Source organism: Cricetulus griseus, chromosome 3, assembly GCF_003668045.3.
Source record: "Cricetulus griseus strain 17A/GY chromosome 3, alternate assembly CriGri-PICRH-1.0, whole genome shotgun sequence".
NCBI lineage: Eukaryota > Metazoa > Chordata > Mammalia > Rodentia > Cricetidae > Cricetulus > Cricetulus griseus.
This window is the reverse complement of record NC_048596.1, coordinates 166,099,397-166,243,575: the sequence shown is the minus strand read 5'-3', so window position 1 is coordinate 166,243,575 and position 144,179 is coordinate 166,099,397.

The following is a 144,179-nucleotide window of genomic DNA, read 5'->3' as shown; positions in this document are numbered from 1 at the left end:
CCAAACCAAAACCCAACTAACCAAAATGAACAAACAAATAAAAAATTAAGAACCATGGCTCTAGATTTAGAGGTAGCAGAGAGGTGGGAAAAGGTCCACAGGAGATATGCAGTGGTGACTTAGTGGACTCTTAGAAAATAGTTCAGGATGATACAGTCTGTATACCACACAGCAGGTAGGTAAACAGAACCTAGATGGGAATTCAGAGGGAGTGACTGTTGCTTTAAATTTTTTGGAAAGTTATTTTACTTAACTTAAATGCTTCCCAAACATTGTCACTTCCAACACACTGAAACATATATTTGAGCTCATTTATGAGCTGTTTATGTCACTATTCACACTGTCTTTGAAAATGGTTGTATGCATTATTCAAATTTATAATTTTAAATTGCCAAGGATTATCACCTATTTCAGAAAAATTATGAGAGATTAGAGGGGAAGAAAACTTGGTCAGCATCCTTCTACAGAGTGAGCTCTTCCAGTTGGTCACATGACCTAAGCCAAGCTGGGATGGGATAGGGAGAGGATTCCGAGGATGTTTTAGCAGCCCTTACCTCTCTTCCAGGAAAATGCATATTGATTCAGAGGAACAAAAAAATACTAGAAAGGACAAACAGTTGTTTAGAAATTTTAAAAAAGTATCACTTTGTGTGTGTGTATGTGTGTGTATGTGTGTGTGTGTGTGTGTGTGTGTGTGTGTGTGTTTGTGTATGTACACACATGTAGGTGAAGGTCAGAGGCCAACTTTCGGGTTCTCTCCTTTCACTGTGTGTGTCTAGAGGATCCGACTCAAGTGGTCATGTTTGGTTGCAAGTGACTTTGCCTACTGAGCCTTCTTGCAGGCCCCTGTTTTAAGAATGCTGGGTAGGATTACAGGCAAGAGTTTGTTCACTTTTATTAAGGTGTCTTCTTCATCATCCTCATTCATGGTCTCACCTCCCTCCCCCACCTCCTATTTCCTCTCCTCAGTCTTCTCCACTTCACTCTTCTGCCTTCTCCCCCTCCTCTGGTTCTCCCTACTCCTTCCCAGATTGAAGGTGAGAGAGTTGGAAGAGTAGCTCAAGGGTTAAGGGCAAGAAGTTTGTCAGATCCCATTGGGTTTCCTCCCTTTCCTTCTCCCCTTCCTCCTAGGTTTCTAAACTCCATTTCTTCTATGATTCATTTTCCTTCCAAATCTGATTCTGAAATTTAGCTTAATTATATATAATGCTTATATAAATGTTGAAAAATAGGCATCTAGAATGTAAAAATATTGACTTAGGCTTTAAGCACTGCTCAGTGATAATTTTGTCTCCTATTACAATGCTTGTGAGACTTTACTCCTCATCTTTTTATTAATTTATATCACAACTCTAAAGCAAACAACAAAAAAGTCCACAGGTTATAGAACACTCTACACACATGAGCCCTTATCTCTGAGGGAAAGGTAGATAGAAGCCATTTACTCAGATTCTTTGAATTTAACGTTGGGATGAATAAAGGCAGGAAGCCATCAAGAAGGTGCTGGGATGGTCTTCCAAGATGGAGAAGTGAAAGACCTGGTCACAAGACAGAAGTCAGTGACAATACATCATCAACCCCTGCTGTGCTTTTTAGAGAGTGCCTGGAGCCCAAGATAAATAGAATAGGCTGTACCCAATGGTCCAAGGCACCACATAGCGGAGGCTGGGCACACATTGCCATGGTAGACATAGTGTGAGGAAGGGTGGCACGAACCATGTTAGACCCTGCTCTGGAACTTAAGGCTGCAGTAAGGTAAGACATTCTGAGGCTGAGGAAAGAAAGATATTCTGTGATTTAGAACAAGTGGGGAGAATGGTCTAGAATGTCTGAGTCTATCCAGAGAGAATGATGCTCACAGTGAGGATAGAAATAAATAATCATTGTTGGGATGTAGCCAGCAGCACAGTGGTTAAAAGCCAGACTTTGCAGTGAGGGGTGAGGTAAGCACTTCTCTGTGAGCTGTGCTGTCTGCGAATGCCTGGCAAGCCACACAGACTATGGGAACTACAATTTCCTTTTGACTTTGAGAACAGTGGTCCTTATCCTTCAGGCGATTGGCCTGATTAAATAAGATAACAAGAAGAGAACACTGGTGAGCTCTCTGGGAACCTAGAGCTCACGTCCTCTGAGCCATTCGGAGTGGCATAGGTGGCGAGAAAATTTGACAGTGCCAACCACACATTGGGGGTGGTTTGACTCCCAATCCTTTTCACTTGAAAAGGAAGCTTTCTTTCCTAATTTATTCGGACTTAAAGAATTCCACCCTTTGATGTAGACAAAGTGTTATTTGAGGTTTCCAGCATGCCACCTTGATTTTACTGTCTACACAGATGAAAAGTGGCTTTGGGAGATTTCTGATATACTGTGAGCCGTCAACATTTAATAAAAAAGACGAATTTTGACCAAGACATCCCATCAGTTCACTCAAATAACTAATTTGGCAGATTCTCCTCCTTCCACCCTGCAGAGTGACAGGCTGCTTGTAACCTGATTTAATCGACTTAATGTTTTGGTACTTCCTTGACACAGACTCAGGCTTTCATTTTCTTTGTTATTTGTATGAAGATTAGGGAAAGTAGGGGTCCTGGTGATTTCAGACCAATGCCTTTGTGTTTGGTCTTTTAAAGGCTTTAAGATTTAAAGATAGAGGGAAGAATCTAGAAAGATCAGAAAATGATTCCTGAAGGATACTGGGAGATTCATCCCTGCACTACAATGTCCAGGAGATGGGGTAATCTGCTGGTGTGGGTGGGGGAGTGTGATGATGTCCTGTTTGCCTCTGGTTTCTGTTTTTCTTGTCTTCCTTCCAGAAGGTGATGAACATTGGGCTTTGTTGTTTTCCTGACCAAAGAATCCTGTAAGAAGTAACCCTGCCACTTCCCATGGGAGAACTGGCTGTTCCACATCACCTGGGTCTTGGCTGGACTTGACTTAGGACAAGCTCCCCTCCTCTTGCCTAATCAGTGGGTAGGTTCCTACTCTCAGTGGAAGAGCTTAGTCTCCAGTGGAAGAGCAGGATGAGAACACAGTTTTGTCCTGCTTCTCAGATCCCAGGACTGCTCTGCTTCTGCCCCCTGGTGAGCCTGGCTGTCAAGTTTTCCCAGCAACCCCACCATCTTCCTATGTTAACTGAACACAGTTTTTCGTTCAGCTGGCCAGGCTCCATTGCTGTGACATTAACATGGAGATGAGATCCTCACCATCAGTTACCATGTCAGTGGACACTGTCTCCTCTGGGTCTGTGTGTGGGTGTCTGCTTTGCATAGAGATGTGCCTCACTTGCTTTTGTATATCCCTCTTTAGTGGCATTAAAACAGAAGTCTAACATGAGAGTGTCAGCAGGGATGGATCTTTTTTATAGGCTGTGAGGGAGGTTGTCTCCCAGCATGCTTGGTTTATTAGTGTGTGTCATCTCCTTGAGCATTCATATTTTTGCTTGTTTCTACAATGTCTATCTTTGTTGTGGTTTGAATGAGAAATGTCCCCCATATCCTCATGTATTCTAGCACTTGGGTCCCAGGTGGGGGTTCTGTTTGGGCAGGTTACAGAACCTTTAGGAGGCAGAGCCTTGTTGGAGGAAGTACGTAACTGGGGGTGGACTCTGAGGATTTATCGACTCATCCTACTTCCTATTCTCCTGAAACCTGCTTCCTGTGTGTGGATGGAAATATGACCTGCAAGCTTCCTGCCATCATGTTTAGCCTACCATGTTAATTCCCTCCCTACCATGATGGATTCCATCCCTCTGGAATGGGAGATAAAATAAACCTGATGTTGCTTTTAGTCATTTTTTTTTTTTTTTAAATTACAGTAACACAACAGCAACAAGAAAGTCCAAACGTGTCCCTCTTTAAAAGACTCATTATGGGTTAGGTCTCTCCCAGTGACTTCATTTTACTGCCTTTGTGACTGCCTCATTCCCACATAGGTCCGCTCTGAGCTACCTCAACTCCAACACATGCATTGTGGGAGACACAATTCAATTCATAACAGTGGCTGTGTGTTTGGGCCAACATGGCAGAGAGGATATTGTTTCTGGAGGTTTTCTTCCTATCTGGTTTTACAGAGCTGTGTGAGGAAGGGTGTGTTTTCTCTCTGCTTAGGAAGCTGCAGTGTGAGAAAGGCATACCCCAGCAACTATCGTGTGGCGTTGGGGTAAGAAACCAGAAGCTGACACAATGGCAGGAGAGTGAAAGGACAGGAATTTCATTGATGCCACATGGGGAATTCTGTCCCGTGCACCATCGAGGTCCGGGGGTGACCTGTGGGGATAGGTTTGAGGGAAGCTTAAGGCTAGTCCCTCAGCCTCAGAGGATCCTCACACACAGAAACTTCTCTTTTGAAATATCCTGGTGCTAGATTCTACCAGGATGAAGCTGTAGAAAGCAACTGGAGCTATCTTCAGTAGAAAGGGAGCCTTAAAGAAGCCTGGCATGGGCCCTCAAGCTGGAAGGAACCACGAGCCATCGGGAGCACAGGTGGCCCTTCCTCCTCTCATGTCTGCTTTCTTCCTATGGTGCTGCTGACTCTGACCCATCAGACTGCAGAGCTAACAGCTGCCCAGTCTTGATGCTGGAGCTCAGCCACTTGCTTTCCCAGTCCCTAATTCTAGGCATAGTTGAGCATGTTTTCAGTAGATTCTAGGTCACAATTCTGAACTTCACAGAATGAGAATATATTGACCTAAGGTCAAGGGTCTGACTATGGTTGAATTAACTGTGGTAAAAGGGATAAGGGTCACAGAATACCAGTGTGTTCAGGCAGCTATAACCAATATGTAGCTCTTGTACATAGTGTGTGTGTGTGTGTGTGTGTGTGTGTGTGTGTGTGTGTATTCTGATAGACTCTCTAAACTGTGCCTGTGGTGATTTGAGTAGGAGTGTCCCCGTAGGCTCGCATATTTGAATGCTTGGGCCTAAGGGAGTGGCACTATTTGGCAGGGATTAGGAGGTATGGCCTTGTTGGAGTAGGTGTGGCCTTATCAGAGGAATCAGAGGAAGTGTGTCACAAGAGGTGGACTTTGGGATTTCAAATGCTCAAGACAGGCCTGGTATCTCTCTCTTCCTGCTGTCTGCTGATCCAGATGTAGAAATATCAGCTCCTTCTCCAGCACCATGTCTGCTTAAATGCCACTATGCTTCCCACCATGATGACAATGGACTAAGCCTCTGAACTATAAGCCAGTCCCAGTTAGATGTTTTCCTTTATAAGAGTTGCTGTGATCATAGTGTTTCTTCACAGCAATAGAACATTGACGAAGCTAGTGCCTATGAGAGACGTGTTTTTAACTTTACTATGCAAATGACCCCCAAATCCCTGTGGCTTCTAGTCACAAATGCCAACACCTCACCTCACACACCACAGTTCTGTATGATGAGCTTCCCCAGCCAAGACTTATTTGGGCAAATCTTTCTTACCACAAAGAGGAGAGGTGGAGCCAAGTTATGTACTCGTTTTAAAAGCTTTTCCTTGGATGTGGGCTTGCTCATAACTGCTCTGTCTTTGGATGAAGGTTTGTTACCAAACCTGCCAGTGGTACAGTGTATATATGCCCTACAGGAAGTATCTGTAGGTCCAAAGGCAAGCAGTGGGGTCCTCTATTGGGGAAAGCACAGCAAGTGTGACAGAACAGGGTTTAATAAGGACCATAACAATTGACCTTTGATAGGTACTTATAATGTGCTAGCCACTGGGCTGAGTAACGTATGCAAATTATTCCATTTAATTATTCTAATAACCTTATAAGAAGCCATCAGTTTACAGATGAGAAAATGGAAGTTCACTTTCTAATACATAGCCCATGAGTGGAGTTGCCAGGATTGGACCTGAGTGATGTTGGGAGTCCCAGGTTCTGGGCACTCTGCAGCTTCTGTAATAGATTCCTAGTCTGGTTCTTAATACAAATTTAGAACCTCATAGTTCAGAGAACTAGAAGTCTGACTTGGGTCTTTCTGGAATGTCCCAGGTGCCCTTTGGGCTGGGTTCCTTTGCCGGGTTCTAGATGAGATCAGTTTCCTTGCCTCTTCCACCCTTAAAGTCACCCATCATTGCTCTCTATCAGTCTGACTCTGCTTTGGTTGCCACATCTACTCTGACTTTCCCTCCAGCCCTTTAAGGGTGCCTCATTACACTGTATTCACCCAGATCACTCGGGATGCTACTCCCTTCTCTATCCTCGATTTCATCTGCAAGGTCCCTTTGGCATGTGAGTTATGCAAGTCCCCAGGATTAGAATTCGGCCATCTCAGGGTGTCCATCAGAGTACCCTTCTTTCATTGATTGTCTGGGAAACTTCCATGGAAAAGGACAATGAACCATCTGTCTTGTCTGTCTGTTTGTCCCAAAAATCAGAACCCATGGTGCTTTGGACAGATTAGGGAGGAGAAAAAGTCTTTCAGGGAATGAATTTAGAGTTCTGAGTTGATCATCTGATAATTGTCAAGCAGAGATGGAGCCTATTGCCTGCCCGTAGCACCAAAAAAAAAAAAAAAAAAAAAAAAAAAGAACGAATTTCATTACTAGTATGCCTGGCATGATGCCATAATTAATACATGGTAACAATATTACCAAGAACAAAAACATACAATTATGCTCTTAAAAATGTCAACATGAAAAGTAAACTTAATAAAGGATAGGCATGGGAACATATATAACAAAGATTATCTTTAATAATGAAATTATTTATGATCAAACATTTTTACTTAATTTCACTTCATTTCTAAAACAGGCCAGTAATATCATGATTAAATATTAATGTGAACAGAAACAACCTAATTGGAAGGTTATTAAAGCTTCAAATTAGGTTTCTTTTTCTTTTCCTAATGAAAAAGTTCTTTTAGAAGGGCATCCAGGGAATCCTAGCCTGTGTTTTATAATGTGATGCACAGGCCCTTGGGAGAGACTTTGTCAGAAGGGGTGGGACTCTGGATTTCCTGGCAATGCTTCTCCCATGAGGACCAATTGCCACACTTTCTGTTTTTGTGCAGAGGTGGCTGGTGGAATGAGATGTAATAAGGTTTTCCTTGCTGCCTAGAAAACCTCCCCAGAACTCAGGCATCTTCGTGCTCCAAGTTTCATGGGGCAACAGCCTGAGTTAGACATCTGTGGGTGTTGTTTGGAATTACTCTGCTTGTTTGGCTGGAGCTGGCTGTCAGTGTGTCTGTCTACAGGAAGCCGACTTGGGCTTTATAAAAATGGTGGCTAGGTTCCAAAAAAAGAAAAAAAAAAAAAAAAAAAAAGCAAGAGAGAAGGTAAGTTGAGACACAAATGGCATTGAGTCTTTTCCTGAGACAAATTTGCTGACGTCTAGTTGGTTAGAAGTCCCATGACCAACATGGCAGCCGCTGTGGGAGGGTCTCATTCACTGTGTAGATTCAAGGAGAAATGACTCACTGACATTATGACTGCTCACGCATCATTTGGGGAATTATTTGGCACACATTGAGCACTCTCCAGAGTTGAAGGCCACAGGAAGAGGAATGAATTTCTTATTCTCTGAGGTGATCTAATGGGATTTTTTGTCTTGGAGAAGGGATCATATACATTTTAATCACTTAAAGATATAGTGAGCTTGTCAGTGATTTCAGCACTATGGAGGCTGAGGTACAATTGCTGAGTTCAAGGCCAGCCCGAGATGGTGCCTCCCACCTACAAAACTCCTAAACGTTCTTATTAGCGTCTCAAATTCTTTGGCCAGAAGGATGCAAAAGATGAGATGCAGGAAATACTCTCTTCATGTGACTATGTAACCCAACACAATGCTTCTCCTGACACTGCAGAGCCAACACACATGTTCAGAAGACAGATGAGTGGAGAAGGTGTACCTGCAGCAGAGAAGGGCAGCACCAGAGTTATTCCCAAAGCAGTGCTCTCTCCAACCAAGTAAGTGTGGGTCTTCTTCGGGGAGCCTGTGTGTAGTCACAAAGGAGAGCACTTTGGAGACCAGTGCCTTCCAGAGCATGCTCAGTTTAGGATGTACAATGCTGAGTGTGCTAGTTTAATGTCAGTTCACGAAGGAAAGATGGGAGGCATGCCTGGCCATGGATGGCTCCAGGTCATAGGATAGATGCTTAAAAGGTTAAAATGATGGACTGGAGCACTTCTGGGCATGCTCAGCATCCATCATAATAAAGATGGAAGCTTATAGTGATATTTATCACACATTCAGTCTCTTTTTCTCAGATTTGTTTTTAAGCTGAAACCAAGCAAAGAGAGCTTTGAAAGTGTTAATGTAGGTGGAGTTTCTTCCTGTGGCACCTGTCTCACTTAGCTGACAACCATGCCTCATCCCAGGCAGCACCTCCAGAGCCTGTGCCATTGCTTTACAGTAGCAGACCCTCGATTTGGACCCTGCTTCTCCAGAGGGTTGTGTATCTGCCTTTCTGTGTGTCTTGGTGTCTCTTGATATTCTCCATCTGTTACCAATTATTAAGCTATTGTGGAAGTCAACTACAGCTGAAGGTTTGTCTTCTATGTTCAGTCACCTTTTGCTTTACACACTTCAGAACTCTGTCATTGGGCATATAGCATTTCTGGTTCTTAGTTCTCTTTGGTATAACATCTGTAATAATGCTGGATACATCATTAGAAGAATACTAGTGAAATGAAGGGCTTGATGCTTTGAACACCATTCAGTTGCCTGGTTCAGTATTCTATATCATAATGCCTTTTCAAAGCATATTCTGGAATACGGGCATCTCATGTGACAGGCTGGGTTAAAGGGTATCTGGGAAATTTTGCATATTATTCTGTTAATTACAACTTAAACTGACAGCCACTAAACACATAACTTCAACTAAGAAAGACAAACTGTACCAACTAAAGCACAAAAATCATTCTTTTTTACAATACTTATAAGAATTTTTGCTTTCTATTTACTGAGTTTTATAATATTTATGCAGATATGAATTTCACAATAATCACCTTTGTGCATACCTAAAAAAAAGGAACTCGATCTGTAAACCAGGATGGGGATGACCTCAAACTCACAGAGATCCACCTGCCTCTACCTCCCAAGTGCTGGGATTAAAGGTATGTGCCATCACCACTCAGATGCTTAAGTTTCTTAATGTGTTTGGATCTGTCCATTGTTTTGTTTTTTTTTTCTCTTAAAAAGGGTTTTTGAAATGGAGTCCTGCTATGGTGCACAGGTTGGCCCTGAATTAGAGTTATTTCTGCCTTGGACTCCTGAGTAATGGGATTATAAGAATATGCCACTGTGCCATTGGGTAATTCCCTTCCTTTAGGTCTCACCCATTGATGTTTTGGGTTTGTGTTTTAAACACAGTGCCATTCTCTGTGTCATTAACAGTTTAGGACACTGTCTTGCTATGTAGCCCAGGTAACCTCAAACTCATGATCCTTTTGACTCATCTCCCTGAAGGCCAGGATTACAGGAATGTTCTACTATGCCTGGCAAGATGCAATATTCATTAAGCATGTCCTGTTGCTGCCTCTGGGATTTTCTTTCCATACTTGTCTGCAGTACAGGTATCAATGCACATATTCAGGTAAACTTCCTCTCCTTCTTTTCCTTCTCCTCCTCTTTGTCCTCATCCTCCTCCTTTTTCTTTGATTTTCAAGACAGGGTTTCTCTGTATAGCCTTGGCTGTCTTGAAACTCACTCTGTAGACCACAATGGCTTTGAACTCACAAAGATCCACCTGCCTCTGCTTCCCAAGTGCTGGGATTAAAGGTGTGCTCCACCATCACTCACCAGGTACAGCTTCTTTATTGTTGACAATAGTAAGATTATTGTGATTTCAAAGTCACTAAAATGGGAAAAAATTGTGTATTTAGAATAAAATAAATGTGACCCAATCTCTCTCTCTCTCTCTCTCTCTCTCTCTCTCTCTCTCTCTCTCACACACACACACACACACACACACACACATATATATATATATATATATATATATATATATATATATATGTCTTAGTTTTTGTTCTGGTTTGTTTCTCTGCTGCTGTTCTCCCCCATCTCCATACCCTGGGGACTCTCCATCTTGATATAGACCCATCTTATCTCTTCTTTGCCAATGCTCTCCGCCTTCTCTTCCAGCCCATCTCCATTCCTTTGTATCAGTAACCAATACTAAGAAACATCTCCTGCCATGGATCCACAGTGGCCACACCAGGCTGGAATTCAAGTAGGTGATTTTCACTATCTTTCCTGTTTCCCCATTACAATCTCTCCAGATTTATTGTTTAACCTATAGCAGCCTGCCTATAGGGCTCCTCCACACCTTCATTCTTTGGCGACTCCACCTCTTGGTCTTGGTGTGGGCCCTGGACCTCTAGCTCTTTCCTGTGGCCCCTCTCAGTATTTCCTCTTAGCCCATCTCCATTCCTTTCAGTCACTCACTGACTTGAAAACACATTATTTATCAGGGACCCCATGTTTGCCTAGTATCAAGAAAGGGCAACAACAACCAAAGAATGAAACACCCACTCAACAAAGACAAGACCAGATATTGGCACCAAGAAATACCCTAAACATCATAACTATAGATGCCTAGATTCCAGTGCAAAAACATAAACATGAATGGCCAAGATAATATGTCCCCTCAAGAAGCCTGTAACACTACTGCAGGAGGTCCTGAGAAATCCAATATAGCTGAAGCACAAGACAAGGATGCCAAAATTGAAGTTATAGCTTTGTTCAAGGACCTTAAAGAAGATATGAGTAAATCCATTAACGAAATCTATGAAAACATAGACAAATAGTTGAATTAAATAATGAAACCACTTCAAGACATGAAAATAGAATTTAACAAAGAGATAGAGTCACTAATGGAAACTGAAGCTAAAATAAAACAAGCAATGAAAATTTAGGAGATCAAACACAAACCTCAGAGGTAAGCCTCACCAATAGACTGCAAGATGTAGAAAAGAGAATCACAGATTTTGAAGACAACGTAGAAGAAAGGGATAGCTCAGTCAAAGAAAATCTTAAATTAAAAAACTGCAGGCATAAAAAATACAGGAAGTTTGGGATAATATGAAAGGACTAAATCTATAAATAATAGGAAGGAGAAGAAACCCAGATCAAAGATTTAGAAAACATTTTTAACAAAACAATAGAAGAAAATTTCTCTAGTGTGAAGAAGGAGAAGCCTATCAAGGTACAAGAAGCCTATGGAACACCAAATAGACAGGACAAGAAAATAAATTTCCTGTGATACATAATAATCAAAACACTAAATGTACAGAACAAAGGAAGAATATTAAAAGCTTCAAGGGGAAAAGACCAATATAAAGATAGGCCCATTAGAATAACAACTGACGCTCCACCTGCCACCTGAGGTGAGTCTGGGCACTGCTCTGCCCCCAACTTCCCCATCACCCCCTGCTTGCTTCTTCCTGAGCCTCCCCCTGGACAACAGTGGACCTGCCCAGACCAGAAGGCCCGCCCTGAGTCTGGATGCACCTTACTCTTGGTTCCTCCCCTTGCTCTCTGACCTCCACCTGCTGCCTGAGTGAGGAGACTAGAAGAGAGGTAGAGACCCCACCTGCACCCACTGGAAGAAGGGATGGGAAGATGATAGAATAAGAACACACTCAACAACAGAAAGACCAATATGATACCACCAGAATCTAGGGACTCCATACCAGTAAGAACTGAAAAGCCCAACCCAGAGGATGAAGAAAAGATGGACCTTAAAAATTATCTTATGAAGATGAGAGAGACCATTAAAGAGGAAACAAGAAAATCCCTTAAAGAAACAGGAGAAAAAAACAAGCAAAAAATTACATGAAATGGAGGAAAAGACAAACCAAAAAATTCAAGAAATAAACAAATCTCTTAAAGTAAAATATAAGAAAGCCAAGAAAAAACAACCAAACAAGTGAGGAAACAATTCAAACAGTTCACAGTTTGAAAGAAGAATTAGAAACAATAAGGAAAGCATAGAATAAGGGGATGCTGGAAATAGAAAAGCTAGGTAAATGGTCAGGAACCCCTGATGTAAGCATAACCAATAGAATACAAAAGATGGAAGAGAGAATCTCAGGTGTTGAAGACTCATTAGAGAATATACAGTCATTGAACAAAGAAAATCTCAAGTCCAACAAATCCCTAACACAAAATATCCAGGAAATATGAGACACCGTGAAAAGACCAAACTTAAGAATAATAGGTATAGAAGAACATGAAGAAATTCAGCTCAAAGGTACAGAAAACATATTCAATAAAATCATAGAAGAAAACTTCCCCAACCTAAAGAAGGATATGCCTATGAAAGTACAAGAAGTGTACAGAACACAAATAGATTGGACCACAAAAAGTCCTCTCACCACATAATAATCAAAACACCAAACTTAAAGAATAAAGAAAAAATATTAAGAGCAGCAAAAGAAAAAAGGCCAAGTAACATATAAAGGCAGACCTATCTGAAATATACCTTCTCAATGGAAACTTTGAAAGCCAGATCCTGGATAGATGTTCTACAAATGCTAAGGGAACTTGGATGCCAGCCCAGACTACTGTATCCAGCAAAGCTTTAGATCACTATAGATGGAGAAAACAAGATATTCCATGGCAAAACCAGACTTAAGCAATACATATCCACAAATCCATCCCTACAAAAATTACTGGAAGGAAAACTCCAACCCAACAAAGATAGCTACAATCAAAAACATAGGCAATAGATAATCCCACTTTACCAAACATCAAAAGAAAAAAGTGGGGAAATCCACACATAATAACACTACCAACAACAAATCCAAAACAAACAAGAATCAACAATCAATGGTCATTAATATCCCTCAATATCAATGGTCTTAACTTGCCTATTAAAAGATACAGGTTAACAGAGTGGATAGGAAGACAGAATCCATCCTTCTGCTGCATACAAGAAACACATCTGTCAAAGACAGACGTTCCCTCAGAGTAAAGGGATGGGAAAAGACTTCCCAATCAAATTTACCCAAGAAACAAGCTGGTGTAGCAAACCTAATATCTAATAAATTAGACTTCAAACTAAAATCAATTAAAAGAGATGAAGAAGAGAATTTCATACTCATCACAGGAAAAGTCCATCAAGATGAAGTCTCAATCCTGAACATCTATGCCCCGAACACAAAGGCACCCATATTCATAAAAGAAACATTACTAAAGCTCAAATCACACGTAAGACCTCACATACTTATAGTAGAAGACTTCAACACCCTGCTCTCACCACTAGACAGGACCACCAGAGAGAAACTTAACAAAGAAACAAAAGAGCTAACAGAAGTTATGACCCAATTGGGTTTAATAGTTATCTATAGAACATTACATCTGAACACAAAAGAATACACCTTCTTCTCAGCACCAAATACAACCTTCTCTAAAATTGACCACATACTTGGCAACTTAGCAAACCTACACAGATAGAAAAAAATTGGAATACCCCCCTGTATCCTATCAGACCATCATACTTTAAAGTTAGAATCCAACAACAACACAAATTGCAGAAAACCTACAAACTCAGGGAAATTGAATAATGCACAATTGCACCTTTCCTGGGTCAAGGAAGAAATAAAAAAAGAAATTAAAAACTTCTTAGAATTTAATGAGAATGAAGATACAGCATACTCAAACTTATGGGACACTTTGAAAGCCGTGCTAAGAGGAGAGTTCATAGCACTAAGTGCTCACATGAAGAAACTGGAGAATAATCACACTAGAGAATTAACAGCATAACTGAAAGCCCTAGAACAAAAGGAAGCAAACTTTCCATGGAGCAGTAGATGCCAGGAAATAATCAAGCTGAGGGCTGAAATCAATAAAGTAGAAACCAGGAAATCACTACAAAGACTCAATGAAACAAAGAGTTGGTTCTTCGAAAAAGTCAACAAGATAGACAAACCTTTATCCAAACTAACCAAAAGGCAGAGAGAGAGCATGCTTATTAACAAAATCAGAAATGAAAAGGGGCCATAACAATGGACACTGAGGAAATCCAGAGAATCATCAGGTCATACTTTGAAAACCTGTACTCCACAAAATTCAAAAATTTAAAGGAAATGGACAATTTTCTGGATAGATATCACTTACCAAAATTAAATCAAGAACAGATAAGCAATTTAAACAGACCTATAACCCCTAATGAAATAGAAGCAGTCATCAAAAGTCCACCAACCAAAAAAAGCCTAGGGCCAGATGGTTTCAGTGCAGAATTCTACCAGAAATTCAAAGAAGAGCTAATACCAGTACTCCTCAAATTGTTCCACACAATAGAAGCAGAAGGGACAATACCAAGCTCTTTCTATGAGGCTACAATTACCTTGTTACCCAAGCCACACAAAGACACAACAAAAAAGAGAATTGCAGACCAATATCCCTCATGGACATCGATGCAAAAATATTCAACAAAATACTGGCAAATTGAATCCAAAAACACATCAGAGAAATCATCCACCACAATCAAGTAGGCTTTATTCCAGGAATGCAGGGATGGTTCAACATATGAAAATCCATCAATGTAAACCACCATATAAACAAACTGAAAAAGAAAAACCACATGATCATCTCACTAGATGCTGAAAAAGCCTTTGACAAAATCCAACATCCCTTCATGATAAAAGTCTTGCAGAGATCAGGGATAACAGTAAAATACCTGAACATAATAAAAGCAATATACAGTAAATCAACAGCCACTATCAAACTAAATGGAGAGAAACTCAACGTGATTTCTCTAAAATCAGGAACAAGACAAGGCTGTCCACTCTCTCCATATCTCTTCAATATTGTGCTTGAAGTTCTATCTAGAGCAAAAAGACAACAAAAGGAGATCAAGGGAATACAAATTGGAAAGGAAGAAGTCAAACTTTCACCATTTGCAGATAATATGATAGTTTGCATAAGTGACCCCACAAACTCTACCAGGGAACTTCTAAAGCTGATAAACACCTTTAGCAAAGTGGCAGGACCCAAGATTGACTCAAAAAAAATCAGCAGACCTACTATATGCAGATGATAAATGGACTAATAAAGAAATCAGAGAAAGATCACAATAGCAACATAAAATATCTTGGGGTAACACTAATCAAAAATGTGAAAGACCTGTATAGTAAGAACTTTGGTTCTTTAAAGAAAGAAATTAAAGAAGATACCAGAAAATGGAAAGATCTCCAATGCTCTTGGATAGGTAGGACCAACATAGTAAAAATGACAATCTTGCCAAAAGCAATCTACAGATTCAGTGCAATTCCCATCAAAATACCAGCACAATTCTTCACAAACCTTGAAAGAACAGTACTCAACTTCATAGGGAAAAACAAAAAAACCCAGGATAGCTAAAACAACCCTGTACAATAAAGGAACTTCTGGAGGCATCACCATCCCTAACTTCAAGCTCTTTTATAGAGCCATAGTCCTGAAAACAGCTTGGTATTGGCACAAAAATAGACAGGTAGACCATTGGAATTGAATTGAAAACCCTGATATTAATCCATACACCTTTGAACACCTGATTTTTGACAAAGAAGCTAAAGTTATACAATGGAAAAAAGAAAGTGTCTTCAACAAATGGTGTTGGCATAACTGGATTCGGACATGTAGAAGATTGCAGATAGATTCATATCTATTGCCATGCACAAACCTTAAGTCTAAATGGATCAAAGACCTTAATATAAATTCACCCAAACTGAACCTCCTAGAAGAGAAGGTAGGTGGTACCCTGGAACAAATTGGTACAGGAGACTGCTTTCTGAGCATAATACCAGTAGCACAAACATTGAGATTGACAATTAATAAATGGGACCTCCTGAAACCAAGAAGCTTCTGTAAGGCAAAGGACACAGTCAGCAAGACAAAATGCCAGCCCACAGAATGGGAAAAGATACTCACCAACCTGACATCTTACAGAAGGCTGATCACCAAAATATACAATGAACTCAAGAAGCTGGCCACCAAAGCACCAAACAATGCAATTAAAAAGTGGAGTGCAGAACTAAATAGAGAATTCTCAACAGAGCAATCTAAAATAGTGAAAGACACTTGAGAAAATGCTTAACATCCTTAGCCATCAGGGAAATGCAGCTCAAAACCACTCTGAGATACCATCTTACTCCTATCCAAATGGCTAAAATCAATAACACCAATGACAATCTATGCTGGAGAGGATGTGGAGAAAAAGGAACACTCCTCCATTGTTGGTGGAAGTGCAAACTTGTACAACCACTTTGGAAATCAGTATGGCAGTTTCTCAGGAAAATGGGAATCAGTCTACTTCAAGATCCAGCAATTCCTCTCTTGGGCATATACCCAAAGAATGCACATTCATACAATAAGGACATATGTTCAACTATGTTCATAGCAGCATTATTTGTAATAGTCAGAACCTGGAAGCAACACAGATGCCCCTCAACTGAAGAATGGATAGAAAAAATGTGGTACATTTACACAATGGAGTACTACTCAGCAGAAAAAAACAATGGAATCTTGAAATTTGCAGGCAAATGGATGGAACTAGAAGAAACCATCCTGAGTGAGGTAACTCAGTCACAAAAAGATAAACTTGGTATGTACTCACTCATATATGATTTTTAGACATAGAGCAAAGGATTACCAGTTTACAATCCACACTTCCAGAGGAGCTAGGAAACAAGGAGGATCCCAAGAGAAGATTGCATAGTCTCTCAAAGAAGGGGAGGGGGACAAGAACCCATGAACAAAGCGGGAGCATGGGACAGTGGTGTAGAAGAAGGTGGTGGGAAAGAAAGAAGGGGAGCGGGGAGGAGGACAAAAGGACTGAGACAGGGGAGGAATAGAGGAGGGCAAGAAATGAGATGCCTTGATAGAGGGAGACAGTACAGGTATGGAGAGAGGTCTGGCACAGGGGAAATGTTAGAGAATCCACAGGGATGACCCCAACTAAGAATCCAAGCAGTGGTGGAGAAAATGCCATTGATGCCCTTTCCCTATAATGAGATTGGTGTCTACCTTGGTTACCATTCCTGGAACCTTCATCCAGTAGCTGGTCGAAGCACAAAAAGGCTTCACACTGAACCATACTCCTGTGGAGAAGGAGGAGGGATGAGCAAAGGAGCCAAGATGATGCTGCAGAAACCTGCAGAAACAGTTGACCTGACCTAGTGAGAGTGTGGAGACCCTAGTCATAAAGCTGGGGAAACAGCATTAGACCCAACCAAGCCCTCTGAATGTGGGTGCCTGCTAGGAGGCCAAGACAGTCTATGGGACCTCTAACAGTGGAGCCAGTGCTTAACCCTGGAGCACAAATGTACTTTGGGAGCCCATTCCCTATGGAGGGATACTATTGCAGCCCAGATACAGCAAGGAGGGCCTAGGCTCTTCCCCAAACTATATGACAGACTTTGAAGGTCCCTGGTGGAGGGCCTCACTATCCCTGGGGAGGAGTTGGGAGATGAGTTGGGGGGTTGGTGGGGAACATGGGAAGATGGGAAGGCAAGGGAATGCGGGGATGGATATGTAAATATGAGTATTAATTAAAGAATTTAAATAAAAACTTAAAAAATAATAACAACTGACATCTCAATGGAGACTCTCAAAGCCAGAACGGTCTAATGGATATTTTACAAATTCTTAAAAGATCAGAGCTGCCAGCCCAGATTACTATACTTAGCAAAACTATCACTCACAAGCAAACCTTTCCATGGTACAACCAAATCTATATAATTTCTATCTCCAAATCTACAGGAGGAAAACTTCAGTCTGAAGAGGTTAACCACACCTAAGAAGACAGGAGGAATAAATGATCCTAGAACAGTAAATCAAAAGAGGGGGGGGAACCCTATAACATGACAAACTAATGATCATTGACAACTCTCAATATTAATTGTTTCAATTCTTCAGTAAGAAGAAATAGACTAACAGACTGGATTAGAAGACAGGACTCATTTCTTTGCTCCATCCAAAAAAATTCACCTTACCATCAAGATAGATATCACCTCAGGTGAAAGGATGGCATTTCAAGCAAATGGATCCAAGAAGCCAGCATGTGTAGCCATTTTAACATCTGAAAAAAATAGACTTCAAACCAAAACTAATCAGAAGAGATAGGGAAGGACACTATATACTCATCAAATGAAAAACCCACCAAGAAGATATTTATGCACCAAACATAAGTGTACCCAAGTTCCTAAAAGCAACACTGCTATAACTAAATTAAAACATTGTCCCTCACACAGTGACAGTGTCCCTCACACCACTAGACAGGTCATCCAGATAAAAACAGAAATCCTGGAGTTAAATAACATCATCAATGAAATGGACCTAGTAGATATTTACAGAACATTTCACCAAAACACAAAAGAATATACCTTCTTAGAAGCTCATGGAACTTTCTCCAAAATTGGCCACATACATGGAAACAAAGTAAGTCTCAAGAGATCTAAGAAAATTGAAATAACCCCCTGCATCCCATCTGACCAACATGGATTAAAGCTAGATATTGACAACAGAAATTATACAAATGCACTGGAATGGAACAACTCACTACTGAATAAAAAATGGGTCAAGACAGAAATGAAGAAGGATATTGTAAATAGATTTTTCTTTGGGCCTCCAGTTCACACACACAAAAAAAATAACAGGAGACTTCCTATTAATTATGAAAGCTCTGTCTCCAGCTTAGGCTTGTCCCATGATCACACTTTTATTCCCTCACACACTCTCTCTTTTTTATTGTCGACTTTTTTTCATTTTTTTAATTTAAATTAGAAACAAGATTGTTTTACCTGTCAATCCCCGTTACCTCTAACTTCCCTCCTTCCCTCACCCCCACTAACACCCTACCTATCCAATGCTATTTCTGCTCCCCAGGGAGAGTGAGACCTTCCATGCAGGGGGTCCTTCAAAGTCTGTCACATCCTTTGTGATAGGGCCGAGGCCCTCTCCCAGGTGTCTAGGCTGAAAGAGTATCCCTCTATGTGGAATGGGCTCCCAAAGTCCATTTGTATACTAGGAATAAGTACTGATTACTACCAGAAGCCCCATAGATTTCTGAGGCCTCCTCACTGACATCCACGTTTATGAGGTCTGGATCAGTCCTTTGCTGGTTTCCCAGCTATTAGTCTGGGGTACATGAGCTCCCCCTTGTTCAGGTCAGCTGTTTCTGTGGGTTTCACCAGCCTGGTCTTGACCCCTTTGGTCATCACTCCTCCCTCTCTGCAACTGGATTCCCGTTTAGTTCAGTGTTTAGCTATGGGTGCCTGCATCTACTTCGATCAGCTGCTGGATGAAGGCTATAGGATGGCATATAAGGTAGTCATCAATCTTATTATCAGGGGAGGGCATTTTAGATAGCCTCTCCACTATTGCTTAGATTGCTAATTGGTGTCATCCTTGTAGATCTCTAGACATTTCCCTAGTGTCAGATTTTTCTTTAAACCTATAATGTCTCCCTCTATTATGGTTATCTCTTATCTTGCTCTCCTCTATTCTTCCCCCTACTCAACCTTCCTGCTCCCTCATGTCCTCCTCACTCCTCATCTTCTCTCCTTCATTCTCCTAGCCCACTCCGCCCCATGCTCCCAATTTGCTCAGGAGTTCTTGTCCCTTTCTCCTTCTCTGGGTGACCATGTATGTCTCTCTTAGGGTCCTACTTGATTCCTAGCTTCTCTAGCAGTGTGGCTTATAGGCTGGTAATCATTTGCTCTATGTCTAATATCCATATATGAGTGAGTACATACCATGTTTGTCTTTCTGTGACTGGGTCACCTCACTCAGGATGATTTCTTCTAGTTCCATCCATTTGCCTGCAAATTTCAAGATTCCATTTTTTTTTTCTGCTGAGTAGTACTCCATTGTGTAAATGTACCATATTTTCTCTATTCATTCTTCAATTGAGGGGCATCTATGTTGCTTCCAGGTTCTGGCTATTACAAATAATACTGCTATGAACATAGTTCAACAGATGTCCTTGTTGAATGAATGTGCTTCTTTCGGGTATATGCCTAAGAGTGGAATTGCTGATCTGATTCCCATTTTCCTGAGAAACCGCCATACTGATTTCCAAAGTGGCTCTACAAGTTGGCACTCCCACCAGCAGTGGAGGAGTGTTCCCCTTTTTCCATATCCTCTCCAGCATAAACTGTCATTGGTGTTTTTGATTTTAGCTATTCTTATAGGAGTAAGATGGTATCTCAGAGTAGTTTTGATTTGCATTTCCATGATGGCTAATGATGTTGAGCAATTTCTTAAGTGTCTATCAGCCATTTTAGACACCTATATTGAGAATTCTCTATTTAGTTCTGCACCTCACATTTTAATTGAATTATATGGCGTTTTGGAAACTAGCTTCTTGAGTTCTTTGTAAATTTTGGAGATCAGCACTCTGTTGGATGTAGGATTGGTGAATATCTTTTCCCATTATGTGGGCTGCTGTTTTGTCTTGTTGGCTGTGTCATTTGCCTTACAGAAGCTTCTCAGTTTCAGGAGGTCTCATTTATTGTCGATCTCCATGTCTGTGCTACTAGTGTTCTGTTCAGGAAGCAGTCTCCTGTACCAACTCCTTCAAGGGTACTTCCCACTTTCTCTTCTAATAGGTTCAGTGTGACTGGATTTACATTGAGGTCTTTGATCCATTTGGACTTAAGCTTTGTACATGGCAATAGATATGGATTTATCTGCAATCTTCTACATGCCAGCATCCAGTTATGCCAGCACCATTTGTTGAAGACACTTTCTTTTTTCCATTGTATAATTTTAGCTTCTTTGTCAAAAATCATGTGTTTGTAGGTGTATGGATTAATATCAGGGTTTTCAATTCAATTCCAATGGTCTACCTGTCTATTTTTGTGCCAATACCAAGCTGTTTTCAGGACTATAGCTCTATAATAGAGCTTGAAGTTAGGGATGGTGATGCTCCAAGAAGTTCCTTTATTGTACAGGGTTGTTTTGGCTATCCTGGGTCTTTTGTTTCTCCATATAAAGTTGAGTATTCTTTCAAGGTCTGTGAAGAATTGTGCTGGGATTGTGATGGGAATTGCATTGAATCTGTAGATTGCTTTTGGCAAGATTGCCATTTTTACTATGTTGTTCTTACCATCTAAGTTCTTTCCATTTTCTGGTATCTTCTTTAATTTCTTTCTTTAAAGACTCAAAGTTTTTGCTATACAGTCCTTTCACTTGTTTGGTTAGTGTTACCCAAAGATATTTTATGTTGTTTGTGGCTATTGTAAAGGGTGATGTTTCTGTGATTTCTTTCTCAGCCCATTTATCATCTGTATATAGTAGAGCTATGATTTTTTTGATCTCCTTTTGTTGTCTTATTGCTCTAGATAGAACTTCAAGCACAATATTTTTATCATGAAGGGATGTTGGATTTTGTCAAAGGCTTTTTCAGCATCTAGTGAGATGATCATGTGGTTTTTCTTTTTCAGTTTGTTTATATGGTGGTTTACATTGATGGATTTTCATATGTTGAACCATCCCTGCATTCCTGGAATAAAGCCTACTTGATTGTGGTGGATGATTTCTCTGATGTGTTTTTGGATTCAATTTGCCAGTATTTTGTTGAATATTTTTGCATCGATGTTCACTAGGGATATTGGTCTGTAGTTCTCTTTCTTAGTTGTATCTTTGTGTGGCTTGGGTAACAAGGTAATTGTAGCCTGGTAAAAAGAGTTTGGCAATGAACCTTGTGCTTCTATTTTGTGGAACAATTTGAGGAGTATTGGTGTTAGCTCTTCTTTGAATTTCTGGTAGAATTCTGCACTAAAGTTGTCTGTCCCTGAACTTGTTTTGGTTGGGAGCCTTATGATGACTGTTTTTGTTTCATTAGAGGTTATAGGTCTCTAAGTTGCTTATCTGCTCTTGATTTAATTTTGGTAAGTGAAATCTATCCAGAAAATTGTTCATTTCCTTTAAATTTTGTGGAGTACAGGTTTTCAAAGTATGACCTGAAGATTCTCTGGATTTCTTCATCTATTGTTATGTCCCCCTTTTCATTTCTGATTTTGTTAATTTGCATGTTCTCTCTCTGCCTTTTGGTTAGTTTGGATAAAAGTTTGTCTATCTTGTTGATTTTATTGAAATTGAAAAACAATCTTCAGATTCATATGGAAACACAAAACTTAGGTTAGTTAAAACAATCTTGAATAATAAAAGAACTGCTGGAGGTATTGCCATCCCCAATTTCAAGTTGTACTATATAGTGCTATAGTAAGAAAAATAACATGGTATTGGCATAAAAACAGACATGTTGCCCAATGGGATCATATTGAAGTCTTCACATTCATGAATGCCTGTTTTTTTTTTTTCAAAGTAGCCAAAAATACACTGTTGAAAAAAGACAGCATCTTGAACAAATGGTGCTGGTTAAATTGGATGGCTGCATGTAGAAGAATGCAAAATGCAAATAGATCCATAGTTAACTCCCTGTACAAAATTCAATTTCAAATGGCTGAAGGACCTTAACATAAGGTCAGATACACTGACCTTATGTTTAATTTAATAGAAGACAAAGCGGGGAATAGCACAGGAAAAGACTTTCTGAACAGGACACCAATAGCACAGGCATGAAGAGCAACAATTAATGAATGGAATTTCATGACACTTAAAGACCTCTGAATGGCAAAGAGCACTAACATTCAGCATTCTTATCTTCCAAGCTCCTATAGCAGCAGCTCCTTTAAGCCCTTAGCATTTCCAGTTTGATGTTACAAGTGCTTCCACAATTCTCTCCAGCCTTAACACCCCAAAACTTGATTAAGTCCATTACATCAAGACTCTTAGATACCATGCCTTAGGAAGGATTCTGTATCTGGGTTTACCTCAGAGTCTCCCAAGACCTTGGAGTCTGGCCATGCTTGATGTTTTCATGAGGTTGACCAAGGACAAATAGAGGTCCATGGGCCACATACATACATATTTGCAAACTTGAAAGTAGGCTAACAGAGTACTATGTTAAAAAAAAATGTTCTAACCTCTGATCTTGACAAAAATATCTTCCTGACTACCCAGTCAGCCAGGATTGAATTTGGAACTTTTGGATTCCTTCAACTTTCACACCCAGAGAGCTGTTCTTTGGCTTCCATCTCAGGTTTCTCCTTGCCACTTCCCCGGCAGGACTCTTCTATTCTACATTCGGGCACACAGACTACCACATTTACGTTTGCATGTCTCCATGGGAGCCTTGCACTATGTGGCTATTCAGAGTGTTTTCCGTTCAGAGGACTATCCTCTTTCTTCCTTTTTTTCTCATATGTCAAATCTTCCTTAGGATAAATTATTAATAACATCCAATTTATTTTTCTTTAATTAACTGTCATTTTGTGGTACTGGGAGTTTTACTCAGCTATTGGAACATGCTAGACAAGTGCTCTAGCACTGAGCTACATCCTCAGCTCCTTTAAAAATTTTAGTAGCTATCCCAGGCTGTCCTTGAACTCGTGATCCTGCAGCTTCCAGGTCCTGCATAGTTGGGGTGACAGACAGCAGACACTGACTAGCTGGGATGGTTAGAATCACCCAGGAGACAGCTTTCTGGGCACATATGAAGGTGTTTCTCCAAAGGTTTAACTGAAATGGAAGATCTTTGCTAAACATAGGCAGCCTATCTCATGGGATGGAGTTGAATACTGAATAATGGGAAGAGGAGGTACATGGAGCCCCACCATTTATTTCTTTGTACTCCCTGATGTGGATGTACTATGACCAACCATCTTAGCTCCTATGGCCACAGTAAAACCTCTCTCACAACTGTGTCTTCCTGGCTGTGATGGACTGTGTGGTCAAAGCATGTGCCAAAATAAGCCATTCCTTCCTGAAGTTGCTTTTGTTAAGCCACAGCAAGACAAAAAGTAGCTAACACACCAACTCAGTATCTAATTTTTGATTAATGTCCTTCCCTCTCTCCAAGGAAATTTGTTTTCTTTCTTTCTATAACACCCTGTGAAAGACAGGGGTTGGTGATGGGGACTACAATTGGTACCTTCTTTTAAGAGTTGGGAACAATATCCCAGACTAGTAAAATGGGTGGTTCGGGCCATTCAAAAAAAAGTTACCTTTGAGTCAACCTCCTGATTCTCATCACTGGTCAAACCTTTGGCCCTATCTGAGCAGCCTATGGTCCCCAAGGGTTGACAATATTGAGCCCTGAATGGCCAGTCAAAGGAAGAGAAGGCCTTACATTTTAAGAGTGTGTGAGCACTGATGGATTCCCAGGGCAAGTTCCTGAGTTCAAGTTTGGGCAGAGAAACACTTGTGGCAGATGTATAGTAAAGAGGCCAAGAGGAGCAAGACTCTAAAAGGATCCAAGTAGATAAAATTCTCTTACTCATGTCTTGATGAAAATTTGAGATTGGTCTTAACACTCTGGCAACGGTGTGCTGGTCCTCCAAAATCTCCCATAAGTAGGATTTTACCAGGGAACTGAGAGGAAACCCCCGTCCAGGCATGTTTAGGTCACTCTGCACAGCACCATGCAGATGAATAGCTTCTGGAGAAATTGTGTGTGTGTGTGTGTGTGTGTGTGTGTGTGTGTGTGTGTGTGTGTGTGTGTATGTTCTCTCTTACAAGTATGAAATGGAAGCACCTAGTTATGCAAGTGTGCACCCGTGAACCCTCCTCTACTCCATGTCAATGCTTATTATTCTTGCTTTATGTTTTTATATTTTAAGAGATGAGGTCTTGTTACATCATACAGTCTGCCTCTGAACCCTTAGGCTGAAGAGACTGGGCCACTTAGCATGCCACCATAGCAAACTCAACACAAGCTCTTTTCTGTGGAGCTGGGGATAGAACCCAGGGCCTTCTGCATGCATGGCAAGTGCTTTACAGGCTCTTGGCTGTGCTCACTCAGAATGACAGCACTTGGAAGGCCTGCCATTCACCAAAAGGCTTGGGAAGCAAGACACCCTGGGCTCCAGGGGCTTTATGTGTCTTGGCCCTCTCTGTAGTTGGGCCAGCTCCTCTCACTCTTGTTGCAATGGGAGACTGACAAATGCTAATTTTTCTTTTCTGTATGGTACTTAAAATTCTGTCTCTGAGCCAGTCCCCATCACAACTGGGCTAGTTATCAGACTGGTGTCTGTAGCACCTCAGATTTCATCATATATCTGTGAACTGGGGTGTACTAATTAAGGTCTCCAATGCTGCTGTTAGTGAGAGCTCTAAAGCACCATTAGTATTAATAGCTGCTCTAATTGACAAGAACACTTGTTCTTTTACAATGCCTGGTCCCATCCACTGAAAGCTGCAACATCACACACACACACACACACACACACACACACACACACACACGTATGCAATCAAGGGATAGCATCATTAGAATGACAGGTTTCAGGTTATTGCCTTTATCCGTCAGTCCTCACTCTAGTGTTATTATTTGCATGACTCTAACCTTCCCCGAGATTATGAGGTTATTCTCTATGACTGATATTTACTTTAAATATCTGTCAAACATCAACAAGCTAGGAGAGAGGTTAAATTGGAATTTGTGCTTGTAAAGAGTGGGTGGCTGAGGCCAGGGATATTATTTATTGTTTGATTTGGGAACGGGTTTTATGAATATAAATAAGAATGCTGCTCCCAGGGAAAACACTATTCATGGCAAAGCTTGCTGGCAAGTGTGTGTATGGTGCTGTACAGCTGTTTTTCTTTCCCTTTCACCTTCAGAAATTGTGAGTCCATGGTCATTTTCCTTAATGACCCCACAGAGTTGAGTGCTCCGTGAAATGGGTTCACAGACTGATGTCATGGCTGGACTCACATCTTTCTGTGTGTCAGTAAGGAAGCCAGGAAGGAGAGAAGGGGAGGGCAGTTTCAGCATCAGTTTCAGCAAACATGACTTTTGGGAATCTGAAATGTGGAAAAGCATCCCCAGGTTTGTTTATATGCCATTGATTTTCAATTCCTATCTTCCCCCTTCACTGTGTTTCATAGTGACAGTGCTACTTAATTTTTACCCCTGCATATTAGGCAAAATACATCCCATTTCTTGGCTCTTCACCATGACACATGGAATGGTGGGGAGAGAATTGGGTTGTAAGTGAGGACACTTGACTATGATCTTGAAAAGACCTTTCTTTTCTGGGTCATGATTTTGTCATTCATAAAGTGAAAGAATTGGGTTGCCAAGCTGATCTTCCCCACTGCCTTGCTCAGTAATTTTTATAACAATGCTCTTGAGATGAATGTTCTGTTCCATCTGAATAAAACATCGATTCTGGGAGAGGAGGAAATAGAGAAGCATTGGGAATGTATGAGAATGGAAGCTAAGAGTAGAGACTGTAAGAAAGGCACTCTGCACAGCTCGCCGCTTGCAAGCAGGGATGGAGAGCAGAAGGATGTCTCCATGGAGTGCTGGTTCGTTTTGGACAGTGTTGTTTTACTTTCTGTTATTCTGAAGAACCTGTTGGGACCATCTATGTTGTGACATAGGCCCAAGGATTATGTATGCTGTGACATGGGCCCAAGGATTGTCTATGCTGTGACATGGGCCCAAGGATTGTCTATGCTGTGGCAATGGGTATTCAAAGAATCTGGTAAAACTGCTTTCTGAATTTTAGCACAACTGTGGAATACAGTAGAGGAAGTAAGGGGCACACCTTAGCCTGATAAGGGGCCAGCTTCTCTGTCTTCTGGGCATGTGATAGGATGGCTCTTTCTGTTTGTAGAATGGTTGCATGGGGCCAACCTATCCAGTCAGTTGGTCTGGAAATGAAAGCAGTCTTTGTCTTTGATAGGATGGACTATTTCCTTTTTGGTGCAAAACTAGTCAGAGGTTGTAGGATGAATAAAAACCTAGAGACAGATATTAGGGTTCAAGCTGAAGATCAGAGAAGCAATGCAGCCAAGCCACCAGAGAATTCTCACCTTTACCAGATTGAAGGGGCGATCCACTGAACCTCAGATTGCCTCTCCAGACTGCACTGCTCCTCACCAAATCTCAGACTGCTATGTTCTCCTCAACAAGGCTGGAGATTCTACCAAGGCTGGCGCAATCCTGACCTCAATGTGGTTGTAGACTAATTGCCTGAATTTGAGACTCTGCTCCTATCTTTTTATACCTCTTTAGTGCTGGGATTAGAGGCATTAGCTCTGTTTCTCTTTTAGTCTGATTCACTGTCATGTAGTAGCCCTGGGTGGCCTTGAACTCACAGAGATCCATCTGCCTCTGTCTCCTGATTAAAGGTGTGTGCCACCACTGCCCTGCTTCTATAGCTATGGGTAGCTTTGCTTTCTGATCTCCAGGCAAGCTTTATTAGATCATAAACAATATATCACCACGAGAGGTTCTTTTTCCCTTGGTAAAGTGACCAGTGAGATTCAGGGTGGTAGCTATTCCACTGCCTTTGCCTCTGAGTGACTGAAATGAACTACACCCATGTGCACTGACCCAGGAAGTCTGCTGAGTTTTGCCCCTGAGCTTTTGGAACCTGCATATTATCGAATACATTAAGCCTGTCCTATACTCTGGTAGAAACAGCCATGCCCAGCCCTGGTGGACACAGTCAGGTTGAATGCTGGTGGATTCAGTCAGGCTTAGGCCTAGTGAATTCAGTCAGGCTGAACCCTAGTGGACACAGTCAGGCTTAGGCCTAGTGAACACAGTCAGGCTCAGGCCTGGTGAACAGAGTCAGACTCAGGCCTGGTGGAAACAATCAGTGTGGGCCTTGGTGGATACAGCCCGGCTGAGCTCTGGCCATATACAGGCTGAGGCCTAGTTTGATACCCAAACAACAGACACAATGAAGGTTTCGCAGATAACAGTCTTTCTCTATGATCTGCACATCTAGAAACTAGCTAAAATATAGTGTGTTAAATCTTTCAGGTCTGTACATTTGGCCAGTGTGACTTCAGGTACCTTCCTATTGAGGGAGGAACTACCCCCAACATATGGTTGCAACTGGCCTCTCTTTGGGGTCTTTGGGGAACATACAGTCCCAGTTTGGCTGGTTCTCTCTCATGTTCTTTATGTTAATGAGAGAAATTATCTCCCTTTTAGTCCACTCTGTTACTTGGGTCCCAAGGCTGATCTTTTGGAGAACTGTTGCTAAGAGGAGTCAGCTCTAGATGGACAAGATGAAGTACTACTGTCAGTTGTAGAATCCACCCCAGAGACCTCATGCATCCACTAACCAAGGTTAGTTTGAATTTTCTCATGTTTCCACCAGGCTACTAAGGGGGACAGTTTTGTGGAATTGGGAAGAGTCTGAAAGATAGATCTGACATTTAGATTAGGGGTCAGTGCTACAGGTGTGAGGTCAAAACTTAACAGAAGAAGAAAAACAAATTTACAAATCTTTTTTTTTTCCCCAGTGAGAAATATAGCAAGCATGGTTTGGGTATACTTCCTCAGATTTTAGGAAGCTCCAGATTGGTGTATTTTTAAAAATCCAGTGCTGGAATAGTGATTTCTGAAATTGACCAGATCTTGAGTTTCCTGACACAGAGCAGTTAAGAGTAGGGACCATGTCACATGAAAATGTTTCCTTCTGAGCACATTCAAGCCATGTACACATGATTTGCATGTGGGAATACCTTCCCTCATGTGTGTACCAACAATGCATGAGAGAAACCCAAGTTAGTCCCCAAAGTGGATAAGAACAAGATATTTAGACATTCTTAGAATTTTTTTTTTAAAGTTCACTCTCCTGCGTCTTTCATACCCCTTAAGGTCACTAACATAATAATCTCAAAGAACTGATCTGGTGATAGATTTTTTAAAAAATCAACTTGGAGCTCAATTTCTTATAAAGTGAAAGTGGTTCAAAAGGCTTTCAAACATGCCTCCCATGACTGTTGAAAGTGGCAGATGGTGTGAGATACTACATCTTGTCAAGGAATTTATGTACATATTTGCAACCATTTGCAGCCCCTGGTATGTATTAATACTGCTGGGATGCTGTCATCACAGGAGTAAGACTGGGTGACCCTTGTCAAATGTGCCATTTCTTCTTCCCTTTAAAAGGTCCCATTTCAGTGGCCCTTCTCTATATTCTCCTAGGAGACTCTTGTAGGTGGTTTTGTTAAGAATCACCTGTAAGTCTCTTGCTTGATGTTCTTGTTTATCTGGGATAACTGTTAGGGCTGGAAGACATTTTTTCCCCTATGGTCTGTTAGAGGGTGGCTCCCCTGTCCATGCAGGAGTTCTTCAGGGATGGTGAATTCAATGTGGATTACTAGTTTCTATTTATTGCCTTATAATAATGGGGGATTAGGAAGTTGAAACCTTGGTAGACCAGATGGTCTAAATCCAACACTATCATCAAGGCATGTCTTGTGCTGTGCTGTGCAGTTGTGTTAGCAGAAGGAAGTGCTTAGAGCCGAACCAGCCATGATCCAAGAAAACACATGGACAAGCCACTGTACAGCCACACTCTCTAAGCAGCAGTCCCCATTTGCAAAATGCCTGGAAATAATGTAAAGCAATGGAAAGAAAATACAAAGAGGCCCCAATCCATGTCTATCCTATAGCTCACCTGTTCTTCATGGCTGTTTTTCAGCCTTCACTTGCTCATCTGCTAAAAGCTATACTCACCGTTCCTCTCAACCTCATGTCTTCTTCAGGGAGAGTCTGATCTCGTAATTTGACCTGAAATACAGTTTCAAAAACTGTTAGTGTTTAAGGAAATCCTCAGATATGACAATACTGAGAAGGCTCTATTAAAAACTTAACCCTTTTATTAGTTGAGAGTTTATATTTATTCAAGTAAGTGCCAAAAACACTTTGTTCAACAGTTTAGAATATTGAAGGTGTTAGATTAGCCATCGGGTCTACTGGCACGAGAAGGAAGATTGGGAATATTTTAAGGAATTCTAAATTGTATGTGAAGGAGAAAAGAAAACTGACCTAAATCTAATCTTTGCTCTATACAAACATTTGATAAAAAACAACCTATTTGAGTATTGTTTTTAAATCAAAAATAATTTTTCATGAACTATATTCTGATCATGGTTTCCCTTCCACCAACTCCACCCAGAGCTTCTACACTCCTATTCTACATATTCTGTTTCTCTTTGGAAAACAAACAGGCAAACAAAACAGAATTTAGAGAAAAAAAAAGAGAGAAAGCACAAGAAATATACGCACACACACACAAAACCTATAACAAAATTGGAAACCATAATATAAAAGCAAAAAGACAAAAAAATGTTTAAACAAAGCAATATGAGAAAAAAATCTGCAAAAACACAGTTGAATTCACCTTTGTGTTTTGGTCATCTACTGCTGGGCATGGGGCCTACCCTTAGGTATAGCTAGTATCCCCAGCAAGACTCCACTGGGTAAAATTTTTTTTTCCTTTGCAAGTGGATGTCAGTTGGAGATAGCTTCTTGGTTACAGATGGAAGATCATGTCCACTTTGCCCTCTCAGCACTGGCACTCCATCTGACTTGAATCTGTGCAGGCCCGGTGCATGCTGCCATAGACTTTGTGAGTTCATATGCGCATCAGTCCTGTTGCATTTGGAAGACATAGCTTCCGTGGTGTCATCCATTCCCTCTGGCTTTTATAATTTTTCCATCTCCTTTTTTGGATAGCTCCCTCAGCCCCAGGGTGTAGGGGTGGAGAGTAGCAGGGGTGGGTGGGTGATGGACACATCCCGTTTAGGACTGACTATTCCAAAGTCTCTTACTCTCTGCAAAAGTCTGGTTGTGGGTGTCTGTATTTGTTCCCATCTATTGAAAGAAGAAGTTTCTCTGATGATGCCTGATTGAGGCATGATCTATGGGTATAGCAGAATATCATTAGGAGTAAATTTTTGCTATGCTCCTTTAGCAGAACAATAGTATTTGTTTTCCCCCTAGGCCCATGGCCTATCTAGTCTCTGTTTCTTGGCCACTTTAGCAGTGTCAGGCATGGGCTCCATCTTGAAGAGTGGGCCTTAAATTCATTTAGCTGTAAACTTAACTCTTATCTCTAAAATTCACTGTCCCTTTGAAGTTACTCATTATGGCTACTTGGACTGCAGCAGACAGCACTTGTCTCTGTTATGCTCTCCTACTTACAAGCTGGGAACATTAAAACACGAACTTACAGAAGGCTTAGGGAGGCATCCAAGGAAACGACAGAGAAAGGAGTAGCAAGTGAGGCAAGCTTATAAGGGCATCCACAGTCCCAGGATTCGTGTCATGTTGACATGGGCCTGCTAGGAGTATAGTTGTCCCATGATATCTCTGGAGGCCTGGAGTCAAGTGGGTTCCAAGGTCTCTGGATAATTGTGTCCTTTATATACATACAATGGTAAAGTATTTGCAGAGAACCTATGCTAATCCTTCTGTATACTTTAAACCATCTCCAGGTCACCTATAGTGCCTAATACAATGGCAACACTATGCGAATAGCTACTATACTATGCTGTTTTGAAAACATCTGTATGTGTTCACTGCAGACCCAGGTTTTCAAATATTTTGATGTACAGTTAGTTGGGTCCTTGGATGTGGACATTGTAGATATGGACTGTGTGTGTGGCTGCCTATCATCCCTGCCTTCATGGGACTGCTACTGTAGAGGGAAAGAATTAATTTTGAGGGCAGAGACAGGAGTGCCCAACTCAAGCCTGGGAGATGGGGAGAGGAAGCATAGGGAGAAACAGGAATTATTTAGGTATATTTATAGTAGGTGTGGGGTGTGGGTACTTTGTAGTAGGGGCTTTGGAGGTGGCTAGAGGGGGAGACTCGACTTTCAACCTTCCTCATGCTGAGACCCTTTAATAAAGTTCCTCATGCTGTGATGACCCTCAACTATAAAGTATTTTGTTGCCACTTCATAACTGTGATTTTGCCACTGCTATGAATTGTAATGTAAATATCTGATAAGTAGGATATCTGATATGTGGCCTCCAAAGGTTTCTCAAGCCACAGGTTGAGAACTGCTGCTCTAGACTGAACAGTAGTGCATGGTACAGATATGAGCTCTTGACCAATTATACTCATTTAAGTCAATGTAACTCTAGTGTTACATAGAAAACAGATGATGTAAAGGAGAGAGCCTGGGTCCCTGTGGGTTGGCTTCCCTGCATGACCCCTCCTTGCTGGTGTTTTCCCTGCTTATCTGATATTTTAAATGAGTCTAAATGTTCTTGTAAGTACAAGAAGGCTGGCCTCTTGGTGCCTTCTGGAGCTGGGTTTCTGTCTCCTCCACATGACTGACACTAATATTGGCTTAGTTTTTAGAGGAGGCTCTCCTACCTTGGTCAAATCCACAAGAGGAATTCATTCAAATCCCAGCACCTGCATACGTGAGATCCCAGGACTCACAATCCTTGAGTGACAGCTACTGAACAGGATGATCCTATGATTTAGAAGCTCATTGTTCTGAAAGTCTGCTTGTTATCTGATTTGCCAGTTTTGTGGTTTCTCATATGGTCTGTGTGGCCAGTCTAAAGTCTCACCACATACAGGACTTAGTCTGTGCTGGGATCACATCACACATGGTGAATAGCACAGATAGTGGGGGAAGCATAATAGCGTGTAACTCTTCTGTGTTCAAGCGTTGGGAAGTCAAGGACTGTTCCTAGAGTTAATTATGGATGTGACCTTGGCATAGTAGGTTGAATAATCACACTCAGAGAGTCCACAGTCCAATCGTTGGAATTTGTAAATGAGACCTTGTTTGGAAGGATGCTTGTGGATGCAAATAAGCTAAGAGGTTTGAGATGGGATATGTCAAGCACTTTTCTTGTCACTGTGATGAAAGGCTTTAAAGGAGCAAGAATTTGCTGTGGCCCCTGGTTCAGGGAAATGCAGTCCATCTTGGAAGGGATGGCAAGACAGTATGGGAGGCTCAGGTCTGTGGAAGCTGGAACTTGTGGTTTGTTACACAGGAGTGGAGGGAGAGAAATTGGTCTGGAGTTATGCTCACCCCTCAGTGACCCACTTCCTCCAATTAGGACCCACCTTTTAAAGGTCCTACAAACTTCCCAAATTGTGACACCAACTGGGAACCAGGTGTTTAAACATATAAACCTATGGGGACATTTTACATGGAAACGAGAACAGGAGATGACCTTATGTTACCGAGGAGAGTCCTGCATATGATCCAAAGTATTTTTGGGAAAGTTGGACCGAGACAGCTTTTAGAGATAGAAGAGGAGACAGTGTGAGCATGGAGGCAGTGCTTGAGTGATGTGGCAATGAGTCAGTGCACTACCAGAAGATGAAAAAGCCAAGGAAAAGATGCTCCCTGGAAGCTCTGCAGGAGCCTGGTCCTGATGACATTTCCATTTCAGACTTTTGGCTTCCATTACAGTTAGAAGATAGAGTGCTCTTGTTTTAAGCCACCAAGGTGGTGGTTGTTACGACAGTCACAGGGAACATTCACTGGGAAGGAAAATGAGGGAGACTACAGAATGCAGGAAAAATATTTGCTATGTATGCATGATTATGCATTATGTATGTGTGCACGTACATAAGCCAGTATGTATGAGTATGCATGCATTTTCACACAGCCATGAGCTTACCTGTTTATATAATGTATATGCATGCATACATATGTATATGTCTGCATCATCTATGTAATATGAATCCATGTATACATGCATGAATACACATATACATTTAATAATGTGGATACATTCTGAAAAATACATTATTAGGTGATTTACTTGTGCATACTTTATTGGGTACATTTAGACAAACCTGGATACTCTAGGTTTCTACACACCTATGCTATATGGTACAACCTATTGCTTGTAGGCTGTAAACCTCTACAACCTGATGCTTTACTGTGGTGTGTGCTTCCTCTTCCAAATTGTGCCCCTTCTATTTTTGTGCTCTTTAAAAACTTGGTTCTGCATATGAGAGAAAATATGCATGTTTGTCTGAGCATGGCTTAACGTGATAATCTCCATTTCCATTATTTTCTTGAGAATGACATGATTTTCTTCTTTGTGTGTGTGTGTGTGCGCGCGCGAGTGCATGCATGTGAATATGTGTATGGAGGCCTTGGGCACTGGTCTTTACCTTCCACTTTATTTGACACAGGGTCCTTCATTGTTTGCTGCTGTGTACACCAAGGTTGGTGGTTCACAAGCCTCCAGGTAGCCACCCCCCCCATAGGAGTGTGGTGAGACTATGGGTACACATGCTACTGAGCTACTGAGCCTGGATTTGACACGGCTTCTGAAGATCCCAACTCAGGTCCTCAGGCTGGTGCAGCTAGCACTTTATCCAGTGAGCCATTTCCTCAGCCTTTGTTCTTCGTTGATTAATAATACTTCATTTGCGTACATCTGGTACACTTTTTCCATTCTCCTGCTGATGGGAAGTTATAGAACTACCTAGGCTGGTTCTATAACTGACTATTGTGAATAATGCCCCAGCAAATACGGATGTTCAGGTGTCTGTACTGCATGCTGCCTTATACCCCATTCTTAAAAATATAGTTTATTTTTAAATCAGTTTACAGAGTAATAGATGGAGGCTGCACATATGTTTCACTTGGTTGGCAGATTCTCAACACCCCTTGCTTACCCTTCATCTGTGCCCCTTACTGTATTCTCTCACCACCACTTCTTCCTGTTGCTTTAGAGTCCCTCCATAAAGGCTCTCGCCCCTCCCCCCAGTCTGGTAGGCCACTTTCTGGTTTCCTGCCCATGTTCACATACACACACTTTTGGAGCACAGCTGGTGTGTACACTCATGTTCTAAAGCATGCACCCATATTTACTTCCACCTGGGTGCACATGTTGAACAGTTAGAGGCTAAGATCTACACATGAGAAAGAACATATGGTGTTTGTCTTTCTGAGTCGGGGATACCTCGCTTAATATAGTGTTTTCCAGTTTGATCCATTTTCCTGCAATTTGTAATTTTCCTCTTTCTACCTGAATAAAATTCCATTGGATATGCCTTCCACATCTCTATTATCCATTCATCTGTTGATGGACATCTAGGCTGAGCCTATTCCCTTGCTGCTGTGAATAATGCATCAATGAACAGGGATGTGGTGATCTCTGCAGTACAGTCCCTTGGGTATATGCCCAGGGTTGGTATCGCTGGGAGATGCCAGTGCTTGCAGTAAAACTTGTCTGACAAAAGTTGAGGGCAGCACAAGTCTGTGGATAAAAGTATAAATATTTAGAAGGCAATTTGGCAACATCACCATTTACCTAAATGGTATTGGTGGGCCTCTCCTTGGGTCTATGCTCCTCTAACTATGTGTTTTGATAATATTAATAGAACCAGGCATGGATTTCCTCTTGTGGGTCAGTCCTCAAATCCCATCAAGAAAGCAGTTGTCTGTCTGTCCTAGTTATCTTTAATCATCATCTTGACATGGCTTAGCCTCATCAGAGAGGCAAGCCTGGATTGAGAAATGGCCTCGATCAGATTGGTCTGTGGACATGTCTGTGGGAAAGTGTCTTGATGGATAGTTTATGTAGGATGTTCCAACCCACTGGGGGCAGTATCATCCTTAAGCAGGTGATCTTGGGAAGAATAAGAAAGCCAGCTAAGCATGAGGCTGTGAGCCAGCCAGAAAGCAGGCTTCCTTCCATGGTTTCTGATTAAAACCCCTGCTTGAGTTTCTGCTCCAATTTCAGTGATGGCCTATGCCCTGGGAAGATAAGTCAAATAAACCCCTTCTTCCCCTAAAGTGCTTCTGCCAGAGTGTTTTGTCACAGCAACAGACAGAAAACTAGGACAGCAATGGCTTCTTTTGGGACTCTCCTGAAGATCTGCCAGAGGTTATTTTGTAGTTTTATTTTTTCTAACAGCACAGTTTATTACTGCATATTATGCACCACACATAACTACAAGTGCTGTTTTTCCTGTGGTTTTGTTTATACCAGCACCTCTCCCAACACCTGAGCAATGTATTGCACTACGACATCACTGGGCGACAGGCAATTTCAGCTCCATTAAAAACTTATGGGGTCACTGTTGAACATTCAGGCTGTCAGTGACCAAAGCATCATCACACAGTTATGTTCTCTCCTTCCCTCCCTTCCTCCTTCCCACCCTCCCTCCCTCCTTCCCTCCCTCCGTCTCTTTTTCCCTCTTTGTATATTTTTTGGTGTTTGTTTAATCCACTTTACAGAAGTGTTTGTATATAGACTTCCTCTTAGGAAACAAAGCTAAATGGAGTATCAGTAGCTCACTCTTTGGGATGCCTTCACATAAAGGGAACTTGACAGCATTCCCTGGCACCATGGTCAGACAAGGGGGAGTAGACAAGCCTTCAAGTTTAAGTCTGGAAATTTCCCCAAAGATGTTGGGACATGACCCAAAACTTAGATCATACCTTAGCCTCAGCTATGGTCTGGAATGATCTGACTGGCCTGATCTCTGAGGCTAGGGACTCCGCTATTTCAGAATGAGGTCTCTTGGAGGATGAACTTATGGTTTGAAGAGGAGATCAACTATGTGAATGTAAGCACTGCTCAGCCCATCTTGTTCTCCACAGTTTTCCCAAGCCTATGGATGTATATAGCCATAGCCCCACATATATGCCATGAAAGGATGGGCAAATACATGACTGCTTGTTGAACTAAACTGTTTCCACTCTGAGCATCTACAGCCACTTTGCTAGTAGACTTATATTCTCAGTTATATGATCAAATAAGTGGTATTCTTCAGCATATTTATTAGTTAAGTGCTTTTTATATGTTAGCTATTTCAGGACGTTTAGTACATGAGTCTGTCCCAGTAGCTCTGTGAAGAAGGCATTCTCTTTAGGACAGTCACAGTATTTACAGGGCCTGGTGCAAGACAGAAATGCAAGGATCTGCATTGAGGAAGTATCATAAATGGCAGGATGGCAAGATGGGGATGCAGAGCATGAGAACAAGTGTGAAGCCCTTCTAAACATGGGCTCCTCTGCAGCTGCCCATGTCTATGGAGTCATCTCTGTTCTGTCATTTGCAGGTCATTTAACTGAGCCATGAAGACATTCACACTCCTGCAAGGCCACGGGCTACTAAGAAGCACAGGGCAGGGTTCATATCCCAGCATTTGAATCAAGAGCTGTCTGCTCTTGGACTAAAATACCTTCTTAGGGAGAGGTGCATGCAGAGAAGGCTCTGCATACATGTAGAGTGTTTTGTAATTCATCAAGGGTGACAAAACGAGGCATTGAAGACATCTCTGAATATCACTGCTAGAAGTTAATGCCACCTTAGGCTGGGCCTGGGAGACTCATATACCCACTCACACAGGTCCTCTTTCCTGCACTCCCCATACCTCATGCTCTCTATGAAGCCATAAACACTGAGACAGGTACTGATGGGCTTGAGGCCATCAACATGAGTTTACAAAAGGGAGGTCATGCCTAATCAGCATGATTAATATTGCCTGTCTCCATGCTGTGTTTAGGAAGGAAGGAGCTAGAATCTGCCTGGGCTCTGAGGAGGCAGCTAAGGTGGTAGAGGTGGTATTGGGAACTGATTTTTTTTGTAACTACTGAGCTGGTGGAGCACAAAACCAGTCTGTCAAAGGTGCTAAGGAATCCTGACTGTGAGCAGATCTTACGTGCCCACCTTTGGGGATCTTTGGAGTGTCCTAACCCAGCAGCCCCAGGGCAAACCAGCATGACACAAACTCTTCTTACCCTTGCTTTTCTTCTGATGCTCTTCCCTTCTCCCAGCTCTGGTTTGGGAGAAGAGGGCACTTGTCTTTAGGGACATCAAATCCCAGGTGCAGTTCCAGCTTGTTTTAAAAGCCAACTCCTATGCAAAGAGTGTATCATGGTCTCTCTCTCTCTTTTTTTTTTTGTCCTCCAGCAGCCCACAGCTTCATCCATCCAAAGCAGGTATGCAGAGTTTAACATTATGACGGAATGGAGGCAAGCACACGATTTTATGATCCTCCGCCCTTCCCTGTTCACTGTTAGTGACTGTTGGTCATCAAGACAAAGTGGGCTTGTCATTTGCATTTAGATCAGGCCACACAAGCTTTTTCCACAAAGAGCCATTCATACATAACACTGTGTGGGTCATACACTCTGCAGTCACTCTCAGCTCTATCACAGCCCTGTGAAGAAAGCCATCAACAGTTAAGTAAATGAATCAGGATAGCTGCTTTCTGGGGGGGGGCGTGGAATTTGACTCATGAACTACAGTTTTCAAACCTTGATCTAGACCAGTGGTTCTCAACCTGGGAGTCACAACCCTTGATGGCAGTGTCAAACGGCCCTTTCACAGGGGTTTCCTGAGACCATTGAGAAACAGATACTTGCATTATGATTCGAACAGTAGTGAAATTACAGTTATGGAGTAACAACAAAAATAATTTTATGGTTGGGGTCATCACAACTTGAGGAACCGTGTTAAAGGGTCACAGCAGAGGAAGGTTGAGGACCACTGCTTTACACTCTCCTATAGGTCTAAAACTTGAATGTGCATGAGGACTATGGAGGGGAGGGTTAGAGACGGTGGTGGCTGAAATGTTTTTCTGAAGATGATTTTGATTACATTTGATTACATAATTGTTTATATGAGTTTATAGACTTTGTTTTCCACTTTGGCCTGACATATTCTGTGTGATGTGTTATTTTAATGTCTGTCAAATTTCAGAAAAATTTGGTATTCAGGATGATGGGGAACTGTGACGAGAGCTGGGATTTGAACTCATCACTCTTGTTTTTTTCACTTCTGTGTGGGTGTGTGCATGCATACCTGTGCATGTGCACAGGTGGAGACAGAGTGAACTAACCTGGGTGTTCATCCTCAGGCACCTTGATAAGATCTCTCAGTGTGCAACTTTGCCACATAGGCCAGGCAGGCTAGCTGGCCTCTGAGCTTCCAATCTCCAAGAATCTTCCAATCTCCACCTCTCAGCAACACTGGATTATGGGTGTGTGTCACTGTGGGTTCTGGGTAGCTGGACTCAGGTCCTCATGTGTGTGAGGCAAGCACTTTACCATCTGTCTGCAGAGCTATCTTTCACAAAACATCTGGAACAACTCAGCAAAGGACTCAATCACTTGATAGGGGCTTCAGTGAGGATGGTGAATGAATAGAAAGCACACTTACTCGGGGTGCACAAGGCAACAGCAGCATCCATTCTCCACATAGTTGCCCCCTCCTTCCTTCCATTTCCTGTCCCCACCTCCCTGCAGTGTAAGTCCTCTGAAATACAGCCATGATTTCAGTGCACCTAGGCATTTTTATTAGATGTCAGGATAATATTTGGCCAAAGTCACGGGACTCACATTTCTTGAGAAAGTATGATGTCATTTTAGAAGTTCATGCTCTTGACATTTCAAGTCCTGTTAGAAAAACCAAATATGTTTTTATGGGCTCTCACAGCAGGGAAGCAGCCGTGGTCATGCATGGCCATATCAATTAGAAGCGGATTAATTAAGCAATAAGACAGGAGCAGTGGTGCATTTCAGAAAGGTTATTGCACAGCTCATAGAGTGCTGTTGAGGCAGCCAGCCAAGAGTCGAGTGACTTCTACTGGCCAAGGCACTTCAGCCATCCAAGACGTGTAAGGCTCCCAGAAACAGTATCCTCTGCCATCCATGGCCACTATGAGAAATAAAAGGCCCTCTTATTAACTGGCTGTTATTAGGCATGGGCAAATTGACAGCCATTTCATTATTTCATAATTATGATTAATGGCCTTCTCAATGAAGTCATCGTCTGCTACCCCAAAGCCAATTGGTCCCTTTTGGGACTGTGTCACCAAGTCATGCTTAATGTTCATGGAAGCATGGAACACATCAGGTTTCACAAGCACTGGAGGGAGTGTGAGTCCTAATTGCCTTTGGAGGCTGCTTGCATAGGAAGTGGTTCTCTTAGTGGGGGTAATGATCTCTGAGGAGGCCAAAGCGGACTGGGGATGGTGTACAAACTTGAAAATGGGAGGAGTGGTCACAAGAGACAGTGGCAACAGCAAACAGCATTCACACCCGACTTACACATAGGATTTCCATGTGAGTTGCCTTTGATGTGAGGGTAGGCAGTAGCAGGCTTGAGGTCACAGAACCAGCATGTGGGGAGTTAGCCTTCCAACCCAGAGCATTAGACTGGTACTTGTCTTGTTCTATGGACAGATCCATGGACTAGGAAGAGGGAGATAACCATGGGTGCTATAAAAATTCACCCATTTGATTAGTAGGACACAGTGGGCCATTTCTTTTTGTGTTGGGCTCTTCAGAAATGCAATACCAGTACTCAAGAATACAGATAGTGTTTGGGACAGAGTTGTGCCCTCGAAAATTCAGATGTTGATCATTGTCTTAGTTAAGGTGTTAAGAGACACTCTGATCATGACAACTCTTATAAAGAAAACATTTAATTGGGGTGGCTCCCTTAGAGTTTTAGAGGTTCAGTCCATTATCATAACTGGGAGCATGGTGGCATACAGGCAGACACGGTGCTGTGGAGTAGTAGCTGAGAGTCCTGTATCTTGCAGGCAACAGGAAGTCAACTGAGACACCGGGTGATATCCTGATCATGGGAAACCTCAAAGCCTGCACCCACAGCGACACACATCCTCCAACAAGGCCACACCCATTCCAACAAAGTCACACCTCCAAATAGTGCCACTCCCTCTGAGATTATGAGGGCCAATTACAGTCAAACTAGCACAGTCAAATCTAGGGTTTTTACATAGGGAAAAGTAAATGAGGTCTAATGGCCCTAGTATAAAATGACTGAAGTCCTTTTAAGGAAGTGATTAGAAGTGATGCCAGGGAAACACTGAGCCATTGGAAAAGGTCAGGGAATGTCAGCAATATTGACAGGAACAACTCTAGAATGTGTTAGGGAAACAGTGGTGACTTGGGCAACAGGACACACATTTACATATGTGTACATTTATAAACCACAGAGAAGAATGCTCACCAGGTTGTTAACAGTGATGTTCTCTGATGTGGTGTCCTGTTAGTGTGACATTGACTCCCTGCTTAATGTGAGTTAGAAGGAAGCCATCTTGACTGCCCTGATAGTATACACTGTAACCTAAAATAGAGAGCCAAAAACAAGCTCTTGTAGTGCCTGTGGCCTGTTGCACTTTGCAGCTTCTGGCGCACTACTATGTCTCCTTCCTTCCTTCCTTCCTTCCTTCCTTCCTTCCTTCCTTCCTCTCTCCTTCCCTTCCTCCACCCTCCTTCCTTTCCTCTTTTCTCTTTCTCATTTCCTTGTGTGTTTTTGAGAGTAAGTCTCACATAGTGCAGACTGGCCTCCAACTTCCTCTAAGGTTCTTGCCTCCACCTCCTGAGCCCAGGTGTGTGCCTCCACACTTGGTTCATGTAGTGCTGGGGCTTGAACTTGGGGTTTCATGCTTGTCAGGTAAGTACTCTGCCAACTGAACTTCATACCCAGTCCTGCATGCTCTTTTCATTCCTTCATACCAGTTCTAGGGGCTTTGTTAGCTTCCCATAGCTGTCTTCTGTACCTTTTCGTCAAAATTCAAAGTATTCTTCCCACCATGCTCAAATCTCCAGTCTTTAGCTCCTGGAAAAGAGACCTGCAGCTCCCTGCTGTCCTCTCCAATGTCTTAGATTCTCCAGCACAGCTGTTACCATCTAACTTCCAGCCTCGTGGCGTGGGTAAGGGATTCTGGCTCTAGTTCTGACCCATGGGAGGACAGCATTTGCCTGTTACTTAATGAATGTGTCCAGCACACCTATCAGAATTAATATATATGTGTACATTTATAAACCACAGAGAAGGATGCTCACCAGGTTGTTAACAGTGACGTTCTTTGATGTGGTGTCCTTTCAGAATTAATACAATGGTGGTGTGTGTGTGTGTGTGTGTGTGTGTGTGTGTGTGTGTGTGTGTGTGGTACATGCCCATAAATACACATGTGGAGGTCCAAGGATGACATTAGATGCTTTCCTCTATTATTTTCTTGTTGGCAGTTTCTGTTCTGTCTGGTCCCACAGCCATTTATCCCCAAATAAATACACAAAGACTTACATTAATTTATAAATTGTTTGGCCAATGGCTAGGGCTTCTTACTGGCCAACTCTCTCTTAATTATTAACCCAATTCTATTAATCTAAGTATTTCTACCTGATCTTATCTTACCAAAAAAGGGTCTGGACTTGTTACTTCTTCCTCCAATACGTGGTGTCTGCTCCGGTGGCTTCTCTCTTTCCTCTACCCTGCATTCTCCTCGTCTGGTAGCCCTGCCTATACTTCCTGCCTGGCTACTTGATAATCAGTGTTTTATTCATTAACCAATAAGAGAAATATATATATATATATATATATATATATATATAATATTCTCTTTATTATTATATATAATATGATATATATATATAGAAAGACATCCTGCATCACTTTCTATCTTATTTTTTGGGGCAGGCTCTATTTTGGAACCTGAAGCTTGTCATTTGGGGTAGGCTGGTTGGCAGTGAGCTCCCAGGATCCACCTATCTCTACTCTTCAGTGCTGGGGTTAGAGGAACATGCAGCCATGGCTGGCTTTTACAAGGGTGCTGAGGATTTGAACTCAGCTCCTCTTGCTTTTGCATTGACAACTCTCACTCCCTGAGCCATCTCCTTAGTCCTAGAGATAGTGGTTTTAAAAGAAAGGGCAATCTATTCTCACAGTCTGCTAGCAGCTCTGCTTCTTCCTACTCTAGTGCCTAGAATTATTCACTTCTTACTAACAGTAACTGGTAAATTTTAGATACTCCCTGAGCACCACAGCATTGTGTGTCTTAATGTAGATTCTGTTCAGAACAGCCCATTTTGTAAACAACAACAGTAAGCCTGATATATAGGGCAACCTATAAAACTTACATACATAGAATAGACAGCTATTTTCCGCACAGCCACACATCTGGCATGTTACAGAGCTATATGTTAGGATTAGAGGAGTGTACCTCCATGTCCCTCCATTTTTGGTATCCCACAACATGCCCTGCATCTCAGCACCAGTTTTTCTGGGGAATTCCCCATGGCCCTGGAGTTAGGGATATGCCTTTGGGATCAGCTTCCCGTGTCTCTGCTCTTTATTCTTTTATCATTGTTTGCTTTGGGGTAGTTTCAGCAGAATTTTGATGGGGACAGGAGGAGATATTGGCTACTGTTAAGACTTGTCTGTTTATCCCCTCCTCTTGTTCCCAGGGGTCTCAGAAAACTCAAAAATAGTGCCTCTCCCTTCCTTCCCTAAGACACCAGTTTAAAATAGCTTCTCCTGTGAGGGGAGATGCTTTGGTCCTGGGGCTGGCAGGGAGAAAGCCGCCTGATCCAGTCAGAAAGCACCTCTTCCCTTGCTGTTTTGTCAGGAAAGTGATACCTGAGTCCACAGCCGAGTAATTAAAAACCCTCTTAATAGCACTCCAAGCCAAGCGTCTCCTATGTGGCCTGCTGAGCCTCTGTCCCCTGAGCTTGAGGTAATAATTGCCTTTTAATATTAGCCTCAATTGTAGTTGGAACCTCAGAGGAGCAGATGGAAGGAAAGCAAGACATCTTCTAAAGAATGGCAACATTAGAAACCTTAAAAAAAATCTACCTGTAATCATGTTTCCTATAATTTTGCACCCACCTCCTTACCACATGAAATGCAAAATAGCTCCATTTTTGTGGAAAATACCTTGGCTTCAAGTCATCATACCTTTTCTCTCCCATATAACAAAGTTTCATGTTTACTAAAACAGTTAATAGTTAATTACGTTTCACTAGGGGTTCATGTTGACTTTGTGCATGTACAGTGACTAATGTAACACACTGGCTAGCCATTTGCCTTTCCAGAGCATTGTAGAATCCCTCTGAGTTTCCCCAGATGGACTCTTACATTTTCTTCATTTTTTCCCCTGGAGGTGGAGCTATATGGGCAGGCTTGGGGCTGGACTGGGGAGGTGAGGTTCATTCTCTGTGAGGGACCATTCATCTTCTGAAGAGGTGCACACCAGCCCTTGGGGAGTGTGCTCATGAATGATAAAGCCCTCCCAAAGTCCTGCTGTTCTGTTTCTCTACTCAAGTCAGTGTCACCATCACTGTCATTGTTTGGATAGGAAGTGTCCTTCTAAAATGCCCATGTGTTAAAGACTTCTTCCTAACTGGGGCTTTGGGTTAGTGATTAGATGATCATGGAGCCTCTGACTTCATCAGTGGACTCCTGATTTGATGGTGTTATCAGAGGTGATAGAAGTGAAGGCATGGGGCTTGTTTGAAGGAAGTAAGTCACTTGGGTGAGCCTTTAAAGGATATAGCTTGTCCCTGGTCTCTCTGCTTTCTCGCTGTTTCCTGGCTACTATGAGGAGAGCAGCCTCCTCTACGGAGCATTCCCACCAGTGTGATGTTTCATCTCACCATTGGCCCATTGGAAGGGAGCCAAAATAAATCCATTCTTCTCCTTAAGTTGCTTCTCCTGTGACTGTCTTAGCCATGAAAAAGGGAAAACCCAAACCCAAACAGAACAGGGTCATCATCATTGTCATTACCTTTTTAATTTAATTTTTACACTGTCCTAACAGACATATGCAGTGCTAAATACCTTGCATATGTGATTATATCATCTCATTTAGGCTTTGCAATGCCTTATGGAATGGGTTTTATTTTTAGTTTGCAAATACTTGTTCAAGGGCACATGACCAGATTTGACCCTGACTCTTCCAGTTCTGAGGCATGCTCTGTTGACTCCCGTGGAATACTTGAAAGAGGCGTCGGGGAGACACAAGTGTGTACTGATGGAGGGAAGTCATGGGGGCTCCTGCTTTTCTGGTCTGTGAAGTCAGACTCTGTCCCAGTGCCACATGTTAGACAGCTGGACACACACATCCTACAGATGTGGCTTTGTATAGCATAGGAAAAGGTGGACACCACCTAATTCTTCTCAAGGGATTGAGACCTCTAGGGATGCTGCTTGCTCTCAGAGGACTACACCCCAACTATGGCGAAGACCCGAACCCCCCCCCCGGCTCCTAGTTCTGCTCCCCTTTCAATTAGCATGCCAGGTAAGTTTCATATAATTAGCTAGTCCCAGCTGTGACATTCCTCGCATGATGTTCAACACTAAGGGGAAACCGAGGCTCGGAATGGTCTTGGTTAAGGAGTAATTAGGCCACAACCAAGTTTCAGTTTGAATGTTGCACAGGCAAACTCCATCTTTCCATGTTGGCCCAGTCCATGTTTTGTTGCTGTAATAGAATACCACAGCCTGAGTCATTTATAAACAATGTAAGTTTCTTGGATCACAGTTGTAAAGGCTGAGGGGGGATCCAAGGGCATAGCACTGACCTCTACTGTTTCATGACATGAAAAAAGGGCAAATCAAACACATGAAACACGGGCATGGGGCAGAGCTCAGAGCCCACTCTTATAATAATAGTATCAATCTGTTTCTTAGGTTATAGCCTGCATGATCCAATCATCTCTTAATGGTCTCACTGAGCAATACTGTAACAATGGTAACTACATTTCAATATTGAGTTTTAAGGAGACAGTCCAACCACAGCACACAGCCTGCCAACATGGCACTGAGGCAGAGGTGGTGGCTTCACAGTGGGTCTAGGAGATAGGTCTAGATCCTCTTCTTTCTCTGGATAATATAGAACATCAGGAAGAAGCCAGGGTGTTTGAGAGCCACGGAGATAGCCTCGAACCTGTGGAGCCCTTAGTTGCAGACAGTCATGACCCCTGGAAACTGATGTTAGTACCAGGTGGTGCCTGTCTATGAATGCTGTCATGTGACTTTCTTCCTTAATGACTTGGCTTCAGACAAATGCCTCAGATCTAAGACAGTCCATGTAAAAGGGGCAATTGTAAGCCCCCAAAGCCAGGACTCCCTAGAAAGTAGATTCAGCTACAGGAAGGTTTGCTTGTAGCAATCTTAATTTAGTGTTCTGAGATTTAGAGTAATTCTGAAGTTGTTCGAAAATTGGGTTCCTATTCTTGCCCCTCCTTCTTTACCCCCAAGCACTGCTGTTAGTGATCCTCATTTTTATTTTGGTGTTGTTTGGATGGATTTCCCTAAAGAGAATCCAGGTATCTTTTGCCATTCCTATGACAAATTGCACAATGGCTATCACTTCTGTCCCATGGAAGACACAGCAGCATGGTAGGAGAAGAGAGAGATGATTCCAAGGATGCTAGATGGCTTCATTAGTAACAGCCAGGTAAAGGCTGCACATCTTCTACAGGATGCAGTGGGAGACTGCCTTGTCTCTGCTGCTCCCACAGTATCATCAAAGCATCAAGCTAAATTAAAGGAAATGCCATCTTCCCGTGACAGCAGGTGCAAAATTACCTCTAATTATGAATGTGTTAGGTCTAACAGTGACTCTGTGTGAATTATAACATTGCGTTCATTAACACAACCATTTAGGGGCTCACCTTGACATGCGTACAGAAGCTCTGGGTCTGAAAGACAGTCCATTTCAAATTAGCCACTGTGATTTTAGAGAATTGCGTTGCTCTGACAGTCTGTGACCCAAACCCTTTATTCAGAGTAAGGAGCACCGAGCTGGGTGTGACTTGAATAAACCAGTCTTAGAACTCTTTCTTCCTGTGGCATATGAGAGGGGCAGAACCACATATTCTTCAAGGCAGTGTTTCTCCAACTCTAATGTGCTATCCAAAGAACTGTAGGTTGTTAGAAATGCAGACTGTCCTCAAGGTCTTGCACTTCTCCCCATATTGTGGTCTGGGGCCATGTTAAAGTGTAGATTCTGACTTAGTAGACCTGAATGGGACCTGAGATGATGCCTTCCAACCTACCGGAGGTGATACTGTGTTGCCAGAAGTAGCTAGGCTCTGGAAATCCCTTAGCAAGGCTCTAGAAACCCCTTTACAGGCTCTTGAAACCCCTTACATACTTATCATAATAGTAGATAACATTTGAGGTGACTTGCTCTGAGCTAGTTGTTGTGTATCTCTTAACTTAGGCCATGTCTGAATTATCTCCATAGAAGGGTCGCTGCCAGTAACAAACACAATAATCCTGGATGTAGCCATCTAGGCCGAGGTCACATGGGAGCAGGGTTAGATTTGAACCTATTGCTCAAATGCATCCCAGCATTTGTCTATTCTCAAATAATGGGAGTGTTTGGAAAACTTTAACTGTTTATGTCCTTCTGGATAAAGCATGGTGGCTGACTCCACAGAGCAGGACACTAGCACAATCAGTCCAAGTGACACTAGTTCCAATTTAATTTTTCCTGCAGTTTGTCATCCCACTCTTCCCCCTTTTGCTGGTAGTCTCTTCCCTCCATCTACATAGCTCTGCTTTTGCTTTCATACATGTCTTTTAAAGTCTAGGTTCCCCAGATGAGAGGAAGCATGAGATTTACCTTTGTTTCCCTGCCTCATTCATTCTCCTTCCCATGAGCCCCCTCTCTCTCCCCAGGCAGTCCCTCTTCTGCTTTCCTGTCCTGTATAGGCATTGTCTTTGTAAGTCTAGACTCTGCATCTGTCTTCATGTTCTCAAATAGAAAACAATTACCTGGGAAGGTGAACTCCCCATTGGTTATTCCCTCTACCAAAACGTTGATCCCGCTGGGAAAGAATATGTGTCTTTGAAAATCTGAAGATATAAAGAAAAAGGAAATCATAAAGCTGGAAAAGTCTGAACTGTGTCCATCAGACTAGATTCTGAGAAGACAAGCCTCCTTTTGGAAGATAGAATTGCTTGGTTTCTCTGTTTGCTTCACCTAATTAGCCTAGCCCTTAAAAGATTCTGTCTAGAGCAGCTAAAACTTTAGGAGGAAAAAAAGCACAAAGGCTCATTTTGATGAAAAGATTGAACTCCAAATGGTTGGTTGGGGAACTAGCTTAGACTTCTGGCTGGAATTCAAAATTATATGCATTCGCCTACATATTTAATACCATGCTCCAGTTCCCAAGTCTTCTTTGATGGATTTTTTTTTATTTGTGTGCTTAGGTATTTCTTCCTCCTATAAATGGTTATTTCTCTACACAGATACACGTGGGAGGATATTTAATTAGAATTGAAAATGTTTTGAGCATGTTAAGTAGATTCTAAGCGGTAAGTATCATGATCTTTAAATGCTACAATAAGCATTTAATACATGTCTAATTCACTGATGAGTTCTTGGCATGTCTTTGACATATTCTTAATAAATTGCTCAAAAGAGCCCTTTACAAAGTGTCATTTCACACTGTGTAACTCTACCTCTGATATTTTTCAACCTTCTCTGTCTGCAGAAATGGGAAATTCTCTTGAACATTTTTCTTAACTGATTCTGATTTACGGGCTCTGGTGGAAACTCCCAGGGACTTGTTGCAATATACTGTAAATGAAATCTGCTAGCTCTACAATTTGAAAAGTGAAGGTTGTGGTCTCTAAGTTTTCAAAAGCAGCCCATTTCACCTAGACAGTGAGTTATGAATCAGTAAGTACATAGGAAGCGTGCATCCTGCTCCTGGTATGAGTCTTCAAGGGAAGGGCTGCATGCATCTTCCTAAGGCTCTCACAGTGCACGTGTCATCTGGAGGGAATTAGTACAAGATTTTCAGCAATTTAGTTCATTGCTGGTTTTAAGGGAAGCAGTGCTCTAGCATCAAAGGACTCAATAAATTCTGCTTATGCCCAGATCTCAAACTTTGCAATTAAATTTGAGTGTAAGTGAAAGATACTTTGAAATTAATTATATTTTAAAAGACATTAATTTAAGGAAGTCTGTGGCAGTAGATCAACTCTTAAATTATTTGAAAGTGCGAAAGAATAACACTGAGTTTGGCAGTTTCATTTATTTCCTATTGCATGCCCCAAGCTAGATGTTCTAGCTGCAATTTTTGATAGTAAGCATTTAATTTCAACACTCTTTAACTGCAGCAAAATTTCTGAAAAGGGGAAAGATACTTACATGGTGGGAAAGGAGAAACTGAGAACAATTAGGTATGTTGAACATGCTTGTAACTAATAACAAGAAGATATGGCTCACTGATTCAAATAACAACATTTTGATTTTGAATAATTTTTAGATTTACAGAAAATTTACCAAGATAATACAGAGTTCTTTATATATGAAACCTTCCTCCATAAATGCTAGAATGCTAGATAACCAAGGTTGTAGTTGTCAAAATTAAGAAATTGCCATTTGTATGTTATTGTCATGTTAACTTCAGACTTTACTCAAATTTGATTCAGCTAACTTTTCTTTCATTGATGCCTTTTTTCTTGTCAGGATTTTAGTTAAGATAATACTATTGTTGCTGGGACTATAGCTCATCGGGACAATACTTCCTCAGCTTAAGGTTCTAGGTTCAAGCCTCTGCAGTGACAAAATATCAACCAACTAAATAAAAAGCAATACCATATCACACTCAGTTGTTATATTCCCCTTCTGTTTTATGATATGTAATAGTTTCTCATTCCTCCTCCCCCTTTTGGTGATTGTGACACTTTTGAAGTATGCTATTCTGACATTTTTTGTGTGATGCCTCACAATTTGAATTTATCTTGGTGTTTTTTTTTTCATCTTATGATTATACTGGAATTTTGAGTTTTGAAGAAAAAATATCACAAAAGTGAAATGTTTTCCTGGTCATGTTGCATGTAATACCATTATCATATCACTATGCTTTCAGTGTGGGTTATCATTTGCAACGTTGACTTTTATCTCTTGGCTCAGGTACTTGTAGGCTTCTAGGTTCACAGTATGGATCAGTGAAGGAGTGCAACAATTGATTAGTGATGTCTGCCATGAGCACAGATTTGGATAATAGTGACTCAGCAGGCTTTTGGCATCCTTGATTCTTACCTAAAATCACCACCTTTTATATATTAAGAAACAGATTCAGTTAGGAGAGTTTTGTGACACTATATTTGTGGTCTAGACATTATCTTTACAAAGTATAAAGAAAAAAACCCAAAATATTTTGTCGGTACAAGGACCCTTTTGTTTTTCTCACTGAACAGATTGGAAGCATATTGGAGCTTAGGTAATATTTAAGAGATCTTGATCAACAGGGCGATGGTGGTGTGGGTCTTTAATTCCAACACTTTGGAGGCAGAGGTAGGTGGATCTCTGAGTTGTGTACACACACAATACATAAATACATATAAGTATTTATAAATATATAAACAAACAAATAAAATGTAAAGACTGAAAAATTAATACCTCATCACACACAGAAAAGAAACAACAAAAAAAGAGCAAACATCAGATGCCCAGAAAAATCACCATTATTACCTCAACAGAGAGGGCTGTGACTGAAGATCCATTCCTGGCTCTTCAATGTGGTGAAACCTTACTTTTATCTGCTGCTATCCTTATTAAGTCACGGAAGCTGAAACTCCTGTGAGTCTCCTACAGGAGCCCACCATTTCTAATGTAGAACCTCCCTTCAGAACACTTTCTATCTCACTAAAACACTTTTGGTTATCATGGATGGTTTTATACAAACTGAGCTTTCAAAAGTTTACACATGTGAGAGCAATGTAGAGAGTAACAACATCTATTAGTCATTGAGCAGGATGCTAGCTTAGCATCAGTGAATGAAGCATCTATGATTCCAGACCAAGGGCGCCTTATAAACCTGGTGTAAGAAAACATTTTAACATAAATCAAAATAATTGGATAAAACATGAAGAATTCTATGGAGAAAGCTATTGTGGGCTAACCCTTCTGTATGCTGTTAATATATGTTGCTCTCATTGGTTGATAATAAAAGCTGCTTCGGCCTATAGCAGGGCAGAATATAGCTAGGTGGGAAATCCAAATGGAGACACAGGAGAAGAAGAAGGGTGGAGTCAGGGGCAGATGTCATCCAGCTGCCAGAGCAGTAAGATGTACTAGACCACAGGTAAAGCCACAAGCCATGTGGCAATATATAGATTAATAGAAATAGGCTCATTTAAAAGTAGGAGCTAGTTAGCAATAAGCCTGAGCAATAAGTCAAACAGCTTGTAATTAAGCTTTTGTGTGATTATTTGGGACTGAACAGCTGGGAAGCAAAGGCACTATCTCTGTTTACAGGAAGCAGACATGGAGTGCCAAGCCAACACAGAAAAGGGAGGAAAGCAAGGTAATGAAGCAGCCCAGGGAAGATTTGGCCAAGAAAGTGGTGTTCCACTGAGAAGAAGGCTACTTGGGAAATGTCTAGTCAGAGGAGGCCATTTGTACCCAGGCTCTAAGAGGAAAGACTAACTGAGGAGATGGAAGACATGTGTAGTTGGATTTTAGGAGCCACTGGAGCAGTAGGCGTTTTGGATCTCACCTGTATCTACCAGACACTCTCTCAGCTTTCCTGTGTTCAGGTGGAGTTTTCTGGCACACTGGGTCAGCACACTGGCTAGGACAGGGTTGTGGGGAGTTCATGAGCTTCTGTGAATGGGGGCTGTCCCTCAGTGGGATAACTCAAGACAGGTCTTGTACATTCTGTGGTCATCCAGGATTCCTCTTTGGGAGTGGACTTCGATTGTTCATTGTGAGAAGCTGCTGGATGACACACTCTCTACTGGCTTCTTTCCCTTTTGGCCTCCTCACTCCCTTATCATTTTCTTCTCACTCAGGCATCTTGAACTCATATCTTTGCCTCAGAGTCTCACTGGGGTAATACAGTCTGGAGTGAATGAAAAGGATGATACAAGCTGTACTGGGAAATGTGGCTAGAAGCCTGGGCAAGCCCGGCTTGGGCAGCCTTTGCATTTAGTTTTGTTCTAAGGCCACAGGACATAAGCCAAGGCTTTTAGAAGGGAATGACTTGACTGACCTTAGTCCTCAAATGGATAAATGATAAACACAGGCTATCAGGATATAGAAGACATCCTAATGACAAGCTGTTTAAACTCTTTAAGCAAATAAGATCCAAAGAAGTAGTGACTTGCTGATAGCCACACAGTAGGACAGATCTGGCTCTACTGCTCATTGTCTCTCCTAACTATCCAGAACTTTCCCCCCATATGCTTATGGTGGCTCTAAGAATGGCATAGAGCAATTTCAACCAAGACAGAATTTGCTAAAGAATGCAAAGTGAATTTTAAATTCGATATTGTGCCATAGAGGTATGCACTAGATAATTACCATAACATGTTAGACAGCTGAAATAGTAGGAGAGAAAAACAGTTGAGACCTGGCCTAGTTATTAAGTGTTAAAGACACTGAGGGTTCTTGCTCTGCTGTAAGTACCAGGATAGGAGCATGTTAACCATTTGCAAATATTTGTAAAGGTGCAGACAGAGTAGAGGGAGAAATTATTTAGCTTAGAACTGTGAGGAAAGCTTGAAGTAATGAGGTGGAACAAAAAGGGACAGATTATTAGCTGGAGACTGGGAACAGGGTCTCCTCCATGAGAACCAGTCAATTGTATTTACACACAAACCCAATTGTCTAAGCGAGCCTTATGCAGTGTTTGAAAGGAAAAAAAAAATAGTGTTAGAAAGCTTGATGCCGGCGCGTGTCTCCTATATGTCTCCAAGCTATTTTCTCTTATCCTCCCACTTTTCAAACACATTTACTATGTATGTGAAACACAATTATTTTACAGCAGTAGGATGTGTCATGCAGTTTGATATTTTCTGACTAAGCCAAATTTCTCTCTCATGAAACAGAGTGGCTAAATAATTGGACTACAAACCAACTGTTCTCTAATTACATTCCCCTCCCTGGGTGTGCAGCATCGGAATAGAATGCATTACCGTTGCTAATGCTTTTTACAGTTTTAACAGTTAGAAAACTTTGTATTCCTAGTAATTGTGTGTGTGTGTGTGTGTGTGTGTGTGTGTGTGCGCGCGCGCATATGTCTCTCTGTGTGTACACTGAGGATTGAACCCAGAACCTTGCACATGCTAGGCAAGCAGCCCACCACTGAATCACACCTCTAACCCCTCTAATATTTGCATAATTTTGAACTTCAAAGCAGCCACTGAATTGAGTGGTCATCAGAGGATATACTTTTCTGCTGTGACTTTGGACAGGCGCACTTACAAAGAAATAATAACAAAAATGAAGGAAAGCAGATCACCCCCCCCCAACTTCACATCAGCTCTTTCCAGTGGGTCCTGAAGTAATTATTGCTAAATAGGATTCTCTGATTTTATTTGGATTGGTCAGATCCGTTAGAAACCATTTCATAGCCTGTTAGAGTAACTGCAGCTCATCCACCCAAGAAAAACTACTGGCAGTCCTCATAGTGGGGGAGGTCCTCTGAGGATAGAATACCACAGATTGGACTATGGGACTTCCAACTTGCTGGCTGGCCCCTTTCTCCCCATTGTTTGAAGTGTCATCATTGAAAATAACTTCCAAGCACATTGTTTGCTTAGGAGCCATTAGGAGCTGGCCAAATAGCAGCTATAATTACCTCTCCTCGAGATGATGCCGGTTTGATGGAGGGCTGGGCTGAAAATATCCTTTGCATTATCATATGAAAAAGGCACATAAACAGCCCTGTCTTCAAACCGCAGAGTGAACCTGGCACCATGTGATTTTAAATGAACTGACCAAGTGCAAAAAAGACAAGAACATTTATTTGACCACGGACCCATTGAAATATCACTTTGATGAATGCAAACACGTTTATCATCTGCACTAGGAATTACTTTACAGTACTATCTTGGTTGGGGCTGTTGCAGCTATAAGGGACAGAGGTCCATACCAAGCTCTCTTGAATAAGAGAAGGAATTGATTGCAAGAGTACAAGTGTGTTTGGACTCCATGGGGCTGGGAAGGAAGACATCACCAACCCAGGTGCTGAGTCTCTTGTTGAAGAAAGCCAGAGTGCCTGGCTTCTCTGACTTCTCCATGTCACTCTCTCACTCTTTGGAGAGAGCTCTGCCATCCTTCCTTCTTTTCTTACTGTTGGCTTTGAGGCCTCCATTTTGAACCACCTCATGCAGCTACATTAGCACCTAGCAGTTACAATTCAGCTAAATTCTGGGGTGGGGGAGCCGTCTGATGAGCTACATGAAATATGATTGTCAGGATTCAAGCCTGTGAGCTTGTAGATTCCAAGACTCTAAACGGTTTGCTACACTTACCCTCAGAATGTAGCTCATGGATTTATTTATTAATTCAACATGTATTTATTTGAATGTCATATGTCAGGCATTGTGGGCACAAGAAAGAAAGATTTACAGAAGAACAAAGCAGACATGATCTTTGACCTCACAGAACAGTCTGAGTAAAAATGTAAAAAGGAAATTGGAGTAGGGAGATTAGAAGGAGAGGGGGACTATTAAGAACAGTAAGTCAGGGGAGGGAGGGGTGCCAAGGGCTTGGAGAGGCATGCCATTAAAGGGTTTCCTTAGGAATGGTGTTTCTAACTTGGTCCTTGAGCCTGAGAAAGCAATTGAGGGAATCACATGGATATTGGATGTTTAATTATGAGTTGCTTTTTCTTTTTATTGATTCCAACAAACTGCAGGATGGCAGCTAAATTCTATTTTATTTTACTTATCTTTTTACTTTTTTTTTGTAGATTTGGAGCCCTTCATGCTATTTTTTTTATACTTGGCAGACATGATCAGCGATCCTGGTTACAAACCATGTTCTTTGGTATTTCAGAATCAAATGATGGACAATTCCAGTAATGACTGGACATAAACAAAGCCAGTCAGCCAACCGACAAACTCTGAGTATTGTTCTTGCAAAGGGAGCAGTGTTGTCATCCCAATCTAGCCTGACTGAACGTTCAGGTCAGTAGAGACAGAGCACATTGCTCTCAAGAAAGCAGCTGGCATCAGAATGTGGAAGAGGAAGGGCTGGGGGTGGCTACTAGGGCAGGTTATTGACAGAGGACTGTAAGTCAAAGAGTTCTGAGCATGAGCCAATTATACCTTTTAATATGTTCAGTTCTCTTGTTGCTATTTAATAGGCTGAGTTCAAGTGAAGTAAAAATTGCTTCAATCTTAGTGGCCAATGTCTGTGTGGTTACCGTTTGCTGTATTTTCTCTTTTTTTAAAATTTAAATTAGAAACAAGCTTCTTTGACATGTCAATCTCAGTTTCCTCCCCCTCTCTTCCTCCCCTGCACTCCACCAACCCCCTAAAAAACCTCTTTCTGCTCCCCAAAGATGGTGAGGCCTTCCATGAGGGAATCTTCAAAGTCTGTCCTATCATTTGGAGTGGGGCCTAGACCCTCCCCTGTGTGTCTAGGCTGAGAGAGTATCCCTCTATGTGGAGAGGGCTCCCAAAGTTCATTTGTGTACTAGGGGTAAATACTGATTCACTACCAGTGGCCCCATAGATTTTCCAGACCTCCAAACTGACTTCCTCGTTCAGGGGGCCTGGAACAGTCCTATGCTGGTTTCCCAGATATCAGTCTAGGGTCCATGAGCAACCCTCCTTGTTCAGGTCTGCTGTTTCTGTGGGTTTCTCTAGCCTGGTATTGACCCCTTTGCTCATCACTCCTCCTCCCTCTCTCATTTGCTGTATTTTCAAAGCTGGTAATTGCATGCTGATGCTCACACAGCTTATTCACCAGTGTCATTGAAGGAAGCAGAAGCAACCCAAATGTCCATCAGCAGATGACTATATAGACAATGTAGTGTATATGCATAGTGGAATATTCAACATTAAAATAGAAGGAAGCCCTATTATATGTAATAACCTGGATAAGCCTTGATGATATTACACCAACCATACAAAGACAAATATTAAATTCCACATATATGAGGTATCTGACCAACAAGAAAATGTGGTACTGACAAATGGGCTGGAGATGAGAGGCAAGGGACGAAGAAATAAGAAGCCATTGTCTAATGGATATAGATGTTCGTTCTGCAGGATGAAAAGTCCTGGGGATTTGTTGATGGCAGTCTGAATGTAGTAATGAACTGGATACTTGACAGTCATTAAGATGATAAACTTCTGTTGTGTGTGCTTATCCTAACTAAAGAAGGAGAAAGGGATAGTGGAATGGATACAACAGGTGAACAACATCCTAGAGATCTTACCAGTCCTGCTGAGGAATTCCTGTGAGGGGAAAAGAATGATGTAGATGATAAGCAAGCAAAACACCAAGCTAGGTGATGGCCCTAAAAGCTACCAATGCCAAGAATGTCAGTCAAGGTCACTCACTAACTGGATTTAAACTGGGTCCTCGTTTGTCCTTTTTTCCTTTATAGACCCAGCCAGTTTGGCCTCTTTGTTGTCTGCATGCCTCCCTGGTGCAGCCCAGGTTCCCATACACACCTCCTGTGCTGTTCTCCAATTTTGTACTCTTCATACTTGGGGACACCTTTCCCATTCAGAAGGCCCACACTTGATATTGGAACATGGACATAGTAATTTTGTCCGTAATTAAACTAGAAGTTATTTGAAGTCAGGAAGCAGATAATTTAGAAATTATTATATGTTTCACACTGCCACCAAATGCCAGGCACATGGCAATGCTTGGAATGCCAATGAAGAGGACTCAAAATGAACAAAACAGCAAATAAACACCCTCTCCGCCAAGCTGAAAACATGGCAGAAGCTCTCAGTCCTGAAATGGAGATGCACCAACTTGCTTACTAATTTGAACTCATTGGCCCCAGTCCTTTGTTTTCAAGGTTGAATGACAACAGTTGGTACGAATCAAGTAGAGGCGCCTGGGATGATTTTAAAGATGAGGGTCTGCAAAGTCAAGTGGGCCAACTGCTTGGTCATTCTGAATCATTATTAGCTAGTTAAGAACAATAACCTGGGATTAATTTTTATGTATCTTTTGCATCACACTCAGTCCCCTTCCCCCAAATACTAAAACTCCTCTACTTAATAGTGATGTATGTGTACTTTTGTGTCTGAAGACTGAGAATATGTACAGGGATAGAACTATGGTGAATTCAGTGGTGCTTTGATAAGTTGTTCATATCTTGTTAGCCCATAGTGCCCTTTCATCGATTTTTAAGTAGTACTATTTACTTGTGTGATATGTAATACTTCTTTTGACAATAAACAATGGCTATTTTAAGAATAGATTTTAGAGTTCTTTCCAACGGAACCATTGACATAAGCATCAAGTCATTTAACCAAAATTTGTCAATTGTTCAGCCTTCATGCAGCAAACTCAACAATATCTAGATTCCACGATGACACCTTTCATGTGCATGCATTATTCTGATCCACCTTCCCTGAGCTTCTGCCCCCTTTTCACTCATAGTTGGCCTTCATATAGCACATAGTCATACCTAGGCATTTTACTAAGAGTCGATGTAAACAGCTATATGTGTAGACACTGGCAGCCTTCTTTTTGACAGCCCCAGCGGCATCTGCTATGACCGGTAAGACTTCCTTCACTGGATCTTGTTGAGAACTTCTGATCTGATGTACATACACATCTGTTGTAATCTGGCTGCTTTCACCAGGTGGCCCCTTCTTTGTATTGGACCAGCCCATTTGTGTGCTCCACAGCTTCAGTGCTATGTATTTGGCACAGTAGATGTTACTTCTGTAACAGATTGTGTCATGCTTCCATGGTGGCATGGTGGAAGTGGCACTCCACAGACAACAGAGATTGTCTCCATCATCTTCTTCTTTTTTTTTTTTTTTGACAGTGTCTTACTTTGTACTTCTGGCTGGCTTGGAACTCCATATATTGACTAGGCTGGTTTTGAATTCAGAAGATCCACTAGGCTGTGCTTCAGGAGTGCTGGGATTAAAGGCATGCAACACCATACCTGGCTATGTTGCCTTTTAATCACCATCAGTATCTGGTTGAATAATTGAATATCCCCAACCATTTTATTCATAATTGCAGAGGAATCTTGGCCTCAGTCTTAAAATTATTCAAATGACTACTTAAATGTAGTTTAAAACAATTGTCTTTGACTAATTTATCTATAGCTTCTTATTTGTGCTGCCTGTATTTCTGTAACTATTGGGATCAATTTAAGTATTCTCTAGTATAGATTCAGCAATCATAGTCTCTCTCTGCTGCTATACAGTTATTTTTCAATCGCTGTTGACATCAGTCACCAAGACAGTAACTCCAGTGAGGGCAAGAATTCCGTTGACCTAGTTCCTGTGATTCCTAGCACCTAGAATTCTGCACAGCAGGCCCCTGCCAACTATTTGTGGTATGAATGTATGAGGTGTAGCCTGACTTACATGTTTGGAAGAATGTTGAATATGTGAAAAAGCTCCCCACAGAAAGTAGATACACTGCCTTTTAGTGTTAACATGTGCCATGGTGGAGTAACTAGACCCACATTTGACTCATGTGTCAGCCTTGCTTTCTGTTGCCTCTTTTTTCTTAAGGGACTGTCTAACTGCTTACATCCTAATCGTCTCTGCATCATTTCCTAGATGTTGGATCTTTTTATAAATATTGTTTCATCCTCAAGTTCAGTAGGGACACCAAACTGAGGCTCACAGAGACCCGGATGCCCTAAATGTGTACTTACTGCTCCTCATGTTTCCCTCATCATTACTGTTGGCTGTGGAGCAGGATAAATGAAGTCGTTATAGTTCGGGTTTGATCTCAAACCCTATTTGCATTCCAAAACAAAGAACAAGTCTATGCTTCATTGTGATTGTATAATAGGAAGTAAAGGACTGTAGCTTATGTTACTTGGAGTTGATTTAAATTTTTATGAACCCAATACCTCTGAAAGGCAATAATCAAAATGAAGCCATGGTAATTATTTTCATTTGAAAACATCAGAATGAGACCTCATTACATTCTGGTGAGTGACTCAAGAGCAGGACAGGCCTGCAGAACATTGGCTCCATTTTGAAAATAAATTTCTTAAAATATTCAGCAAAGTCATGGAAAGAAGTACCAAGCCAGAGGTGACCATTTTCAATCAACATTCCACTTTCTTTTAATTAAGGATGTCTTAGGATTGTGGTGTGTGCTTGGACATACATATGTATCTATCATAAACAAGATGTATTTTTCAGAAATGGATTTGGGTTTTGGCACCAACTTGATAGGGAGATCAAAGCACTAGTTAGCCTCAGAAGGGTTTAGATACATTTGTCATAGGCAGCTGTTATGCTAATCTCATTTATGCAGTTGTCAGCTGATAGGCTCTGATGAGCCAGCTGAGTGGGAAAATCATTATTCTATCCCTATTGTGATAAGTGTTATTTATTACTGTCAAATGGTATTAATGTTTGATTCAAAGATGGAGAGTGGGCACCATCGACATGAAGTTCATCCATTCATGGTCATCTGCAACAAAAGGAATCGCTGAATTCCAGCCAAACGAACTTCATTTCTGGGTGAAAAAAGAATAATGGATTTAATTTGCATATGTTTTAAAAGGGTAATGAAGTAATATGATGTTTATCTTGGTTGAAGAGTGGTAATTTTCCTTGGCGGGACTCCAGCCTTGTTGGAGCCATTGTGAGGCGTTGATGTTGGGCTGGTATGGAAGGACTTTTCAAGGCAGCAGGTGCACTGGGGGTGGGGTGCGGGGGGCAAGATGATTTATTCATTAGGCCAAAAATGAGCAATCTGGACATCTATTTTTCCTTCATCTTCCTCAGAAATATACTTGTGACTAAATCCCCTCTCTTTCCACCCCATGATGGTGATAGCCCTGGATTTTCACATTCTTTTTGTGGCCTTTGACAGTTTAATTATGTGAAATTCCTAACCTGTCACTCTCTTCATTTCTGCTCCCCTTTTGTTATGATTGTCTTTGCTGTTTTCACTCTATCTACACTGCTATCTTGTGTTTTGGAATGGGGTATTGCTTTCCAGTTATGGTAAAGCCAGGAGACAGTTCAGGGTGGTAACCAGTGGCTGTGGGCTTATTCTTAAGCATTTTGTCCAATTAACTGCTCAGCTGAGCTCTCCTTGTTACAAATGAGTCCCCTCTGTTTGGAGACTTGCAGAGAGCCGTCCCCCCTTCCATACAGCTGCATTGGTTAGTGCTGCTTTGGGTTATTTTTCTTGTGTTAAAAATACAGATAACCTAATTATAGCGCCTCCCTGTTCCCAAACGCCTCACTTAATGACTAATTAGTGCAGTGAGAACATTTTCCATCGCTTCCTAAATAATATCTTGTTTCCAAGGACTTCATCTTCTTTTTTCATTTTTTGCTCTGAAAAAAATAAATAGCTTGACTCAACATATTCAGGAGCCTTTGGATTTTGCTGATTGTCTATATTTCTGTAAGAAGCTTGTCACTTTCCAGGACCCAGCTTCTGTCTTCTAGAGTTGATAAAAATGGAGCCAGATGCATTGGTTAAGTGGGAGAAAGATATGGGGCACAGGTTTGAGTACATCATTTGTGTTGGTTATTGATGTGATAAAGACCATGACCAAAAACAACGCAAAGAAGAAAGGGTTTGTGCAGCTTATGTGTCCTGATCCCAGTACATCCTGAAGGGAAATCAGGTCAGAAACTAAAGCAGAAACCTGGAGGCAGGAATTGAACCAACCAGAGGCCATGGCAGAATGCTTCTGATTTGCTTGTTCTCCATGGATTTCCCATCCTGCTTTCTTTACCACCTGTCCAGGGATGGCACCACCCACAGTGGGCTGGATCTTCCCACATCAATCAATCATCAATCAAGAAAATGCTCCCTGGACTTGTCTACAGGCCAATGTGATGAAAGGTATTTTCTCTATAGAGATTCCCTCTTCCCACGTGACTTTAGCCTGTGGCGAGGTAGCAAAAAGCTAGTCAGGACATCCTTGAATCCAAAACTGCCTTCCTTCTCACCTTGCACTGAGGGCATTGTCACAGGAATTCAAAATCTTCCATTATTGGTCTTACTCTACCATCTATCCTGAGATCTGTATAACATCTGGTACAGTATTTATTCATTTATGAATGGACCTTAGAAAGCTTAGAGTCTGGTTGCCCAATGTTGATAAACTTCCTCTGTAAACAGCTGGATACCATCTAAGACTTTGTGGGCCAGATGGGCTCTGGTGCAATTATTCAAGTCCTGACACTAAATGTAAACTCAGCCAAACCTTTACAAGAGTAAATCTGACACTGAGACTTGAAACTTATATGAGCTCCACAGGTTATAAAATATTATTTTTCATTTCAATTCTCTCCAAACAATTAAAACATAAAACATATTCCTACTTCCCAGACTATATGGACACAGAGACCCCTCAGGGCTCTGAAGTTCTCACCTGTCTGGCTTAGCTCCCTGTTCTTGCTCTCACTCACCGCTCTGCAGTCTCTTCTTCTCTCTTATGCTCAGTGCACATGCTGGCCCTGTTCCTGCCACTGCTCCTGTATCTTACCATCCCTTCTTCCCAGATCACTTTTGACCCCCCAGATGTTCCCACGGTTGGTTTCCTTCTCATAATTTATTTGGACCCCAAGTAAAATGCTATCTTTTCATGGAGTCTTTTTTTTTTTTTCACACAACCTTCTGTACCAATGGACAGTAAACTAACCATGTCCTTATATTTATTTGTTTATAAATAAATATTTGTCTTCTAGAATGTAAATTCCTTGAGATCAGAACAGTTTGCCCGCTTCCCAAGTTTGGCTATTCAGTGATTAGTATTTCTTCTGGTACATGTGGAAAGTCAGCAATGGCTTACGGACTAAAGGGGGCCATGGTAAGAGGCAGTGGGATGCCAAAGAATGTCAAACAGAAGATATGCCATGGCATTCTTGAAGCCATTTTATTCCTACTGTTCTAAAATCAGAACAGTCACATAACAGAGCAAATGCATGCAAACACAAACAATCATGCCACAGATAGTACATTCTGGGGGCCACAATGGGCTCAGGGTTTTGATACCTGAATATGTAGGTATCTTCACATCGAATGTAATCTTTGCACAGAGTGCTGGGTCTGCAGAGAGGATAGAGGAAGACCTACCACAGTATAGGGCTCTGGAGGCAGAAGCACTGTCCAGGGGACAATGACTTCTGAGGAGTCCTATAATGGCTTCATTTAAGTGTGTATCACTTCCTGTTGTAAGAAAGAGATGGAGACGTGAGTCTAAGAATGCTAATGTTTGAAGGAAGCAGGTGACAGAAGGACATGTTAAATGCTTCATCCACTTTCTCTATCAAAGATCCAGAACCTCCACAACAATCATATCCTAAGACCTTCACTGAGCAGTGGAGTCAGTGGGCTATAGCACAGAAGAACAGGCGTGGCAAACCTTTCTGCCTGTGAGTCTGTCTTGAACCAGGTCTGTCTATGGCTGGATATTCTGACATGCCACCATTGCTTCCACACTTCAGTCTTTCCAAGACATGATGCTCTTTCATGCTTTGTATAAGCTGCACCCTATTCCTTCTTTGGGGACAGTGTCACACTGTGGACCCTGTGTGGAGCTTAAACTTTCAGTCATTCAGTTCTGCCTCCCCAGGGCTGAGATGAAATTTTTTTAACATTTCCTTCCTTATCCATTAGATGTCCATAGGAAAAGGAAGGTAGGCTAATGGATGAAGTGGACAATGCGGTGTCTAGGGCAAACGAGAGTGCTCACTACCTAAAAAGATGCTATAGTTCACTCTTACTCAGTTTCCCTCCCAAGGAGGAAAGAAGACTCTTGGTTGGCAAACTCACAGAATTTTTCATTTGTTTTTGTTTGTTGAGGAAATGGGAAACCTGGAATTTTTTTTTTTTTTTTTTTGGTTTTTCAAGACAGGGTTTCTCTATGTAGCTTTGGCACCCGCTCTGAAGACCAGGTTGGCCTCGAACTCACAGAGATCCGCCTGCCTCTGCCTCCTGAGTGCTGGGATTAAAGGCATGCGCCACCAACACCTGGCCTGGGAAACCTGGATTTTTAAACATTAGCACCAATTTTAAATTTTGAAAATTTGTCCAAGCTGAAGAGGAGGACCAGATCTGACCTGTACTCTGCTACTTTTGCTTCCTTGGTCTAACCAGCTCTTCTCCTTCTATGAGAATTTGCTTAAGGGACACTTCTTTCTTGTGCACCCTCTGTACCTTGCAAATCACGTGAACATCCACATATGGGCTGTGATTCAAACTGAATTCCTCAGAGACCCCAACCAGATCATTAACCCCCATAGCTAAGAATTAGAAACAGCCTGCTTAAGCCATATTGTTTGGACTCTGTGCTCAGCAGAAGTGCATGCAACTCATCACTGTAGTGGAGGAGTGCATGGTGTTGTCAAGGAGACGTTACAGCATTCCCTTACGTGGAACTTGGCTTGCTTTCAGAAAACCTTGGCTTCTTCTGAGCAACCTGTGTGTGCATGTATGCATGTACGTGTGTGTTCATGCACATGGGCACATGCACAGCTTTTGCATTTCATCTTAGGGAGATCCTTTCTTCATTTACAGTGGGTGCAACTCTCTCAGCTGGTGTTCACCTATCCGCCTTCTTTCATTTTCCCTTTATCAGGTTGATTCCATTTTTATCCCATTGTATAACAAATATTTTAAAAAAGGAACCTCATGTCTGCTTTTTAACAAGATATAAATGAATAAACACCCATCAAGTTTAACTTGATGCTTCTCTAGGTGGTCCTCTGGTGAGTTAGTTATGGGGATGGGAAGGGGTGAAAATATGGAGCCTTCTGCCTGTATTGTTGGTTCATGCTATGCCTGCCACAATGTCCATGGATAAATAATCAGTGACTATATACCAAGGACAAATAGACATATGCCGATAGAACAATAAAACCTTGAAAGTGTCAAATAAATTGATGAGATAAGCTACAGATTTTTCTTTTAAAAATGAAGACTGGTATTTGAGATTTTAGCTTTTTTCTTCTATAGTTTTACTGCTAGAGCTCTATCCTGGAGCAGTTAATGAGAAGAAGTTTAAGGAGAATGGAATTGCATCACATTAGAACTAACACTTCTAGGGTTCATTTTACAACTTGTGATTTTAATTTTGGTAAAAATGTATTTAAAATGATCTTTTGTCACCATCTCTTATTAAACATAATGAAAGTTGATGATATTCTAATAGCATTAAACTGTTTTGGTAGTCACTGAGGTTGGTATGAAAAGACTATTCAAGCTAAGAAAATAGTGTATCATTTCTGAAAGAAGTATTTGGGGAGCTTTGAGAAGCCAGGGTTTCATTCATCTCACACACTACATTATCCCTCGCACCAGTGGGTAATTTAGAAGATATTCTCTGTGTTAGATATGTTAATATGCAATTAATGGGGGGAAAATCAAGGGCATTTTAGCAAAAGGAATGAGAAGGATGGATCACTTCACTGCTGTTTGTTGTCTATGTTTCTGGGTGATACAATGGAGGCTCTGAAATGTCCTGTGTACCCTCAGAAGATGACATAATTGATGTAACTAGGTCATCAAGTTTACAGGCTGGGTGACAGACTGAGTGGGACAGAGAGTTAGACTGGGAGAGTGAGGAGCAAGGAGCCCAGGAGGGTGATTATGAGGCCTCCAGCTCCCCTAATGTGTTCATCACCAACTGACATGACAGTGATCTCAGCCTGACAGCTTTTGTGGGCCTGATATCCAGTAGAGATGGTGTTGTGCAAGGGAAGTTGTGGTGGCATCTTGTTCTGCCAGTGGACTTGGTGTGATGGGCACACCTTAGGGTGTGGTGGGCACACCTTAGGGTGTGGTGGACACACCTTAGGGTGTGGCTTCAGTGTGTGCAGATGTGACCCCTTATAAGGAAGAGGAGGATCTGGCTTCCTCTCTCGGGTTGTGGTTAGAGCATCCTGAAGGGCAGAGGCTGCATCTCCAAGAACAGGCAGACTGTGGCTGTTATTTACTATCATTGTGTGAGTGCTCCCTAAACAAATACCTGTTAATTTTTATCTGGGTGTTTGTGGACTCCTTAAACCCACCTCCAGGAAGCACCATGGTCCATTCATTTATGCGTTCATTTGTTTCATTGTCCACTTGATAAATAATTATTAAAATCTATTAGATGCTAATCACAATGAACACAGTACTAAATTTTCAGAAAAAAAATCAATGATGAAAAGTTCTGGACTAAAGATGTGGCTCAGTAGTAGAATGTTTGTGTACAAGTTCTAGGTTGGGTCCCAGCATCACAAGAACAAAATGAAAAATCAAAAACCCTAATAGAATATACATCTCAAGCCTGGCATGCCAGAACATACCTACAATCTTAGTGCCCAGGAAACTGAGGCAGGGAATCAAGAACTGGAATCCAGATGGGCTACATATTGACTTTGAAGCCTCGTCACAAGGAAACAACCAAAACCAAAACATTAGGATGTAAAACATTTGGCCAGCTTGTAATCGCAGCCCTTGAGGTAGAACCTGCACTGCATGCTGTCTGTGCCTCTCCCTAGCCTAGCAAGGGACATATTAGAAGCATGGATTGCAGAAAATACAAGGCTGGGGTGGGTCAGATGCACACCACCCTAAGAAGGGAGGAATTCTTGTAGCTTCCTGAGATGACCTCTCCTTCACACACAGGCATTTATACCTCCTCCCTTCTCTATCACACCCATCTGCTCTTAAGATTTTTTTTAATTTAAGTACTTTCTATGATTTTTAATTCTGGGAATGTTTGAATGTATACCTCTTACACCCACACATTTTTATGATTACTCTTTTTAACATACAAACTCACAGTTCTTGGTGAGTTTGTTTCCAGCACTGGTGATGGCGCTCAGGGCATGGATCTGCTAGGAAAGCAGCTCTGTCACTGAGCACCATTCCTGCCTGCTGCAGTTTTTGAGATACAGTCTCACTACGTGTCCCAGACTGGTTTGAACTTGCTGTGTTGTCAGTGTTGGCATCAAACTCTGACTTTACTTCCTAGGGTCTCTTCAGTGTTGGGGGTATAAATGCGTGCCACTTACTCCACTCTCTTTGTGATGCTCTTCAATGATATTTATTCTTGAAATTGAAAAAAGAAAAAATGTCTACAAAAATCCACTTGTGATTATTCTCAGTCTTGATTTTCTCTTAATTTCCTTTCGTGTCCCTGTTTCTTTCCCTGGATAGTTTTCTTCATTTCCTCCCTACAATCAAAACATTTCATAGTTCTTAACTCTTTTTTTTAATCCACTTAAAATGAGTACATCTCTTTCTAGACAAGTACCCTAGAATTTTCATCATAGACAATTTCAGATATAAAAATATTGTAATCCCTATGTACCTGTTATCAAGTTTGATATCAACTAACTTCATAGTCGTTTTCACTTCTCCCAGATGTAGATGTATTTGACTTCTGTCTTCTTTCTCTCTGTGCCCTCTAGTTTCCCTCACCTTCTAGTGCATTGTTTTCTGTCACTGCATACTGACCACTCTTGCTGGCATTTGCCTGTTCAACTAGTCATTAATATTTAACATTTTTTCACTTCTGAGTTTAGCTTGAATCATTTCATTGCAACTTTGTGATCAGAGCTGAGTGCTTGCCCATTCCCTAAAATCTTCTTCAGTGTGTTCTGTAGTCCTGAAATGTTTCTATTTGAACAATGACTTGCTAAACTTATGAGCATTTCCATAAATGAGTTGACTTTGAGATGCCCCCGTCTCTACATTAGGATTCTAATCAGCGATCTAATGAACGGGTGCAGAAATGAGCCTGTTTGCAAATTGCCAGCTTAGACTTGTCCTTGTTTAACTAAAAGCTTTACCTAAAAGCAGGGCTTAAAATACTGAAGAGATAAAGCCTCCTCCATCCTTGAACATTGCTTGTTCTTTAAGAGAGCTTAGGGAAACATCTCCTCTTTGTTGACAGGTTAGGTTTAAAACAATGGAGCACAGCTTATATCATCATAAAAAGCAGTCTTGCTCTTAATACAGTGTTTTAAACTCACTTTCTCAGGTTTTAAAAAATCTTCTGAGTTAAAATGAAAGCTATGAGCCATGATTACTCCATCTCGTATGCATTGGCTTTGGTCCTGCCTGCTTAATTGGGCTCAGTCGATTTCAGTTTCCTGTGACGTTTCCATCCTACAGCTGTCAACCCTAAGAAAGAATTAATATCAATAATCCAGTGATCGGATTTAATCTGTAAGATTAGTCATCAACTAAGCTGCAGAGACGCTGGCTGAAAGGAAAACCCTTGTCGATTTTATGTTCTCACGCGATAGGGTAAGGTGTCTATTCATGCAGATGTGTAAAATCACACATTCACCTGTATTTTATTGCACGCTTTGTGTTTTAGGAAACAATGTAAACCATTGTGCTAAAAAGAGGCTCCCTTCTCCCCAATGGCGTCTTGTCGACTCTTATTTCATTTCTCACATATCCGAAGCCGCCTTAGCTGCTACTGATTTTGGTCCTTAGAGGCTTCCATTTTTGTACGTTTGTTTTAACAAGCATTGATTGATATGCTGTTTTCTCAATTACTAAGGCATTGCTTTCTTTACTGTAGAGATTGAGAGATAAAGACAGACAGGGAGAGAGCTGGAAACTGAAGCCTCCGAGCCTAGTCTTTTACAGCATTTCTTTTCCTGCTGACTCAGGCTGTGTGCTGTGTGTTCACGGTTTAATGGACAAGGAGGAAGAAACAGAGAGCATCCTCATCCCAGGGATGATGCATGGCCTTTGTAGCAAGTGCTATTTAATACCTAGCTTTAAGGTAAGGGAAACAGTTTGGCAAGGTGTCAGGTAGACCAAGGTTTCTGAAAAGATAACTCTTAGGACATTTGTTGATATGTGCTGTGAGCAAATGACCTGCTCATTAGATGTGTTTCAGGAAATTGGACGAAGTCCACTCTTTAAGGGTCATAATACAAATCAGAATTTTAGGGGTTATAAGAAATCCTGAAATGAGAAAAAAAACCTCAGTGTGACTTTGTTTAACTCAACAGTTTATACCTTCTTACACATAACACAAATGCACTGGGAACAGGGGACAGGGGATATTTTGCTTTAAGTGAATATCCATTCTCAGTGGCTTTGGTTAACAACATGTACTTCATTATTTTAAGTGATTCAGGAAACAGAATAATGCTCAGATATTACCTCTCACCTCTCATAACCCAGAGCCAAGGAAAGCCTGTTTAAATAAGGTAAAAATCTATTCATTAGCCCATTCGTTGACTTTTACTTTCAATAACCATTTATTACATTTTAACTTTGGCTTTGGCCAAGTGTAGACATTGGTGAAATTATGGAAAACAAAGTCATAAGGCCTAAGGATAGCTCCCCAAAGAAGCAATGGGTGGTCTGAATCCTAGAGGGTAGTGAGGTGTGCAGACATTCAGCAGCTGGAATAGATCTGGCTGTAGAAAGGCATTGTGACAAAAGCAACTGCTTATGCATGGTAGAAGAGTAAGAACACAGCAAACTCAGGGATGACAGGTGACTCCAACTGCCATTTGTCACCATGGATTGTTTATCTGTCTCTGTCATGAGTATGTGATCTTGCCATTGGGCTCCCACATTAGCACAGAGCTCTTGTCATAGGAATCCCATAGGCTTTCGCTAGTCCAACATTCCCACAATCTACTGTGCTTGAGGCCAGATGATGTGGCAGGTGGATGGATGGATCCTGAGGATCTTTGGCTAATAGTATGACACTTACTGGTATGCAATGATGAACCGCTTCAGGGCAGTAGGTGGGGACTGATGTGGCCAGATTCGAAATCCAAGATTGTGAGAAGATGGTGGAGCTTTGAGCCTGGGGATGGGCAGGAGGCTGTAGGAGAGGATATAATGAGCTGTGGTGTTGATTGCTGGAGTGGAGACAATGATGGAGGAGAGATGAACTCTGGTGATGCCATGCAGAACGGAAGGGCAGTAGTGGGATAGAAGGATGCAAATTGAAAGAATGTCTGTATTTCTGTTTTAGAAAGCTGAAAAGACATTCATTCCAGAATTCTTCAAATATATACAAAGCGGAGAGACTTGTATAACAAGCCCTCATAGAGTTATTTCTCAGTTATCTCTCTCTCTCTCTCTCTCTCTCTCTCTCTCTCTCTCTCTCTCTCTCTCTCACACACACACACACACACACACACACACACACACACACACATCAGTCCTTGGGTTAGGTACGGAATGCTTCGATGCAGATAGCAGATCTCCCGTTGTCTCTTCAAAGACGCCGAAGTGGGTATTGGTAAGAGAAAATATGTTTTAAAATGCAGACCTGTAATAGCCTCAACATACCTAAAAGTTGACTTTAACTCCTTAGTACCACCCCTAATAGTCATTCAACATTTTATAGTCTCAAGACAGCTTTCTGAGGTTAATTTGTTCAGATTAGGCTAGAAACAAATTCCATACACTGCACTGGTTATTATGATCCTAACTTCAGTTATTGTACCCTAGTGGTACAATCTATCACGATCTACTAGCAAATTGGTAGTTAGATCCTATTGTAACCTTCTCCCTAGAAGAGGAAATCTCTAATGAGATAGAACTTACTGGAGAACACCAGACAGCCAATGCTGCAGTTGACAGTAAATGACACAGGTGTGGGTAAGGGCTTGGGAAGTGCTGTTAATTTTGTACAAAATGGCTCTTTGGGGGTGTGTGTTTGGGTCCCCTGTGGTGCACTGCTGTTTCCATCTTTAGGTAAATGATTTTGAGGGAAATAGAATGAAGAGCATCCAAGCACTTTTGGAAAGCTGCCTGGGTCTGTATCTTTATTGGATTTGTAAAAGACTTGTGCTTTCCAACAGGGGTACTTGCTCATCATCTGTAGGGGCAAGAAGGAGATCCATGCGTTAGGGACAATAAGGTTGGAGCATATCCTTCTAAATCAGGTGTTGAAAACAATCCCCTGTGCACTAAGAGATGATTAGCTCATGTGGATTATTCCTCATGACTGGATTGATAGAGAAGACTTGTTATCACCAGAGGGACCTAATCCATGGCAAGTTCAGCTCTATGTCATACAATGAATCCAGAAGGCCCTAAGTAGATAAAGTTCCTCCATGGACTTCCTGGCTTCCAGAACCATAGGGTAAATAGTGCTATTCTATTGTTCATAAATGACCCAGTTTGTTAGAGTAGCAGAACATAAGTAACATGGGACCTTATGGAGGGTTGCATAGTTGAGTAAACGCAAGGTTACATGTAATGGAGGGAAGGCAGCTTAAGCGATCAATTTGTCACCATGCAAAAACCCAGTTTTCCTCCTGTCATTTGCCCCTAAGAGGCTTTAGCAGCCACCTTTGAAGAACCAGCATAGACAATGTAACCATGCTTTCCTGTTAGGGTATTGTTTAGAGACACTGAAATCAGCACACACTGTGTACCTGCTCCTGATGTTTGTCTGCATCTGGTCCCCACATTGTTTGGTTTCATCTGCATGGTCTTCCCAGGGAGTGAATTCAGCAACTTGGCTATTGTATAAATGTACTACTTCCATCATGAAGCTCAAAGAAGTCTTTGACTCATCTGAAAGAACCTTGTTTTCATGTAACCAACACTTGTATGAAACTGTTTCTTTTCCTTTCTAAGTGTTATCTATAATATCTCATTTTAGCAACCATTTAGAGCAGTTTCCACACTCATCTCCATTTTACAGACAAAGAAACTGAGGCATAGAGGAATCAAGTAACTTGTTTGAGGAAGGACATTAGGTTGCAGAGTGTTTGGACTTGCCTGCCTGAGAAGTGTTCTTGAAGACACTATAGTCACTAGGAGGATGACAGTGAAGCTTAGAGTCTGCCGTGTAGTTAAATGTGCTCATTTGGGTTATGACCATGGTTGAGTCCTGAAAACAGGCTATTGACTTCTTGGAGTCCCAGCTTTCTTCTATGTAAGCCAGGGATTACAGCACCAATCTCACAAAGTTGTTGAGAGGATACGGTGGAATCTTTATCAAAAGCACCTGGCAGAGTTCCTGAGGTGCAATAAATCCTTTAGAATGATGGTTGCTGTGACTGTAGCATCATTCTAAAGAAGGCTGATGACACAGAACCTGCTTCACTTCTTGGCTCAATTGGATGAATACAGTTGGCTTGTCGGCAGAATAATTTACAATACTGATCTTTACTATTCTTTCATTCTTTGTAACACAGTAGGGACACAGATAGAAAAGGGTCATGCTAATAGTGTGAACTCACATGTGCCAAGTTAAAGACAAGCTTTCACACACAGTGCTCCTTGGGGGTGAGTCAATGGTGATCACCCAAAGAACTGCTCATGCACTAACTCTTTCTACCTCTACCCCTGTTGGCATCACTTTGGTGGCAGAAGCAGACACTACTGAAAGCAACATAGGCTATACACCAGGCCTACTCTTTACTTTCCCAGAGAGATGACTGTCATTCACCACCAAGTAGCACAAGGCTTTCATTGTTAACTGGGTAGGTGCTATGGTGGCTAGTGTTAATCTTCAATTTGACAGAATCTAGGATCACCTTGGGAGATGGGCCTTTAGGCATACCTGTGGGGGATGATCTCATTTGCCATTTAATTAGGGTGGGAAGAGCTGCCCCCTGTGTGTGGGGCCATTTCCTAGGCAGAGTGATTCTGGACTGTATGCAATGGAGAAGGTGAGCTGAACACCAGCACACATTCATCTCTTGTTCTCTGCTTTTTTTTCCTCCTGTGGATGCCATGTGATCAGTGCCTGAAGCTCCTGCCTCTGTGGCTTTTCCTGAAAGTCACCATAACCTTACACTGTGATCTGAAATAAATCCTTTCTGGTCTTACTTCCATTTTTGTTGCTATGATAAAATAACTCAACAAAAAGCAACTTTGGGAGAAAGGGCTATTTTAATTCACAATTCCAGGTTTTAGCCCATCACTTTAAGGAAGTCCCAAGAGCAGGAGTGCAGGAACTTGAGACAGCTGGTCACATTGCTACATCACATCACATCCACAGCCAAGCTCAGCAAGACAATGCATGCTTGTTTCCTGGCTTGGAAACGTGCAGCTCCATTTCTCCATTCTATTTTTTAATGAGTATTTTTATGTAAATTCTTTAACTTCTACTCATATTTACATATCCAACCCTCCCATTCCCTCCCCCTCCCATCCGCCCATGTTCCCCACCAACAACCCCCAACCCATCCCCAAACTCCTCCCCAGGGATAGTGAGGCCCTCCACCAGGGACCTGCAAAGTCTGTCTATTGTTTGTGGGAGGGCCCAGGCCCTCCTTCCTCCATTCTATTTTTAGGAACTTTATTTTTTTATTTTTACATGTTGGAGTGTCTTACCTGCATGTATATGTGTGCAATGTGTGTTTGTGCAGGCAGTGCCTGCAAGGGCCAGAAGATGGAGTACCATCCCCTGAAACTGGAGTTACAGACAGTTGTCAGCTGTTGTGTGGTTGCTGGAATGGAACTTGGATCCTATATAAGAGTAACAAGTGCTTTTAACTACTGAGACATCTCTCCAGCTCCTATTTTTTCTACTCATATACAGTTTATGATCCCCTGAATAGGAAATGTGCCACCCACAGTTGGCTGGGTTAACTTAAGACAATCCCCATAGACCTGTCCATAGGCCAGCTCAATGTAGACAACCCCTTACCAAAAACCTCTTCTCAGATGGAAAGAAACAAAGACAGGTTGCTTAGGTTCCATTTCTACATTACTGCAAATGGAAGAGTCAGATTGAAACTCAGGATCTCTTAAAAGAGACCTGAACTCTTCAGAGCTGCAAGTTCTGGCTGGTGCTATGATATAGCTCAGTATTTGGAGACACAAGAGGCTGATACACAGGGGCCTCCAGAAAGAAGGAAATTAACAGATAGATTACTTCATATAGGCATGCAGTCAAAAAACCTTTTTGAGTCCTTACTCTGTAATATACTGTCAGGAAGAGATTAAAAATGACAGAATGGACCAGATATGTAAAGCTTGCACACATACACACCCATTCCTCCATCCCACTCCCATCCCCATCCCACAACTAGTCTGAACTGCTCGGAAACACCAATGATACTTGGCTAGTACATGTGAGCTGGCACATAACAGTTGTCAAATAAATAGATGAAGGAAGGCTGCCTGGTGGGGAGCATGCTGTTTTGCATGTGGTGCTCTTCCTTCAGCAAGAGAGGGGCTGTTATGCCTTGTAGGCACAGTGGGCTCCTGTGCTGCAGGCCCAGTCTTTCTCTGCATGGTGATTTCTTGAAGAGTTCAGCTCCTGAACTGAAAGGCAAACCCCAGCTCTTGTCTCTAGACTATGAGTGAGAATCAGAGACAAGACCAACCTATGAGTGAACATTCGGGTCAGTCCTCTCTCTAATGGAAACAGAAGTCAAATGGCATCGTAAGGTGGAATGCTATGAGGGCTGAGAGAGGGCAAATGCCAGGCTCAAGGCTCAATAATGTGACAGTAAGGGTTACTGTTGAGTTTGGGACATGTTCGAGAGAAAAAGAGATATTCTAATAATTAGACAGTGGGAGTAAACCTGAATGACTGCAGGCCAATTTCAGCAAATGGTCATCCAATTTAAGGGTCAAGAAGGTAATTATTTAAAATTAATGACAGTGCCTCATTTGGTGGTAAATGTTCTAGAGTGTAAATCAGTGGTTTTAACCTGTGGGTTTCGATCCCAGGTCTTGTGTATTGGATATCCTGTATATTAGAAATTTGCATTAGGATTCACAACATTAGCAAAATTACAGTTATGAAGTAGCGATGAAATAATTTTATGGTTGGGGTCACTACCACATGAAGGATATATTAAAGGGTCGCAGCATTGAAAAGGTTGAGAACCACTGGTCTAGAGAGACCTGAGATATGCAAGTTCTAAGCTTAGCTCTGTCTCCTTCTCACTGGAACTTCTCATCATTTATCTAAGGCATTGAAGTAGATGAGAGTGCCCCACCCCCATCTCCCCCAGCAGGATGTTTCTTTCAAATAATCCTCACAGGAGGACATTTTGGAAGATCTCAGAGCCCTTCACTGCTTTAGCACTGCGGGAATGAGCATCAGGATAAAAGCCCCTTCAGCTTCTGTGTCCTTATGATTCCTTTTTCTTATTTTATCTCCAGGATGAATCAGATATTCACAGATGACTCAACACAGGAGCTGAGGAGAAGATTCACAATTAGCCTTCTCATTTATGACCAGGACACCAAAGTCCAAATGGGGTGGTATCCTGGGTATCTAGGCTGTTGTAGCCAGCCACATCTGCACGAATCCTGAAACAGGAAATTAAACGACAACAACAACAAAATACCCAAACTTTGCAGTGCATGGTAATTGTAGAAAATGTAGAAAAAAAAAACAAAACAAGAAAGCAATATATTTTGCATATACAGCTACTATAAAGATTCAGGTACATGATACATTTATATATATACTTATATATGTATATGTTTATATGCATATGTACAAATCTCTGTTTATGACTTTTTCTTCTATTTCAAGTGCTCTTTTGAAGTTCTTTTATTTTCCATTTTGTCACTTGTTCTAGCCTCTCTGTGCCATCTGTCTACTCTGACACTAAAGCTGAAGGACACAATTCCTAAGTTGACTTGTCTGCAGCAGTGTATACTTCTGAATCAGTATGCAGTCAGAAAAGACATTTGTTTTTGAGGTGAACAGTAGGAGTGTGGGACACAGATGATAAGTAAGGCCCAGATATCTGAGTAGTCTATGAGGAGCCAGGGAGGTACAGCCAGCCAGAGGGACTGGAAACCTGCAACTGACTGCTCTTAGAAGGGCAGCTACAGGAGGCCCTGGATAGGAAGCCTCCTGCTGAGAAGACCAGTGCCCCCTGGCCTGCCCGCCTGCCTGCGGCTATCCATAAGCTTGCACACAGTGTTGCCTCCAGATCCACTCCTTCTCCACTTATAAATGTTCATAAAACATTTTTAGAGTTGATCAATTGTGCTTCATTAGAACCCGTAATTTGTTTAAAATGTGGAGCTGATTAAATTCGATTGTCAATAAGTTCCAGAGGTTGTCTGGTTTCTCTACAACATACTTAATGTCCCAAGTGAAAAGTGCAGCTCAAGGAGAGTCATATACCAAAAAAGGCAGCCATGTCCAGAGCCCATTGTTTTCTAAAGGTTTTTAAATTCCTTTTCATAAATAATTTCTTAACAGAAAGCCACCCACTTTTGTCTTATTGGTGGCCACTTGCAGCAGAAGCATGCCCTGGCCCTTGGAGTGGAGAGCTGTGTTTTCTTATGCAAATAGTCAGTGCCTCCACCAGCCAATTGTGGGCATCTCATTTGCATAATGACTGGCCTCCTTAAAGATGGGCAGTTAAACCAAATAGTTTTTGAATTTCTTTTGTGGAATGGCTGCCTCTGTACTTTATGTTGAAGACTGAAGGGAGATGAGGAGAGGCAGTGACTAAGCAGTCTCTTTAAATCCTGCCTCTGTAATTATCTGTGGAATTAAGCTGCACAAGCATATTAACTCATCCGAAATGGAATTATGAGAATTCTTATTAACGGCAGCTCCAGACTCAACACACAGTACTCACTGGAGTCATTATTGTTAGGAAAGGGTACTATTAATTTTTTGAGAAAATAAATTCTTAGCCATTGCCTGCTTTGGACATACAGGAGGAGACAAAGCAAGGATAAACTTTAATTTTAAGGAAGAAAAAAAGAAGTTTAGAAATGTAATTCTGGTCTGACTTCTGAGGGAATTCCTATACCAGACATTTTGTATATAAAGGGATTACATGTCACCTATGCAAAATGAAACACAAAACAAACCAAAGAGCTATGAATGTCCTAAGTGCAGAAAATAATATATAATTTATGATACTTTAAATCTCATTAGAAACACTAGCTTTTGTAGCTTCCTAGCAACCAATCCTCAGGAGTCTCTCTGTAAAGAGGTTGGCTCTCCCCAAGCTCCAGGTCCAAAGCTGTAATAAATGAAGCCCATATGGTGAGTACATGACGGTTCCCTGTGTGCAGACCATTTGCCTGGGTATTCTCGAAAGCCTCACATGATAGCTTATAATTTGCTAATCCAATATAATAAACATGAAAGCACTTTGTTAAACTAATGTTCAGGGTACAAATTAAACCAGTCAAGGCCAGAGAGTTAGAGGATAACTTGATGATCCTACTTGCGGCCCTGACTCTGGAGAAAGCAACGGGGGTTCCAGGAACTGGTACTGGGGCAGATACCTGCATCCATGTTTCACTTTGCATCCCTAACAATCCCGGGAGTCAACAGAGTGTTTTCCTGTGCTCACTTGTCAGATGAACATATTGAGGTTCAGGAAGAGAAGTTGCTATGTAGAACTTGGCAGAGTCTGGACTGGGTAAGGTGTCCCCAAAGAACTTCCTTTGTGTCTTGTGATGATGCCTGATAAGGTCTCCATCACTCAAGCACACTATCAGCTGGGACAATCAAGTGGGAAGGACTTCAATAGCAGAACGCTTGCCTAGTGTATGCAAGGCTCTGCATTCCATCCCTAGTGCAGTGACAACAAAAACAACAGAGAAGGCCAAGCCAGTGGGTTTTTCTAAAAAAGCAAGGAAATGGACTTTTAAAGTGAAGACACTTTGGGGGTATCTTCTTTCCAGGCATTTTTTTAAAAAATAGTAAAATGACCTTTGTCAAATGAAGCCAACTGTAACTGCTCTCTTTGTATGTCTTTGCCGAAAGTAAACATTGATAATCTAGGTTAAATTTGGAAAGCTTTGAGAAGTTTAGTGGTTGATAGAATACTTGGTGTCTGCCCCCATTTATTTTTTTAACAAGTAGGAAGAAAGGGAGGTGCATGCATTCAGCATAGTACAGCCAGCAGGTGCCATAGCCAGTTGACAGCACGGGTCTGTGACTTCCAGGTCAGTGGATATGAGGAAGGGCCCATAAGAAACATCAGCTTATATTTGAGAGGAGAAATCTGATCTTAAATGGGCTTTTGCTCCAGTTTCTGAAGGAATTTATAAGGTGACTGCTTTGTTTGTAATGAGATTATAGGTCAGAGCTGCAAATGAAATAGAAACCCAATCAGGGAGAAGCAAACAAGCGAACAAAACAAAACATTAGTTACTGTTCCTTCAGAGCTCGAACATCTTAGCAACATCTTCAGGAAGAGGTCAGAGGTGGATGCTCTGTCCCTTTAGTATTATAGGTGACAGTGCCTTCCCTTGTCTGTGAACAAGGGTCTCCAGGGCTGTTGGTTAGATAGCATTGAGAGGCTATGAACCTAATGTTTATCTAAACAGAATAGCTATGCTTTCTTCACTCTAGAGGCCCTACTGATGAAAAGAGGCCCAAGGGGACTGTGAGTCAAGAAGGTTCTAGAACATTCTGGGAGTTGTTTGAGGTTCAGGTGAATTGTCAATTGCTAATAAGATCTCTAGGTACCAAGACACTAGAGTGGTGTCAACCGTGTGGCTGGGGGCAAGCCATGTCCCCTCTCCAGCCTTCAATTTTTCTGTCACAGTAAAAGTGTTAGAGTTAGTCAGGGTGTCATTTCTTAGTTCCCTCTTCAATCACTCGGGAACCATTTCTCCCCTTTTCTTCTACCTCCCCCCAGAGGGCAAGTTCATGGTCAAGAAAGAATAGTGAAATATTCTATGTTCTTAGTACCAGAGGTTCAGGGTTGGAGAAATCAAACCAAGTCTAAGAAAGCCAAGAGAGGTGTGGGAGGGAGGGGTACTTGCCTAAATCATATCAGTTGAGTATCCAGATTCAGACTTGATTGGGCTTTCAATACTTAAAAGGATGTGGACATGTACAGTTCTCAGCCTGAGGGTCACATGCAGCCAAGGACAGCTGTAATTCTCCCTAACACAATTCTGTAAATTTAAATCACTGGAAGGTTTTTTTTAAAAAAATATTTCTTTCTCTAGCTTCATTGCATAATTTTTGAATATAAGCTTTAATCTTTGTAGATGACAATGTTGCATCATGATGTAAAAGGATGTTTTGTCAGGATGTGCCTGGTAGAGGTAAACAGGTGAGTGATGCATGTAGTCAGGCAGACAGAGGTGCAGCCACCCTCCCCATTTCAGGTAGTTTCTTTTGTCCTCAGACTCAAGGACCTAAAGGTGTCAGTCTCTAGATATTATCAAAACCCAGTTTTACTCTGCCTCTCTGAATGCCGACATCATCTGTGTTGGCCTTCTCTATGGTGCTCGTTCCATGAGGAGGCAGAGTGGCTGACAGATGGGTGCAGTAAATGCAGGCTTGAATCTCACAGATACCTCTCTCTGTGTCTCTTTCTCTCCTCTCTCTTTGTCTCTGTGTCTCTGTCTCTCTATCTCTCTCTCTGTCTCTCTCTCTCTCACACACCCTCTTAGATACCCTACTTATTTCCCAGTTATGGAAGGCTGTTATTGGGCTGGGTAGCTGGGTACAAATCTCTGCACCAGTCATAGTGGTCATGGGAAGGTGACATTGTGATTGGTCAGGCGGGTCTAACTCTTGCTCAGTGTTGTAGCTCAAGATGGTGTTTCGGAAGAACACTGAAGTCATTCTGAATTCTTAAATAGAGTAATTTAAAGTGAAGAACTGGTTGCACAGATCAGGGTGGGGAAGTCACTCTGAACTTAACAGCAGCAGGATGTGGCTACTGTCACCTAAGGGTCACAGGGAGGAAGGAGCCAGGTCTACTTGGTAGGAAGAGAAGCCAAGGGAAGATTCACTCTAGAGACATAGCCCAAGGCAGAGAGGGAAGTCAATACCCCTCTTTTCACCCCTGAGTCACACACAGTTTCCTGCTGCTGTCTTTCATTGGTTTAATCCACCCAGAAAACCAGTGGACACAGGGAATTGGAAATTATGGTGAGATCAACTTTCTTGGTAAGTAGACTAAAATAAGGGATGACAGGAAATAAGAAGAGGTAGGAGAATCCTATAGGAAAGAGGATCAGGGTACAGAGAATTCAGGAACATTGACATCCTTACTGTCATCATTGATGTTTGTCTATACATGATCAGATATGGGACAAGGAATACAAACCAATGCCTGTGTGCTTCTGTGGAAGTGGACATAAGGAAACCTCTGTCAGATTCAGAGCTCTGGGGAGAATAATGTGTATCTTCTGTAGTTTTCATTAGTTCTATTGCTAAGAACACAATACCACCGGCTAAGTTAAAAGGAAAACATGTTGAGTTAGCTCACAGCAGAGTTCAGGGCATTTCAGGAAAGGATAAGTGTGTGTGGGTGTGTGTGCGCGTGTGAGCGCACATGTACTTGGGCTCACATGCATGCATGCATATGATGTAAAACCATCAAAGTTCAATCATGGGATCCACTCATTCTACCCTAATAACATTATCTAACCCACCCTAATGACGTTATCCCAGTCACAGGGGTTTCACCTATAAATACTATACTCAGATAAAGTTCCCACTCTCTTAATATTTCACAGTGGGATTAACTTTCAATTCTTGAGGAACATAAAGCCATGCCACAGGACAGTGCCATGTGGAGAAAGCTAGCCTGGAGGAGAGCAGACCTGGGAGGGGAGCAGGTGCTGTAGTCTGGGGCTGGGGTGAAGAGTGAAGCTTCGTGGACTGGACTTCTGCTTCTTTCTCTCTTGTTCCTTTGCGCCTGACACTCATGCTTTGGTTATTGTTCTCTTCTATTTGGCTTTGATGTGAAGAAGAGGTGACTCCATTTCTCCAGTGCAATGACTTTGGTAGACATCATCACACAGGAACTAGGGGTGTTGGCTCATGCCCTGATGGGAGATCACCCAGAAGTGATTGTCTTCAGTGTTTGTGATAAAGGAGAGATACAGAAAGAGAACAGCTTCCTCTATCTTTCAGCCAGGGAAGCTGTGGATGTGTTTCAGCTTAACTGATCTTTATTTTAATATCCTGTTTGAGGTGGATTTTGTTGTTGTTGTTGGTGGTGGTGGTGATGGTAATATTTTTCTACAATGCTGGTTTTTTGTGTGAGTTCTTCCTGGAGAGATGGACAAACATTTAACTCACCCAGACAAGACTCCAACAATAGACCGAAGATATGATTCCACTCACGTCGGCCTTGGTCAGGCCTTCCCCATCCATGAAAGAACTTAATGGATATGGTCTCTTGAAGGTGGCCAGAATTGCTGAGTCTAAGAAGACAGTGTTCTGAAACACTGGTGCAATGAACCAATTTTTTAAAAAGTTTAATTAACAGGTTATTTGCTAAATTAATAAAATGAGTCTGACTTTAGCATCCTGTGGAGCCAATCTCAAGACAAAAACAAATGCATTGCTGAAATTAGTGTCAGGGCATCCTGCATGCTGTCTGTGGAGTACTTCATGAAAATGTCCCATGGAGACAAGACATTGATCTCCAGCAGGCACGATTTAGTCTCGTCCTCACAGACATCGGGAAACTATGAATTGTGACAATCACTGCTGTGTTAGGATGGAAGTCCAGCTGGACTGGGCTTAAGTGAAAAAGGAATTTAACATAAAAGTCACTTGAGTGTCTCTCACAACTCACAGGCAGATCCTGTCTGGGCCTAAGATGCTGGAGAACAGAGCCCTAACCTGGTGCGACGCTGCTCTCCTGCTTCTGGGTGTGGATTTGCCCCTCGACTCACAGCAGGAACATCTCCTGTCTTGTAGACAACATTTTTAATTTTTCGGTTTTCTTGGCATGGCCACAATTTGAATCCAAAATCAAAAGTTCCAGAGAAGGGCTCTGGTGGGCCAGCACATTTAGATCTTCCAAGCTAATCAGCTGTGTCTAGGGCAGGACAGGAGTCCAAAACATGGCTGCTTCCATGATGACCTCTAGTTGGAATTAACCTGGGTTTTGAAGGTGAGATAATCAGGAATTTAGGCATGTTAAATAGTTAGGCTACCAAGAATGACAGCTTGCTTCCTTACACACTCATCCCAAGACCCTCCTTATTTGTAGTGTAATAAATTAGCCCCGGTAGAGGCTTGAAACAAACGACGCCATTATCATCTCACAGCGCTGCAGGTTTTCAGGGTGTGGTGTGGCTTGTCTCTCTGATCAGAGAGTCACAAGCCTGAATTAAAGGTGCCAGGCATCCTATCAGCTTGAACTGGAGGTTTACTTCAAGTTTGGTCATCAGGTGGGACAGAATTTAGTTCTTGCAGTTGCAGGATGGAAAGCCCTACTTCTCTGTAAGTGTTCACTAATGGCTGCATTCCTAGCTATGTGGCTCTCTCCATCCTTAAAACTAGCAATGGCGAATGCCTTCCTTGTTGAAACCTTCTGTTGTTGCCAAGTCTCTTGGGGGAAAAAAACCCCACCTTGTACATTTTTAATAGGTCACCTTTTCAGGTCAATCTCACTGAGGGTCATATGCACAAATTAAGGGCAAAGTCCTTTGTATGATTGATCTCATTTTGGGCACTGACTGCCAGTGAGATCTGAGGCCACCCAACCTAAATCCAGTGGTTCCTCTAACCCTCCATTCAATAATTTACTGAAATGAGTCACAGACCTCAGTATTACACATATGATTATAGCTTTATTACAAAAGATATACAGAGTATGATATTCAGGAGGAAATATAGAGCCTCCATATTCTCGCCATGCTGGAGTCAAGGGTACATGTTTTCCAAGGCATATGTGTACATTCAGCTTCCAGCAAGCTCCATCCAGGTACCATGTCTAGAGTTGTTTGTGAGTTCACTGACAAGTCACAATTGGTTTCATTGACCATATGACTGAGGTCAGTCTCCTACAGCTCTTTCCTGTTCCCCGGAGATCTAAAGTTCCTCACTGTCCCAAAGCTCCATACTCTGAGTGTTGTACTTGGTCTTTCTGGTGACACACCCCATCCTGAAGCGATCTTGAGGCTCATCAGTCACTTCATGGCATGGCAGAGAGAGACATTTCTTACCTGAAGAAACCCTGAGAGACTTTAGAACTAGTCTCAGCAAGGAACTCAAGACAAAGCAGTCAAGTCCTTCCTTATACCCAAGGGCTATTGTAGGACTCCTCGTATACACCTCTTCTGCCTCAGCATCTTTGCCTCTTGAAGTCCTTCAAAGCCCATCCCAGGTGCTGTCTCTCTTGTCCTTTCCCCTCCCCCTCTACTGGATCTGCTATGCCTCACCTTCAGGCTGTCACCAAGATTTGTATAGCAATTACCTCTATTACAAAAATTCCCATTCTTGCTACAAGTTTCCCTTCTGTGAATGTATTTTAAATTTCATGAAAATATCAACTTCATTGATTTAAATATAGTAAGTACTTTAATCTCACATAATGAAGCTAAATGGAATTCTATGAGATGGAAGTTAGGCCCCGTATCGCATGGAACCTGGGACTCAACCTGGTCTGGGTTATGAACGCCCTGTTTTCTGATACTGTGCTCTGCAGCCTGGCTCAGTCTCCTGTACATGCCACACACAACATCTCTCTTTTTCTGAATGACGCACCTGTTAGCAACCTGGCGACCATACCATCTGCATCAGTTAGACATGCTCTCCTCTTTGGACAAAGGAACAGTTTCTCCTCTCTTAATGCCATTCAGATGTAGACAGTTTCTATTAAAATATATTCCCAATGTATCTGGGCATGAAGAATAGAAAGATTGATCTGGTCTGAACTGGTTTTGGGCATGAGCAGTAAGGCAAACTACATCATTCAAGTGGACTTTTGGGGAGAATCCACTATTTGCCATGTTATGCCTGTGCATAATGAGGAATGCTAAATGATTAAAATCAAATGTATCATGGGAAAGGACATACTCAGAAGGAAAATGATTACATGGCCTATTCTGTCAGTCGAAAGAGGGGGCCACTAAAACTTTACCCCTTGGTAACCAGCTTCTTCTTCTCTTAGAGTCCATGAAAACACCAGGCTGGAGCCTGGGGCCTTAGGGTATCGTCAATCTTGTGGCCTGCTGCTCTCCTGTGGCATACATATTATGATCTCTTCTATTGCTTTGCTTTGAATAAAGTTTTCTTGCCACTTTGCAATCTTCATGGGTTTTTATGTCAATTCCTTGAATAAGGGGCTAAGAATCTGGAAACACCTGCTTAGAGGCCTGCCCCTGAACACTGGTAACAAAACCATTCTTTAGAGTATTGGGGAAGGGCATGGCAAGATGACAATATACTACGTATTTTTCCAAATTTTATTTCATTCATGGCCATGCAATATATGCTATGAAAATCTTAGGGGAAGCCTAGGAGTCTGAGGAGATCTGCAAGCCCCTTTTTGGTTTCTTGGGGGACAAAAGGAATTGTCAGAATCCCAAGACTTTGGCTGTCAAGCCAAAGGAAGGCTCAGAATGGTTCATTCCTGTGTAGACACTCACACAAGACTGTGTAGATACTGATATCATACTGGTTATCAGGAGGATAGAAAGTATCTCCAGATCTGGGCTTTCGAATTCTGGGAAACGCCAGTAGTTTCCCAGGGAGGGTTGTGATCTCATCAGGGCAGATAAACAAGATCATACCTAAGTGTTCAGAAGAGACCCCAGTGCTAGCTCCAATTACTGAGATGTTAGGTGACTTCCCTCCTCTCCTCCATCTTCCCTCTCCCCCACTTCCTCCCTTCCCCCTCCCCATCTTCTTCATATCTGTCTTTCTTTGACAGGGCTTCCCTACATATCACAGGCTGGCTTTGAACTTGAAATCCTCCTGTCTCAGTCTCCACAGTGCTGTGAATGCAGGCGTGCGCTGTCCAGGGAACAAAGAGCAGAGCTTCCCCCATAACATGGTTGGTTGCAGATGGTCACTGCTTTTAGCTTTGATTCTTGAGTTCTCCTCCCACAGACGGTGTGCTTGCTACCTACTTAATTTCTATCTTCAGAAGTGATTTAATTTACTCTAACTTAACCATGTTCTAGTCAAATAAAAGATCAAATCAAGCAGACATCTCCTGCCCCCAGCAGCTGGAAACGAGCTCATAGCTTCAGATTTGCCTCTTGGGGACCTTGGCATTGCCACTAGCTCTCGTTGAAGTCATCAGTGTGTTATTGTGTTGGCTGCACACTGGAAAATGTTGATGTTTTTCTAACTGAATGCTTTGGTGACTCTAGCATTGAAGCCATAGCCCTCTAAACAGAACTGATCATGGCTTCTCAAGCCCTTCCTCTTCCTCATGTGTATTTCTAGTAGGTAGTTCTAGAAAGTTCCTCTCCATCCATCCCCCTTTGTTTCTCTTTTAGTCTGTTTAATCTTTTTACTCAGAGGTATTTGCTCTGTGTACCTTTACGGGGTCCAGAGTGTCTAATTGACAAATTATGTTGTGCTTTTGGTGGCTTTAAGTAATCATTTAAAATAAATAAGATCATAATTATCAGTTTTCATTTACCCATTTATTAAGTAACAATGTTCACACTGAGCGGTTTGATTTTGTGTTCTAATAAGGCACTCTCTACATGATGACAGATGGTGTTTCATTTTGCCGACACTGCGCTCAAGTGCTTTGAGTTGTGATGTGTTTGATTTTATTAGAGATCAGATTTAACACATGCATGCTACATAACTGCAATCGCATTCCCATTTCTCATCTGTAGGAGAAAATGAAACTGTGATGAAATGTAATATACTTACCCTCAGGCTGAGCCAGTGGGACCAGGACTTGCAACATAATAAATCTAATGGATATTACACTACAGGACCCTGGAAATTTACTGTTATTATGTTCAGGGAAGGAACTCGCTTCTGTAAAACTCACTTTTATTTCACTGGCATCGGTGCAGTTTCACATTATTTAACTGTTGTGTCCCAATAGCAGAGATGGTATTTGTGGTATTGAAAAGAAAACTTGCTTTTCAAAGAACACAGGGGTGCAGGAACCCAGAGGAGAGAGCTAGGGGCAAGCCAACAGCAGAAACAAAAAATTGGATCTATCAAATGCAAATTATAACCATGGCATGTCATTAACAATGGATTGTTGGGATTGTCAAATTAAGCCTCATTTAGCCACACTGTCAGCGTGGCACCCACTGGAGGAAGACACATCCCTAAAAGCTTCCACTATGAGATTGAGAGTTTATATTCTCAGCCTTCCCCACTGCCACCCCCCTGGGGGAAAGGAAACAAAGTTAATTACACATCTAGTTATTGATGTGACTGTCGATAGAGCTTTTCCCTAATGAGGCCATTGCCAAGTGGAATTCCAAAGGTGGAGGAAGCCTTTGGTGACTCTGTGTGGCTTTAGTGAAAGTGGAAGCAGTTGAATCTGCTCAGCCTCACTCGAAAAGCCTCCAAGTGGTCTTCCTGCTTCCAGCTTCCACCTGCCATGATACATCAGAGATGCTCACCTCCCCACCCACCTGTATGTCCTAAGAGACTTCTCCCCTCATCCCACCCATCCCCAAAGCTTCAGTAACTGGATTATGAGATGAGGCTATGAGAGATGAGGGAATGGATTTTTCTATCTCTCTGGATTCAGGTTTAGAATTTCCATAGGAAGAGTTCTGAGTACCTCAGTACATACTAAATGCAATGGAAAGAGCCAGTAAGTTGGGCCCCGTCGTTACCACATTTAGTTTTGGGGAGCTTCTCTCACAATAATTCTGACCAGGAAGACGAGGTCTGTAATATGATCAGAATAGGAACAGGGAGCAGAATCGGGAAAAGGATAATGATACCCAACTGTAGCAGGTGTCTCCTTCCCTACCATGCCCATCTGAGCTACGTGCCTTACAGAATCAATTGTTAGGGGTGGGGAGAGAAGCTAATATTTTAGTGTCTTGAAATATGGATTCTACCAGCTGGGATGTAGCTCAGCAGTAGGCACATTCCCAGTATGTTTAAGGTCCAGGGTTCAATTTCTGACAACCATAGAATGTAAAAAGGAAGTTATTTGGAGCAATTCCCATAATTGAGTAGTTGAACTAGTCCTTTATTGGACTCTTCTCATAGGCCAAGTATGCGGAGAGTTCTTTTGAACTGCTCTATAAAAGAAGAATTTGAAAGTATCTGGATACTTTGTTTAAATGATCCAAAACACACAATTCTCTTTTATGTTTGTTGTATGGGACTATCCTCTGAGCCAAACTGCCACCATCTTTAGGAGTTAATCTGGATTTAATTCACTAGTGGCATTCTCTCTTGGTTGGAGGAGCTGATGAAGGTAACAGATCTCATCTGCATATACAACTACCCCTCCCAGTGAGTTGTATGCAATTCTGCCTTAACTGTATGTGGCCTCAGGATCTCTGGGAAAGGCTAGCTGCTACAGGGTACAGATGGGGAAAAGGGGGACTCAATGCACACAACTGTGGAGAAGTCATATTTCCTGCTGGGTGCAGATCTTCCAGTGTGTCTGCTTCTAAGTCAACAATGCTCCTGCCATAGTCCTCCACCTATTGCTTTGAAGTAAGCCTAGCAAGCTCCTTGGTTCCTCAGAGTAAAATTTTGTGGAATTGAACTTTGGTTTGTATTTCTTTTGGATGGTAGTAAGATGAGGGTAGCTGTCTTACTTAGGATTTCTATTGCTGTGAAGAGATACCATGACCATGGCAAATGAGAAGGAATATGTAGGAGGCACAGGAAAGAGACCACCACAGCTAGAACTTAATGGCAGCAGGTTGTAAATGGAAGTGAAATCACTCTGGGCTTGGAAAGCCATCGTGATATGTTGAGATTGTATTCAAACTTCAGTGAGAAGACAATGGGGGTTTGTAAGAAAAGCCATCTGATAGCCAGGTCCTGGGTGGCTCCAAGTGATCCTGGCTTCATATAGAATAAGGCCAGAACTAAGATGCTTTCAAGAAAACAGCAGAGTGTGACTCTGGGGTTGCAAAAGATGTTGGAAATGGTGACTTGCCGCCTCTGAGGTAGCCAGATGCCACACTATTAACCAGTGCAAGTAGCACAAGGAGTCATGTACAGCCAAAACTGGGTCCTTCCACCAGTATGTGGACTGAGTCATATTGAAAGCGAAGCCTCCGGAAATTGCATCTCAGTGGACCACTGGTCCTTACCCTCTGGAAAAGGTGTCAGAACCTCCCAGCTCAGCTCTTCCCAAATTTCCGAGTCCTCAGAAGCTGCAAGGGAGAGTGTTTATGTATTTATTTTAACGTTAAGCTGCTAACTTTGAGAATGAGTCACGTGCAGTATGTCACGAATGCCAGTGATGCCATCTGATTTTGATTTTTTGCACTTGGGCTGCTGGATGGATAAGGAACTGAGGAGAGGCAAAGTGTGGAAGCCAGAACAGCACTGGCCAGCTTTAGTGGGTAACCAGAAACAATGACTTGAACCCAGGAGCCAGGAATTAGCAGCCAGTGGGGTCTGCTGATAGACTCACAGTTGGGGAATGGAGGTTGACTTCTCTGTTTGGTGTCTTGGTAGTGGGTGGTAACTGGGGGCAGTGGTGTCACCTACTAAAGGGATAAGTCAGTTTGGAAGCTCCAGACTCCACTAGGCACAAAATAAAGATTGCTCTGAAGGAGAGTGAGTGAGACAGTTTGACCAGGAGCAGCTTTCCTGTCACCTGCAGAGTGCAAATAAGATCTGTCTATGTTCAATGAAGACACCTTCAGTCAGTGTCTTGGAACTGGCTTCCTCCTCAATTAAGTAGACGACAATTAAATTAGAGTCCAGCTTCGAGGGGTTCATTATGCCTCATCGAAAATGATAAATGACTCTTAGTGACCTCGTCACCTCACTGACACAGTCCCATCTCATTTTTCAAAGAGCTAATGAAACCGATAGATTTCTCTCTGCTCAGTAGCGGGGCCAAGAAAAACAGCATGCGCACAGTGGCATGCGTGGGAGTGGAGACAGGGCAGGAAAGGAAACCTACCTTTTACATTTTGACAAGAGACCAGAATGACTTTGAAATACACACTTGGAAAAAAAAAATCACCCTACCTATCTACATACATGTTTCTTATCTGCTCCATTGCTTTAGTCTGTGCCTCTGTTTGGCACACTGAGTGCTCTCTTTATGTGTGTGGTGTGTGTGTGTGTGTGTGTGTGTGTGTGTGTGTGTGTGTGTGTGTGTGTGCATACATACCTGTAGGGGTCAGGTCCTTTCTTTCTCTTTGGAAAGGACACATAGAAAAGGGGACAGAGAGGATGACAATAGGAGACCTATTGGAGTTGACAGAGACACCATCAGCACTCAGCTTCTCCCAAAGCCACTCTGAGCTAGAATGAGGACCCTTGCTTGTTGAGATAGTGGTGAAGCTGGCATCAGGGTGGGTTGTGGGCAAGATGAAGGCATAGGAGCAGGAGCTTGGGGTCTTGCCTTCAGCCCTGTTTCCAGCTGAGTGACTTTAAGACCTTAATTTCTCTGAGGCTCAGTCTTTTCATTTGTACAATGAGGATGATCCTACTACAATGACAGGGTATGAATATAAAGGAAGAGTTTGCACATCTATGGCAGTGGTTCGCAAGCTGTGGATCATGACCCCTTTGGGGTAGCCTATCAGATACACTGCATATCAGATATTTCCATTATGATTCGTAACAGTAGCAAAATCACAGTTATGAAGTAGCAACGAAATAATTTTATGCTTGGGGGTCACTGCAGCATGAAGTATATTAAAGGTTTGCAGGATTTGGAAGGTTGAAAACCATTAAGCCTAAAGCATTGTTATTGTCAAGTATAGTGTGGAGATTTAGAGGAATCACCATATTAGGGCCTTTTATCCCATTACCTAAGTTTGCATTTTTTCCCATGGCATCTTGTCTTCCACTGACTTATTTAGAAAACCTGTTTAAAACACATGCTTGAGGACAGCATTCCACAAACTTTTCTGTAAAGGGCTAGTGTTAAATATGCTAGCCTTTGCAAACCAGTTGAAGCCAGACTGTTCTCTGGCTCTGCAGTAGACACCAGCTGTAGACGGCAGTTAAGCACATCCACGTGGCTGTGTTCTGGTAAAGCTTTACTTACAAAGGCTGATGGCAGTGGGATTTGGCTTTCTGACCAGGGTCAAGGAAACAGGACTGGAAAACAGAAATGGCAGGAATCCTGATTGTACCAATACCATTCACATGGCTGCCTTCAATTTATACTGTCTGGAATCACCTTAGTCCATGGTACCTCCATTTATGTGTAGAACTGGCAGATATCTTGAGAGGCAGCAAAAGTTGGGGTGTGTTCAGGCTCAGTGACCAGGTGGTCAGGAGCTGCACATTAGCATTGTGGCTTTGGGCAAGTTACTTAAACACTTGGTGCCACCATTTTCTCACTGGAAAATGCTTTTATACCTGTACAACCCACTCTCAGATGGCTTGATGACTCCATGGGTACAGGCACTTTCTGATAACCTGACCACCTGAATTTGATCTCTGGAACTTAATGTAGTGGAAAGAGTAAGCGATGAACTATGGTGTTCTCCTCCCCTGCAAAATAAGCAATTAGGTGTAAAAATTAAGGGTCCTGAGAAAAATGTGAATGCATTGATTGTCTTGGTGATGGTGAGATGACTTAGATAAGTCAAGGTACCTGTTGCCATGTGATGGAGGGAGATAACTGATTCTCTCAAGTTGTCCTCTGACCTCCATAGGCTCACAATGGTACACACACACACACACACACACACACACACACACACACACACACACCTCACTACAAAACAAACTAATAAAACCCTCCTTGAAGCAATTCTGGCATTTCAGTGTTAGCTAGCTTAGTTAATCTATATGCCTTCGTGATAGACTGCTACTTTTATCTCCATCTTACAGATAGAGAAACTGAGGCACTGAACAGAGCAGCACATTTTCTGAGGTTGTCAGAGTGTGCTTAGAAGGGCAGGAAGGGGGCTATATTAGTTAGGGAATCTATTGCTATGATAAGACACCAGGACCAAGGCAACTTATAAAAGTATGTGTTTGGGTTTATAGTTTCAGAAGGTTAGAGGCTAAAGGCAGAACAAACACATGATGGTAGAGACTGTTGAGAACTCACATCTTGAACCACAAGCAGGAGGACAAGAACACCCTGGGAATGGTGTGAGTCTTTTGAAACCCCAAAGCCCAACCCCTAGTGACACACCTCTTTCAAGGCCATACCTCCTAATTCTTCCCAAACAGTTCCACCATGGAGAACCAAGTATTCAAACTACGTCCAAGAGGGTCATTCTCCTTCAAACCACAGAGGCCTCATAGCTTTCTTAGATGCACACATCCTTGGTAAGGGAGGAAGGAACTGAGAATGAGAGTTTGCCTAAGCATGGGTTGATGAGCAAAAGAGCCAAAACTTGGGTTCTGCTAGTCCCTCTTTCCCTAGCTAAGGATCAAAACAAAATGAGAAGTGAGGAGATGGAACAACTGAGAGGCCAAGACAATACATGGTAAAGACACATCTGTTGGGTTTTGGAGCCAGTAACTGTGGGAGGAAGGGTATGAGATGATGCTGAGAACTTCGTGAGGAGAGGAGCATCAGGTGGGGGTGCAGTGCTGCTCTACATCTGAAATGGCTTAACAAGAACTGGTTCCAGTTGCAGCAGCATGACCTTGGTTGCACGAAGTCCCAGCAATGCTAGAACTAGATGACAGGATTAGGTCCTCTGCCCCCCTTCAGGCCTGGAAGCATACATAATAAGAAGAGACCACAAAGTAGTCCCACCTGACAAGGTCACAAGGTTGGAGATGATGCCTTGTGGTAAACATAGAAACATGCCACCTATATCTGTGTTCAAGGGAAGACTTGTTGTCCTGGGGCTCAGTGTGCTATCCCTAGATGTCTTCCAATATTGTCCCTTTAGGACTACAGAAGGACCGCCATTGTCCCAAAGACACAGAAGGTACACAGGGGTTTCTGTCTCTCCTGCCCAGCCTATCAATCAATCAATCAATCAATCAATCAATCAATCAATCAATCAATCCTGTTGTATTGAGCGTGAACTATCTCCAAAGGCTCATGTTGTTCATGCTTGCATCTCAGTTGGTGGCACTACTTTCCTAGAGGTCCTGGCTCATCTTTAAGAACCTCTTCCTGAAGGAGACTTCCTAATTCCACTGGTGACAAGGAGCAGAGAGAGAGCTACTAGCTGTTCTGCGTCCTGTTCCTTACTGAAAAGCTCTGCTATGGATTTCTTTGTAGCTATGTTCCAGAGAGTTGGTGTCAGCTTCTAAACTACAAGCAATCTGTTTTTGGTCTAAATGTCAAAATCATAACCTCTGACACCGAGATTAAAAAGGAAGGAAAGAAAAAGAAACAACTTTTTTCTTTAGACCAGAGATGCACACCGTTTAGAGATTCTAGATAGTGTGTTGAGTGATTGGCATTTGCCTGTAAATTCATGTAAAACTTTATCTTGCATGTATCCTGTGATCTCCTGTTCCCCAAGATGCTTGATTGTTTCACATACCTCTACCATGTTTTATGTATTCCAGTCCAAACTTGAGTATAATGAACTTCTCTTGTCTTATAATGGGAAGGGAGGCTTACATACCTAGATTACCCCACATCAACATGCAATTTTAATGAGAGTTAGTGTGTGTTTTTGTGTGGTGAGGTACACTGTGTGAGACTCAGTGTCTCCCTGGGAAAACAGTGTCTTAGGTTGCTTTAACACCAAACATGTTCTAGATGTGCATGGAGGGAGGGGAGCTGCTTTTGGGACGATGGTCTGGGGGAAGAGACAGCATGAATCATGATCTGGAACTTCTGCATCCAAGGGAGGTTGGAAGAGAGTGAGAGTAGAGACCCTTCTTCTCTGGGCTCCATCCCCGGGATGCAAACCTGGGCATGGGGGCATGACAATCTTCCTATAAGATGGCTAAAGCCCCAGCAGAGGGACGTCTGCACACTGGGAACAGACTGAAGCTGTGTCTGATGCTGAATCCTGCCGGTGCTGCTGGGCCAGGTGGTATCATTCTTTTAGTGCTGTGCTGTACTTCGCAGGAAAAGCACAGCAGGCTTATAATGCTTGAGTTTTTAAACATTCAGAAGGCTGTGATACTATAAATAAGCTTCCCGTGTCAGAGATTAAATCAACCAAGATGCCTGCCATGCCAACTTTATTTCTGAAACAACGTGTTTGCAACAGAAATCAAAATACATGTTAATCCCCCCGCCCTCTTCTGACAGCCTAACATGAGCCTTGAGAACTACGGTGCTTTGATGCTGAGAGCATGTGAGGCGGGAGAAGCCCGATCATTTGGTGGCAAGGCTGGAGACATCCCTGACTTCATCTGGAAGGCTTTTGCCTGGACTTGCCTCACAATGCCTTTCTGAGGTATGACTGGGCCTGGCTGTTCATATTGGAGACTCACTGTTGTGCTTTGGATTGCTTGTCTTTGAGATGAATGGTCACAGATTAACAAACAGCCATCCAGTCTAAGATCCACTCCTCCTCCTTTTAGAAACCCATTCTTAGTGTGCCACTCTCCATAGCTCTATGTGGGTGACTCCAATACTGGTCGTGAGTGCTGGTCCAGCCAATCAGAATCTACTTCTTCCCTTCTCTATGACACTTGGTTTCAGGTGAGCCAGGCCAAGATGGGTAATGACTACATTTTGGATATTGCTGCAACTATTGGGAAAGAGGAATTTTTGTTTCTTTTTGCTCTAAAACTGCTGTGCTTCATCATTGGCTACCCAATTGCTTGAGATTGAGGCCAATCACAACAAAGCAGAAATGAGATATGGAGACAGATTCCTGGTGATGCTGTGTGAGCACCTGGTAGAAGTGAGGTCCACGCCTGGGCTTGTTTCCATGGACACGCTTTAGTCTTCTTCATCCAGAGCAAGTGCTCAGTCTGTCATTGAAAACTGAAACTGCCCTACCTCTTTCACATCACCCAGCTGCATCATTCAGTCAAACTGCTCAATTCAGTGCCAAAATGCTTTTTTGAGTTTATCAAGCTATGCTTAGGCTGGACTTGTTCTGCCTTAGTGAGACTGACTGGTAAGACAGCCCAGAATGGGGTATGCTCTAGTAAAGAGGGCGTATTAAGGACAGAAAATAGCTCCTAGAATTTGGGTGTGATTGCCATAAGAAAGTGACAGGAGTTTCAGGTGGCCAGGGCCATACTGTCTTGGTGGAAGATGATTTGGAACTCTGTCCCTTTGAAGTTGTAGTCTCCAAGGACCTGGGAAAACAGCACTCATTTTTTCCTAGAGAGAATCTATATACCCTTTCCCACAAAGTTGACCACATTATTCTGGGAAGGTCACAGAGTCACAGACACTCAGCCACAGCCCCCTGGATGTTCCAAACCAGGTTTCAATAGATAATTTCTCATTTATGTTTTAGAAGACCCCTAGTTAAAATTTCTGAGGACTTACTTAGCATATATCAGGGCCTGTATTTAATAGATATTTCATTATATTTTTACAATACCCTCTGGGGTTGATGTTGTTATTATCTCAACTTTGCAAATTAATATTTTAAAAAATTGAAAAGTTATCCAGCTTGGTCAAGGTTATATGGTATTTACACCTAAGTGTAAGCCTTGGAGACAGAAGAGGCGACATTCTGAATCACTCCTCTGACTCCTCATAAATGACACCATCAGTGGGTCACAGCCATCACCATTCCATGCTTGGCACCCTCACTTCCTGCTTCAGTACACAATGACTCAGTTTCATCCCGTTTCTTCCTACAAAGAATATGAGATTAGATTGGATCCAATTCCAAATTCAGTGAATTCTTTCATATCCCAGATTTTTGTTCTCTGTATGAGGAGTGTGACAAATATATTTGCCTTTTTCCATCTTCATTTCTTTTTTCAAATTGTGGAGAGTTAAAAAAAATGAAGACTAATGCCTGTAAGGATTGGATGTACCAACAGAAAGCAGTGGGCAGGTAAAGCTTAAAAATTCCCTCAATGGCTCCCACTACAGCCCAAGGCTATTAGTTTTAAAATGAGCAGACATTCTTCCCCAGAGATTAACAGCTGTTACAGAGAAAACTCCCAGTTTACTATTTTTCTTGCTTTACTGAATTGACAAATAAAAATGGTGTATACCGAAAGTGTGCAACATTTTGATAGATGTATATGTTATGAAACAATCATTACAGTCAACCTAATTGACATGTTGAGAATCCCAGTTTCTTTGCTTCCTCCCTTTTCTTACTCTCCTCCTTTCTTTAGGATCCAGCCACTTAGTAAGACTTAATCTTACATGTAGTGCAATGTTTGTAACCAGAGTCAGAATGCTTTGGTAGTTTTTAAATTTGTTTGTTTAAGACAGAGTCTTACTATGTAACCCTGTCTGGTCTGGAACTCACAGAGATCCATCTACCCCTGTCTCTGACTGCAGTGCTAGGATTAAAGATGCTGACACCACTCTGGTGTGGTGCTTTCAATAAGAATGGTCTTCATAGGCTTGAATATTTGAATGCTTTCCCACCGGGGAGTGGAATACTTTGAAAGGATCAGAAGGATTAGGAGGTGTGGCATTGTGGGAAGAAGTATATCACTAGAGGTCTCCAAAGCCCATGCCAAACCCAGCCTCCCCCCTGCCACCACCCACCCTACCCCTTTTCTGCCTGTAGATCTGGATCTGGATGTAGCTCTCAGCTACTTCTCCAGCACCTTCCTGCATTCTGCCATGCTCCCCACCATGATGATAATGAACTAAGCCTCTGAAACTGTAAGCAAGCCACTAATTAAATGCTTTCTCTTCTAAGAGTTGCCTTGGTCATGATGTCTCTTCACAGCAATAGAACAGTGACTAAGACATCTGGTATACGTTATTAAAACAACAAGAAAACAAAAACCCAGAATCATGTATTTTGGTGCTTTCTACTGTCTGTGGTACTTAATGCAATCTACTGTGGTGTTTTTGATAGCTACATTTACTTCACAGATCTGGGCATGTGTATTTTCTTTGTCACTCCCTGAATGTTGGACATTTCCGTGGCTTCTACATTTTAAAATTATTTATCATCTTCTTGCAGAGAATAAACTCTCTCTCTCTTACACACACACACACACACACACACACACACACACACACACACACACACACAGGCTCATACAACTGGATATTTGGATAAGCAGAATTGTTAAGAGTAGGGTTGCATCCCTAGACTAAGGTACATGCATAAGAGATGCTTGTGGCGTTGGAGGGATTCCAGCAAATTGCCCTAGAGCCTGCTGTGCTTGGCTTTTTTTTTTTTTTTTCTGTGTGCAGGGACACTACGTGCCTTCTTGGTTGCTCTGGTTGTCACACTCCCACTGCAATCTTCTTTACATTCAGGAGCTCATCTGAGGCTGTCTTCCCTTGAGCCGCCCGGGGCTCATGTTGGCAGATTTGGAGCCAGCTTCATGGGCTGTGTGCCTCTCCCCTCAGAGCACATGCTGTGCACCTGCAGACATCAGCTGGGGCTGGGGAGCTGCTGCCCAAGCAGGCAGTGACTGGTGCACTCTCAGTGATGCCTGAGGCCAAAGTCAGAAATCATTGTCTGCTAAGACTTCGAGGGAACCCATCAGAATGGTGGCCTGGGATGAGGCAGCAGGCTTAAAGCCTGTCATGAAACCTTCTTAATTGGTTCATTCCTTTAATAACTATTCTCAGAGCTACTGAATGAGCCATGCACTAGGACTGAGGTTAGAGGCTCAGAATACAGACACCCCCACTCACGAATAATACCATGATGGTTAGTAAACATTCGTGTGTTAATTTTGGTTTTATGTCTTGGGAATACTTTAACAAAAGGTTTTGTTTTTGTTTTTGTTTTTTTTTTTTAAGGTGTTTTAAGGCCAGAATGATCATCTAGACAAAGACTACCTTCCTCTAAAGTAGCAAATAACATTCCATACTGTCATGTTGACACCAACAGGGTTATCATGGTAGAAGTTCCAAATCAAATCATGCTATTTTCCCTTTCCAGTTTCCCTGTAGGGTAGTATTTTTTTCCTCCCTTGCTGAGTAGACCAAGAAACCCCCTTTCTCCAGGCACAGGGGATTGGCTCAAAATTGAGCCTCTGGCTTCCAGGCTGCCTATTAGAAGCTTAATTGAGGGCAAATTAAGATGGTGGATGTGTGTTCAGCCCTACAGATGGATAGATGAATGGAGTGGGGAAGGCTACAGTGCAGAGAGACAGAATGAAGGTGGTAGATGTCAGTTGTGAAGAGAAGCCTGAAGCTCCCAAAGGGAGCAGACCTGGAAGCTCCCTTCATGTCGGGATTCTGAGATCGAGAACTGCTTGTGAGCCTCCTAGTTTCCCTGAACCTTTTTCTCAGACCATTCCAACAAAGCCTGGCTTCTCTTTCCTTTCCCCACCCCCTCACCCTCTCTTTATCTTTCCAATAACCCTCCCACCTCTCTGACTAAGGCAATATTTCTTCCCCCTTTGTACTATTGAGAAAAAGGCAATAGAGACACTTCCTGTCATCCTGTCCCCAAAGGCTAAACACAATCCCTTCTTGGGAGACATATTCTGTTTGACTCTGTCACTTCTCAGATGGCCTGATTGTTTTGGAAATGGGTTGTGCTCTGTCCTGGGGACCCTCTGGGGAAGGCTCAGCTTGGAGGATTCCTGGATCCATTTGTTCAGCAATTAGATTAGGGGCTTTAGAAGCAGAGGCTGGGTAGTCGTTGTTCCTGAGACAGAACCCACAGGAGGCACCCCAGAGAACCTTCCCCAAAAATGTGACCTCACCTTGTGGAGGCTGTATACTCCACCCCACGCCCCACCCCCAGTGCCTGTATATATGTCCTTTAACACGGGAATTGTAATATTTATCCCTGTTTAGTAGTTGAAAGTCAGTGAGGAAATTAGCGAAGGCTTCTTTCTGATTCCAGGGTAGTCTGAACAAGCAGGACAAGAAAACATTCCAGAAAGCACTGTGTGCCGGTGACCAAGGGAAAACCTGAGAGGTGAAGGGAAATTCTTCTTCCTTCTTGAATCACATGGATGAACATTTAAAACTTGATTGTGCGTTCACTATCCCATGGCCCACAGTATCTCCCGATGAAGCTTCCCAGGCTGGGCACATCGACAGTACAGCTCAGCATCCCTGTGCATCACCACAGTGTGCCTCCTTTCCCAGAAGCTTGGAACGACCTAGGCTGTCAGGAAATACGAGTCAAAGGACAGGGAGCCTTCTGTCCTCTCCCAGTCCCCGCTGTCTGGTTCTCAGTCACTTATCCATCGCTATCCATGCCAGATGACCAGACGAAACCCTCCCCGTGCCCTTGAAGGCCCAGCCTGGACTCCTGTGCCCCTGAATTCCTAAGCCTCCAAGTCTCCTTCATGGCCTTTCTCGAGCGCGCTGGCATTTTGCACAGGGTGCTGAGCAGCAGGGAACTCAGGCTGGCATTAGTCGAAAATCTGTTTTTTCTTTGTCTTTACTTCCCCTCCCCTCCCCCACACCGTGCTTTAGCTAGGCGCATTCAGCTGCGTATAAATTAAGCACGTTCTGGTGCTCTTGGCCGTCGCATCTGGGATATTCTGGACATCTCTGGTATCCGCTCTGAATTTATGAAACCAGTAATTTGCTGCTCCCAGCTCATGACGCCCGACATTGTCACTGTTTGCTTAGCGGTTTTGGTATCTGATGTTCTTAATGTTAAGGTCAATTTTATTGATACTGAACTTTCTGCCCGCATTTCTTTCTCCATTGCAGCTTTTTTTTTTTTCAGCACACAGAGAGGGTAACTAATCTTAATATCTTGTGTTCACAATTCTATTTAGCATGAAATCAGTAACTGACATATTAATTATAATAATCTGTTAAATATACTTTACCTACATGTTAATTATAGGAGACCATTCTCATTTATTTCTCTGGGTAGCCTATTAATTCAACCCAGATGGTACAGCTTTGTGAGATGGTAACACGGAGCGTTGCAGAATAAATCATGTTGCCAAGATACAGCAGCAAAAATGTTATCACATCTGAATAAGCTTTAGCATGATGCAAGGACCAGAGCAACTACTCACTCCTCACACACTGGGGCAGGGTTACCAACACGGTCCATACCAAACATAAAATAAATAAGTAAAATTTTGGAACACATCATGGTTTTCCCCAAAAGAATGGAGTCTTTATTCAAGCCTAGGGCCCTATAAATAATTCCAGGAGGGGAAATGGAATCCCGAGGCCCCATGCTCATCACAACTGAGGGGGAGGGGAGGAAAGGCAGCTGTGTGGTTCTTGAACGTTCTGATAGCAAGGCTGGCACCATGGGGAGACATGTTGAAGCACCCCATCCTGAGACACTGAGAACTTTTGGATCCATCTTCTAGGACTCCTACTATGGGCTGTTTTCTATCTGAGAGGCATATTTATCTCAAATACAGAGGATCCCATGTCAAAGCTTGAGATACAGTCAAGGAAGGAGGCCAGGGGCATCTTCTTGGGGAAAATCTAGTGGTCAGCATCAAGGTTTAACAAGACCATTGTTATTTACTCATTACTTTGAAGAAGACCCCCAGTAGTTCATAGGAACCAGTTGGGAGTCTCTGCTTTCTCAGAACTTAGGATCTAGGGGATGCTATTAAGCAGTTACAGCATGGTTGGGGCCATTCTATAGGGGCTCTACTAATCAGAGCACAGAGTAAAAGCCAGGAGGCTTAGAGCAGCCTCCCAGAGTGTTAATTTTATATATTGTCCTTGAAGTTGGAGGTAGTCAAGCATCCAGAGGCTGAAGAACCGAAGGAACACGTTTTCAAATAGTCTATCACATATTCACAGGACTGAAGGAAATTGATACAAGTGGGGCACTCGGTTAGTGGGGAAAGGAGGTGGTAGAGGCTTGAGCACTGTGGTTAGGGCAGCGTGCAGCTGGCTTGTGAGGTTCCTTTAAGTCCTATGACATTCACCTACATCCTGATGGTCTTAGGCACTGGGAAGTTATTGTTAAAGTGTGTCTGATGAGCTTAGGTAATGAGCTGGATGAAGTTTACATTTTAGGAATTCCATTCTGGCTTCACAAAGGCCCACAGGTACTTGGTCAAAGCTATTGTTAAAGTAGAGATGTGTGGTGTCCTCAGCTGGAAGAAAAAAACGACCTGGCTCTTGGCAGCCCTGTGTAATCCACCTTCTCCTTTTTCAAAGCTTCTCCCAGTTCCTGCTTTAACAGCATCAGCCTGCCTCTGCCTCCCAAGTGCTGGGATTAAAGGCATGCACCACCACCTCCAGGCTCTGTTTTGAGCTTTGACAGCAGCTGTTTAGAAATGATTTCACAGTGAAAGACCAGCAATCATCAGGACCTCAAAAAGCCCATTAACCCTGCACAGGTGTGTCTGTGTCTGCTGTGACGGGCAAGGTTGCCCTCTAACTTCACACTGGCCATCTCTCCTCTGCTGATGTGTGGCTTATAGAAGTTTGCACACTTGACTAGTGCAGCATTCATGGTGTACACGACGACCTTTGCCCCATATCTATTAGAGATTGTCTTTATGATTGCCTTTTGATCACTCAATCTAAAGAGCCATTTCCCCAGTCACTCTCATAACACACTATATCGCCTCTTCATAGCTGAACACAGTGTATAATTAGAGGATAATTTGATTCACTTTCCTGTTTTGTTTTCTTTGTCACCCTCACTTTACACCCCATGATGGCAAGCCATGTTTTCCCTCTTCATACTCTGAGCATGTGGCCTGCATGGCCTGCCTTACTAGCAGTGGTTGTGCAACATGTAAAAAAAAAAATCTTGATTGTACAACTGTATCATTTCTTTAGATTGAATTTATTAAATGTGGGTGTTTATAAGCATAGAGGAAGAGATGAAAACTAGGGATGCAGAAATGGGAAGGAACCACAAGATAGAAATGGGGGCATTGCAGATGGCCTCCTGTGGCAATGATTAGAGTTTAGGGAAATGACAGCCAAGCCCACTGTAGGAGATTGGCTTGAAGGCTAGGGACTGTAAGTGGCTGGGACATTTTCAGCATTCAAATAAGAACTCGATCATGCATGTGAATTTCAGAGTAGAGTGATCATGGTTTTGAGTGTTAGATCCCATCTTTATTTGACTTTGGAAAAATAACCAAGTTTCCTTCCTTCTGTTCTTTCTTCCCATCAAGCTACCTTCTTGGTGGTAAAGTTCAGTCTCTTCAGTTGGAAGTTTTCTGATCATGTTTTTAAGCATCCAGCATGCTAAGTCTCACTGGAAAATGACTTAGAAAAGTAACTATGTAGGCCTTAAGCCACTGACAGTCCCTCCCTTTGTACAAGGGACCAAGGGAGGAGTCTGGGCAGAGAGATGTCCAGCTGAAGAACTGTTGGTTCAGGGTTGATCTCTGCCCCTCTTGAGAATGTACTGAGAAAGTCCCGGGGTCTGCCGCATCTGCAGCCCCCTCTGAGATCACAGCTGAGCCCCTCCTGGCTGGCTGCGCATCATCAGCATTCCATATCCTCGGCGTGCTTAGCAGGACTTCTAGCTGGGGAATATAAAATTTTAAACGGCACAGATAACGTCAGTCTGAGTTACTGTTTTCAGAATGACACAGATGTTAGGATAAGGGAGCATAAATGGAAATTAAAGAGAAACAAATCCAGAGCAGATGTCAGGAAGCATTTTTTCTCATGCGGAGAATCACAAATGTGCAGAATGGCCTACCAGGCTTGATTGTTAAGGCGAAGACACAGGGGACATTGGAGAACTGATCAGATGGCATGGTGGGGGAACTAAGCAGTAAAAGAGGAAATGAGCACGCATACGGCAGTGGCTTTCAGAGAGCCCTCCCTTTGCGGTGTCCATGTTCTTACATAGCTGCTGCTTACCCACTTACCTTGGATAAACACACAAATTCTCTTTGCTTTTGGTTTTCACACATTGCACCAGTCTCAAAATTGTTATTTTCATGTCACGATGATGCCATTCACAGAAAGAAGGAGACAGGGTGATGGATGAGGGGAAAGTAAGAACATGGACACAAACACAGAGAGAAGGGCAGGGGGATGGAGACAGAGGGGGAGAAGAGAACCTTTCTTGGAATCCCCCAAATCATTATCCCTTTCTGTATCCCCTAGTAAGGGCACCATGGTGTCCAAGATTTAAAAACAAAACAAAACAACACCAAAAACTAAATACCACACATGTGAAAGAAGGAAATTGAGACATTGAGTCTCCAAAGCTCCTTGCTGAATGGAATTGAACCAAGGATGGAGATGGCGTATCGGGAGATCTGGGTGCCACATTGCTTCTCTTTCTTCTCCTTGTGCCCTCAGAGTAGCCCTGGAGAGACTGTGACCAGGTGCCCTTTAACCGGGTATCACCTGGGGAACATAGCTTATGATAATAGGGACAAAGACAAAGGGAAGCAACGACCCTACGCCTCAGGGGAAGGTGGTTGAAGATAAAAAGTCGAGTAAAACCTCATTAATCTGGAGCGTGCTAATTTAGAGTATATGAATAATTCAGACCTCTGGCTGGGCTGTAGTTTACCTTCGTACTAGATATGGTAAAAAGGTTTGCTAAGCAAATTAATAGTGTAAACAAGATGGAGGGCAGGGAATATATAGCCTATTTAAGAGAACAAACTGTTTTCACATACTTAGCAGAACCATCTGCATAGGAACAATGAATAGGTCAATTATAAGTAATCTTGGCTTACTCATTAATCCTGGTCTGCTGAGTGTCCATACTTGGCTCAGTTTTTATCAGCATTAGTGGAAGAAAATGAACAAGAGTGGACATTCTTGACGGTTCGTACTTAAGGCACAGGGTTGATCTTGTTGACTGTCCTTGCATTATTTACCTCAGACTCATATGATTTCAAAGTTATCTTGACAACCTTTCTTAGACCTGCTTGTTCCCTGTATCGACTGGAGTTGAGGAGACAGAAAGACAAACAGGTAGAAGTTCTGGGCAGTCTCCGGACAAAGACAAGCCCAGAACGCTCTCCTAGGCAGCTTCATGGCCACGTAGCAAGAACAGGTGTCACATGTTAGGAAGTCTAAATTTAGAGACTCTGCAAATAATCACCCTTGGACTTGGGCAGGCCTTGTCTTCTCTCTGGGTGCCACTTTCCACATTTACAAAAAGGAATCAGATCAATAGCATCAGAAGCCTTCTAGTTCAACTGTTCCATTCTAGCCATTTGTCTTCCCAGAGACAACATCTCATCGGTAAGAATACACCTAGTGATTCTTGTGTTGTCAGAAGCAAATGAAGTGCAGAGTGCACCATAGCAGCAAGAGAGGGCAGGGCAGGGAGGGAGAGGGAGAGAGAGAGGGAGGGGGAGAGGGAAAGAGGGAGGGAGAGAGAAGGAGAGGGTAGGAGAGTGAGAGGAACAGAGGGAGGGGAGAGGGTGAGAGAGGGAGGAGAAGGGGAGAGAGGGATGGAGTAGGGGGAAGGAGAGGCTGAGAGAGGAAGAGAGAAGTAGCTTCTTCCTGTTTCCCTTGGAGCATGCTCACTCTCTTCCCCACTCCTCACGCATGGCCTTCTTCATACCCTTCAACCCCTGTATAGTATCAGAACTTTCACCATCCTCCTCTTGCCACCAGCTTCTTTGTTTCTTTCTGAAGCAGAAGCCTGGACAGGGTGCTGCCTGAAATTCAAGGTGTAGCAGGGCTTGGTGACACTACCCTCACCATCCTCAACACTCTGAACAGTTGCACCCATGCCAGTGCCCTAGTGCTGCAGGTGGGCCCAGAGCAGCCTCCGGTGTGTTCAGCTTCCGACTCGAGTTCCTGTCAGCCTCCCATTCTGCCAGTTGTTGACTCAAACTAATCAATTGAATATTGATTTCATGTACCATGTCCACTTAAGCGATTCTCAAAGAATGCTTGGTCAATGTGCCTTTAAAAACCTCCAGTGCCCAGGCTCTCTCAGAGGCAGACCCTGCCCAGTGCCACGCTGTTCTGCCTCACATGCAGTTGGGTGAACGCACTCATCTTATTAAATGTGTGCTTGATGTCCACTGCCAGCATTGGGAAACTCAGCAGCCGAATCACCTCAGAGATCTGCAAACAATGTAAATCTCATTGGTGAGTGCGGTTGTTCCTTTAATTCTTCCTGTGGTTTATGAGGCTGACACTGTTCTGAGAGTATTATGGAAAATTCCAGAAATAAACATATGTGTTTAAATAGCTTTTATTGCATTTTGCCATCATAATTGATTTGTTTCACCATTAGTTATTATTGTTATTCCCCCACTCCCCTTACTATAAATCCCTCCCCTTACTTTAAGAGACAAAATGGCAGTATGGGAACCCAGGCTGGCACTGATCCTCTCTTGCCTCAGTCTCCTGAGTGCTGAGTGTATGAGCATTCTGTCATAGGTGTGTACATACTGTGGGGGGAGGGTTAGAGTACATGTAAGGTGAGGGGCTGCCTGGTTTCAGACACCCCAGTAGTGGTGGTCTTGGAACTTACCCTTCACAGGCAAGGGCAACTACCTTACCAGGCCTAGATTAGAGACCCCACGGGAAAGGAAAGGAAAGGAGCTTGGGAGAAAGTGGTCTTGGTATTGGGAGCAGCACAAATGAGAAAAGGGTCTTTAACCAACGCTTCCAGGCTTGTCATACTTTCCAGGAGGGCCTTGTCTCACAGGGACCTCTCAAGTGGCTTTTCCTTAAGACACCAGACATGGAAAGGCAACTTCTCCAGAACCACAAACTTTGGTTCAATCTTTGGTTAAAGAGCAACTGCTGTGGTGTCTTGCAGCTGCAGGGTGCTGAGCTCCAGCCTTTGTCACAAGTCTTGCTGTGGTTCTCTTCCTGCTCATTGGCTGTCGTGAGTTCCAGCGTCTAAAGAGCTCTTTACACTCTGCAGAAAAATCCCAGCACTTGCCTACGCTCTGGGGCAAACAGCCTTGGTGAAGGGCCAGGCACAGAGGCCAAGGTCTGCAGAATGGTGAATGCAGCCTGTGGATATATATTGTCAGTGTGCACAGTGGCTTACCCCCACATAAGAAAATATATCAAGTTGGATATATAAAATTTAAAATATCAGATAATTTGGGCCAATAGATTCTGCATTCATTCACAGCAATATTCAACGAGCTTTGAGTAGTGATTGCTTCTTCATACACCACCCCGTTCACTTCAGTCCCTGTTGCCTTACTCCAGCCTTGCTCATCATATCCCTGAAAACCTTTGCATCCACCCCCTGAAGCAGTTACTTAAGAATCAAACACAAACTCATGGTACGATCGACAGTATTTTGTGTGTGTGTGTGTGTGTGTGTGTGTGTGTGTGTATGGGGCAGGGGTGTTGATGAGGCTAAGGAATTTTGTGACTTTAGTGAGTCATATAGGCTTGGAAGCAGAAGTGTGAAATGATTAATAATTAGGAACTGGTATTAACCAGTAGGCCCTGGAGCGCCCCCCCCCAAACAACACAGGCTATTACCATGGATAATACTCTATTGCTGAAGTCACCACTCACCTTAGATATATGACAGTAAAAAAACAACCTTAAACTGGCTAGGAAACTGTTTCCCTGCTTGACAGCATATACAGTACCAGTAGGAGCTCTGCAGGGTACTGGAAGAGAAAACACATCAAAGGTCTTACTCAGTACTGACCCCTGCACACTACAACAGTGACCTGCTGGCGAGATGCACCCACTTCTGCAACAGTGGCAAGATGGTTAAGGGGGTAACCTGCTTCTTTTGACCAGTTATGAGGGCTGCTCCCTCTACAGAAGGGATTTTGTGCCTGTACTCCAAAGCAGTCAAAAGCCCAGGACTGGGGAGATTATAGGCCCTGGGGAGGTGTGTATGGGAAAGCTGCTGTCGTTTTGCTAAATGGTCACATAGTCAAACTGCACTCTAAATATTTCTGTTTATAGACATAGGCTTGTTTTGCTCTCAGGTTCAGATGGAGAAGCTTCTTTTTGCACAGGGGGTTAATGCAGGGACTCAGAACTGGTCCAAATGCTGAGTGTAAATAACTCTGAGTGCTCAGCATTGATAGGTCATCTGCATCAACAGCCAAGGCTCAGGACATTTCATTGAAGAGAAGGCGGAAGGAGCCAGTGGATGGGAAGGAGATTGATGGAATACAGACTTCTGGACATGGTATGGCTTTTGGCGTGCATCCGGTCACAGTAGCTGTGGTTCTCTTCACAAGCCCTGGATGTAATCAAGCCAGTCAAAAATTTACCATGAATACAGGGGAAGTCCACAAGGTCCCACCCCTAATCAGAAGAGCTATTGGTGATTGTTGAGGGAGGGGGAGCCACTCTTCTTTGCAAATGTGACCAGTGGCCAGTTGCTCCTGCCCCAGCAGATGGCCACACACTCATGTGCCTATTTTATTTGATAAATAAAAAGAAGACATGAGGCTGGGAGGAAGATGAAGTGAGGTGCTCTAGGGAGAGCTGGATGGAGGTAGTAGTAGAAGGATATGATCAATGTACACAGTATATCAAATAATAAAAAGAATATTAAAGCATCAAACCTGAAACCCAAGAAATGAGGAATTGAAATTTTCACATACTTTGAAATAGGTGAGAAAAGAATCAGCACTGTCCTTCTAATGATGCTGTTTTCTGTGGCTGGCAGTCCCATGGGCTTCCCTAAGAGAGGGTGTGACATCACAGCTGTGACTAACCCTGTGGGATACATGTCATCACATGAATGACCTGTGCTACTCAGTGTAGAAGGTAATGTTGAAGACTTTGGAATAACAGGTACCTGTGTGGCCTGTAAGATGATACATGAGGTGTCACTGTACAGATATATGCCTGCATTATTTTCTCTTCTTGTATGTATATGTATATGGGTTCATTAGCACATACATGTGGAGGCCAGAGGTAAACCATGGGTGTCATTCTTCAGCCCTCCCCCCCCTTGAGGCAGGATCTCTCACCGGATTCTGAGGCCCACCAACTGGGTTAGGCTTCCTGGTCAGTAAGCCCTGGAGATCTGCTTGTATGTGCTTTCCTTTGCTGGTATTACATAGGTCCTGGGAATCGAACTCAGGTCCTCATGTTTTCATGGTGAGCACTTTTCTGACTGAGCTATCTCCCCAATATATCTGCCTTGTTTACTGATGGTTGGTATGATCCAAAGATCAAAATGTAGGTGAGATGTCACATAGATATACCCAGCAGGATAAGTTATAGGAAAACTGAAGAAATGATTGCTTCAGTTGTTAACGAATATGACAATGGAGGTAAAAATCTGTTTTTGCAATGTTCTGTTTGCACTTGCAAAGCTTCCACATTTTTTTTCTTCTTAAAACAGTAGGACATCTTCTCTGACTCAACTCAAGCAATTCAGGTGGGGCCACTCCACCCTGGGGGACCAACTCAGACTGAGAAGGAGCATGTGCCAATCTCCTCTCTTATTCTTTCGGGGGAGGGGGGAAGTACAGCATATGCTGGAAGTCATCCATGGAGACTTTGCTCATCTACAGACCAGCAGATGTGTTCTTTCTAGTGGATTGTGTATGGGATGTCAGCCCAGACGGCAACAGGTTGTCCTATGACCACTGGAGGAGGCTCTATTGGAGACCAGATCTAACAGATGGAATGAGAGATGGGTCCAGTTGTGTTGCACTGCTCTAGCTACATCTGAAGCCACTGTTTTAGTCTTCAGCATCACACTCTGTCCTGTTAGATGACTGGACACCATGTTGCCTTGCTGGAAGAAAGCTTTGTCTATGATGAATTTTTAAAGACCTGCTTACTCTGCTGCCTGACTATTGGTGGGCTGCTTCTGACATTGCCTCCTAACTTCAAACCCTATTCCTACAAGGTCCATGCACACACAAGGAGGTGTGCCTTCTCCCCTCACTCTTTCATGACTGTGTAGAAGGAACAATTGTATAAATGGAAAACAAACACTGAGCCTCAGCCAGAGAATGCCACACCCTACAAGTTCCTTCTAGCACTTCACACATCTGCATCTTTTGTTGCCTTCTAGAACAAACAAAAGGATGCAGCTGCAGCAGGAAGAAAAAGCAAGGCAGCCATCTGAAACTAGGTACAGAAGGCCTCCTGCCATCTTAGCAGTTTGCTCTCAGGCAAGTTTCTCAGCATCCTCTATTTCCTAACCATGTGGCAGGAATGGTGACCAACACTCCATGGGGTTCTTGTGAGGATCATGAGACGTGTGGAAAATCTCAGGAAAGAGCAGCTATAGATGATGACATTTTGGATGAGCTGTTACAATTTGAGAGGCAGAATAACACTTCGGGTAATGGCACAGCTTCTGGAGTCAGACCACCTGGGTTCTCAGCTCATCTTCTTCCAGGGTGTCTTTAAGCATCAGTGCCTTCATCTTCACTGTCTCAAAAACCAGGATGATAGCAATAAAAAGCTTCTAGCAACAAAGCTATTATGTGAGTGAGATGATGTAGTACATTTAGTGTGGTTTGTGTGTGTGTGTGTGTGTGTGTGTGTGTGTGTGTGTGTGTGTGTAAGGGGGGAGAGAGGGAGGGAAGGAGAGAATGTGTATGCACTGTGGCATACATTTGAAGGCGAGAGGACAACTTGCAGGAGTTGGTTCTCTCCTTCCACTTTTCAGATCCTGTGGATCAAACAAACTCAGGTTTGGTGGCAAGTGCCTTTATCCACTGAGCCATCTTATTGGTCCTTTTAAAAATGTTTTTATTTATTTATTTATTTATTTATTTATTTATTTATTTATTTATTTAAAGATATGGTGGTTTAATGCATGCAAAAAAGCACACACTGCCATGTTGTGGAATAATTGAAGATGGGTTACATTTGATTATGCTGTGGAATATTTGTTTAATGATGCAAAGATGTGTTGCGTTCTCATATGTTACATTTGTTTAACTCTGTGAAGCTGTGTTACTTTGCCTGTCTAAAACACAGGATGAGCATCCAATAGCTAGGCAGGGGGGAAGGATAGGCAAGGCTGGCATGCAGAAAGAATAAATAGTAGGAAAGAAGAAGAGGAGCAAGAAAAGGAGGAGAGGAGGACATTAGGGGCTAGCCCCCTAACCACACAGCAAGTAAGAAAAAAAAAAAAAAGGTGTATAGTATATAGAAAGGTGAAGGCCCAGAGGCAAAAGATAGATGGGATAATATAAGTTAAGAAAAGCTGGCTAGAAATAAGCCAAGCTAAGGCTGGATATTCGGAAGAAAGAATAATCCTCTGTGTATTTATTTAGGAGCTGGGTGGTGGCTCCCTTAAAAAGAAAAGAGAAAAAAAACAAAAAACAAAAAACACTGCAAGCAACTACATACAATATTATGTAAGTGTAGATTTTGTGGTCAGTGGTATATCTGCTGTCCTTAAAACATGATGCAAATCTTTGGGACTATCTCCACTTTCTTAATACAACAAAGTTATTGCCAACTATACACTTGTAATAAAAAACAATCATTATTTTTACTTTAGCTTTAAAGAATAAAAATTTAAAAATAATAAATTGCAATTTAAAAGATACTTTACAAGTTTTATAAATATTTCATACTTTAACTGAACTTTTCTCTGACCAAACACACAAATTACACCCAGTCATTTGTACCAGTTCATTATTTTAAACACAAATAAAAACTCCCAAGTGCTCACAAAAAGACAGAATTGAAGTCACCCAAATTTCTCATCTTTGTATTTGCTCTGACTGTTTATTTTAAATTTACTAAATCAACACAGGAACATGCCACACCACAGGTGGTAGAGACATAGACTGACAGAACTAAGCACCAGCAATTCCAAACCTTTGCTAAATCATCCTGTTGCCACATAGCTTGTAACTGGGTCCTGTGGGATGGGCTCCCTAGCCACCTGGGAGCTGTGGAGTTGCCTTGCAGGAGAATGCAGTATTTATTAAATCACAGCACTTGAAAAAAAAAGTGCTAATTTGAGGCTTACATTTCTATTGTTAAACTCAACAGATAATGAAACTGTTATTTAGAACTTAAATTAAGAAAAGATCATTCTCGAGGAGGAGGATTCTTAGGCCGCACTGTGGCAAACTGTTGGTACAGGGAATGAAAATGCAAAAACCTTTCAGACCATGTTGTTGTTTTAGCGACCCACTGAACATGAAGCCCCTCTTCAAGATCCCCCCACCTCCACCCACAACCCCAACTTTCCCTACTTTGAAATTTCCTTTGGGCTGTGTAGGGAGTACCTGGATGTTTCTGGAAGCAAATGACAAATGCTCCCTGCCCTTAGGAGAATTCCACTGGATTCGGGAACAACTTTTGTGCCCTTAGGATCTGCTCTTTGAAGATTCTATGAGTAGTACCAGACTGGAAAGTTCCCAGAAGACGTCTGGAAATGACAGGTTGTGCAACTCCTTTTTCTTTTTTTTTCCCCATTGGTTTTGTTTTTAACACGAGCTCTTAGTGTGTGTTGGACCATCATACTTGGTTAAAATTATGGCTTTCAAGTGGTGCTCTTGTTGTGGACTGTGCAGTTTTGGCATTCTATTTCCACTTTTATAAATCTTTAATTATGCGAAAAGAACATTCCTCTCTGACTTTCACCATTTCTTCACCTGCTGAAATGGGGAACATAAACACGTGATTCAGGTTAGATTGTGGGGGCTCTGTATGACAGTAAAAGACTTAGGAAAACACAGGAAATAATATCGCTATTCATTGATAAATTCAAGAGTTATTCTTTAAAGTGGTATAAAATTTTGTGAAATCTTTTCTTGATTCAGGAAAAACAATTAGAAATAATTTGGCAGTTAAAGTTAACAAATGTCCCTCTTTCCCTTGAGTGCCTGTCATTTGAACATTCTCATTTATTTCTATTAAAATATTTAAAAGGATTCTTTAATTGCTTTTGTCAGTAGTTATTATATTAAAGGTTTCTATTAGATTTTAAAATGTCTCATTTTATTTCCTTCATTTTTCTCATTAAAGAAACTAATCCAACAAAATGAGTTCAATTCAGTAGCCAACAACTGCCCATCCACTGTTGATTCTACTAATAAATTATGTTTGGTTCTTGCAATACTTGAGGTCCTGATGTTAACCTTGAAAAACCAAAGCTGACTGAAAAATGTTTAAAATGTGACTTGTTTAAGAAGTCTGAAGACCTTGAGGAAAAATCAGAACAAATGCTGATCTAATTCAGTAAGGCAAAACTTTATGTTAACTTCATTCATTTTGTTTTGTAATTAGGCCTCTTAGGTGGTATTCATTGAAGCAATTCAATGAGGACAAGAAAGTAAATAGAATAGAAAATGCACTGGAGCTTTTGGAAATACAGTTATAATTGTGGATAATAACCAGTAATTTAATGTGAATAATTACACCAGTACAGCTGGTTAGCAAAACTGGGCTGGATCTGGAAGTCCATCTTCTCTATCCACCAGCTTTCCTCACTGGGACTTTTGCTGTGAACTGAGAGTGCCTGATCACCTGGCTGGGAATGGAAAATGAAGTCATTCATGCTCTTATATCACACAGAAGTAATAATTCTGATAAATAAAGAAGCCAATGATAAATGTGAGACAAGTCTCCACCCTCAAGACATGCCCCAAGACTAGACATTCACTAACGCAAGCTTAACTACAGCTCAGACAGACTTGAATTCTTCCCTGATTGGATAGTCATCACGTTGACCAACCTCTGAGGTTGGCTAATCCCTTAATTTTGACACATGAGGATTGTAACTCATGATCAAGGAAAAACAGTCAATAGAAACAGACACATGGATGGCACAAACAAATACTTTAATATAATGATATTACTTGTGTTACAGCAAAATTGGAAGGGTAGAAGAAAATGGATGGAAAGAGAGAGAAAGTCCACTGGAATTGCTGGAATGGAATAACATGAAATATGTGCAACTGGTCTTAGCAGCATTGTGGAAACAGCAAAGGGGATTTATAAAAGAGGAAAAGTTTAGGAAAGTAACTTAAACTGGGGGAGGGGCAAAAGTTTAAATGTGATTGAAATCGTGAAGGGAGGGAGAGAGAAAATGGAAGAGAAATGGTGGTTAAAAGGAAACAGAAGTATCTTTACCAAGGGGGAAAATATCAACCACTTCAGCATTAGACACCTAGCAAAATCTTCAAAGATGAGTGAAGAAACAGAAGTAGTTAATAGAAAGTAAACATAGTGTATGTATGTATCAAAGGCCTTGGATGCAGAGTATATAGAACTCTTAGAATTCAATAGTGAGAAGATTATCCCTTAAAATGGCCAAACACATTTTGACCTACACTTCACAAAAATACATAGAAATGGCAGGTAGAAACATGAGAAATTGTTCAATTTTGTTACTTATTAGGAAAATAAATGTAAACCAAACTCACTGCTTACTCACCAGAATGACTGAAGTTCAGCAGACTAGCACTACCAACAGTTAGTGAGGCTCATCATTGCTGATGGGAATGGAGACGTGTTCAACTGTGGTAAATATTTGGTATTTTCTTGGGTATTAAACCTATAATTACTTATACAATCTAGCAAGCCTTTGCTCAGTAATTTACCCAAGGGAGAAAGACAAAGTATCTCAAGAAAGATCACAAACATTCATAGCTGTTTTTTCATGATAGATGAACCCCAGACACAGCCCCGGTGTCCAACAGTAGGTTAAGGAAGAACCACCTCACCCTTAGGCTGGAGGAAAACATCTCCAGTTGCATGAAAGACAAAGGACTCTTGAAGAGGTGTGTGTGTGTGTGTGTGTGTGTGTGTGTGTGTGTGTGTGTGTGTGTGGACATGCCTGTGTTCTAGTTTCCTTCCTGTTGTGATAGATCACTCTTTCCAAAAGCAACCCTGAAGGAAAGGGTTTGTTTTGCTCATACTTCCAAGTCACAGTCCATCACTAAGGTAAGTCAGGGCAGGAACTTCGAGGTAGGAACCATGGATGAATGTTCCTTGTTAGTTCCCTCACTGACTCATACATAGTTAGCTTTTTTTATTCAGTCCAAGAATGGTCCTACCTACATTGTTTGGGCATTCCAACATCAATTAATAATCAATATAGTCCCTCACAGACATGTCCACAAGGATGCTGATCTAGGCAATTACTGAAGTCAGGCCTTCCTCTTAGATTACTCTAGTCTGTGTCAAACTGACAAAGGAAACTTGGACAATGTGTATATGGAATAAAAGTATTAACTGTTTAAAACAACAATAATAACTTTATCTTAATGGCTTTTATGAAATAGGAAGCACAAACCCACAATAATTTATGGGGTACAGTTGGAAAATCAGTGATAACCTCATAAATTTAAGAACAAAAATTGACACTGTATACACTTAGGGTCAGAACAGAGATCGAAGCATTACTATTTCCAAAATAGTTTTGTTCATAGAAGTGTGTTCTGGGGACTAGAGAGATGGCTCATCTGTTAAGAACATATACAGATCTTTCAGAGGGCTCAGGTTCGATTCCATGCACTCATATCAGGTAGTTCACAATGACTTTAAACTCCAGTTCCAGGGGATCCAATGCCCTCTGGCTTCTGCAGGTACCTGTACCCATGTTGTGCACATAGACTCATACAAGCAATGCATACACATAAATACAAAATAAAATTTAAAAACACAATATCACTAGTTAGGAAAGGTAAAACTTTCATTAGAAGGCTAAATGAAGTTTTAATTTGTGATTCAGAGATTGCTGAGTACAGTGGAAAATAGTTTACAAACTTCCTTGGTATGGATGAACTGGTAGAAATAATGGGGTTTGGTGCTTTGTTGTTTGAGGTGGTTCTGCATGGTGAATCTAGAGCCTTGAGCATCCTAGACATGAGCTCTCTTGATGAGCTGCATCCCTAGGCAGAACTAATGCTTCTTGAAGCATCTCACAATACAAGCCTCATGTCAGGCATGGAGAGGGGAAGGCTCTTCTATTGGTGGACATTGCAATGGAGTTAATACTCAGCCCCCACAGTGTTATCTGATTGGCCAGAATTCAGTTTCCACTGGGTCTTTGTCTCACATGAATACATTGAAATGGCACTCTGGAACATATCTGAAACAGACTTGTAAAGAAACCACCTGAAGGTCAAACAGTGTGTACAATGTCAAATTTTGTTCTTAAAATTATGAACTTATTGATTTTCCAATACTACCCTGTGTGTTATTATGAATTTGTGCTTCCTATGTCATAAAATGCCATTAAGATAAAGTTATTACCTTTAAAGTAGTTACCTTTAAAACATTCTAAATATATCAACCAAAAGACAGACTGACAGATGGATTTAAAATAGATGCTGTCTATAAAAAAACTCAAGTACTGACAGGTAGTAAAGTTTGGACACAGCAAAAACCTTCACAATTTATACTTTTCCCAGGACAATAAAATTGCTTCAAAGCCCTTGAAAAATAATTAACTAGTTGCTTATAAGACTCCAAGATCTAAAACCCAAACAGCATTAGGGTTTGCTAATATGATCTTACTGTTCTTTCTCAGCACTCTGTAGCTAATATGTGCTCACAAAGTGACTATTTTGGCTTAGATTGGGATCTTTTATCTGCCTGTGTGACTCCCAAACTCAAGTACATTTAATCACACCAGCTCTGCAATTGGTACAACTCAGCTCTTAAGACAGAGCTTTGAAAACATTGAGTTTTGAATATAAAGTCAGTTCCCTTCATCCTAGGTCATGGACATCACTGAGACAAGACCAGTCTTCCAGAGAAAAGGAAACTATAATTTGGAATCAGAGAAGGAAAAACAACAACAACACACTCAAGTCCAGCTGAGATGAGGGCTGCTAGCACACAGTGAAACACTTTTCTTATTTTTCACAGAAAATATGACCATATTTGTATTCTTTCTCTTTTCATGCTGGAAAAAAATTTAAATTACACTTCCACCCCCTCTTCCAGAATTTTTATCTAGTAGAAAGAATCATGTCAGGAGGATAAAGTCAACCAACATTCAATGTCTTACCTAGGACTAGAAATAACCTTTGAATAAATTTCAAGGGGTTTTTATAATCCTAACACACAAACTTGGTAAAACCTCTCACAATAATACATTCAGTGTCAGTTTGGAATAGAGAGACTTTAATCTTAGTATTATTGTATTTATCAAATTTAACACTTCAGGCTCAAATCAGGGGGAGAGAAAATGCCACTGAGCTACCAAGTACATGTGATCCTCTGGCCTCATGGGGATTGATAAAAAGATTACTAAAAGTTGAAGTTGCCAAGGCATTTTCATTCCATTGTGAAGAGGAAAAAAGGAAAGGACTTTGAAGTAGTTAGATATTCTGCGTCATGGAAACATAATCCCGATGCTTAATGCTTTCCTGTTGTTTTGTATTTTTTATTGCTGCAGTAAATTATGGGCAAGTTTATGATGAGATTCTTGATTTATTTTTAAGGACGATATTAGCTTTATTATTTATTAATCCTAACAGATTTCTCCCATAAACACTCCATAAATATTAACACATCTGATGGATGGCTGAGATCTGATGAAGGGAAGAAGCGAGCTGCCTGATGGACGGTGCTGCTTTGACAACTCCCTTTTTATGGTGTTTGTTTTTATTGTTTTTGATAGTGAAAGGGCAACTAATTAACCACTCATGTCAGTGAAAGAAAAGGAGTCAGTATTAATGTAGCAAGCTTTAGCTCCTTCCACTAGAAGGAAATACATCATTATTTTGAGAACTTTATGGCTCTATTTTTGAAGTTTTCCTAAATTCTAATTTACTGAAACATGTTCTTTACTTCACTGATGAAAATGATTTTTAATAGAGTCAAAAATTATGCTATTAAAGTAAGGAAGAGACCAGCACCATAGAATCAGTCTTGGAAAATGTGATAGATCTGAAGCTCTCTCTGTGTGAATTTTTCAACAAAAATTCAGAAGCAGAGCTACACATAGGTCTGTCATCCTACCCTTTGGGAGTTCGAGGGAGAAGTTTTTTGAGATTGTGACCAACCTGGTTATATAGTGAGCTCAAGGCTGGCTGGGCTATGTATTAACACCTGGTCTCCCCGCCTAAAAACAAACAAAAAAATGTGAAACAAAATGTAAATATTTACCAGCGGAACATCCTTTTTACCATGGTGACATCCCCAACACACAGAGTGTCATGTTTCTCTTCCCTGTCTAAGAAGGAGAGCTTTTTCAAGCTTGATGCTCATCAGCATCTCCTGGAGTGCTCCCTAACAGACTTCTAGGCTCACTTCTAGTATTTCTGGCTTAGTAGACCAATAAATCTGAGGCTGGACCCAAGAATGTGCCTTCTCTTTTGGTTAGGGGTTGCCATCTTTTAGAGTGTTCATTGTGGAGGTGAGAGATTCGATATCTCTCCCTTCAAGGAGATCAATAATAAGGAATGGAGGCAGGAACTCCCGAGACAGACAGCAAACACTAGTTTATAAGTCTTCAAATAACTAAAATTATTTGTGTATTTAGTCCAAAAATTGTAAAAATCAAAAGTCCATTGTGGATTCTTCAAAAGAAATGGTCATTGGGAAAGGACGGGCACAAGAGGGTGGGGTTTGTGAGCCCTTATAGAGTATTTAACTAGTAGAATTAGTGAAACTAAATTTCACACTGAGATAATTCTCTCCTCACCATTCTCCCTCAGCACAGGTTCTGAGTCCCCTGGAAAGCAGTACCTTCCAGCTAAATCACATTAATACTGTTTTGCTTTTATTCTGCTTTCAAATGCTTATTTTCTGTGTATGGCCAGTGATAAAGTAAAAACACAGTAATCCATATATATATATATATATATATATATATATATATATATATGGATGCACTTGGCTGGATATATATATATATATATATATATATAATATATATATATATATATTATATGGATGCTTTGGGTTGCCTTTGGAAACAAAGCAAGAAACTTAGAAACTGACAGCCGCATTGAGGGGAGAACTGAGTGGAAGATGAGTTTGAGAGCTAGCCGGGACTGCACTGCTCTTCTGATGTGTTGGCAAACTACACGCACACATATTAGCATCCATTTGCACCAGAGGCCCATGCTTTCAGGAGCCCCTAAAGTGAAAAACTTGTGATACTTGACATAGTCATCCAGGGTCCTGAAACTGGGTGTCTCTGAATATTTAAATCAGAGACAATCAAACATGCACCTCTGTGATTTTTACTTTAGAAAGAAACACAAAAAAGACAAACATTTATTAAAACTTTAGACAGCTTTGAATGAGACAGGATAGTTCTGAACTTGACGTTTTGCCTCTTACATAGTTCCCATGTCTACCACAGGGGTTGCTCCAACTTGAAGCTCTCCTGTGTCAGGAAGGCATGCTAAGCTCTGGGTGTACATTCTTATTTGAAAAGCATCCATATATATGTGTCATGAATTCAGTAGCGAATGAAGCAACGGCTCACCTGCTGGAAGTCATACAATTACATGCAGCAGGCTAAGATCTCATCTTCTTTGATTATGTCTGGCTTTTGCCACATCCCTCGTCTCTGTTTCTTCTCCTCCTTTCATGAAATTAAGAGATGGGGGCTACCTTTTGTTACTGACCTCACACCCACTGTTCATCCCTTCTCATAGATCTGAGCTATTGTGTAGATCACGTTCCTTCAGTGTGAAGAATTCCCTTTCTTACATTTTTCCCACAGTGCACGTTTGTTCCCAGCACACTCTCAGTCATTTATATGACAGCATATTTATTTCATGTCAGAGTTTGAAGGATGCACTTGGCTGGATAGAAAGCTCTGCATTGGCAGTGGTTTTATTCGGCACTCTGAGGATGTTACGCCGTTGTCTCCTGACCATTGCTTTTCATATGAAGTCGGCTAAGGAAGATCTTTATAAAACTCATCATCTTCCTCTCGATGTTTCAGGACTACTCTTCTCTTACATATCGAGGCATCTGAGTATCATTTGTCTAGTTGTGACTTCTCTGTGTCCTGCATAGGTTAGTTGAATTCTTCTGTCACTCATTCATGAACATCTGGAAGTCTCTACAACATTATCGTTATTTTTAGTATCTCTACCCCAACCTCAATCTCTGCTTTCTCTCTCTCTCTGGTACCCAGACTCACTGTTACTCTGTTTAAGTCACCAAAGCTCTGAGTTTTGCTGCTTTGGTTGGTAATTGCATATGGCTTTAAAATAAATTTTGTCATTTTCATCCCACATTGGTTTCACTCATTCACACCCCCCCCCCGAAACTCTTCCCTTCTCCAACATGACTTTTTGTGTGTGTGTGGACTTACTAAGTCTAATTAGGGTTGCTTGAATAAGCATAAGTGTGTGCGTGGTGGGGGAGAGGGTGTTATTTACTCTGCGAAATTTATCAGTGGCTACACTATTGAAGAAAATGATACCTTTCCCCAAGCAACCATGAATTGCCCCTCCCCCGTGCATGATTGAATGTTGACTGTTTCTGTCTTAGTGTGGGTCTTGTGTAGAACCATGGCTGCAGTGAGTTCATGGGTACAGTGGCCATGTCCTGCCCAGAAGACAGCATTTCCCAGCATGCTCCCTCCGATCTGCCTTTGCATCCTTTTTGCCTCTTCTGAAATGTGCCCTGGGTGATACAGATGCCCCATTTAGAGCTGAGCTCTCAACTGCTACTTCTTCTCAGCTCTCTGATCTGTTGTGAGTCTCTGCATTAGCTGCTGCCCACTGAAAAGGAAGCTCCTCTCACCAGGGCTGAGAGCCGCATTTGACCCATGGGTATAAACTTAAGCATTCAGAGGGCAGTTTAACAACCCTGGCCACTTAGCAAAGCAACAGTACTATGTCCCCTCTTCAGGGCCTCTGACCTGCCAGCCACTGGCTCTTGACCAGGTATATAGTGCCAGGCATAAGTCACCTCATTGCAGTGGGATGTTCTGACACTGAGCCAGGCTCCTGAAACCCCTTAGTTCTCTTCATAGTTTCTGTTTCTGCTCCAAGATCTAACACCTACTTATTAAGACAATATTTCCCCTTTTTGTATTTGAATTTATTTATAATGACAGATGGAAGTCCTTCCCTGCTATTCCAACATCTGGGTCATCTCAGGGCCATTTTATTGATGGCTTCTTCTTGATGATGGGTCTTGTCCACCCCATGGCCTTTTTTCATTTTTAGTGACTTTCAATTATATACCAGATAATATGGCTTGGGGAATTTGGGTTGTATTGCTTTATTTCAAAGACTGCTGGGTTTTGTCTTAGTGAATCAGCAAAGGTTATTAAATCTAGAAATAAAAAATGCTACATATAAAAGAAAATAATGGATTAGAATATTGAGAATAAAAGGAAAGGCTGGAGGATAAAGATTAACAAAACAAAATAAAATAAAACCTCAACAACAACAAAACCTCCCCAAACTTGTACACTTACAAAGTTACATATCAAAAATATCTATAAAACAAAGACTGGGGCCTATGACTCCCTAGCCACAGGTTTCTGTCCTGTGACACAGTAGCAGAAAAGGATTTATTACTATAAATGGACCTTAAATCCAATCAGAAAGTCATTGGTTGTTCTCAAAACAGTCTGTGCCACTGTTTTGAGTGTAGTCATATCATGCTTGGCATTTTGACAGTGTAGCATGCAGGGTCCACAGCACAGAGGTTGATTCCATCTGTCCCCATTTCCCACAGCCACACGAGCCAGGCTGTGACAAGTTCTTTTATTGCTTATAAAAATCTTTCTCAGTTGTATCAATTGAGAGAGAGAGCACACTTCCTAACTACCATGCTCTCTTTCACCAGGCCATTTTTGAGGATTCCATCTATGTACACAATCATAGCTTGCCCCTTTCTCTTTGTTAAAGTTCAGTCATTATGTATATTTTTATGACCTTTTCCTCACTCTCTTCTTTCTCATTTACTGACTCTTCCCACAGTTTCAAACTTTTTGGATCCCAAGAAGGATATCAGTTACTCTTCTATTGCCTTGACCAAACACCATGACCTTGGAAACTTAGAAAAAGAAGCATTTAATCTGGAGCTCACAGTTCCAGAGGCTTAGAATGGGACCATCTTGGGGAGCATGGGAGGAGGCATGGTGCTGGAGCAGCAGTGGAGAGCTTACATCTGATCTACAAGCAGGAAGTAGAGAGAGAGGGAGAGAGAGGGAGAGAGAAAGAGAAAGAGAGAGAGAGAGAGAGAGAGAGAGAGAGAGAGAGAGAGAGAGAGAGAGAGAGAATCAGAGAGGCTAGCAACCACATGTCCTGTTCCCATTGTAAGTCCTCCTTTAAACAAGGAAATTCTTTCTGGGAAGGCAGCTAAGTTTCATATTCATGTCTTACTGCCCATAACACGGTCCATGGACTGATGCCACAGCCTTCTTATGAACCTGTCTCATGTATATTACTCCCAAGAATTATAGAATACATTGTTTAATCCATTACCTCCTTGGTGGTATCCCCACACACGTGATGTGGACTCTGCTCATGGAGAAGGCAAACTACCTGGAATTCTTCTCAAAGATGTTTCATTCTCAGACAGCTCTGACTTGGTGACATGTCCTATGGCAGGGAACATGCAACCACCTCTACAGCAAGATGAGAATCCTCCTCACTTAGCACACTGGAACAGAAAGCATACTGGGATTTACTCTGTGTGTACTCCATCCTCAGGAAATCAATCTCAGTTGAATGTCTCAGCAACTGTTGCACAAGTCATGCAACCACTTTATCCCAATTCGTATTTGGGTCTGTTGGTCCCTGATCAGGCATTAATTGGTCTGGAGAAACACAATGTAACACACACACACACACACACACACACACAAGCACAAACTGTGAACTGGCAATTGACTCAAGTAACAATACCATCAAAATTCAATTTGGTGGACCAATGAATTTATTGGAGTTAGTTACAGTAGCATTGATCATGCAAAGGCAGCCACATCAATAAAAGCCAGCCCCAGAATGGATGGTTTATGAAAGCTGAGCCTTGGTGCTCTCTGCATGACTTATGAACAGCTTGATGGGTCAGAGAGTCTCCTTCCTCAGAAGTCTTTACTGCTTATATAACTTTAGGAAAGAACAGGCCTTGTGAATGTGGCAAGTTTCAGGGACTTCTTGAGATGTACCAGTTGTTTATTTCTCAAGTATTAACAGGCCTCTTGTTAGAACTTCCTGAGTCTCAGAGAGTTTCTTTCTGAGATGGAATGTTTCAGTCTGGGAGAAACTGAAGTATAATGTACTCCCTGAAGACTCAAAAGATACTTGTCTCATAATCAACAGAGATGTTATTAAAGTATTTATAGGATAGCAATTTGTAACAGCCCCCAGGTAAAATGAATCTAAATGCCCACCTACAATAGTAAAGGTGGAAATGGTACAGACCCACAAAAAGATGCTATGCCCTGAACATGAGCAGTCTGTAGCCTGTAAGTAACAACATGACTGGCTCTCATGAGCCCAGTGATTAAAAGGAGTCCACTAAAAGCACATTTTATCTGTTCTTACATACTATAAAGTTGTTGAACTAATCTTATATAGTCGGCAGAGCAGGATATGGGGAGTATGGGGAGGGGTAGAATGGGTTGTTTGTGAGCCAGGTATTAGTGTAGGCAGGATATTAGGAAGCCACAAAGAGGATGTTTGGCAGGGTAAAGAGTTCATGAGTAAGAGGTCCAGGAAGGGTTGCCTAGGTGACTGAGCCTGTGGGTGGAGGACTGGGTCAGGTTGTTTCTTTTCTTGAGCTGAGGTTCTAAGGAGCTGCTGTGTAAAGGTTAACTATGTGGCCTGCCAAGCATGGCCTAGGATCTCATGCTCAGCCCTGAGATTTGGCTCCCAACAGGAGGTGATGAGAAAGACACTTTACTTTCTGTTTTTTTTTTGGTTTTTATTCGTTTTTACTCTTTTGGCTCTTTGGAGGCCTGCCACCCAGCTCCCAAATAAAAGTACTTATAAATGCCTGGCCTTAGCTTGGCTTATTTCTAGTTGGCTTTTCTTAAATCATCTCATCTACCTTTTGCCTCTGGGCTTTTACCTTTCTCTATTTCTGTATATCTTTTCTTTTGTTCTTATTCTGTGTCTGGATATGTGGCTGTGTGTCTGGCCACCAGCATCCTCCTCTCCTTCTCCTTTTCTCATTCCTCCCTCTTTCCCTTTTATCCTTCTATTTATTCTCTCTGCCCGACAGCCCCACCTATCCTTTATCCTGTCTTGCTATTGGCTGTTCAGTACTTTATTAGACAAATCAGGAGTTTTAGACAGTAACATAGCTTCACAGAGTTAAGTAAATGGAACATGAAAGAATTCACATCTTTACATCATTAAACAAATGTTCCATAGCACAAGCACATGTAATACATCTTCAACTAATATTCCACAACACACTCTAGTATGGAGGAACTTCTGTGGTGTTGGCTATGATGGTGTATTTTATTTTGGTACAGTTCTATTTGCATGGCTTATTTATTGGTAAACATTATTTAGGAATATATGCCTGTATCTGTATAATATTTCTATCCATCATTCATCTTGCTTATTTTTTTAATTGGCTTGTGACAGAGCTGACAAAGATCAGTCCCTTTGTTGGGAATGATTAAATTGATCGGATGAGAATTTTTACGGTTATGATTGCCCTTGGGTCTTGAGAGAATGATCCAGTTTATATTTTTCACAGCTCCTGTAAGTGCCATGTTAAGGAGCAGAGGGGCTTGTGGTGGCTTGGCATCTGTCCCAGTGCCTCTCTTTAAGTGGGAGGTGTATTCTGCATTGCCAGCAAACATACTTGGAGACTCAGTTGTCCTTTAGCTAAGACTCATGAGCCTTTGAGGCTCTCCATTCCACACAGGGCTCACCAGATGCCCAGACTTGGAGCTGTTGTTCAAAGAGGAACTCATTGGAGTTTGCTTCCCCTCATATGTTTGACTTTGCAAGGTCCATGGCTCCCTTCAAGAATTCCAGAGGGGTTGCCTGGAGCTGCACCTTGAAGTTTTGTAGTCCCAGTTCCCTTATCTTTGCCACCAGGTCACACACCTTTAGAGTTACTGCACTTTGTTCTTTTATCTTTTAAGACTCAAACCATGTATTTCTCCCCTACAAGCCTTTCTTTTTTTTCATTCATCTATTTAGCTCATAAATAAAGTCATGCACAATTATAATACAGTATGTTCACAATGGCATGGCTAAATTAAACCAATTAACATGTTATATCACACATATTCATCATTTTTGTTTTGAGAACACTTAAAGTATGCTATCTCACAACTTTTAAAACTTAGCATATTGTTATCAACCATATTTATCATGCTCTCAGTAGACCTCAAGATTTCAGAGAGTCCATGCCTCTTGTCCAACTGCAGTTTTATATCCTTAAACCAATCGTTTCCCCTTTGTTAAAAGACCCACATTGAAGCCTAATAGCCACAATTCTGCTCTCTGTTCCCATAAGTTCATCATTTCTAGTTATACATAAAATTGAAATTGTGTGACATTTGTCTTCCAGTGTGTCGCTTATTTTTTTTTTTTGGCAAGCATATAACTTTACTACTTACTAAAGATGAAATCAAATTTGCATGCACAGGTGAGCACTCACTGAAACACCTTGGAATCACATATATATATGCCTTTCTTCAAGCCTCTCTATCACCCAGCTGTAGCCTTCTTCCCATATGCTGTTTGAATTTGCAGGTTTCCTCAGTGGTACTTCCTAGCATTATACGCAAATTGTTGTTGGCCCACATTGCTCTGACTTTGAGCATTTGTAGGGTTGGACCAGAATCTTTATGATTATGTCCCTATAACTTTGGCTGTTTTTCTCAATAATTTTTTGTGAGTAATAGAGCTTGTAACTTGACTAATCTTGTTGATGGATTGCCTATCTCTAACGATGATCAGGTGCATATTTGGTGCCCAATAACGACTTGTTGAATGAACACAATCGAGCCTGGACAAAGAAAAGATGCCCAGTACTCAGTCTGCTTTTCTCAGCACATGTTTCTTTCTGCACACAACTCTATAGTTAAATGAATGTGGGGAATGATTATTTCTGTCATCTTCATATATCTGGGCATGCTAATGACTGTAAGACATCCTGTAGTAGAGGACCTTTACACTTGCCATTTTTTCAAGCCCCTGAACATCATACTGTCTAAAATCCTGAAGAGTTAATACTCCATAGATGCAATTTAGTCAACCCTACCCTAAGCGACTGATTGGAAGACATCATTATAGCACCATGGCACACAGTTACTATGCATACAGCACAGGTTATTACAATATAATTGGGTTTCAATTAAGCTGTAATTTTCTGAGGGAAAAAATACATTTTTCCATTTCTTCCTTCTATTGCTACTTGCAAACAAGGCTTTCTGTGGAAGCCCCTTTGGTCTTTTCTTAAAATATGATGGCTTTTCCTATGCACAAGAGCAGGGCTAACCAGTCTTAGGAAAAATGTAGGTGGAAGGATATTTTCCTTCTTCTTCTTTGCATTTCTTTTTGTTCTACCTCTCTGCTACTCCATTGAACAAATACTCCTAAGATGCTGCATTGGTCTGAATGTTTGAGTCCTTTCAAAACTATGTTGAAATTCTAGCTCCTGAAGTGATAGCATTATGAAACAAAGCTTTTTGATGATGGGGGTCTATCTCAATGAGAAATCTCCTTCCTCTTCCAGTAAATGAAGTTATAACAAGGCCCTTGATGAAGAAGCAAGACTTCACCAGACTCTAAATTTGAGTCCCCCCTTGGCTTTGGCTTCAGAGTCTCCAGAACTATGATAAACAAACTTACATTTTTTCTAGACCACCTAGTTGGGGACATTTTGAAATTCAATTGGAGGAAGACAGATGGATACCTTTAATCTTCTACTCCAATCAAAAGCATTTTTGTACCAGCCATTTACAGTTTAATATGAATAATTACTTTCTCATACAGACATTTGACTTGTAAGTTTTGTCTTCAAAAGAAGAGTCATTAATGAGCTGGGGGCACATTTGTGGCTATGTCTCCACTTGCCAATCATAAGCAAATTATCTATTTCATTCATGATGCTGGAGACACCTTCTGTTTCCTTCATCATTTTTAAATAAGCTCAGCCTTATCTTTTTAAATAAGCTCCTTCAGCCCATGTGTTTGGATATAGCACTGTGTTGGGTCACAGATGCCACTTGTCATCCAGGCTAGGCCACAGACAGGAGTCTTCTGGTCACTGTAGTTGGTCCAGGAATGGTGTTTATGTAACCAAGGTCAGGGAGACAAGATGGGATTTTTAATGAGAACACTGGATCCCTAACATTAAATCAGAGGGGACATAGGGTCCAGAACAACTGCCACTATCTGCTCCTATGAAGATCCAAAGGGTCACACAGAGAAGGGGAGAGGAACCGAGTCCCTGGGAAATAGCCCCATCTTCACTGATGCTCAGCTAGTTCAGGCAGAAAGCCTGAGCAGCATGTGACTTATGGCTACTCATGAGCTTAACAATGAACTCAGGGTTAACATCAACAGACCAATGGAACAGGAAAGAAGAGTCACACTGGAGAGGAATTTAGTTGCAACTGGGGGGCCTGGAACATACTTCAACAGCACTGCTAGGAAGTGATGCATTTGGTAAATTCTTCATCTTATAAAACAATCATCTTTTTCAAATCCTGGTGGCTTACAATAGTAAACAGCCTGTTTTCCACATGAAAGAGGAAGGAGGTGCACAGGTCTGCAGCCTGGCCTTGGTTGTCTCATTCGAGTTTGCACAATACCTTCCTCTTCACTTAAGCAGGATGGATTTTCTTCCAGTTGTAAGAAAAAGAGCTCTAAGAGAAACATCAGGCAAGCAGGTACCTCCTGGCCTGTGGGATTGGTGATGCCTTAATTGCTTGGCCTGCAAATGCACATCACCATTGTCACAAGAGTTACTTGAAAGCTACACACCTGTAATCCCAATACTTCAGAGGTTTAGGCAGGAGGACAGTGCACCAGAGGCTGGTCCAAGTTGCATAGTGATACCCTATCTCAAATAAAGCAAAGCAAGATCATACCCAATAAAAGAATAAAAATGTGACAAACAAACAACAACAAAATAAGACAACAGAAAAACAGAATAGTGGGAAAAAGAGAACAAGCCACAAAGGTTTTAATATTCTAATCTTAGAAAGCTAGCGACACCTCTATATGCCTGTAGAAATTCACAGATGTGTCAGCCCTGGATCTGCCTGTATTGACAATACCACTTCCTCAAAACAACCCGAAAGAAACTCAAGTGACACATGTCAATGTGTTCGTATGTTCAGGCAGTGTGTCAGGCCAGGCTAAGAGGGCAGAAGGACACCTTGGCATGCTTAGGAAGCAGGTAGCTGAGTGGCTTTAGTCATAGAAAAGACTTAACCTTTGCCATGACAGACTGGGTCTTCCTGCAGGTATGTGGGTACCTACCCCCTATTAAACCTCTTGGGAAGAACAGAACTCCTCCAAAGGACTTCCCTTTGTCACTGTGTACCACTCTCCATCCCCAAGTACCAGGTAGCTTATGAGTCAGGAAAATGTCCTGTCTCCTCAGCCCACAGGATACAGAGCATATTGGGTTCCTGTGTGCCTACACAACAGCAGAAGAAAATTCTGGAAAGCATGGGGACACAGCAGCAGCTCTGGGCAACAGTTCCCTCTTTTTTGTCTGGACAAGCAGTGACAGGGAGGGGGACAGCAAAGGTAGAAACTTTCCTAGGATTCGCGTTTGGGGACTTCATAACACCAGTTCTTCAAGACAAGGATACAGAGAAGCAAGGCAGAAGGGACATTTTGTAATAATTGTCAAGGAGCTGGTAGAAGCCAACAATATTACTCCGAATCCTCCCCCAAATCTAAGCAATAACCCAGAGAGGCCTGGCACTGCATCTTTGTTTGTTCTGTCATTGTTTTATTGTGTATCTTTATTGGTTATTTTCTCTTGGTCCCCTGTTGGTAGAGGGTACTTACCTGCTGATGAATCTGGTTTAGGGTGATGCTATTGATTTCCTTCCAGGGGTTATAGTTAAATAGGGATGAATAGAGCAAGAGGAGGCAAATCACTAGTACTAGGGAGGGACCAGAAGACAGAGCTCCAAGTGGCCCCTCACGTTTGGCCTTTGCACAGATGCGTGCCATTCCATATGGCTGCTTGGATGCTTCATTGGTTCCCTGCTGCTTCAGGATCCAGATCCAAGGTCTTAGCATGGCCTGTATGGTCCCATGGAATCTGGTCCCACCTCTGGGTGAGTGGCTCTGCTTTGTTGTGGCTACCTCCTCCGGTGCTCCACTCAGATTTTCTAGTTTCCCAAAGCATCTATTCCTGCTCTGAGTTATACAATTGTTTTTCTTTTGCCTGGACCACTCTTTGTGACTCCATCAAACTGAATAATTTTTCCATTATATGACTTTGTGATACCTTACACTTGACCTATTGGTCTCAGTTTGGATTTCTTCAACAGAAAAACTAAGACCAGGCTATAATATGACCACAGAGTGTTCCACGGAGGCTGAGAAAGGAGGAAAGAGTATGTTAATGAGTAAATCACTTGACAACTGGGACCAACCCTGGGGATCCTATGAAATAATCTAGAACAGGAGTCAGGGGCCACCCACCTTGTTTGTAAATAAATTACATTGGAACACATCCAAGCTCATTTGTTTATGTATCATCTGGAGAACGGTCGTGACAAAAGCCATATGCCCTGAAACCTTCAAGTATTTATTGTCTACCTCTTTTCAAAAGGCTGCTGAACCCTGCTCTAGCATGCATTTCAGAATTATTCTACCAAGAAGCAAAGGTGTGGGGTGCCCATTATCTCACAGGCCTCATTTCTAGCCACCTCTGAATGAGTGACTGGTAACATACATGGGAATCGGGGTGCAGAAGTGTTGCATGTCTTTGTTAGATAACAGAGGCATCTATGCACAGATCTTTCAATACAAAGCTAAGCATTTCTGAGTATGGATGGTGATCCAGGAAAGAGATAACAAGGGCTCATGGAAGCATGTCAGACAGGAGTCAAGCACGACACATGACCTTGAGCAGAAATAAGGCCTCTACTCCCCCCACCCCCACCTGGGGAGGGGAAGGACTGCCAGGAAAGACAAGGACTTCAGGGGAGATGGCAGAAGCTACCACACAGGAGGCGAACTAGACAGGGTGTTAGGAAGGCAGTCTGTCTGAAGTGGGAAAGGAGTGAGTAGAGATTGGGGGCCAGCTGGAGCTCAGCTGGGTGGGCCTTGCTTGTGGGACAGTCTTGCATCTTCCTCCTAGGAGAAAACTGTTGTTCTTCGAGAGCACACCCTCCACCATCTTTTTCAGAAGACCTGCTCAGATGACAACATTAGGGCAAGAGGGATGCGCTGGCAAACTGATGGTTTGCTGTAAAATTTTGATTTGCCTGTAAGTGGCAGAATAAGTCCAAGAAGAGGAGAGCAAGACCCAGGTCAAGTGATGCCTTACAATTATTGAGCTTTCATCCCATGCTCTCTTCCTCAACAGTTAACAATGACAGCAATAATATCAACAGCAGCAATCATTGGTAATGCCACACACTTACCTACCAGTGTGAAAACACTACACAAATAAAACTTTACTCTCTACCACCTCACAAAGCAGAAGTTCTCATCATGATTTTTACTGAGGTTATAAGGTCAGTGAGAGGTTGGAAAGGTTGTCATGGGTAACAAGGCATTTAAGTAGGAGAGAAGAGAGATTAAGAGCAGCATCTATGAACCTGACCATGGGGCAACTAGCATATTATCTTGTATGTGGAGGGGCCAGGGGCTAGAAATCATACCTGGGACATTGGTTTGGGTTTCCTTTAAACTCCTGAAAGTCTGAAATCTATAACTAAAGGTTGCACAAATGCTTCATTTTCCTTGGGGAAGATTTTACTTGGAAGAGTTTAGTTGCAAGCTAGCTTAAGATGTAGGACCAATGTAATAGAAATAATTGTTCAAAGTCATTGACGTTACCAAAGGAGAAACACGAGTCAGCCCAATACTGTCCTCTCCCAGGCTCCAGTATCCCCAGGAAGGTTTGTTTATTCATTCTAGGAGTGCCTTTGAGTCAAAGATTCAAGCTCAAGTCGTTCATTTGAGAGAGGGGCACAGGATGTTACTTAGCAAGTGGAGACGTGAGTCGTGGAGGAGAATGTGGCTAATAAAAGAACATCACTGGCTCAGTGTAGATAGTGGCTAGCTGGAGCTTAAGAACCAGAAAGCAATGTGGGCAGACAAAGGCCTCCTTAGAGTGGTCCCCTCCAACTCCACTGCCTAGAGAGCTGGTATCTTTGCTCAAAAGCTCTCATGAGTCATCCAATAAGGGTTTCTTGTGGGGCTTATGGGCTCCTCTGAGCTTGCTGCCTGCTCTGCAGGAACAGGTGACCTTCTGGAGGTTGGGAGAAGACCCTGTTGGAAGCCTCCATGGTCCCTGTTGCTATTACTGAAGACAGCCAGTCTTGGGGTGGTTTGCTGGACAGGCCTCAGTTTTCATCCAGGTTCCACCACTGATCCACTTTGATTTGGGGCTAGTTACTTAGTTTCTCTAAACCTCAGTTCCCTACTTCTATTTCCCAGGGAATAGAAATATTGACTTGCAGGGCAGTTGTGCATATTGAATAAGAGTATTCACACTGAGGGCGGTGTGCTGAGCCTGACGGCACAAAGGTAGCTTTTTGCCGATTTATGATTATTATCATTATTGTTTAACATAATGAGTCCAAGTAGAGAGAGAAAGACTTTGGAAGGCAAGGCTGGTCTCAGGAGTGCTTCAAGCAACTCAACACAGGTCAAGCAATTCAGAGCTGTCAGGAGAACTAGCCCTGCATGAGGCTTCCACAAGTCTTTTCTACTTTTCCTCCCCCAAAAGGTCAAACATGTGCTGTGAGTGGGACATTGCCTTCAGTCACTTTCAAAATAGCAATTTGTCAGAATGTTTTTTATTAACCTTGAAACTTTCCAATCTGCTGAGGAATAATAGGCTACAGTGATATGCATGATAAGAAAGTCCCAAACAAACCTGGCCAGCAAATGGCATGGATGCTGTCATTGCACATAATTAAATGTGCATTTATTTATTTATTTATTTATTTATTTATTTATTTATTCTGAGTGTGATCATGCAAACAGATCTGATTGTTTCAATGGGGGTGTTCATTTGTGTGGACAACTGTCAGAGAGAGATGCAACTAGCGTGCTCTAATAAGTAGGCAATGGCAGAGCTGGGTGTGTATCTCAGGGGTGGAGTGCTTGCCTAGCATTCTCCAGGCCAGAGTTTGGTTCCCAGGATGACAAACGTCAAACAAACAGCAAGAGGTAATGGTGACATTTTTCTCTTGAGAAATGGGTGACTCTTGGAAGTCAGGTATGCACCAGCAGGTGGCAGGCTGAGGAGGAAGGGATCAGGAACTAAAGGTACAGATTAGAAGAGACACCTGCAGGAAAAAGACAGTCCACAGGTGAATCAGGGATGAGAGGGTGGCTCTCCAGGACTGTCTTCTCTGGGGGACACTCCTATAGGATAGTAAGGAAGGAGGGCAGAACAAAGGGAGAGGCTGACCTCTGTGGGGTCATGACTGAGGCCTTTTGGGAGGTCTTAAGGGAGTTCTGAAAAGAGGCATCCTTTAGAGGTGTCCCAAATGGAGCAAGGCAACACGAGCTCGTCTTTGAAAACAAAGCCCTTCTTAAATCATCATGATGTCCATTCTCCAGCATAGAAGGCTAGAAGATTTTAGTTATCCGTTTGGGGCTCCGTTGAAAGCCTGTGCATCTGTAGATATATGGTAAGTGGGACTCTGTGTGGCCCCACCCTAGGTAGTCCCTACAGTAGATGTAGTATCAAGGGAGAAGTGTAGAGTCATATAGCTCCATGGGTGTCGGCACCTACATGAAGTAGGCTCTGCTGTTAGTATCTTCTCTTTCCCAGTCTGATGAGCACACTGAATCCAGGGCCTGCATATCCCAGGACTTGTGTCCAAGGCCGAGCAAGAACCTGGCCCATCCTGGTGATGATGGCTGAAATTCTAAAAAACATTACTTGATTTTAAATACTCTCTTTAGCCATATTTTTTCTATTTTTCTTGTAACTTTTTCAGATGCAAGCTTATATGCCCTGATAAAAACTAAAATTCCGACAAGCGTGTCTTATCCTTCTTCAGGGCTAGAAGAGAAGTTTTCTGAAACCAGGGAACTTGCCATTGTATTGACTTCCTCTTGCTATATAATATATTCTTGAGTGCATCCAACTTATCACAAAGCTGCATCATGGTTTCTGGGGCTCACAAGCCTTCACTTTGGATCCTCTTCTAAGATGCTGGCTATTGGCTGAATTTATTTCTTTGCATTTGAAGGCCTGATTCACATTATCCTTTTAGTTGCTGGCCAGGAACTGCAGCTGCTAGGTGCTGCTTGTGGTTGCTTGCTGTGTAGTCCAGGGCAGTTTACAAGGTTGATGTTTACTTGAATCTGTAGCTAATTGGTGGTTGTGTATCTGCCTGACTTCCTGATCAGCAACCAGCAAGAGAATCTGATTTTAAAAGGCTCCTTCCAGTAGTTCAGGCTCACAGGATAATCTCCCATTGGCCATAAAATGTGATAGTCATGGGTGGAAATATTATATTTACTCTTTTTTTTTTTTTTTTTTTTTTTTTTTTTTTTCGAGACAGGGTTTCTCTGTGTAGCTTTGGAGCCTATCCTGGCTCTCGCTCTGGAGACCAGGCTGGCCTCAAACTCACAGAGATCTGCCTGCTTCTGCCTCCCGAGTGCTGGGATATATATATATATATATATATATATATATATATATATATAATATAACGCCCGGCTATATTTACTCTTAACAGGAAAAGGATTTTTTTTTTTTTACAGGGGGAGGATCTCATGAGTCACAGAATGTAACTTCTTATACTGGCCTGGCTTGCTATTCACCAGCCACATGACCTAGACCATTCACTTCCCCTTCGAGACCAAGTCCCCATTTAGAAAAAAAAGGTTTAAAACCAGGTGTGATGACACATGTCTTTAATCCCACAACTTGGGAGGCAGAGGCAGGTGAATCTCAGTGAGTTCAAAGCCAGCCTCATCTATATAGAGAATTCCAGGTCAGCCACTTGCTACATAATGAGACTCTGTCTCAAAACCCCCCAAAGAACAAAATAATAAATTAAATAGCACAAAGGGTTCAGACATGAACTCTAGTGTGTCTTTGTGTTCTGACTTTCTGTGATTATCTGAGTAAGACAGACCACCACACAGAAAGTCTCCATGGTTTTGAACCATGTTTTAGCACATGTGACTGTGAAAGAATCAATCTCTTATAACTGATTATGTATAACAGACTTTCCCAATGCCTGAACTATTGATACACTATAGGCCCTGTCATTTCATTGTAGAATGTTTAGCAGTGCCCCTGGACTCTATGTACTAGATGCTCATAATAATCTTCCAGTGATGATTAGCAAAATTAGTTTTAGACATTGCCCCCACCCTACCCCACCCCCGTACCGTGAGCAAAACTGTCATGCCCGTGAATCACTGATTTGTGACCTTCTGTGTGGTATCTGTGCCATTGCTTCTAAGGGCGTGGTGCTACTTAAGTTCCACCAAATAGCACTTTTAGATTGCAAGTTGCTTTCTATGAAACAATGGAAGCTACACTAGGTCAGCAGACTGATTGATTGACTCAGTAGTTCACTTACTGGTCATTTTCTGACCACGAACAGACCGAACTCCAGCACACAATAGTGAACAACAACTTTCAAGACCTCTGTTGCCTAGTTGATTGATGTATCACTTCCCATGAAAAATATTAGCCTGTTACTGATGTACCGCCTTCATATTCTACCAATATTTATTGTGTGTCTAGATTTATCAAGCACTGCTCTGTAAAGCAGAGGTGCAACCAAGAAGGCAGATGTGTGACCTGCCCTTAAGAGGTCCCAGCATGCAGGGCAGCCTGCTGGGTGCTGTCAGACACTCAGTGGCTATGATGAATGACTGTGAATATGATGAATTGGATACTTCAAATAGGCTCCAATTTAGTGAAGACAACGAGATGAGGGACACACCTAATCAAGTCTGTTGGAAGACAAGAAGGGAGAGAATTCACACCCCCATTACAAGTGCATTTGAATAGGATAAAGAGAGTGTTTAATGCTACTTTGTGCCCAGTTTACAGAAGGGAAGACTTCAGAAGGTTAGAGAATGTGCTTGAGGTTCTCTAGGTAGTGGAATGCAGTGGATGGAGAGGTCAGGGGAAAAGGGCTGGAGCCCAGGCATGCTTTCTTCACCACAACAACATCTTGGACTTGTTCACTTTCCCAACCAGATTCTAAAAGGCATTTAGGTTTCTGAAAAAAAAAGACAGAAGTTACAGAAATATGCAAGGACAATCATGGTTAGCATCTACAGGTATGAAGAATTCAGGCAAAGTGGGAAAGAGGTGCCACAGTTGAGAGAGAGAGAGAGAGAGAGAGAGAGAGAGAGAGAGAGAGAGAGAGAGAGACAGAGAGAGACACACAGAGAGAGAGAGAGAGACAGAGACAGAGACAGAGACAGAGACAGAGAGAGAATGTGAATATGGGGCCATAAGCAGACAGTTGAACACCCTTTGGAAGAAAAATCCAGTGGTCAAAGCCAAGTGAACTACATGGAGTATGATGTCCTCTGATTTTAACTGTTAGAGCTTTGAGTGTTTGTAAGACCTGGTATCAGAAGGTGGTTCCCTCCTCACAAAATGTTAATTAAAGATGCTTTTACTCCTTTTCACATTTAGTCCAGGTTTTCTACCACAATTTGCTTGCAAAACATACCTAAGCCATAAGGACTTTACCTATTCCCGGAGGCAGGAACCTCTGTAGAGCGTGACTGGTCTCATGGCTTAATGAAGCCCATTGCAGAACTGTTTACACATGGGGTTAAGAAGAGGCGAACATTGTCAGTACACAGTGTCCATAACCCAAGTCCGTGTTCCCACACAGTGCTTTCATCTCTCTTCACTGACCTCTCCCCCTATGAGTTGTGATTTGCTCATAAATAATATAAAATTTGAGAGCAATTTTATCTTGTTCCATCAAAAGAATTTTTGTGGGAGTGTTTTTTTTTTCTAATGGTTTTTAGCCATTTTGAAAGAATAGTTGTGTCTAGCCACAAATGTCTTAATGTCGAAAAAATTTACCCAAGAATCCCATTAGTGTGTGGGTCTTGAAAGTGTAATAAGGTGGAACTTTAGAGTGAATGCTATGGTTAGGGCATTATTACCTATCAATCTTTGAGAATAAACCTTTGGGAAACAGGTTTTTATCTTTATGGGCTCTAAGTCACCAGGGTTCTCAAAGCAATTAATCAACATGTGAATGCCTATGCTGATGCTAGACCCATACCAATGGTAGACCCATGAGGATGCTAGATCCATGCAGATGCTAGGCCCTGCAGATGATAGACCCATGCCAACGGTAGACCCATGCGGATGCTAGACCCATGCCAGCCTTAGACCAGAGGCTTGCTGAGGGGGGTTGTGCCTCTCAATCCATGTGTGTGGTGACATACAGAAGTAGGTTCTAGTGCAGTGCTGTTGTGTAGCAGTTTATATAACTTACAGGGATCTGACAAACTGGCCATAGGACCTTTGGTAGCTTAAAAATGGTCTTCATAGGGCTGTTGATGGGACAGAAAAGGGTAGGTACCACTAATTAGGGGTTTTGTGTGTAAGTGTTTGTTTATCATGACTTGTTTGTCTTGAGAACTGGTTAACCAGCACATGACATTACATGATTCAGTACCGAGGAAATGTCCCTCACTTAGACCTTAGAAACCTTGACTTTGGGGGAAACAACAAGTCTTAAGCAATTGCTTCATGATCAGTTGAGTTGCATGATTTCCCTGAAGTGCTGTATTCTATCTCTTCCTCTCTAATTTTGTAATGTCTTGAAGAGACTAAGGTAGGAATTGTTCCAATTTCTCAAGTCCAAAATAAGCTTATATTATAGGGAATGCCCATATTAAAAATATTTTAAACTTTATTGTGTCTTCAACTCTTTTCAGCCAGCCTTCCTTCTTGGATGTCAATACCCTGATACCTGTTCATTAGAATCAATTCTTTGATGTCCAAGCTACTTTTCTGAGAACCAAAGGATAGTCAACATGACTGTAAGCTAGCCTATGATGTCTAATATTCTTCTTATGGGAGGAGGGAGGAAATAACACAGGGAATTGGCATGTCTATGCTTTCTTGTTACTGTAATATGTGGAGTCGGTGTCTATAGGTTAGAGCCAAGTTTCTCATTGTATTTGTTTCCTTTTCTCTTGTTGTGACAAATACCATGCCCAAAAGCAACTTAGGGGAGGAAATGGTTTATTTCATTTTACAGCCCATCATGAAGGGAAGACATAGCAGGACTTCAAGGCTGGAGACAAGAACCTAAGAAGAGGCTATGAGGGAATGCTACTTACTGGCTTGCTCCCATGGCTCTTTCATCTTGCTTTTCTCTACAACTTAGGACCACCTGCCCAGGGGTGGCAGCAACCTCAGTGTCCTGGGCCTTCCCACAACAATCAATCATCAAAAAGATGCCCATAGATTTGCCTACAGGCCAATGTAATAGGTGCATTGTCTTAATTGAGGATCTCTCTTCCCAGGTGATTGTAGCTTGTGTAAAGGTGACACAAATCTAACCAGCATACTTATTTAGTAGCAACAGAATGAAAGGGTAAGGCAAGGAAAGGTCAAGTAAGGTATAGACCTAGGTATATGTACATGGTGAGGAGTTGGCCTGGGTGGTCATGGCTATGCAGAGTGGGCAGTGGCAGTTTGTAATGAAGCATTTTATGTTAAGATAAGTCTTCCAGTTTTGGCGATTGTGAGCATGGATGTACTGAGGGTACTGAAATGAACCATTAAGGTTTCAGTAAGAAACATCCCTGCCAGGCTCCTGTCCCAAGTTGATAGCACTATTCTGAAAGGCTTTTGAAACTGCTGCAGGTACTACTTTGCTTGGAGGATTAGGTATATGGGTGCCTGACTTTGAAGGCGGCATTCAGTTCCTGGTTCCTGTTTCATTCTCTATGTCACTGCTCGTCATGAGATGAACATCCTTCTCCTACACATGTTACCACCACTGTGATGATCTGCTTCATGGTGGCCCAGAATCAATGCAGCCAATCAATGCAGTGACTAAGGACTGACACCTCTAAAACTATGATCCCAAATCAGTCTGGGATCAATTGAACTGCCCTGGGAGCTACATAGCAGCAACCACAGGCAGCCCCTAATAGCTGCAGTTCCTGGCCAACAATTAGCAGGATAATGTGACTTCAGACCTTCAAATGCAAATAAATGAACCCCGTCAATGGCCCACCATCTTAGAAGAGGATCCTGAATGAAGGCTTGTGAACACCAGAAATTGTGAGGTAGCTTTGTCTTAAGCTGAAATGAGTATAGCAATACATTATACAGCAAGAGAAAAATTAATGTAAATGAATGGAGGTGAATATGGCAAGTTCCGGGGTATCAAGAAGCTTAGATTCTAGTCTGTAAGAAAGATAAGATACACTTGTAACTTTAATATCAATCAACGAATATAAGCTTGCACCTGAGATAAAATTGAGATAGAAAGGGACATATGGCTAGAAATTGTTAAAAATCAAGAATTATTTGATTAAAGGCGTGACAGCACACGCCTTTAATGCCAGCACTTGGGAGGCAGAGGCAGGAGGATGCCTGAGTTTGAGGTCAGCCTCACTACATAGTGAGTTCCAGGAAACCCTGTCTCAAAGGGGAAAAAGAATATTATCTTAGAATTTCTGTAACCATCTTCTATTTGTTCCTGGCACTTTGTTACAGCAATGAGAACAGTAACTGCTGAAGTCTTCAAGGAGCTGGAAGTTAGCTTGAGCAGCTGTCAGGCGTGCAGGAGTCAGAGCTATAGCAGTGACCTGGATGGAAGTGCAGCACGGCTCTGGCTGGAAGGGTGGTGACAGAATGACTTCAGGAACTCAGTAAGATTTTAATTGCTCCTTGAAAATATAGGGAGAAAGATAGTCATTCTGGGCAGGCGAGAATGGCTTGGATAACCATGGGTGAAGACAATCCTTGCTCTGATTTTGGCCAAAGAGGCTATACGGTCCACATTGACTGGACTACAAGATCTACTGTGGCTGTGCTGGGATAGGAATTTTGACTATAATGTCATTAAAACATTGGTTTGTTTGCTAAGAATTAAAATGCAATAATGTTTCTGGTGTTGAAAGGACAACAAAGGCCCAAACATTTCAAAATGAATATGCACTAAACCAAAACTTCACTTTTTATTAGGTCCTTGAATTACTTACTCAATGGTGGCCATCACTCTTTTCTCCATTTGACAAATTTCTGAGGACTAAGACAGACCATGCATGGCTTTTTCCTTCAAAGAGAAAGGGGGAAAGAAGGCTAGTATGTGTCATGATCCCAGTGAAAATCACACATGTTCTTAGGACAGATGTGGACAGAGAGCCAAAGACATGACCTCAGGAATAAGTGGATTTAATGAGAAATGGGAGGATTTATAATGTCCCCATCACTTAAGAGTCATCTCCAAAACTGGAGCTTCTCTGTCACTCACTTCAAGAGCTAAAAAAGTAGAGATTTTCTAGAGTATCACAAAGATTTTTTTTTTAAACCATGGTTTAAAATCAAGAAGGATGGAGTACTGAGAATCCTCACAGCCTCTTACTCTAATTCCATATATTTTGGCTGGTGTCATTCATTCATTCATTCATTCATTCATTCATTCATTCAATTAATTTCCTGTACCCTGTGCCAGGAATGGGGGATAAAATGGTCACAAGCAGATCCTTGGTGCTCATGGAGTATATGTTCAGTGGGTAGCAGGTATGGGTCAAATAACTACACACATCTGCAGTAACAAACCATCCAGGAGGGAAAAGAGCTCTGAGAATGTAGGTATGGTATCTGGCTGGGTCTCAATGCAAAAATAAATAGGAATTTACTTAATTAAAATAAAAAGGGACATCTACCAAAGATTTAGCATGATACTTGATGTAAAATTATGTTGTTTGTTTTTTACCAAAATCTGGTCCCTACAAGATAAGGATGCTTTTTCAATTTCATTACACATTGTATTAGTTCTAGCCAGACAAAAAAACGAACAAACAAAACCAAAAACAAACAAAAAAAACAATAAAGGCATCTGGAAGCAAGAACAAATCTATCTGATAGCAGGTAACATTTGTCCTGTACATAGAAACCCTAAAGAGCCACAAAGAGGCTTTAAGAAGAAATAACTGCTCACAAAGTTTACAAGCTGTGGTGTGAAGATTGAAAAACCAGGACCAATGAATGAGATGGCTTCAAAAGCAAAGGATCTTGCCATACAAACCCGGTGACCTGAGTCTGATTCCTGGAAGGGAGAGGGTGTCCCCATAAAGTTGTCCTCCAATTTCCATATGATTTCCAGGGCATGGACACCAGCCCTAACACACAACACACACTTGCACACATACAATGCTTTTTTAATTTAAAGACTTGAAAGCAGGCTGGAGTGATGACTCAGAAGTTAAGAGCGTGTACTCCAGAAGACTGGAGCAGCCACATACCCAGCAACCACAGCAGACTGCTGGCATCCTGCTTTAACTTCTACTGCAAGGGGATCCAACTCCTCTGGCCTCTGTGGACAACTGCACTCACATGCACATACCCCCCCCACGAAAATAATAAAAACAAAGGAACAATCTGAAAATGGAAATACAAAACCAATTCAAATTAATATAATTCAAAGTAGTGAACTACTAAAGAATAAAACCACAATCATTGTATTAAAGAAACTACAAACATTATTGAAAGAAATTGACATCTGAGCCAACAGAAAGATATATCATGTTCATGGATTATTTATTGTTACCAGACAGTTTAGAGACTCAATAAAATCTTATCAATATTCAGGTTGCCTTTCATGAAAATTGACAAGATGATCCTGAAGTTTATTTGGAAACCCAAAGAACCTAAAATAGTGAAAGTAATTCAGAGAAAAGATAAGTTTGTAGAGTCATGTTTTCACATTTCAAAACAAAGTAACAATAATGAAGACATTGTGGTACAAACAAAAGGACGAGCATGGAGAAGTGAGATGAAATTAAGAGTTAAGCCACTCTCATGCATTGTGATCAATTAATTTTTGATGAGGGAAACAAGGTGATGCAATAATTAAAGACTAGTTTTTCAACAAATGGTATCAAATTTTTAAAAATGGCTGACAGAGATGAAGAAATATTTTCCTTCAAAAGATACAAATGTTCAATAAGTGCCTGGAAAAAATCACTAGTCACTATAAAAACAGAAATCAGCACCCCAGTGAGGTGTCATTTCTTGTCTATTACAATGGTCAAAGATGATACTTTCAGGGATCATTTCTATAGTTTGTTACAATGGCCAACATCTAAAAGTTCAAAAGTGAAGAGTATTAGTAGGGGTGTAGAGAAAACAGATTTCTGGAGGCAGGTTTGTAAAATGTACAACTGCAGTGAAGAATTAGCTTATCTGTTATTCAAACAGTTAGTAGCAGGATTACTCTATGACTTGGTGATGCTATTTGTATGTAACTTATCAAGAGAGACAAATGTCTGTAAATATGTGTCTATATGGATGGGATAGAAAGCTGCTCGTGGGACTCTCCAATCTCTGTCATGTCACCTGCCCCAACATAGCGCAATTCCCTGCGTGGCCTGCGGATCCTGAGGTAACAGTGGTGGGAACTTCATGTTGGCAGCTTTCCCCCAGCATAACCTGCCACTGAGCATATTATAGAATGAAGCTGTTATGATGTTGGAGGTAAGAGCTTGTTAGGGTGGCTTCTAAGAACTATCTGCAATATGGTTGTTTTGTTTAAAGCAATTTGCCGGCTCACTCAGTGTTGGTATGGCAAGAACCTAGTTAGTGGTCTCCAGCTTTCATGTATAACCCCTTCTCTCCTCAGGCCTTTTTTTTTTTTACTCAGTTCAACTTGAATGTTAATGGTATTCACTGAGCAAGGCTTTGCTTTTCTTTAAACCATGAGCACATTACAAATATTTTGCAGTGTAATTTTCATAGCAACCCACAATGTCAATATTGCTATTATCTTCCTTTCATAGATGAGTACACAGAGGCTCAGGGCTTTAACTTGCTAAGATCTTCTAACCAGTTAAGTGACGAAGGTGGAATTTTTACCTGTCTATTTGCTAATGTATGCTCTTAACTGTCATTGTGCAGGATCATCTATCAATTCAAAGTTTGTACTCAGTGCAAAATGAAAACAAAAGGCCCTTTGTTAAAAATTATTAAGAATTTCAAAAGAGAGAGTGCTGATACCAAACAAAGAAAGAGGGACATGGGTTCAGAGCCCTGTCTGTCTGCCCAGATCACCTGCCTTTGCTCCAGCTCTTACTGGCAAGAACCCTTTTGAAGAAACGAATTCATCATACAGATTCCTATGTGTCTCCTCTACAGAGCCAATACAGGGTTGGAGTGTGGCCCTAGAATGTGATTATAACAGGTGTCTTCAGCTGTTCTTTGCCAAGCAAACTGGGGTGATTCATGTGCCTTGTGCTCTGGTTGTTTTTGAAAGGCTGGCTGTGTGCTCAGCTCTGTGCTAGGAAGTAAGTAAATGCATATATGGGCTGAGGAAATGTGGTTGATGGCATTGGGAGTCGTGGTGGAATTCAAGGCCACGAATTCCAAAGAGCTTCTGTCTCCAAATTTGGCCCCTCTGACACCTCTGAAACCAGGAACCTGGCTCCTTTACTGCCCCCCTCCCCGTACCCCTCAATTCAGCACTGCCTGGATTTTAAAGCACTGTGTAATGTATTCAGAGGAAGTCTGGCGAGAAGAGGTGGGAACTAGGCCGCATGATTCTAATCCTGAATATTCAGGGAAGGCAGCGCGTCCTATTCAGCAAGGCTGATCAATAGAGAGTGCATTCAGACTCTAAATGTGAGCATTATGTACAGATACAAAATATACAATGCCCCCCAAATGGGGAGAGACATTTCTGATTGAATTTTTTTGTTTGGGTTTATAAAAATAACTTGTGGTGCATCAATTACTCTCATTTCCATGGATACAGGCAATGCTTTATTATGTAACTCTACAGCTGTGCTGGGTTTTAATATAAAACCCGGATTTTTTCATCTATTTCTCTTTCATAGTTACTGAACTGAGATAATAGCATCTTTTACCTATGAATGTATTCAATTCCCTTTTTTTCCCCTTGCCATCCTGGAAACTGTTATTGATTAGAATTTCATTTTGTGGCTTTTGTAATAAAATCTCCAGTAAATGTTACCATTGCTGGCAGCAGAGTGGTGGAATGGGACAAGGTCATTCCTTATGTATATTGTGTGTAAATATGTATGCAAAGAGAGAGAGAGAGAGAGAGAGAGAGAGAGAGAGAGAGAGAGAGAGAATGTATGTGTGCAGTCTCCCAGACTTAAACAAGTGAATTGCCTGGGCATTGTACTGACTTCCAATTTGTTCTAGGGCAGCTTTCAAATAGCTGTTTATTCCATTTGAAATATTTCTCCACCAGGTTTTTGAAGAAAGTATTCCCTCCCCTTTTCAGAACAGACCTGTATCTCTGCAGCTTGGCAATCTGCAATTCAGTGCCATTATTTTTACCTTCCTCTTGATGCTCCAAAGTTGGTTGATATGTAGTTTCCCACCTCCTAGCTCTGTCTGCATATAAATGGTCTCCTATCTCCCTAGCAATGATAGGAGCAGAAAGTGTGGTGAGCAGAGAAGATGGGACATGGCATGAACATTTGAAATAGGCCTAAAGTGGCCACACTAGGACAATGGAGCTAGATGTGATTTGAGATGCTACGAGTATGTTCTGTTTCTCTGCAAATGATCAGTCACTAGGAATTATTCCACTAACATTCAAATTGTGTAGTAGGCTCAGTGACTAAGAGTTCTTTGCAGAGGACCTGGGTCAATTTCCAGCACCCACATGGCAGTTAATAAACTTCTGAAACTCCCATTCCTGGGTTTTCCATTCCTCTCTTCTGGCCCCTTGGGCACAAGACACTTAGGTCATGCACAGACATATTTGAAATTAGAAATAAATATCTTAAAGCATCCTTTGTGTAGACAGGCTAATACTCGGGCCAGGAAAGAACTCGAGGTCTAGCGGTTCTCTCAGATTCCGTGTGAAGAACTGCATGTATCTATGGATGTGATTTATTTTCCTTTTGAGAGTAAATCTGTTTGTCTGGAAAACTTGGAGGATGGGAACCTGATTTATAACAATTTCTATAGAGGTCACTGTCCTTTTTGATGGCAGAAACCAGCAAAGAGGGACTGTTTGGATGCTTGCACCATTCTCCATCCTATTCACAATGAGTAAGTGTTGGGCACTCAACCCAATGGACCAATGAGAAGACTTTCCTGGGAACTGTCCAGCTCCTCTTGAAGGGAAGACAACACTCCTGCTCACATCCCTCTCTGGTGGATGGTGTGAAGGCTCAGCCATATCCCCTCCATGTGCCACAATCCCGCTTTCCAGCTGGAGAGACTCAAGCCACCATCCAGACAAAATCAGAAGTAAGCAAGACATCCCAGGAAAGACTACAGGAGACTGCAGGCCATAGTTCACAGATACGGACACCCATTGGGTCAGCTCTGTGCCCATCATGTTTAAATTTGAATATTCAAGTCAACAGAAGGTTCTTATCAGCACAAGGTAATTCCACAGGAAGAGAGGGTGTGGCATATGCTGCCACCTCTATGGAACATTCTTCCTGCCTTTGTCTGGATGACATCTTCCTGGCTCAAACTTAGAATTTTATTTAACACAAGGCTCCATGCTTCTTGAGCTTAGATCAGCATTGTCAGGTAAGCTGAGACCTGTTGCCAGCGCCTGATCTGGGTACCTGGATGGATTGTGTTTGGGTCACAGGATTGGTTGGGATCAAAGTCCTAAGTAATCAAGGGGAAGGATAATGATGTAATGGCATGTTGCTATGGAAGGGACAAATAGTGTGACATAAACAAGAACTTATGACTCAGGGGAAGGCATTGCACTGGGCTGTTACTGTCTTTGCTGTCATTAAAAGCAGAGACAAGGGTTAGTGAAGATAACCCTGATTAATTCTCCCCAGGCATCTCAGCCTGTGAGGCTAAAACAGAAAGCCTGAGCCAGTGCAGGAACCAGAGTACATCAGTCTTTGCTACTTTTTGTTCCATGGAATTTAGGAAATTGAGAAAATAACAACAACCTGGTATCCAGGGAAGAAGGACTAAACAAAAACAAAAATCAAAAAAACCTCATACACTAAGGCTAAGTGAGGATTTGTTGCAGTTGAGAGCACTGACAATCCTAGTAGGGCACTTATGGAGAAAAGGGCAACCGTTTGTGAAAACTTGACTCCATCTGCAGCTGAGAACAGGTCAGGCTAGCCGGAGACACCTGTGGGTTCCCCAAAGCTGCTCCAGAAACCCACATAACTGCTTGGGGCCTTGAGCACTCATGTTCTTGTCAGTGGTTTCAAAGCCAGGACAGAGCTGGCTTCCGGATTTACTGTGGCTCCCAGATCACTCAGAACTCTTCCTAAGACCCTTCCCCCCCCCCTATCTTCCTGAGTGAGTCTGAAGGCCTGCTCAATTGTGGCTGACTGAGTCAGAGCTGAATGCTTCATCCAAGCTAGGCCAAGCAGCCTTTCTTTTCCCACATTTAAAATTAAATCATTGCGTCTCTGGTAGCTATCATTAGACCCAGCCAGTCATTTAGATGGGAGGACTAAGAGTTCAAGGTCAAGGCATGGCAGAAAGATTCTTTAGGAGAAAAGGTATGGTGGGTAGGTGGGTGGGTGAGCACACAGGCCGTGCTTCTCAACATAAAGCCCTTTCTTTAGTTTCAGCTAGCCAAATTTGGCTCTTGGTCTCTGCAAGCAAACTTGTTCTGATCCAATGTGCTCCCCCACATCTGGAAATGGGCACCTCTGAGGTACACATGCTGATTTAGGCAGCAGGAGTGATGGGGTTCCACAGCACACAGCTAAAGTGTTTTAAAATGCCTCATTTGCTTTCCTCCCTGAGAAATTCCCTTTCTGTGCTTTTGATTATCTTTGTTTAGTGCCTTGGAGTTGGCAATTCTGGTTTCAACACAGAGAGGTTAGAACTTTGGTCTTAGCAATCAACATCATCAGGCTAGAATGTAATAATGCTAATTTTGCAGTTAATTGCTTTCATGGGTTCTCTGGGTAAGTGATGTGACTTTGCCATTCTAACCCAGAGAACCCATGAAAGCAATTAAAATGCTGTTTAAAGCCACCCAGTGATGGGGTTCATGGTAGTAGGTAGTTGGAAGAGAACCCATGGCAGCTGTCAATAGAGGGACATTGATATAGAGATCCACTTGGGAAAATGCTTGAAAAGTGCTAAGGGTGAATAGAGGATGGCAAGGCAACCTTGAACCAGCAACTGAGGGGAACTGTTCTGCTCCAAAGGGATAAAGAGAAAGAAGGGAGAGGGAGGGGAGAAGAGAAGGAAAGAAGGGGTGGGGTAGGGAGACTGATACAGAGAAAGAGCAAGAATACAAAAAAAAAAAAGTCCAAGAACCAGGGCCACCTGGCAGGATATGGAACCATGGTGGAGAGCCAGAAGCCAGAGGCATAACAGCTACCACAGAAGATAAGAGCCAAAGGAGAGAAATGTGCACAAACGTTTTAGCTTCTCCCTTGTCTCACTGCCCAGTATCCCAGTGGGCATCCCAAGACTCTTTTCCAGAGTCTGCTGCTGTGGAGTGTGGGAACCATCTTTTGCAGAGAGGTCAGTACTTTGCGATACAGACATCAGGGCAAGGGAAGGAGGTGAATCTAAGAGCAAGTGGGCTAAGTGGCCAGTATGTAGTCAGGTGGCACAAGGACAGCAAAGGATGGCCATGGAACCGCTCTGATGCTCAGAATAGAGCACAGGAAAGAAATGTGGAATTTCCCAAAGGTACCTGACATCCCTGGTTGCTGGAATGTCTTCCTCATTTCCATATAAAGCTACTCTACTGGTAGCCGGGCTTGTCCTAGTGGCAAGTGACTTGCTTTTCTGAAATATCCAGGGTAAAGGCTTCAGGAGAGATGGATGGAGATGGTTGGCTCTGCCATCAGGTAGCTCTCACCCCTGCTCTCCTGCACCCATCATTACTCACTAGGAGGTGCCTTTTGGGGAAAGGCACTGGTCTGCTGCTGGTGGCTCCAGGTTTGCATCTATTGGCTGTGCAACCCCCCCAAAAAAAAACCCAGCATCATTTTCTGAGGAGTTCCGAGTGATGTTCAAAGCTGTCATTCATTGTCCTGTCTTGGCTGAAGTATCTATTGCTAAGGACCAGTGGAGGAAAGTGGAATGCTCTAGCTCCTCAGAGCTGGTTGCATGTGTGCTTTGATGGAGCCAGGTCATGAAGTGGGGTAGAAGAGTGACTCTAATTGGAATGGAAAGGCAGTTTGTCTAGAGAAAAATAAAGTTCTTTTCTCAAAAGAGAAGGCGCTAGGCAGGTGAAATACTAGGTGTGCTTTCTATTCCCCTGCACACGCTTACTCCAAGCCTTGTCCCCATCTCCCTGTGGTCATAACCAGCCACACTGATTCCAGTGGTCCATATACTGTCTCATTCATCCCTACATCCGGCAAAGTCCAGCTTTCTGGTGTCAACTTAATAAGCGCCAGGGAGATGTTTGTGGAGAGGAATTAGATGTGAACAGTCACACTAAACATTTATTTCAAGGGTACAGCTGGCATTTTCCATGATTGAAACTGTCACTGTATTTCTCTACTTTCCCTGTGGTGGGCAGAGGGGGCTGTTAGCAGCAGCACTGCTCCAAATGCAGCCTGCTCACACTCCCATATCTTTTCCCCTGCTGCCTGATCTCTTGGGGACCCTAGCCAAACCAGCTGAGAGCTCATATCCATTTGCTACAAATGAGAAAGCTGGCATTTCTCTTCCGTTGGCCCGAGGCACAGTCTTACCAATTTGAATTGCACATTAGCACCATTTCCTCCCGTTAGATGGCTGAGGACAGCGACTCTTCAGTTAGTTCTCATCTTTTGGGTTTACAAGAGAAAACAGATCTGAGAGCCCTGTGTTGGAATTTGAGACCCTTCTGGAAAGTGCCTTTAACATCATACTGCAAAATCCAGGGTTTTCAATTACTCCACACAAATTAACTTCAGGCTCTGTCTCTGCACAGGGCCACAGCAGCAGCCTGGGC